Here is a 111,917-nt window from a genome sequence, read left to right as displayed (position 1 = left end):
ATTTTCTTTTAGGGTTTGCAAATGTTGCTAAAGATGGTCGTCTCCGATGGCGTCGACTCTCCTTCTTGGCTTAATTCTCCCTGCTGATCACTTCCTAGCAATCGACGAAAGCTAATTCCTCCGATGAAGACAACCATCGGAGGTCTCAAATGAAGACGACATGGTCGTCTGAGACGACTACCAGAGGTCTGAAATGAAGACGACATGGTCGTCTGAGACCTCCGACGGTCGTCTTCATTGGAGGAATTAACTTTTGTCAATAGCTGGGAAGTGATTGATAGAGAGAGTCAAATTGGAAGGGAGAGTTGATGCCACCAGAGACAACGAAGTTTGTCATGTCCGACAATGATTTTCAAACCCTAGGGAGAAATTTTCATTTTTCAAACATTAGGTGGGAAGATTTATGAGATTTTTAAATTGAGGGGGGTAAAAACAATAAAATTCAGTTTTTTTGTTAAAAGGTGGTTTTAACCTTAACATTTACTAAGATTTTTAATGGATGAATAAGATTTTAAGTTTTTTAAATCTCACAAGTATGATTTTGAGATAATACTTAAACTTGGGTGGGGAATAGTCCTTTGGCCTTTATTATCACGTATGGTCTAATAATATTATTGAATTTATTAATTAAACCTGTTGATTCAGTAGAGGTCCCAAAAAAATTATTATTTTATCATGATTATCAATTTATCGGGTTTTTAACAAACAAATTTAAAGACACTCAACCTATGTTTAAGTGGACCTACGCTTTAAATATTCAATTCATTTCAGGACTGCCTGGTGCCCCAATTTGATTTAGAAACTTTGGGTCTTGTAGTTGTAATCCAAAGTAACATAAAATTAACATTCAAAGCAATGTCATACTTAATAAGAAAATTTTGTGATTATTAGAACAAATCCAAAGTTAATAAAAACCAAGACAAAATATCATATTACATACATTATCAATTAAAACAATATTATACGTATCTATTTTGAATATATAAATAAATATTATTTATGTATATTATCACTTGATTAAATATTATTTTATTCTTAATTCAAAACTATTCATTCATATAATGACATATATAAAGTGTGTATTTATTTATATATTCAAAATAATTATACATAATTTTATTATCAAGTTTTACATAATATCTATATCTATTGTCTACTGAAATTTTGTGTGTATAAAATCTTCATCAGTAAAACACACGTAGCCTTAAAAGACTGGTTAGAGGTGTTAATGGACTAGAGTGGCTTCGATAGGTTCTACCAAACTTCGGGGTCGGGTCTACGATTCACACGGTTACAAGCCTTCACATCGAAGAAGAAGTAGGCAGTTGGATCACCTAAAAGAATAACGAAGAAGTGGTTTCCTTTGATCAAAAAGTAGTCAAAGTCATCGTCAGTTTGCGACCAAGTCGTAGATCCCAGTAAGAGCTGCGATTGGATCACCTAAGAGAATTGCCACACTGGCTTTGACGATTACCTTCACCATTCTGATAAAAATGTTGCCACTCCTTCCATTCCAATTGTAACGTTGAATAGGCAGCTCCACTCTCGCCAAAGCCAAACTATCCTCATTATCATAAGTAGCCCCTTTCCCCCATACCTCCAGCTTCCATTCTGTGGGACAACTCACATGAAAATGGAGGTTCTCGGTCTTCGACACATAGCTCCAGCCCCTGAAGCCAGAAACAGTACGTTCACGCTTTTTCTTGTTGCAGAAAAGGCAAGTTGATGACACCTTATCACAGAGAGCAAATTCAACACCACCGACAGTTAACTTCCTGGGCAATTTACGGCAGCAAGGATGCAGATCCCATCCATTTTTTTCATCGTGAAAGACAAAACCTTTAACAAGTTTTCCACAGGCTTTACAGTATCTCTGACACTTTTCACCGGACCTATTCCCTGGAGGTTGAAATAAGAATGTGAAGGTTGAATTCTTGAAGAAGTCATGATGAACAGTCCTTCCGGGAGGGGACATACAATGTTTATGAAGTTCATAGTCGCACTGCCCACATCTGTACCGAGATCCAAACCCGGGCTCCTTGCATCCACTGCAGAAGTAGGGCCTTTTATAGCTTTTCAGCTCGAGCTTATGGTCCTTGTGGCTAAGGTGAATCTTCCCCATACTTGTTAACAATTAGTAAGCAGTACCTGCTTCAGCCAAAACATTAAAATATAAAAATAATTAGTCCATATTGGGGAGCATCTAAACTGAAAATAATAAACTTAATTAGCTATTGAAAATATTTACCCAACCAGTGACGGTATTGATCTACGAGCTTTTTGTACCCAGATCCAATTAATTAGCTATTAAAATGAACTGGTCACAGGAAGAAGAAGATCAGAAATATCGGCCACAAGTGAATACGAAAGGAGAAGAATAGTTGATGATAGGCACCTGTGCGGGAGGAGTCCTCATGGACACGAGGATAAGCTCTACGCGGAGCCTATATATACACGAGGATAAGCTCTACGCGCTTCAAGCGAAACTTCTAGGAAGCTATGCTAACTGAGGGCGTGGCCGTAGCAAGTTGAGCGCGCCATGTCTTTTTTTTTTTTTCCTAACCAGCGATCTACCATGTATGTTGGATTTTGTTTTAAAAAATATTTAACTAGGAATTCGTATTTATTGAAAGAATAATTTTAAGGTATAATAATTAAATTTATAATCATATATAACATAAATTTAAGATTTCATAAAAATAAGGGAGATTTAAAATTAGATATTCATTTAAAAAATTTTAATACCCTAAAACAGTTTTATTAACTTTTTTATCAACTGTTTGTATGTTTTTATTTATTTTGTAGTTGACGGAAAACTAAAAATGGAAAATGTCACCACCATCAAACTTTAAAAGGTGTTTGGTTTAAAAAATTATCTTAAAGATAAATTATATAAAAAATTATTAGATATTTTAATTTAATTAAAATTAATAATAGTAAGATTAGATCCTGAGAATCATATATAAATTATAAATAACTAGATTTGATTATTTGAACATAATTTTTCTTGTTTAACTATAAATATTAATGATCAATACAAAGAGAGGGAGAGGAGAGGAAAATGATACGTATATAGACAAAAAAACATAAGTGAGAAGTTCTATTCGTCTACTTTTTAATACATAATTTTCATAGAAATTTACATATTTTCTTGAAACTCTTGTCAAATTAGAGTCATTCTTTAGACGTATTTCATTATAACTACTATATCAATGCATACTAGTGAACGGGTTTTCCACCATCAAGGGAAACCACATTAAAAATTTTGTTATATCATAATTTCTTTATTTTTGAATATATTTCATGTCTGTGGATATTAGGATTAATTATTTGATTCTTATTGCTACTACTGTAACATATTTTACGCAAACTTCATAATTCTATACATCAGTCAGTTACCAATAGTTTGATATTAGAAAGAGTGTCAGACCATACTTAGCTATTGTAAATGTTTGTTGTTTTGTCAATCTTTACTATATATATATATATATATATATATATATATATATATATATATATATATATGTTGTAAATATAATACACAAATATAAAAAAATAAATAGGTTAAAGAAAAATTGAGAAGAAAGGAAAAGAAGAGAAGAAAAACAATTGGGAAAAATATGATTTTCGGATATTTCAATTACAAAGGGAGTGGGGGTGTATCTATAAACCTTCGCTGCCCTCAAGTCAAGGAAAATGACTTTCACACTCAAGTCAAGCAAAAGCAATTTAATGTTTTCACACTTTTTTGGCTAAAGTTTCTTCTCACGTGGTGGAAAATCCACCTTCTATAACAATATATTTTTTGTGGCATTTTTTATGAATTAGTATCATATATAAATGTTACTAATATTTTTACTAACTTACAGATAAATGTCATCGACCCTTGTGTTGCTATAAGTTTTAACGTTAAGTATTTACAGTATCAGTATAAAAATAAAATATATGACTATTGTTTTTTTGTTAATCTTTACACTATATATATATATATATATATATATATATATATATATATATATTTTGTATATATAGTACACAAATATAAAAAAATAAATAGGTTAAAGAAAAAAAAGAGAAGAAAGGAAAAAAAGAGAAGAAAAGCAATTGGGGGAAATATGATTTCCGGATATTTCAATTACAAAGGGAGTGGGGGTGTATCTGTGAACCTTCACCGCCCTCAAGTCAAGGAAAAAAACTTTCACACTCAAGTCAAGCAAAAACAATTTAATACTTTCACACTCAAGTCAAGCAAAAACAATTTAATGCTTTCACACTCATATACAAAGGGAGTGGCCAAAGTTTCTTCTCACGTGGTGGAAAATTCACCTTCTGTAACAATATATTTTTTCTGGCATTTTTTATAAATTAGTATCATATATAAAAATGTTATTAATATTTTTACTTAACATACAGATAAATGTCATTTTGACTTTTGTGTTGTTATAAGTTTTAACGTTAATTATTTGTAGTGTCAGTATAAAAACAAAATAAGCCATTAAATTTTTTTTTTTTTTCAAAAGTTAGTTAAAATATACTTTAGTAGTATTTTTTGCAAACTATTATTATTTTTAATGGCAATCAAGAATGCCAGAAAATATTTTTTTAAAAATGGATAATAAGTTATTTTAACATTTAAAAAAATAATAATCTTTTATATCATTTTTAATTATTGTTTAAATGTAAAACTCAATGTGTGTCTTTTGATGCAAATTTCAATGTTTTATTATAAATAACAAAATTATACAATATCAAAAACATATATGAGATTTTAAATTCCTTGAAAACGTATATCCAATTATAGTTAATTACAATTTTGTCTAATAAAAAAATGAAAACATTTAACTTTCAAATCTACTAAACTCTAATAACAGATGAAATATATTTTCAAATGATTAATCCATACTATATAGCCTAAAAAAGATAGAAGAGAAAACTATAGATAGATAATTTAAAAAAAAAATATTAAAACAAAATAATTCATATTATCTAACTCAGATACACAGATTATATATCATCATATAATTAGATATTATTTTTTAATTTAAAATTATTTAATTATAAAATAATATATTATTTATATATATAAATATGTACATATAATTTTAATTTCAAAACAGTTGTAATAAAAGTAGGTATGGAAAAAGGAAGCTTTAAAATAATAAAGGAAGCTTCTGAGTGAGTTTTTTTGTGGAAACTGGAATTGTAGTCAAAGAAGACTAATGATTTAGTCTTTTCCAAGAAAAGGGTTCATATTGTCGTGTTGCTGTTAGCCCGTTCCGGTAGGAGAATTTGTGTGTTTCCAGGCAACACCATGGGGCAATGATTAACGTATTCTAGCTTTGTTTAAGGCAATATTAATGTTCATAGCACACGTTTACGTTGACTACTTACCTTTGCAGGCGTCAACTTTATTAATTAAGTTATAATTTTGTATATTGATTGGTTCAAATGTGAAAGGAATAAAGAAAAGTATTTTTTTTAAATATATATTAACGAAAAAAATAACATCCTTTAAAGGAGATTAAAAAATAATCTAAATTTGATCTATCAAATAGACAACCAACAAAAACATACAATAATTAAATATGATTTATAGAAAATCGAACTATATCATGTTCTCTTAAAAATCTATCAAAATTTCTATTATTATAGAGAAAAATCAAATCGAACTTTTGCATCTATGCATGCTTAACCAAAAATAGCATGTAGGAGTAATTGACATTTTTCAACCCAAGGTTTAGCCTAATAACGCATTTCTATCTATTAAATACATAAATCACATGTGAGAGATTTATTTTGGATTATGACGATAGTCACTGATGAGGACGATAATATGGTGCTAAGTGATGTGAAAAATAAGATCGAAATAGGAGATTCATTTGAAGAAGAGGTTTTTATTGAGAGATTTTGTGAAGTGTTCACGAAGTTAAATCGTGAGAGACGAGAACAAGAAACAACGAAGAATTCTACATGAATTTAATGAAAAATTCAATCGATCCTAGGCATTGGGTAAGCTTAAGGTTACGAGATTAAAAAAAATCTGACAATTGATTGATTGAGAAAACATTAGATAAACGTTAAACTATTTGTTAAGTCCAATTATTGGTCACGAGTAAGATATCTTTTTTAAACCAATCAACATGTAGAAGATGAAATTCTTTTCATTTTCTTTCATGTATCGTGACTTTTCAAATAAATATAAAAGAATTATTGTTAATTAATACAATAGTTAGATAAGTCACTGCTTCTCCCATATCTAATGATGTTCTAGTTGAGACTTAGAGTTTTAATTTAAATCTTATTATGAGAAAGAAAAACTATTGTTTTGAAAACGAACACAAAAGGTAACTCATATGTCAGTCAAGCAGTGAGACAAGGACAAGAGATAGATAAACAAAGCTTTGAGTGTTGAAAGACGTCAAAGTGGAGGTAGATCTAGAATAACGTCTTTAGTTGGAGGATTTCCTAACCAAAGGGGAAGATGAATCCACATACAAGTGGAGAACAATGTTATGTTGTTGATGGAGTTATTGTTGAATGAATGTGATGTTGATGGTGTTTGGTTGACCAAACCACGTAAAAAGAAGAGAGTGTGTAGATGACAGTGGACGAGGAAGAAGAAAGGGATGATATAAATTTGTTATTAAAATGAATTTTTATTTAAAAAACCTTATTTTTGGGTCAGTTTTCAAGATGATGTAATAATTTTAAATAGTAAAATAATTATAGATGATATGATAATTTTACTTTTTACATGGTATCAATATTATTTCCCATTAATAATGTTATTTTGAGGGTAAAAAAGTATGATTTATGATTTTAAGACATAAAAATTTTTTTTTTCTTTCAAGCTAAACTTGAGTGGAAAAATGTTAACCCTCTATTTACAATTCCTAATGGATGAAAATATTTTATTTATAGATTTATATGGTTTTTAATTTCATTTAAGCTTTACTCTCTTTCTAAACTTTCATTTGTTAATTTTCAAAAACTTAAATACTTATTTATCAACTGTTAAAGTTAACAAAATTTATTTATTTTAAAATTTTATTTTTTCTTCTTAAACTTTAAAAATTAATAATTTTTTTCACTTAAAAGTTTGAAAATTATATTTTCACCTATTAAAGACCTTCTTCAGTCTATCCTCTTTATGTGCCACTAACGACCCTAACCGAAGAATGATGAAAGGATTGCAAATCAGTGGACAACCGAACACATCCACAAATGTCTCTAATTTTTTGAAAATTAATTTGGTTTGTGAAATAGTTTGATTTGAATTTATAATTTTTTGAAACATAGTTATTCAATTAAGGTTACTGATGATTTTTAAACTGTAAATAGTATTTTTTGATATAATATATATATAATTATATTTGACAAATTTTTTAATAAGTAATTAGGTGTATAACTTGTTTTTCTTATATTTATTTTATTATCTTTACATGTATATTGTGTGTGTGTGTGTGTGTGTATATATATTATATTCATTTTACATGTTTATATTATATTTTATGAAGCTATAATTCAATTAATTTTATTAAATAATATGTATTTAAAAATAAATTATATTAATATATTTAAATCATAATCCAAACTGGACTAAATCATATTTTTTCAATTAGTTTGGTTTGGTTTGGTTTCAAATCTAAAATTGCATGATTTGGTTTGAAAATTTCTCAAACTATTTTTATAGTTTGATTTAAAAAAACTTTCAAATCACATCAAACTAGATTATACACACCTCTAATGACTAAATGTAACAACTATTAACAAACAATTAGTAGATAACGATCAGTAGATGACAACCAACAAATTATAATTGGCATAAGAGCTACTAAGTAAGCACTTTAAGAATAAAAATTCATTAAGGACTCACTATCTACTAGCTAAAAGTCTCGCGGAGATGTTTAAGTCACATACACAATAATCTGATATTAATGAGATATTCCTTATCATCAAGAAATCAGTCTCCTAAAAATAAGCAACAACCAATAAAATGCAGGTATTATACCTATCGATTCGAAAATGACTATTACATTATTACATTTATTCAAATATAATCTTCTCATAAATAATTTGTAAAGGATTACAAGAGCAGACCATATTGGAAAAAGACAACTCAACTATTATCATTAGCACATTATCTTGGGTTAAAAAGTTTTATTTAAGAATTTAATGGATGAAAAAGTGGTTTTAGATCAAACCTTGCACGAATAAATGTTAATCTCTGTTTAAAATACCTAGTGGATAAGTTTAATTTGACACAATACTTAATAGAACATCAAGATGTATGTGGTTCTTCACATATGTTATTGTATTATCAAGTAAGTAATTGTCGATGGAAATTGGTTTTTTTGTGTGTGGGGTTGGGCATTGACCGAAAGCTTGACATTTTTAATATATATTGCCTTGAAATGATATGCAAGGAAGTTGTCCGGAAGAGAGCGAAAATTATATAAGAAGCGATTTTATCGTTTATGAAAATTGAAAAATTTTGTAATTCGAATAACATTATATATACAAATAAATTATATAAATTTAATATAATAATATCTTATTAGATAATTTTAAAATAAGAAAAAAATAAATAATTATATTACTCAATTATAAACTATCATTTTAATTTATGTAAATCTATTTAAGTAATTTATTTATACTATAATTTTATTTTTACGATTTTTCCACGATGTTTTGGGCCAAAAAGGACAATGCATGTTTTGGGTCAACTGTCAGCTCAGCCCGCATTCGCTTGTAATCAATTCAAAGCCTCAGTTATAGTTGTGGCAGTAGCGTGGTGTAAGGAATAATGAACAAAAAATTTGGAGCATCCCATCACTGGCTTGGTCCTGTGTTGTGGTTATCGTCTTGCTTCTTGCAGGTGCTTCCGTCGTACACAACATCTACAAGCCAGACCTTGTAATGTGCAAAACCTCTCTATAACATTTTTTTAAAACTCATAGCTTGTTTGATAAAATGCCTCACTCGATTTCGTGCTTGCCCACAAGTCGACCTTGATTAAGATATGGACATCTAAAACTAACAAATAAAATGTGGGTTTGTTGTTTTGTTTGCAGACACTACCTCCGCTGGAAATATATGAGAAAAAAGATGCTGAGAAACCATCAAAAATTTCTGTAGTCCCAAATTTATTGGTTGAGAGTCGACTAAAACCGATAGGAACTGAAATCACCGGGTGCTTGGTGTTTTGATTCTGGTTCCTACCTAAAGAAGACCTCAATAGGTTTAGTTTTGATTCTAAAAGTAGTGGAATTAATATTTCTCTGGTAGGTTTCGATTCAACCACTTTAAAGAACCAAAACTGACTTAAGAACTGAATTCGGAATCTAATTTTAAGTACTCGGTTACGTCTGGGTACCGATTAATTTCAAATTTGCAAATTTTAATACATCTCTTTCTTGGGGATTCTATGAAAAACTCTGTTAAAATCCCCCCAACTTTATCACCATTGCATCATTGATTCTTGTTTTACTTCGACTAAGGTGATTGGCCAAAGGACTATTTCACCCCCAAGTTTAAGTGCTACCTAAGTTACACTAATGAGGTTTGAAAAACTCAAAATCTCACTCATTTGTTAAAAATCTTAATTATGAATAGGGATAAAATAGTCGTTTAATAAAAAATTTTAAAAATCTAAAGTTTTATTATGTTTGGCCCCCACAGCTTGAAAATCACAATCCCCCCTCCCCCCCACCTGAAGTTTAAAAAATCAAAATTTTTCTCCTAGGGTTTGCAAACGCCGCTAGAGATGGCTGTCTCCGGTGGCGTCAACTTTTCCTCTTGGCTTAACTCTCTCAGCTGATCACCTCCTAGCCACCGACGAAGGCTAATTCCTCCGATGAAGACGACTGTCAGAGGTCTCAAATGAAGACGACATGGTCATCTAAGATCTCCAACTGTCGTCTTCATCGAAGGAATTAACCTTTGTTAGTGGCTGGGAAGTGATTGACAGAGAGAGTTAAGCTGAAAGGGAGAGACGACGCCACCAGAGACAACGAAGTTTGTCGTGTCTGATGATGATTTTCAAACCCTAGGGAGAAATTTTTGTTTTTCAAACTTTAGGTGGAGGGATTTGTGAGATTTTTAAATTGAAGGAGACAAACATAATAAAACTTTTTTTTTTTTTTGTTAAAAAATGGTTTTAACCTTAATTTTGATTGAGATTTTTATCGGATAAATAGAATTTTAAGTTTTTTAAATCTCATAAATATAGTTTTGGGATAACACTTAAACTTGGATGAGAAATAATCCTTTGGCCTTTATTATCACGTATGGTCTAATAATATTATTGAATATATTAATTAAACCTGTTGATTCATGTAGAGGTCCCAAAAAAATTACTATTTTATCATGATTATCAATTTATCGGGTTTTTAACAAACAAATTTAAAGACACTCAACCTATGTTTAAGTGGACCTACGCTTTAAATATTCAATTCATTTCAGGACTACCTGGTGCCCCAATTTGATTCAGAAACTTTGGGTCTTGTAGTTGTAATCCAAAGTGACATAAAATTAACATTCAAAGCAATGTCATACTTAATAAGAAAAATTTGTGATTATTAGAACAAATCCAAAGTTAATAAAAACCAAGACAAAAGACCATATTACATACATTATCAATTAAAACAATATTATACGTATTTATTTTAAATATATAAATAAATATAGTCTATGTATATTATCACTTGATTGAATATTATTATATTCTTAAGGCCAAACGACTATTTCCCACGCAAGGTTTGATGTGTTCTCAAAAATCCTTCCTTTAACTATGGAAATACCAAACACCCACCCATGACCGGTTAAATTTAACAGAACCCTAACACCTGAAAATTTTATCTCTTTTTGCCCCCCTAAACTTTAAAAACTAAAATTCTCCCCAAGCCTAAGTTTTAAAAAATCGTAGTTTCACCCTAGGGTTTCGTTTTGAAATCTCTGATGACATCTCCGGCTCCATTGCCGACGACCTCTCTCTCTCGAGACATCCTCTCCTTCCGGCGATCTCTTTCCTCCCATTTGGACTCCCGATCGGCATTGGAGAAATCTTGGGAGACGAAGAACTTTGTCGGAGAAGACGAAGACGAAGTTCTTCGTCTTCTTAGACGAAGACGATGGCTTCATCTTTGTCTGGGAAGATGACTTCTTCGCCCGACGAAGTTCTTCGTCTCCCAAGGTTTCTTCGACGTCGATCGGGCGTCCAAATGGAATGAAAAAGATCGCCGAAAGGAGAGGATGCTTTGAGAGGGAAAGGTCATCGACAATGAAGCCGGAGATGTCGCCGGAGATTTCAAAACGAAACCCTAAGGTGAAACTGCCATTTTTTAAAACTTAGGTTGGGGGAAAATTTTAGTTTTCAAAGTTTAGGGGGGCAAAAATAGATTATATTTTAGTTTATTTTTTAATATTATAGAGAAAATGATGATTTTATCCTTACTACCGTTAATTTTAACTACTCATGGGTGGGTGTTTGGTATTTCCATAGTTAAAAGGGGGATATTTGAGAAAACATCAAACCTTGGGTGGGAAATAGTTGTTTGGCCTATTCTTAATTCAAAACTATTCATTCATATAATAATATATATAAAGTGCGTATCTATTGATATATTCAAAATAATTATCCATAATTTTATTGAATAAATTATTATCAAGTTTTACATACTATCTGTACCTATTGTCTACTGAAATTTTGTGTGTATAAAATCTTCATCAGTAAAACACACATAGCCTTAAAAGACTGATTAGAGGTGTTAATGGACTAGACTGGCTTCGATACGTTCTCCCAAACTTCGGGGTCGGGTCTACGATTCACACGGTTACAAGCCTTCACATCGAAGAAGTAGGTAGTTGGATCACCTAAAAGAATAACGAAGAAGTGGGTTTCCTGTGATCAAAAAGTAGTCAAAGTCATCGTCAGTTTGCGACCAAGTCGAAAACTGCACTAAGAGCTGCGGCTGGATCACCAAAAATAATTGACACAGTGGCTTTGACGATTACCGTCACCATCTTGATAAAAATGTTGCCACTCATTCGTTTAATAGGAAAACTATCTTCATTATCATAAGTAGCCCCTTTCCCCCATACCTCCAGCTTCCATTCTGTGGAACAACTCACATGAAAATGGAGGTTCTTGGTCTTCGACACATAGCTCCAGCCCCTGAAGTCAGAAACAGTACGTTCACGCTTTTTCCTCTTGCAGAAAATGCAAGTTGATAACACCTCATCATGGAGAGCAAATTCAACACCATCAACAGTAAACTTCCTGGGCAATTTAAGGCAGCAAGGATGCAGAACCCATCCCTTTTTTTCATTGTGAAAGACAAAACCTTTAACAAGTTTTCCACAGGCTTTACAGTATCTCTGACGCTTTTCACCGGACCTATTCCCTGGAGGTTGAAATAAGAATGTGAAGGTTGAATTCTTGAAGAAGTCATGATGAACAGTCCTTCCGGGATGGGGACATACAATGTTTATGAAGTTCATAGTCGCACTGCCCACATCTGTACCGAGATCCAAACCCGGGCTCCTTGCATCCACTGCAGAAGTAGGGCCTTTTATAGCTTTTCAGCTCGAGCTCATGGTCCTTGTGGCTAAGGTGAATCTTCCCCATACTTGTTAACAATTATAAGCAGTACCTGCTTCAGCCAAAACATTAAAATATAAAAATAATTAGTCCATATTGGGGAGCGTCTAAACTGAAAATTAGAAACTTAATTAGCTATTGAAAATATTTACCCAACCACTGACGGTATTGATCTACGAGCTTTTTGTACCCAGATCCAATTAATTAGCTATTAAAATGAACTGGTCACAGGCAGAACAAGATCAGAAATATCGGCCACAAGTGAATACGAAAGGAGAAGAATTATAGTTGATGATAAGCACCTGTGCGGGAGGAGCCCTTATGGACACGAGGATAAGCTCTACGCGGAGTCTATATATACTGATTGTTGGATTTTTTTTTTTTTTATTTAACTAGGCATTCGTAATTATTGAAAGAATAATTTTAAGATATAATAATTAAATTTATAACCATGCATACTATAAATTTAAGATTTCATAAAAATAAGGAAGATTTAAAGTTAGATATTTATTTTAGAAATTTTAATACTCTAAATCAATTTTATTAACTCTTTTATCAATTCTCCATGTGTTTTTATTTATTCTATACTTGGTAGAAAACTAAAAATGAAAAAGGTTATCGCCATCAACCCTAACAAGTGTTTGGTTTAAAAAATGTTTTATTATTAAAATTAAAAAATAAAGGTAAATTATATAAAAAATTATTGGATATTTTAATTTAATTAAAATTAATAATAATAAGATTAGATCCTGAGAATCATATATAAATCATAAATAATTACATTTGATTATTTAAACATAATTTTTTCTCATTTAACTATAAATATTAATGATCAATGCAATGGGAGGGAGAGGAGAGGAAAGCGATATGCATATAGACAAAAAGACATAAGTCAAAAGTTATATTCGTCTACCTATTAATACATAATTTTTATAGAAATTCACATATTTTCTTGAGACTGTTGTCTAAATTAAAGTAATTATTTAAATGTATTTTATTATAACTACTGTATCATTATATACTGTCAAACAGGTTTTTGACCATCGAGCCAACTTTTATTTGGCTCCCGATGGAGACGAGGTCGTCATCTTCGTCTGGAAAGACAAAGAGCTTCGTCTCTCGATGATGCTCTTTGACTTTCTAGGCGAAGACGACGCCAGATCTGGGCCGATCGACATTTCAGAGGAGAGAAGAGAGGCCGCGGAGCATGGTGGTGCGTCGAGAAGGCTTCGTCGTCGGCGATGACACCGAATTTGGCATCGGGGATTGAAAACTAAACCCTAAGGGGGGGGGGGGGGGAATACTATTTTTCAAAACTTGGCTTAGGGAAAAATAATTAGTTTTTAGGGGTTGGAGGGGAAAAGACGATTAAATTTTAATTTATTTTTAATATTATAGATAAAATGACGATTTTACCTTTGAATCCTTTTTTTTTAACAGCCCATGGATAGGTAAATAGACTTTTCAAAGTTAACGGGTGGAAATATGCAGAAAAAGTATACCTTGGGCGGGAAATAGTCCTTTGGCCATTAACTTATTCTAGCTTTGTTTAAGGCAATATTAATGTTAATAGTGCACGTTTACGTTGACTACTTACCTTTTCAAGCGTCAACTTTATTAATTAAGTTATAATTTTGTATATTGATAAGTTCGAATGTGAAAGAAATAAAGAAAAGTATTTTTTTTAAATATATATTAACGAAAAAAATAATGCCCTTTAAAGGAGGATTCAAAAATAATCTAAACTTGATCTATCAAATGGACAACCAACAAAAACATACAACAGCTAAACATAATTTATATAAAACCAAAGTATATCATGTTCTCTTAAGGATCCATCAAAATTTCTATCATTATAGAGAAAAATCAAATCTAACTTTTGTATCTATGCATGTTTAACCAAAAATAGCATGTAGGAGTAATTAACATTTTCCAACCCAAGGTTTAGCCTAATAACACATTTCTATCTATTAAATGCATAAATCACATGTGAGAGATTTATTTTGGATTATGACGATAGTCGTTAATGAGGATGATAATATGGTGCTGAGTGATGTGGAAAATAAGATCGATGTAGGAGATTTATTTGAAGAAGAGGTTTTTATTGAGAGATTTTGGGAAGTGTTAATGAAGTTAAATTGTGAGAGACGAGTTCGAGAAATAACAAAGAATTCTACATGAATTTAATGAGAAATTCAATCGGTTCTAGGCATTGGGTAAACTTAAGGCTACAAGACTAAAAAAAATCTGACAATTGATTGATCGGGAAAGCATTAGATAAACATTAAACTATTTGTTAAGCCTAATTGTTGGTCATGAGTAAGATATCTTTTTTAAACCAATCAACATGTAGAAGATGAAATTCTTTTCATTTTCTTTCATGTATTGTGACTTTTCAAATAAATATAAAAGAATTATTATGAATTAATACAATAGTTGGAAGAGTCATTGCTTCTCCCATATCTAATGATGTTCTAGTTGAGATTTAAAATTTTAATTTAGATCTTATTATGAGAAAGAAAAACTATGATTTTGAAAACAAACACAAAGGGTAGCTCATAGGTCAGTCGAGTAGTGAGACAAGGACAAGAGATAGATAGACAAAGCTTTGAGCAGTGAAAGACGTCAAAATGGAGGTAGATCTAAAATAGCATCTTTAGTTGGAGGATTTCCTAACCAAAGGGAAAGATGAATCCACATACAAGTGGAGGACAATGTTATGTTGTCGATGAAGTTATTGTTGAATGAATGTGATGTTGGGATGTTTGGTTTAATGTTGATGGTGTTTAGTTGACCAAACCACGTAAAAAGAAGAGAGTGTGTAGAAGAAGAAAGTGAGAATATAAATTTATTATTAAAATGAATTTTTATTAAAAAAACTTTTTTTTGTCAGTTTTTAAGATAATATAATAATTTTAAATAGTAAAATAATTAGAGATGATATGATAATTTTACTTTTTACATGGTATCAATATTATTTTCCATTAATACAGTTATTTTTAGGGCAAAAAAGTATGATTTATGATTTTAAGACAAAAAAAGAAATTTTTTTCTTTCAAGCCAAACTTTAGTGGAAAAATGTTAACCCTCTATTTACAATTCCTCATGGATGAAAATATTTTATTTATAGATTTGTGTGGTTTTTAATCTCATCTAAGTTTTACTCTCTTTTTAAACTTTCATTTGTTAGCTTTCAAAAACTTAAATGCTCATCCATTAACTGTTAAAATTAACAAAATTTATTTGTTTTAAATTTTATCTTTTTTTCTTCTTAAACTTTAAAAATTAACAATTTTTTTCACTTAAAAGTTTGAAAGTTATATTTTCTCTTATTAGAGACCTTCTTCAGTCTATCCTCTTTATCTGTCACTAAAGACCCTAACCTAAGAATGATAGAAAGGATTGCAAATCAGCGGACAATCGAACACATCCACAAAGGTCAACAACAAACAAATTGACTACGATTTGACCAAAATTGACCACAGTTTGACTGTATTTAGAGGTGGGAACAACTTCTATTATTAATGGTAGATGTAAGCAAAATATTAATCAAGAATTGGTTTGGTAAAACAAATCATCACCGATATTTTAACAAACAGTGATGTAATAGAATTTATTCTTAACTGATAAACTTCCATCATGGCCAACTGGTTATTTAGTGTGTGGAGTTGGGCATCTATTGATCCGAAGCTTGATAAACAAAATGTTAATCAAGAATTGGTTTGATAAAACAAATCATCACGGATATTTTAGCAAACAGTAACGTAATAGAATTTATTCTTAACTGATAAGCTTCCACCATGGCCAACTGGTTATTTGGTGTGTGTGGTTGCGCATCTATTGATCCGAAGCTTGATAAGTAAAATATTAATCAAGAATTGGTTTGATAAAACAAATCATCATGGATATTTTAGCAAACAGTGATGTAATAGAATTTATTCTTAACTGATAAACTTCCACTATGGCCAACTGGTTATTTGGTGTGTGGGGTTGGGCATATATTGATCCGAAGCTTGATATGATATGCAAGGAAAAGAGGGAAAATTATAAAGGAAGTCGTTTCATCTTCTGTGAAAGTTGAACAATGTTAATGATTTTCCGATTCACCTTTAAATGAATTCTGTGTTAATGTCAATATTTTGGGCCAAAAAGAACAATGCATGTTTTGGGTCAGGTGTCAGCTCAGCCCACATTTATTTGTAATCAATTCAAAACTCCAAAAATTTCAGTGCAACGTAAAAACTCAGTTATTGTTGCAGCAGTAGGAATGAAGAGAAAATTTGGAGGATCGCACCCCGCGGGGACTCCATCACTGGCTTGGTCCTGTGTTGTAGTTATCGTCTCGCTTCTTGCAGGTGCTTCCGTTGTACACAACATCTACAAGCCAGATCTCGTATTACTCAACGTCTCTCTATTACAATTTTTTGACACTCATAACTTGTTCGATAAAATGCCTGACTCGATTTCGTGCTTGCCCACAAGTCGACTTTGATTCAAAGATGGACATCTAAAACTAATAAATAAAATGTGGGTTTGTTGTTTTGTTTGCAGACACTACCGCCGCTGGAGAAAGATGGCAAAAAAGAAGCTGAGAAACCATGAAAATTTCTGTAGCTCAAATTTTCCTCAAATTTATTAGTTGAACGTCAGAATGTTTATCTGGGTTCTTCTTTTTGTCTCTGGGTATTGATTAGTTCAATATTTTTGTTTGAATATTTGAGAAACAAATTATTTAGAAATTCAAAGGAGCACTGATGTTTTATCTGAGTTTGATGAAGAAAGCCAACAAGAAACCAGTAACCAGTAAGCAGAAACATTCTGTTGGCTTTTGTAGCTTAGGTGTCTTTGAATTGCCTGCAAGCAAGGCTTGTTGAAATTGAAATTAACAGTTTTAAAGAATTGAAATTTGAGATTGTATTTATTCATTTTTCCTATAAACTCATGTTTTGTAAAGTCATTAGTTTATAATCTCACTGAAAGAATGTGGCAGGCTGCCAGCCATGTAAGATTAATAATTCCTAAATATCTGCCAACCATTTTGATTGTGAATGACATTATAAATGCAAAACTTAATAAAGTTGGTTAGTAAGTTACCTAATTTTCTTTTATATTACCCTCATAACAAAAAATTTGCCCTAGATTGCCTTCTAAATCTTGCATTACAAGAATAAATGTGTTTCAGGTCCATCTATTGAACGATCCCAATCAGAAATATATGACGTGTTGACATCAGAAAGGTACTGATAAGAAATCAACAAATAAGAATGGATGTTGCTGATTGGTTTGGCAAGTTAGCTGCCCTACCTCAACCAGACGCCTTTAATATCACAAAACTACCTTCGTTATTATTTATTCATTGCCTTCGCACATGTTTTGATCCAGCTACCTCTCCCTAAATCTTTCACAATATCCTCTACTTTTAAAAGGGTTGGTCGCTTAAACCATCTTCTCAATTGCGCTCTCTCAGTTCTTCCCCAATATGAAGGTCTCCGTGGTTTCTCGCTCAGGTAGAGAAGTTATCAAAGGTGGCCTCGAACTTAACGATTCGGTATGTTTACTTTGTTTCGTTTCTTTATTATTATTTTTTTTTCCAGTGAATAGTTGTGGATTGCTATGGTTGTTTTAATTGTTTTTGGGTTGCTTTGCAGGCTACCGTAACTGATTTGCAGGAGGCAATTTATAAGCGAAGTAAGTGCTTGATATGGCTCTCTTTTCGGCATTTTAGAACTGTCAATTTATAGATTTCTGTTTCTTCTTTGGTCAACTTCTAAACAATATTTTGTAACAAAGATAGTCTTTGGTTCATGCTGCTATTTTTTTGCCGCTTTATACAAATATTTTTGTGCTTTTTCAGTTTTTGACAAATCAAGATGCTTCTTTTTTTGGTTGTGTATCATGTGAACTATGTGAGGAAGGTTGACAATTTTGAATGTTGTAAGAGTGTGAATTTCATTGATGTGAAGTTTGTTTGTTTGCTTGGTAGTATCATTCTATCAACTGATGGTCACTGCCATTGCAGAAAGTTCAGTTAAAGCTTAAAAGTTTCACAATAAATGAGTTATTTGCAGCACAACAGCGTTTTCTAGTACAAGACCATTTCTGGTAGAAAATATGCTCCAGAAATGCTTTTTATACATAATTTTAAGAGGCATGTGTTCTGATTTCTCGTTAGACTTTCAAGCATAATCAGAAGATTAAATATTTATGAAATGAACCTACGTTCCCTCCACTATGATAGGACTTCTTTCTTCGTTCATCTCAAATTTTATGTTCCTTAAGACTTTTATCTTGCACCAGTTAACCATACCAATTTTTCATTTCCTGTATGTCTGTGCGATCAAAATCATTGTATAGTTTGAATTAATAACCTAATTTGCTTTCCTTCTGTTGACAGCTAAAAAGTTTTACCCTTCTAGACAACGAATAACCCTTCCTCTCCCACCGGGATCAAAGGAGAGGCCTACTGTCCTCAATTACAACAAGAGTCTCAAAGACTATTGTGATGGAAACTCGGGCAACTTGACCATAGTGTTCAAGGACCTGGGCCCACAAGTTTCTTACCGGACACTTTTCTTCTGGGAGTACCTTGGTCCTTTGATCCTCTACCCTGTTTTTTACTACTTCCCTGTGTACCAATTCTTTGGCTACAAAGGGGAGCGTGTCGTCCACCCAGTTCAAACATATGCTTTATACTATTGGTGTTTCCACTACTTCAAAAGAATTATGGAAACTTTTTTTGTGCACCGCTTTAGCCATGCAACCTCACCACTTTCCAATGTGTTCCGCAATTGCGCATACTATTGGACTTTTGGTTGTTACATTGCTTACTATGTGAACCACCCACTTTACACCCCTGTTAGTGATCTCCAAATGAAGATTGGGTTTGGGTTTGGATTGCTTTGCCAAGTCTCAAACTTTTATACACATATCTTGCTTAAGAATCTACGCAACCCTAATGGCAGTGGAGGATATCAAATCCCACGTGGGTTTCTTTTCAATATTGTGACATGTGCAAACTACACAACAGAAATTTATCAGTGGTTGGGTTTCAATATTGCAACACAGACTGTTGCAGGTTACATCTTTCTTGTGGTTGCTGCTGCTATCATGACCAATTGGGCCCTTGCAAAGCATCGTCGCTTGAAGAAGGTTCATTCAAAACTTTTGTTACATGCAGTTGTTATTCTGTTGCATTTGGACATCCAGTTTGGGATCTTCATTTATGTTGGTCTATACATGTCTTGGTTTTCATATCACTCTGTATTTAGGCTTGCACTAAAGTATAAAAACATGCATATATGTTCAAAGTGGATGTGTTTATATTCAAACATAAATAAGTGGATAGGATATGTGTGTTTTGGGTAAACTGAACTTGGATTTAACTCAAATTAGATATCTTATCTCAATTTATTCAGATTAATTATTTCATGATTAGTTTTGTAATTGGATTTATAACTCAATCTGGTTCCATTGAGAACCTATTCCCCCTTTGTTATCACTTAGACAATGAAGATATAGTAATATGAACCTGTCCATATGAAATACCCAATTTTTTAGGCATATAATTTACTTGGTGTTTATTGTTGCCTGTCTGTAAATTATGACTTGATTGTAGAAACAAGAGCATCTAATTTTTATTGTTTTCCCTATCTTCTCTATGTAATCAAATGGAATCATCTGTTTACTCTTGATTCCTTGACTTCTACAGCTATTTGACGGGAAGGACGGAAGGCCAAAATATCCACGACGATGGTTGATATTGCCCCCGTTTCTGTAGAAGTAAACAAGCATGTCTATTGTTGGTTAACTCTTGGATTCAACAACTAGAATGCTAGTGAGATATGAATTAGAGATCGGGAGTTCACATAGTTTTGTAATTGGGTCCAGTCATTCATTCCGACGTTGTACTTCGTTTCAATTTCGTAATTTGTTGTCTATATGTAATAACTCTGGGAATTTTTTTGAGCCTTGTTGGTTTAGTATTTCGTGCATGGTTTTCTTGATTCTCGATTCTTCTTTTTTATCCTGAATGTAACATCATGGTTTGCATCTCTAACACAAAGCTATTGCTTGAAACCTTTGAATGCTAAATTCTCAAGCTTTTCCCCTGACATTAATTGATACCTAATTTAAAGAGTCGTGCAAGATATGTTATGATATCAGTAAATAGAGTTTGAGAAGATTCGAGTAAGTTTGTTAAGAATGATTGGAAATTCTTAGGGAGATGTGACAAAGATTGGTACTAAAATTTATTAAGTAAATTCATTTGATAGTTGAAATGTCTTAATTTACAGTGATTTCATTAATTTGTGGTTTAGCACAAGAATAATATAACGGTTCCCCCTTCCCTTCTCTTTTCTTTCCTTTTTATTTACAAAATTTTGGAGAAAAAAACCTAGTCTGAATTTTTTCTTTCTTCTCAAAATTTAATCTATAATTTTGAATTTAAATAAAATAATTTATACCCGTATTGATGACATTTACACTTATGTAAAGGTTAATATATTTAGTAGATGATCATCGTGATATAAGATTTTTATGTAATTTTTTCTTTGACAACAGTAAAAAAGTCTTCAAATTTAAAATTACTTTATCACTGGTCTTTGGTTATTGGCCTCCAGTATCTAGTCTTTGATATCTTGAATTGCTATGTGCCTATGTTTAGAGGACTAATCTGAAACCACTTATTTTTTTACGGCCGAAAGACTTGTTCCCACCCAAGGTTTAATGTAATCCCTTGTCACCCTTCAACTTTTAAAAACTCAAAATCCCACCCATGAGTAAATTCCGTTAACGATTTCTGTTAATCAAAAAGGTAATTTAGTAAATTTAAGTGCATTAAGCTTAAAACAACTTTTGTTTTATTCAACAAATAAAAAAAGTTAAATGCCGCAAAAATTAAATGTTGGTAGACTTTTGAATTTTTACACAGTACATAAGCAATTGACACATGGCAACTCTTTAAATACAACCTTTGTTTTTAATGCATTTAAGCAATATTTGTAACGATTTAATCAACGAAGGATAGTGTGGCATCATTAAAATGGGCCACGTGAAGGAAAAATTAAAAAGGTTGACGATTTTTATAAAAAGTGGCGATGCAATTCGCCTCACTCGGATGAAGTGCGCCATGATGATTTCAAATCAACGGATGAAATGTTTTGGGCAAAAATCAATGGACATGGATAAGCTTAGGAAAAATTAGCCAATACATTTGTGATACATGAAGGATTGTTATGTCATTACACATATATTCGAAAAAAAATCTGTGAATAGAATATATATTTATATGGAGAAGAACAAATGAAATGGTTACACATGTCTGATTTTGTTTAAACGCAATATGAAGAAAACAAGCGAAAGTCTATTCATTTTCTTTCGTTTCTCCCTTTTCGCTTTCCAAGTAAGGATGCTTTGCAAGTTCGGATGTACTGTGAGGCTAAAAATCTCCAGTTAATGGTGACGGTAAAGGGACAAGAACAACACTAAAGGGTATATTTGTCTTTTCAATATAGAGGGGTAAAAATGATATTTCAGTCTCCAGTTAATTCATAATTTACATTAAAGGGTATATTTGTCTTTTCAATATAGAGGGGTAAAAATGATATTTCAATCTTTCACTTACAGGAACTGTTAACAGAATTTGTCTATGGGTGGGAGTTTGGATTTTTGAAAGTTGAATGGTGAAAGTTGGGCATTACATGAAACCTTGGGTGGAAACAAGTCTTTTGGCCTTTTTTAAACTACATAACACTTGTCCCCTGGTTCTTGAAGTTCATACTGGACTTAAAAAACTACAACGTGAAAATATTATCATATCTTTTTATAGATAATGTGAGCTAGCATCATCATAATCTTATAAATGTTTTAGCGGTGTATTAATCTTTGCGTATCAAATTTCTTGCAGAATACGACTTGACGTGCACTGTTTACATTTTGGGACAGCCCACATGTATCATTTTTTTATTTGAATGGTGAAGATGGTTGCTCTTCGTGTATAAAAGGAAATCCCACCAGACAATTGCTGTGCAAAAGCTATATAATAAGAAGATAGCTACCCCAATTCATGGGTCCAATGGAAACAAATGACTTTGTCAAACTTGTTGACAACGAGGGCACTAGTTTTTTGAAAGACGGCAAAGGTTGTAGGTTGGTTGGAGGACAGCTTGGGTTGAAGCAGAGCTTGATTTCAAGAAAAGTTTTACGTGACTTGCTTCAAAAGAACTTTGATAAAGGTTGTTGGTAGTGGAACTTCGGTGATGGTTGTTGATTAAGTTGCATTTGAGTAGAGCTCAAGTTTGAGCTTCATTCAAATGAGTTTGACTCAAACGTATTTACGTTTAAACTTTAAAAGTATATGACTTGTAAAACTTACAAGCTTAAAAATTTTGATATGACTAAAATAATATCATTTTTATTAATACGTATTAAAATGACGTTTTAGTATCGAAACAATTCAAAGTTTGATTCAAGTTCGAACTTGAGCCAAACTTGAGTTCTAAAATTTTTAAATATAATTGAATGATTATGAATTAAATATAAAATAATACTTAATTACATAATGATGCATAATTTGTATTTTCAAATTATATACAAAAAAATATGTACACATAATATTATTCTAAAATTTTTTGTTTGATGCCTTTGATAAAACATTATTTATTATAGTGATCTGTATTATTTTGTGTTTCACTTTGTGGTCACAATGTTTAAATAAATATTTTGTAAAAAAAAAAATCAGTTATATACCACACTTTATATATTTTAAAGGTGTGTTTGGTTTAGGTATATTATTTTATTTGAATACTTATGGTATAATTATTTTAAAATATTTTTTATATTTTTTGTTATATTAATTGAAAATAAAGTTATTTTTACCCTAAAAAATTAATAAATAAATATATAAATATATAATTATAATAAAATCAGTATTATTTGAATAATATTTTAATATTTAAGGTAGATATAATAATTAAATTACCCTTTAAGGGGATTTGGTTCTTAGTAAACAAAAATGATCTTTATAATCTATCTTTAAAATTATTATAATTTTTTATTACCAATAATGATGTGGTGGATAAAATAGGTGATAATCTGATTATCAAATTTACCGTAAATATTAAAATATTACTAAAGTAATCTTGATTTTATTATAATTATATTCTTATTTATTAATTTTTTAGGATAAAAATAACCGCTTTTAAATTAATATAACAAATAATATAAAACACTCAAGGGTATTTAAGTAAATTAATATATTAGTATTTTTTTATTACCTCTAACAAAACACAATAATTATTTACATCTATTAAATTTTATTCAACATAATAATAATTTATATCAAATAATATTCTAAATAATTTATTTTCAAGGTAATCTTTTAAGTTTGGTAATAAAAATTACTTAAATCAAATACTCTCTTTTATCACATTACTATTACTCATAAAAAATTATCGAAATATTTTATTATTTATAAATAAAAAAGAAAACTACCGAAACACCCCTTGGTATTATTTATTTCTTAAGCGTATCTATTTTTACGGTTTTTTTCGGCTTATTGTTCTAATTATATTATAAAGTTCTTTGAACAGGAATTGTTGTTTCATAGATTGTGAAACTAGATAGAGATTCGAGATAGAAAAGATTTTAGTATCAAATAAAAGGAAATCTTAAACATTTTTACCTATGCTATGCCGGAAGTTTGTGAGAACAAGTGAAGTGCTTGTGTTTACATTCAAATCCGTATAATTTTTTGTTAATCAAATTTTAATTATTTAGATTTTGCGTAAAAATTTGATTGAAATTAATTTTTGTTAAAAGGGATTTGAGATTTCTTGTCTTGACTTGATCCCATTGATGTAGGTTATGGTTGCAGCGGAATTATGTAAAAATCAATTTATTCCCTTTATGTCTTATTGCTATTTTCATATCCTGCTGATGCATGGGTTTATGTTCACGTAATTAATTTTACTACGTACTTAAATGTATTTACTTAAATCTTATTTTAATTTTTGATGATGGAAGGGCAAAACTGTAAAAGAAGAGGCTTAAATGCTGATGGAGGTGGATGCAGCCGGGAAAATGGCCCCAGAAGAGGCTATATATAAGCTGTACCCACTAATTAACGCAACGGTTCACAGCTCTTCTCGCTCTTCTTTTATATTAATTTCATTTCCTCTTCTCGCCATTTTGTGTGCCTTCTACTGCGCTTTTATCTCCTTCTCATCATCTTAACAGGTCATTTATCTTTCCGTTATTATTTTCTTATTTATTTTTAAACAAACAATTTCTTTATAGTTTTTCGTTAATTTTCTGATCGATCTGTTGATTATTTGCTCGTAGAATACATCTGGTGAATTGCTTATTTTGACAATGCATTGATCCGCATATACTTTTGATTTATATGATTTGCGATAAAATTTTATCTAATTTGTGTCTTTGACTGGATCCTAATGTAGAGTTTTGGTTAGTCAATTGTTTGATCGTTGCATTTGACATGACGCACGCTGATTTTTAATGAAAATGAATATTAAGTTTAATATGTTCCAATCAAGTTCCAATTCTGATATTTTCAATCCGAAATCTGCTGAAACCAGGACAATGGTTGTGTCCTTGTTGTAATTAAGAAATTGAGCTCTTGCCTTAACTTATCACTATGTAAATAAACTTGTATGTTGCAATTTTATTGAGGAACATGGTAAAGTTATATTTTATTAAAGATTCAAAATTTGATATTCAAATAACAAATTGAGGTAATGCATGGACAACCACGGTGTGGTTGTTTTGATTAAAAATGTATGTTTTTAACTGGTTGCATTTGGATATTGTAGATAGAAGTAGAAGATGGCAGATGCTGAGGATATTCAGCCACTCGTTTGCGATAATGGAACAGGAATGGTTAAGGTAATGAATGTAAATGAAAGTTCTTATTGACTGGTTTGTTTGAAGCATTGGCTTTTCTGATGATTTATTTTCCTTTTAGGCTGGATTTGCTGGTGATGATGCACCACGAGCTGTGTTCCCCAGTATTGTTGGCCGACCGCGTCACACCGGTGTGATGGTTGGTATGGGCCAGAAAGATGCATATGTTGGTGATGAGGCGCAATCTAAGAGGGGTATTTTAACTTTGAAATACCCAATTGAGCATGGTATTGTGAACAACTGGGATGACATGGAGAAGATTTGGCATCACACTTTCTACAATGAGCTTCGTGTTGCACCAGAAGAGCACCCAGTTCTCTTGACTGAGGCTCCTCTCAACCCCAAGGCTAATCGTGAGAAGATGACCCAGATTATGTTTGAGACTTTCAATGCTCCTGCTATGTATGTTGCCATTCAGGCTGTTCTTTCATTGTATGCAAGTGGTCGTACCACTGGTAAGAATCTCAGATTTAGAAAAACGATGTTTCTCTTCGTTAACATTTCTTATTGTTACAAGACACAGAGGCTGAATTATTGATCTGAAGACTGTAGTTGTGATATATAACTAGAATCCGGAGGAGTATGTTCTCTTTGGTATTGAATTGAATGCTTTTGATTGTAGTGATTGTTCCCTAAGACATCTAGTTTCAATCATCTTATTGACTTTTGGAGATGTCACATTCCTGTAGTTGTTTTTGTCAAATTACATTTTAGGTCCTGTGGACAGATGTTTTCCTTACTTTAAAACATGTATATTGTGCCTTTGCCTGTAGGTATTGTGTTGGACTCTGGTGATGGTGTCAGTCATACAGTCCCAATCTATGAGGGTTATGCCCTACCACATGCAATCCTCCGTCTTGACCTTGCTGGCCGTGACCTCACTGATGCATTGATGAAAATCCTCACTGAGCGTGGGTATTCTTTCACCACCACAGCTGAGCGTGAAATTGTCAGGGATATGAAGGAAAAACTGGCCTATATTGCCCTTGACTACGAGCAGGAGCTTGAGACTGCCAAGACCAGCTCTTCTGTTGAGAAGAGCTATGAATTGCCAGATGGACAGGTTATCACCATTGGTGCTGAGCGTTTCCGTTGTCCGGAGGTCCTCTTCCAACCATCCATGATCGGTATGGAAGCAGCAGGAATCCATGAGACCACATACAACTCAATCATGAAGTGTGATGTTGATATCAGAAAAGACTTGTATGGCAATATTGTCCTCAGTGGTGGTACAACCATGTTCCCTGGTATTGGTGACAGAATGAGCAAGGAAATTACTGCCCTTGCCCCAAGCAGCATGAAGATTAAGGTTGTGGCACCACCTGAGAGGAAATACAGTGTCTGGATTGGAGGGTCTATCTTGGCTTCCCTTAGCACCTTCCAGCAGGTACGTCTTTTTTCATGCTCATATGCAACAAAGTGTCTAAGTATCTGCTTGATTGTTTCTCATTTGTGATTTGCTTGTTTTTTGAGTGCAGATGTGGATCTCGAAGGCAGAGTATGATGAATCTGGGCCATCAATCGTGCATAGGAAGTGCTTCTAAGAGTTCACCAACAGGTTTGTTGAAGAAAGGAGTACTATTTTTGTCTTTGCAACCCCATTGCTTTGTTATCCTTCTATGTTAATTTTCGTGTTGGAGTGATGCCTTTGAGAAGGCTGAGCAGTTGATTTTCAAATTGGTCCAATTCTTTTATTGTTGTTTTTTGTGAGAAAAGCTGTTGACGTTCAATTTCCGTGGCTGCCTAGATAATAGTTGAAATATTATTTGTCTTTGAGGATGTGAAATGGGCCAGATGCACTCGATGATCTTAAACTCTTTGTTTCTCTTTGAATCCTCGTAAAGGGCTTTTGAAAAGGAGAATTAGAACAAACTCACTTTCCTTGAGGACTCTATGAGTGGTGTCAACACATAATAAAATAACAATAAAATTATGTATACATATTTTTAATACATAATTTATATATACAGACGATGTATCATTATATGATTAAGTGATTTTAAATTAAAGGCAACTAAAATGAACTCTTTCTCATCAATATATTGAAACAATATAAAGAATAAACTTACAATTCTACGAGTGTGATGCCGGTCAGAGCCAATCAAGCAGTCTTGATCTTTTCCTTGAGATAGAAATAAGCTTGCCCTTTTGAGATGATGAAAGACAGGATTGCTCATGTTGGAGTTCTTGTTAGAATACTAATGCTTAACATATCTAAGGTCAGGTAGGAAAAGAAAATGATGGAAACTATTCTTTGATAGCCTTTTAAAGTTTTCAAAGCCTTACAAAATAAAGCTTTTAAGTACGTAATGTAAGAATTGCGACAACTCTATTACAACACGAACAAACACCAACTTCTCTTTAAAAGTGAACCGTCTTGCGTATCAATAAAATTCGTTAAAATCTGTGTTTTAAATATAAATAAATAACTAAAGGAACCCCTGTAATTCGTTATAAAGCTTAGTCGGACTTTGACTGGTGATATTTGTCAACATTGCAAAAAGACCTGAAATGCAGTAATTTCGTGATTGAAAATCGTAATTATCATGAATATATAATCATATAGAAAAGATGCTTGGCTTTTTAATTTATTCCTCGGTAAGTATTAAGAAAACAACTAAAGAACAAGTAGCAATACAAATGGGCCGCATGGTTGGCATAAATAAGAACATCAAAACTGGTTTCAGCTTGCTCAATTATAATTTTAAAGATTTGTATAACCTACGGTTGCCTTATCAGTGTCTGATTCCTCTATTGCATTTAACTAGATCATGTGCCCTGAATCGTAATACCAGATAGTGTTATGAATCAAGTCAGGCTTAAAGGCTCAATTGGCAATCTTCCACATACCAGTCCTGTATCCAACTGACATAAGCACAAGCTCCCAAAGCATGTTGGGGATGCTCAGGGGATTCACCTTGGACCCGGGAATCTCAGACCAATTCACAGATATCTCAACCATTGGGATGTTAAACCTTTTGCATAGAAAAACTATCTCAACATCAAAGCACCACCTGCACAATCATATTTGCACTGTGAGCCATAATATATTTCAAGATCTATGCGAACATGAAATGGAAGGTCAAATATGGAATAAATCATTGCTTATGTGGACAAGATGAAAGCAGTTTTCAGGTAATATAAGCCATTCCATAACACAATGCAAACATGAAGCCATTGTCATTTTTTTATTTCAATTTTTGGAACTTAATTTTAATTTCAGGGTAGGTATCAATCAATATATAAACAAGTTGAAATCACCTTTTCAGACGGATATTTGTGAAAAGCTTCCTTGCTGCAGCCCTAGTAAACATCTTGAAGCCACACTAATGAACAAAGAATTACACATTTGATAATCAGCAACAAAGTTACTTCAATTTCAGAATACATTATTCAATATGAACACAAAAGGCTAGAATTGGTAATGAAGAAATAATGAGGTGCCAAAAGTAAATAAACTTATAAGACAAAACTCACCTGTGTATCACGAATACCAGGACCAGCAGTCAAGAGAACTACTATATGGAAACCCTTCATCAAAAAATTGCGGTACCACTTCCTCTGAAATGAAGTAAACTAGTTCAACTAAAAGAAGCTTAAAACAAAATTGAAATGCAGAGAGACCAAACATGTGTAAAATAGGAAGTGGCATTAACAAAAACTTAACAGTAGCCAAAGCTTTCTCTTCAAGATGAGCACGAGAACCAAATGCAGCTACTGGGACATCAGATATTCTAAAACTTGAATCACCAGCTGCTGACTCTCCATGATAATGCTCCTTTTTAGCAACTGAATAGATCTACATTGATAACATCAGGTATTCTGTAGTACATGGCTAATATAACCACATAACATGAAATATAGTTTTATCTGATAATTAAACAACATGAACTGCAGTAATATATTTCTGGTATAAATCAGAGCTAACACTGACCTGACTTTCAAGTTTTTCTAAGTCATTGACCTTAGTCGCACCATCAGCATCCAGCATTAGAAGTAATTCACCACGTGAATGAAGCATTCCCTGTTTTACAATGCTTTCACAGAAGGAAAGAGCTTCAATCAATTGTTGTCACAAGTATCAGAAAAGGAATCCTTTCAACATAATAAAATAACTCACAACAGATGAGATGTATTGTATAGCCTACACTCACTTTTCTTATAGCTTCTCCCTTGCCGTGATTTCTTCCGAGGAGAATGGTCCTCACATTGTCCACTGTGTATTTCTTTATAAAGTCAAACGCTACCCTCTTTGTCCCATCAACACTTCCATCATCAACAATCAATACCTGTCCGGTAATTCAGCAGTAAACAAATGTAATTGCATTGCAGAATAAGCCATTGTAAGGCCTAACCTCAAATAATGTGTAGATGGTAATCCCTAAAATCTGTTGGAAGTCAATTCACGTGTTCATACAGAGATTTCTATATCATTTAATATACTAGGTTAAACAACATTGAAAGCCACATTTCAAAATGCCATCAATATGAAACATTCAATATTCAGCCTATCAACAATAACAAATTTTAGGTGAAAATAGAGAATAAAATTATCCAAGCATTATACATTATTCTTTTGGTGGATTATTTCATAAGGCCGTATAAGCAACTCAATTCATCATGAACAAAAACAACGACAGAAAAAAAAAAATTTTCTTATCTCTTTTGAGAAGAAACACAGACTACAATTTTACACTAGCAATTCTAATACAATCAGCTCTCACTCTCACAAATCCCAGTTCAGACGATCCAACAAACGAAGGAAGCAAAAAGTACCTCATAAGAAAATGATTTATCCTTTGATGCACGGTGTTGAAGATAACTACAAAGTAAAAACTAAGTCATTACACTTTCTGCAATAACAATTAACGTAATCATGGATTATTAAAACAAACGCACGCTAAGCAGCATTGCCCTGATAATATAAGTAAATCAGATTAATTTTGAGATTCAACTTACTTCAAGGTTTCATCAAGAGCTCCAGGAAGCCTATGTTCTTCATTGAATGCAGGAATTATCAAAGAGATATATTTCTCCGCAGGATCAGTAAGAGAAGGACAAGAAATCTGAAAAAAAATATATAAATAAATGATGAATCTAAGAATGAACAAATGAAATAATTTAACCATATAACCTTTTTCAACGAATTGGGATCTTCGAAGATTGCAGGAGCTTCAATGTGGCTGTTCAAATGAAAATTTAATATCAGAAAAAATTAGGAAAATGCAAAACAAAAACGGAGGATATGAAGAAAGAAGATGAAGAAGATTAATAAAAATTCAAAATTAGGTTTTCTATCAATGACAAACATACGCGTTGTTCTGCCTTCTTCTATATGCTTCGAAAACGATCAGAGAAACTAATCCAAATAGCACAAACAGGATTAGAGCCACCGTGACCTCCACAATTGTCCATAGCAACGCCATCGCTTTGCCCTGAGCTTGGCTTTTGGTACTTTGCGCTTCTTGACCAGTAAATATCAAGTCACTGTCCCGTCAAACACATCAAGATCTATCGTGTTTTGATATATAAGTAATTATACAACAATGAACTTAAAGCCCGTCTAGCTCAGTGGGTAGAGCGCAAGGCTCTTAACCTTGTGGTCGTGGGTTCGAGCCCCACGGTGGGCGCTGTATCTTTTAAATAAAAACAATTTTAATTGAACAACTATGAAAACCCCATACGTTTTAGGAATATTTATAGCTTCCCACTATTGAAGAAAGGTGAGGTGGTAGAGATAGAACTAAAAACCCTCATACGGTGAAAGCTTTCAAATCTTTTGCTGCTTTATTGGATAGGAAGAAAAATGTAAGTACGCCAGCAAAGCATTTAAGGACTACTAAAATGGTGCAACGCAAAGCAAGTCAAATAGCTCATACACAAAGGGGTGTAAGAGCAAAATAACCCGACACCTCAAGACTGCCTTTGAAAGAGCTATCCATCCTTTTGAAGGGTCGACATACAAGCACTTTACTAGCTCTTGCAATCCCACAGAAAAGTAATAACATTTCTTTATGTAAACCAATTCAACCACGGTAAGAGGGGATAATGTCATATTGCCCCTTCATTTAGAAACAGCCATGTTAGTCTAGACTAGGAGAATATATATTCTCTCTCTACCTTGAACAACCCTATTAGTTTAGGGTCTTATGCTCCCTTGATAAGAGATTTCGAGATAACTTATCATATTGTTCATCTTCTATGAACCAGTTACAAAGTCTTTTTAAAAAGTAATTCTTTTAACTTAGTATAATAACAAATATTGTTATTGTTTGATCTCTTAAAAGAAATTTGAAATGTACAAATAAAATAACTCTCAATCAACAAATATTTTGGAAGAAAAAAACCCTAAGATATATCTCTAAATGACATTCCACCCAATCAACATAATAAAAAATAATATTTTTAAAACTAAATTGCACCAACAAATTCAACTGGTTAAATTATGAACCAATTTATAATCTGATTTGGTTTATATATAAATATTGACTTGTTTAAAATTCGATAAAACTCAATAAATTCATTGAACCGAAAAAACTATTTAAAACCAACAAAACTGGATTTACATAATATTACACAATTTTTATCTTATTAAAACTTAAAAAAATTATAATTTGTAAGATCTTAATTAAATTAATAAGAAAATTAGTAATTAATTTTTTCTTTATCTACGTAATAGAGTGTCAATTGTTTAATAAATATTTGATATTATTCAATAAATATATAATAATTTGATAATAGATTAAATCAATTAATTGTTTAATTAAACTGATTAAACTATGAACTAATAAAATATCCTATTCGATCACCGGTTGAGTTTTAAAAATATCGATAAAAAAGGCAAATATCGGTAAAAAAGGCAAAATTGTCTTACCTTGATTAAAGAGTATAAATAATGCACAGATATTTAAAAACTTTTCACCAAGAGATACTACTTGGGAAGGCTAGGATTTTGCTAAAGATAAAAGCACTTTAAGAAAAATATGACTTATTATGGATTTGGTAACTTTTCTTATAAGCATTTCGGGAAAAAGTGAAAAACAAAATAAACAGTCTAAAGCGGCACTAAGGCCCATGTTGAATATCTGGTTATGAACAAAGAAACGTAATCCACAAGATATCATGACTTCTGAGTCCATTTAATAGGCACACGACTTATGCATACAACACATCAAATTTTTTATGCCTAATCACCATCTAGGCAATAATAGAATCTAACCTATAACGTGATGTCTATTTGTGTAGAAAAGGTAAAAAAATTTTACAACAATATATGTACTTTAAAAACTGGAAGATAATTGTTACACGATTAAAATTTTTTTATATAATTAACTCATATATACGACTTGTGGTAAGGATAAATGATTAATAAAATATATCATTTCATCCACAATTTGTTGGACAAACTTTGAGTGTGGTGTGTTTTCTTTTAAAAACTATGAAATATGAAAGAAATATTAAATCCATTCTCATCTAATTAACTCACATATACGACTTATGGTAAGAATAAACGATCAACAAAATTCATCATTTCATCCCATAATTTGTTGGACAAGCTTTAAACATAGTATATTTTCTTCTAAAAACCAGGAAATATGAAAGAAATACCAAATCTATGATGATCACAACAATCACTTGACATTAAGTATTTTCTATTGTTAAAGAATTATTCTTTTAAAATTCAACAATCACAATTGAAATACAATTATTCTCTTCATATCATTAAACAATACGCTATCTTAAATTTATATAACTCTAATTGTCCGTGTTATAACTATAAAACAGTGGGAGAGGGAGAGGATATGATACTAACTTAAATACACTAAGCAATACTTTATTTTTCTGCTTATTTTATATGTATTACCAAGATAATGACAATACTGAAGAGATAGGTTATTGGTCTTTGTGGCCGAGCCACATAAACAATTGCATGCTTTGATAAAAGGAAAGACAACAAAAAACGCTATTCAGATTAAGCTATATTCACAAAACCATTGTGGTAGATGTACCACGACAAGGGATCCTCAGCGACTTGGCAGCGATTTCATTGGTGTCCTATAATGCAAACTCACAGTTCTGATACTAAATTTTTTATTCAAAATCCAAGTAATCTCTTGCTGTGTATGCTGTAGTATTAATGACTTCCAACTGCGGTTATGTTTTATGTTCCCATGAGTATGAAGACACTAATATACGTACATATGTACTTGTATATATATGGGAAAAACCTGAAGTGGGTGCAAATTAAGGAGAGAGATGGCAAGTAATGTAAAGAAAGGTTGGTTGGTTGGAATGTGACCTTCTCCTTCCCATGGTATGATTGAAAGCACTAGAGGAAAAAGAAAATTAAAGTTTTTTTTTTTTTCTTTTTCCCCACTTTAGTCGACCATAAAGCTTTTGTTAACAGTGCAGAGGCTGGCCTTCCCATTTCTCCTTTTCATCATGCGACACAGCTTTTTCTTGAATATTTATTGAAATTTTCAATATATCTGTGTACCACACATCATATTTTCATTTCTATTTTTAAGATCGAAATTATCTTCAATAGAGTGAAGATGAACATGATAGGCACATTTGATACTTGCAGCAAAAGTGAATGATACTTACATATATTTCTCAAGGTAAATAGCCTTTTTAACCTATGAAAATATTGTATAATGTGTGCCAAAATATCAAAGTAGTTTTTTTTCTTAATAACAGGAAATCATCAGTTTTTTTAAATCGAATTAATCATATTAAATAAATTAAAAATATATTTTGAAATATTATCCCCCTATGCAAAAAATATCAAAATGGTTTAATGATGCCAGCGACAGGTTTCTGCAGACCGATTTGCAATCGGTGTTCACGGGTAAGATCTCAGCACAATTTACAAGAAAACAGTGTCAGTGGACTTTGGTGGAAGAATATTTTTTTTCCCCCCCTGAATGGGCTGCATTTGCATAGCGAGAAAGAGATGGAACCGACCCTGCAACTGCACTTCAACTACTTGTAGTTATAATGATAGTGATAGTATACCATTATTTACACTGTTAATTAACTATGGGAACTTCAGATGTTGATCTCTCAACTCTTTTCCCTAAAAGCTCACCAATATTTTGCAGACGGGTCATTTCATAGTTCTACTTAGAAAGAAGTTTACTGTACACTAAATGTTTGCTTGATGAAGTGGTAAAACATTCTGCAATAAAATGGGAAAAGATTGACTGAAAAAAAATTTAATATAAATTAGAAGATATTCACATGTCTGCAATGTCATATCACTAACCTGATCTTCAGAATAGCCCAGAAACTGGAAATGCAGAGTGGCTTCCCATGTACAAAGAGCTTGAAAAGACTGAGATTTATTCATTCTACAATACAATTTTTTAAAAGAAACATAAACAAGGTTCCCAACATATAACCAATTCCCCATACCCAGAAGAAAAAAATATAGAAAGTTAACAAATTTTTAGAAAAAAGTCCACGAGAGGAAGATAATGATATATATTGGCGATGATGTCGATGATAATGGTGTAAAGAAGAAAAAAGATGAATGTTTTGAAGTTAATAGGGATGTCTAATGAGCCATAGCGACCGGAGGAGTAGAGTAATTGATGCTTCTCTGGTTAGGCATGGCAAGCATCGCTGTGTGATCCAAGAAATCGTTGAGAGCAACAACCGACTGCAAAATTGTTCTTAAATCATCGGCAGATGAGAAGCCATTGTTGCCCACTCGCCTCACTGCGTATACATAGAAAGTGATACAGCCTTTTCTGAACTTGAACCTTGCCATTTCACACCCATTTAGGCCTCTTATAAGCTTCTTACTGACTTCTCCGAGAGGTATCTCCGGCGGCCATATTCTGTCCACTGCTAACTTCATATTTTCAGATTCGAAAACAAATAGAACTACCTTGGACTTTTTGGTGCCAAGCCCAAGAGTTAGCGTGTGCCAAGCGTGGTGAGCCAAGATTGTGAAGTTTGTAGGCAAGAAGGCTGTGGTTGAAGGAAAAGGGACTTTGTTGTTGTTGTTGTTGTTATTGTTGGATTTGTTTAACTCTGGATAAGAAAGAAGTTTCAGAAGCTCAGGAGGTCTTGCTCTTCGGATTGTAAATGATTTTACCATTAATTGGCCTCCAAATTTGAGGCCTTTTACCTCAGAACAAGGCTTGAAAGATATATCTGATGCTGGTTTTGTGGTTTGGTCATTTGGGTGTTGGTGCTTTTGCTTCTTATGGTTCTTCTTCTTCTCTTTTTCTCCCATGGTTTTGTGGGTGGTGGTGGTGTTGGTTGCTGTGAATGATGATAATCCAATCCAAAGCTTTTAATGATGTATTGGCTTTTTTCTGTTTGGGATATTGCAGTCAAAAAGAAAGTTATCACTTAAGATAAATTTGCTCTCTGTTACAAATGTATATGCCACTCTTCATCTATACTATGCAAGCCAATTTAAAGGGGGTTTCTTGAGATGAAAGTGGCTGGAGTTCTTGAGGAGTAATCTTAATATTTTAATGTAATATCACATGATGCTCTCACTTTTTTTTTTCTTTTGCTAATCCTTTTCCTGTTTATGATGCCTTGGAGTGTACCATTTATGTAAAAATATATATATTCAAGGACACAGATGGCGTACAATTTTGCCTAGTAATGTCCATGCAGAGTTGTAATTAAGCGTTACTCATTATCAAGTATTGAGTGACAATTAAGATTCATAATTCCAGCACACTAACAGATCATCATAAAGAGATAATGACAGATTTTGACAAAAGTAATGCATCTAACAAAAACCCATTTGATAATTCTCCTCTATGTAAGAATTTTCTATATATAAACTAATATTAATTATAATTTTGGTTTAATTAAATTTATTGGTGCAAATAATAATATCAAATCGATACAACTAAACTTACTTCCAAGTTACAGACAATTCCCACATTTCATTCCAAAAGCTAACTATATTTAGTACAAGTCTATTTGCTTGAGGACACTAATTATTTGTCAAGAAAGTTTATGAGTCTAGACTGGAATTGGCCCCATAATTGTCACAGGGTAAGTGGAATTGTTCCGAGAAAAATTTCAGGAAAAACAGAAGAAGAGAGATTGCCTTTGGTTCTCTTTTGTTTGAAAGAGAGAAGGTTTGTTTACCTCATTTTGCAACCAATAAGTCTTCTTATTAAAGTGTTGTTTCCTTCTAAAGGCGCCATTGCCTTCAATCATTTCATGAGAAAGAACATGCTGAGGTAATTAGAACACCAACTAAAAGCAAAGTTCTTGCCATCGGGGCCACCCTGGTCCTTCAATAAAATTCTTCCTGCCTTCATGTCCTGTGAAAGTGCTGCTTCCATATATAATTTGTGATTAAAAAAATATTATATCCAAATTCTATAATGCAAGTCGCGCTAATTGTAATTACTTCATTAATTAATTATATGGTCAATTCAATATCCAGCTGTAGGTAATTAAGTTGGTTGTAAGAATATTTAAAAAAAAAGATATGAGAATACATGAGTTAGCTAAAATCTATAGGCAAAATAAAGTTGGATAACATTCCTACTAGCAAGGTTAAAAATCTTAAATTACTTTATATGTAGTTAATTAGAGGTGGCAAGGGATTGAGTCGGCCTAAGACTCGATTCAAACTCTTCTATTTTAACCCAACTTATAGTTGATAAACTCCACAAAAGTGATGAAATTTTATTTACGTAAAATCTAAAAGTCTTTATCAAATGACTGTTATAAAGAGATTGTGGTATGAGATTCAATAGTGCCCTCTAATGATATAAGGGAAAAGAAATGTGTTCTTAGAAATTGTAGATTTGACATTGTTCCCTTTATTTTAGTTCGACCTACAGACAACAACATTTGCAAAATGCTTGTGGCATGATTTATCAGATTCAATTGGGCCCTTTTATGATACCCAAATGAAAAAAGAACATCTTCTTAGAAGTTGTAGATTCGACATTGTCGAATAGTTGGTTGTTGCTCTTGAAATTATACTCTTTGAATTCGTTATAACTTTCTGGTTAGGGAATCAAGTTGTAATGGTCCACTATCCCTTCTCTCTTGTTGTGCTTCGAGGGTTGACTGCGACGGTATAACAAGATCAGTTTTCCTTGCAGGAAGAAGATTTATAAATCCAATCCTTAGCATCACTTTGCAGGATTTCATTACCAACAGCAAAACGAATAATTTTTTTGTGGATAATACGGAGATACTTATAGAAACCCATTTGCGAGCAGCATCAAGCTTAGTAAGAGTAGGAATATAACCGTTGCCAGTGGTTACCGGCACATAAATGTTATCAAAGATTTTAATGCAATCAATGTGTTTTTGTCGCTAGAAAGTCAGCCACATGAGCAGGTGGCGGAAGGTTGTTTCCCAACGTACCGTAGTTCACACCAATGGCGGTGGTGGTGTCCGCGAGCAGGAGGTTGAAGCTGGTGAAGAGGAGGAGAGCCGTGGCAGAAGTCGTAGATTAAAGGAATTAAGAGACTCAGAAGATTTCACTTAAGTACAATAAATCCAGGCTATGCCAATCACAAGACCCCAGATTGAAGATCGTTCTGTTCTAAAATTGAATTGTGCAGTAATCTTATTAAAATATCTCAATCATCGAACAAAAAAAAATCTAATATTAATATTTAATTTAAACGAACAACTACCAAAAAAAATTTTTTTGTCTTCAGAAAATTAGCATAGAGGCCCATGATCTGGTAAATCTTCCCCCCTGTGATCTCACTGGTAGACACACCTGTCGTAGCCTGTATGCAAAAGCAAACAAAAAAAATTAATATAAGAAATTTAAGAGTTTGAAGATAATGATGTTATATTGAAGATATACTATATTTTTAATGGGAAAATTATAATCATAAATAATGACAGTAATTTTTTTATTGTTAAAAAGTTTTAATAATAAAAAATAAATATTTACCAATTATTAATAATTTATTATTAAAATTATAAAAATTAATACTTATAATGATAAGATATTTATCCATCTGTTATTTTTTTTATGATTAATGTCATTTTTAGTGCTTGGTTATGAGATCTTACTTGGATTCTGAGTGGTGAGCATTCCACTGCTAGCGAAATCGCAGTTGTGGTCATTGCGGCCATTGGCGACGTAGTAAGCATGCATGGCAAAAGTTGCGTGAGATTTCAGAGTGTCAGGTTCAAAGCAATCTCCACCAACTTTAATTGGGTTGCAATCCACAACGTTGCTACCGCAGGCATAGTCAATGTTTGTTTGCAAGGTTTTATCATCAACTTCTGGTTTTGGCACACAAAATTTTGTTTCTGCTTGATTGGGCATCGCCGGGTCTCCTGCCTGAGAAGTGGTGACGGTCAACAGGTTGAGCACCAACATGCTGACAAGGAAGACATCGATGGGGCTTGCCATCGCCATTGTTCTTATTCTTGCTGCTGTTGTTGATGAAGAAATTGCTTATGAAGATCAGGCTGTTCTGGAACGCAAGCAATAATTATCCACTATTTATAATGAGAATGTTAAGTTATATTTTCCGGTCAAAGCATGATTTTTTAATTTTAAATTTCGCTAATGGGATTACTAATTATAGTTTTGACCAAATAATTAGGATCAAAATTTTGATTTTTGCTAGTAAAAATTTGGAAATTTTTTTTTATGAAGTTTTAACAAAATATAAGTAATCATCTCTCGTGTCTCATGCTTCTGACCCATAAATCCTTCTCTACTTTTTATTTTAGTTATCCTATTCTTCATCCTTTTTTTATTTTTTTCAATTCAAAATTATAGTTTACATTTTTTTTTAAAAAGTATTAAATAAAATTTAATATTCTATTTACAACATATTTAGAATTAATCTTTTAGTATTAATTTAAAATTTATATCTTCATTTCTACTTCATAATACTTGAATTAGTACCTATTATAAATACACATAATATCACTTTAATAAAATTATATATATATATATATAAAGGTATAAAGGGAGAGAGAGAGCACACAAGCATTAATCTTATGCATCAATATTTTAATCAACTCTTATTGTGTGTGACTCATAAGCTCTATCTTGGGTCAGTAGTTGATGAATTTATATCGAGCTTTTGACTTGGTAGTCATCTGAACACAAATTAAGATTAATCTTTAGCAAGACATCGTGACTATTTGACTAATAAAGTATCAACAATTGACTTTTAACATGTTAACGATATGGATACTCATACGATTTAATCATTTTGTCACATAACATCTCTTCGAGACTAAGATACAGATTCATTGTCTCCCTTAAGGAACTCTTGAAATGCACAGATTTACGTTTGTCAATGACAAAATAATATTAGATTGAGTACCAACTCAATCTTACTATAGTCATAAATCTAAATAGTCATTATCATTTGTCAATGAGCTTTTTTAAGATATCAACTTTGATACTCGAAAGTAATGAATCAGTTGTTGATCCATTATAGTCTTCGCACATATCTCAATATAACTAATCACTATCTTTCTGGCAACCCTTTAAGTAGAATACATTAGACTGGTGTCAAACTATACCGACCCTTACAAAAGACAATCAAATGATCCACTTTAAGACTAAGGATCACATGTATCACTATTCACTAAAAGCAACTATTTCGTGAACACAAGAGCAACCATCTATGTGAAATCCTTATAGTGAGTTTTTTTTGTGGATACGTCTTTAACATGCACTTATGTGTTGCACTAAACTATCAACGAATAGCTTTTGACATATGAGATTTGTTATCATCTTTTGATAGAAATTTTCAACACTATAATATTTCTAACTATATTACTTATGTTCTTACTCAAAATAATATCGTAACTACTGGTGTTTTAAGCATGATCATCTAATATGAATATAAAGTCTTCATAATCAATTGGCACACAATAAACCCTTTGTTACGATTCAACTATTTTAAGAATATTTATCTAAATTGCACATACTATATAACATAAAGAATGGTCACTTTATTAATTGAAAATATAATTGCATATAATTATATCAAAAGCACATTAATAATTATTACCTCCACAACTCTACACTAACAAATAGGTAATTGCCTACGTGATTTATGAATAAGTCATTGTAATAAGATATATGGCTCAATATAGGAGTAATTGTGCCTATGTGTGTTGATTTTTGACAAAAGATACAAATAGAAAGCCACACATTAAGTTACTTGTGGCATTAGGTTAAGTGGATGTGTTACTACTCTATAAAATGTGGCATAGGTTTATAAAGCCAATGTTGTGTCATCTTTAGCTTGGGAATCTAAATATGAAAAAATAAGAGTTGTTATGAAACGACACTTTTGAGATAACATCTATGAAAAATAACACGTTGACAACCAAGTTCGACCACTAAAGTAGAGTAAAGTGAAGTGAGATAATTAATTTAGAAAGAGAATTATCATGTTTTTATGAACAATTAAAAATAAGGGTTATCAAGCTTTTACTTATTTTATCATCATAATAAGGGTCAAGAGATGTACTCTAGATGACATTAGCTATGCGAAAGATTACATAGGTTAGCATGAGAAAGAGAAAAAAGATAGGTTCATTAAAAGATAAGTTTTGTGCAGGATTTAAGGTTCCTCAAAAGTCAACTACTTGCTGAATTTGTAACGTTCACTCATGCTTTATACCTATTTTGCAGGTAAAAGATGATTTTGTGAGGTTACAAGAGGAGTGTGAGTCAAAAGAGAAGATTGCATAAACAGAGAAAATTCAATCTCATGTGAAAAGTCAAAGAAGCCAATATGGAAGAAAACATTGAACATATGGCAACAAAATTGTAACCATACATGAAAAGTAACGGTTACATGGTCTGTACTGTACCCACAAGGAAATCTATAATTGATGACAACGAAACTTCAATTGGGTTTTGTTTGTATTTCCATGATTACGTCCAAATTTGGTAATAAAATTAAATGATAATTTATGCAATAATATAACTTTTAAAGAAGAACCCAATATCTTTGATTATTTATGTATATACCACATCACTCTTTGCATATCCTTAATTCTTCCCCACTGTTAATGATCAAATTATTTTTCTTTCAAATCATTTTCCTAATGCCTTATTTCCAAGATTTAACTTACACCATAATTAATTACAAGATTATAGATAAAATAGTCACACATTTAAAATGATATTATCATTAACTTATTATTATCACCCTAAAACATTTCATTACACAAAAGTCTTCGTCGTCTATTATAATTATAACAAGTGAGCAAATTTTATATATCTATTATTATTTATAGTTATAAGTAGTTGGTAAATTTTATAATAGATGTTTGTTATTTATTTATAATATACATTTGTCGTTTATTGTAATTATAACAAGTGAGTAAAATTTATATATTTATCGTTATTTATAGTTATAATTAGTTGGTAAAATGAATAAATAGTACATTTAGCTATAATTAGGCTTTTGATTTTGAAATATTAAGTTTTTAATATATGCTTTCTTCGTAGAAAATTCCTTTACATGACATACAAATTTAATCTATTTTGTAGCTATTTAGCCTATATACCCATCATGATTGGATTTGAATTGAGTTTGTTTGTCTTTAACTCAAGTGAGTTCGAGCTTGAACTTAAAAGTTCAATATTTTTTAGCTCGAGTTTTGGGATGTTCAATTTATCAAGCTCACAAACTTAAAAACTTTAATACAAAACCACATCATTTTAACTAATATATATTAAAATGATATTGTTTTAATAATGAACTATACTAAAAGTTTGATTTAAACTCAATTCTATACAAATCAAGCTAAGCTAAGCTCGGTTCGAATCTAACCCTATAATTACATTTAAAAAAGATAATAATAAACAATGAAAGAATGTTTTAATGAGAGAAATGCATAGTTTTGGGGTTAAAAAAAATTAAAAAAACCGAAGGGATAAAGAGGAGAAATAAACATAACATTCAAGGAAATAAATTGAGAAGTGAAGTGTTTGTTAAAGCATTAAATTAAATCAGAGTCTAGAGTCGAGAGACTGAGCCACCATGGAGCATTGCGAAAATGAGAAGGGTGAGCAGAGCAAGAGGATCATTGAAGAAGCGGGAAGACTATCGCCATCAGCACGAGCCACTTTGGAAAAAGTGAAACAGCGGTTTATTGGAAAGCCTCTAAAGCCAGGGACCAGGTGTGTAATGCTCGACAACTCTTTCCGTGGCTACGGCTGGCTGCTGCCTGGATGGATCGCCGAGGAGCGTCGCATGCAATCCGGCAGGATCTATAGAGTGCGTATGAATATTTAAAATTTAGAATTGTTTTTACTTTTGTTGAATTTGTTCTTCCATCATCTTTGGTATAAGTTGCACATGAAGAGATACAAGATTTAAAAGTTAAAACTCTCTCTACTATGCATCCTACACTTTTTAGATCTCTTGAATATTGTTGCTTAAACCCAATCAAGATCTATTTCCACGTCATTCTTATATCATATCTTTATGCTAAATATTCATAACTTAACAATGAAAACTATAAATGGCCTTTGTGTTACAGTACTACTATGATCCAGAAGGCCGTATTTACAAAACCCGACATGAAGTGACTCATGCATGGGAACAGAATGGCTTCGTGGTTATCCATGAGTAATCAAACGAAGGTAAAAGTTGCTTGCATATTTCCATTTACTTGAGGTATATTATTTGGTATCTTGTACTTTTATCTATCTTTTGGATGTGTCAAGTGTTGTAAAATCCATATTCTTCAGGTAACTTGCAGGTTGAACCCTATGGCCAAGGAGTACTGGGAATCAAGCAGCTGATAAATAAAGAAGAACTGGGTCTAGGGGATTTTAGTGTTTTAGTCTTGAATGTAATAAAAGATCAAGCTACAGACTGTTTTTAGCTTGAATAGACTGCATCTTGAACAACCTTTGCTTTTCTTTTATCAATTTCGTGCCAAATAATTTAAACAAACTCACGTCTTAAAGTCGTGTATCTGAGTGTGGATGTTTGGTAGATTAATTTGAATGTGATCTGTTTATATGATGGTTCATCAATTTTATAGGTAGCTTACTGAAAAAAAAAATTTATAGGTAGAATAGAAATCTTGGATTTAGAAGCCATAAAATTTTATAAGCAAATCGTACACTAAAAATAACGTACGGATTTGTCTTATAGCCATGTTTTTAGGTCACTGGCTTACTTTAAAATGGTTGTCACGTAGGGTTAGCCATGGGACATAGCCTGTTGTCTTGAGGAAGAGGAAGAAGCAATGTCAGTGTTATTTTCGTTAAAGATAGCAATGGGGTGAATAAAAATTAAATACCTTAATCCTTGTTTCCTTCTCCTGGGATAAATTTTTTTTCCCCTCTCCCTCTCCATCTCTATAAGGAAAATTTATTACACTTTCCTCTACCCATCTCCTCTGCAAAAATAAGGAAATTTACATTAGATATTAAAGATATAATTATAATAATTCAAAATTTTAATAATAATTTAATATATTAGGGTTTAGATAATATATAGGAGAGAAGACAACTGAAAAGGAAATAGGTCGAGAAAGGGATGGGTTAGGATTTATTTATCTTCGTCTTTATCAGAAAATCCTCTTTCTGTTCAGAAAGAGATAAGTCAAACACCTAATTTCGCATAGCAAATTGTCATCTCTGGTTTTTGTTGACCCAATTGGATCTTTCTATCATATGTTCATGGTGCCATAATGTATTTTCATGTAAAATGAATCATTCAGGATGTATACTCTTGAAGGTAACGCTTGGGCTATGAGACATATATTTATATTCATTTAAGAACTATTTTACAAAAAATTATTGAAGCTCTCAAAGAGGCAAATTTTTTACTTCAATCTAATACAGCACTATATAAACCATAATAAATTTTTATATTGGGTTGACTATAACTAAAACTTTTATATGTTGAGGGATTAACAAAACTATATGTGCATACATTTTATAGACAATTTGAGTATACAGATGAATTGTCATCACGTAATTACATGATTTTGAATTAAAAATAAAATAACATCCAATCATATGTTAACACATCACCTATATATTCTAATTATGTACTAAAAATATATATATATAACATTATTTTTATAAAATTTTAGTATAAAAATTCAATCTCATGTGAAATTATAGAAGGCAAATATTTAAGATTTGCACGGAAGAGTTTTGGAATTTAATTAGTATCCAAAAAGACATGCTGAATACGGCAACAAAATTGTAACCATACATGAAAAGTAACGGTTACGTACACTTTACCCACGCGGGAATCTATTATTGATGATGACAACGGAAGTCCAATTGGGTTTTGTTTGTATTACCATAATTACGTCCGAATTTGGTAATAAAATTAAATATTAATTTACGCAATACTATAACTTTTCAGAAGAACCCAATATTTTTACTTATTTATATATATACCATCACACTTTGCATATGCTGAATTCTTCACCACTGTTTATGACCAAAGTATTTTTCATTCAAATCATTCCAAATGCCTTATTTCCAAGAATTAATTTATAAAGTAGTTAATTACAAGATAATAGATAAAATAATTACACATTTAAAATGGTATATATTATCATTAACTTATTATTATCACCCTAAAATATTTCATAACAAAAGAGGAGTAAACCCCTGTATATGTTTATCGTTTCTTTATAATAGATATTTGTCATTTGTTGTAGTACATATTTGTCGTTTATTGTAATTATTATAAGTGAGCAAAATTTATATATCTATCATTATTTATAGTTATAATTAGTTAACAAATTTAATAATAGATATTTGTCGTTTATTGTAATTATAACAAATGAATAAAATTGATATATCTATCGTTATTTATAGTTATAATTAGTTGACAAAATTTATAATAGGCATTTGTCGTTTATTGTAATTATAACAAGTGAGTAAAATTTATATATCTACCGTTATTTATAGTTATAATATGTTAACAAAATCTATTTGTGCATGATATTAAAATATTTATATTTAATAAAAGAAAGTTATCTAAATATCTATTTTACTTATTAAAGAACAAATTGTACATGTAGGTTTTCCATTTTTGAAATTTTAAGTTTTTGATACATGCTTTCTTCATATATATATATATATATATATATATATATATATATATATATATACAACCTATTTTAGTAGCTATTTAGCTTATATGCCCACTTAATTACATTTAAATCGGGGTAAAAGAGAAATTAGAGAAACGAAAAGGATGAAGAGGAGAAATAAACGAAACATACAAGGAAATGAAAAAGAAAATAAATGGTCAAGTGTTTGTTTCAGCATTAAATTAAATCGGAGTCTGGAGACGAGAGTAGGCTACCAACACCATGGAACATTGCAAAAATGAGAAGGCTGAGCAGAGCCAGAGGGTCATTGAGGAAGGGGGAAGACTGTCAGAATTAGCACGAGCCACTTTGGAAAAGGTGAAACAGCAGTTTAGTGGAAAGTCTCTAAAGCCAGGGACCAGGTGTGTGATGTTTGACAACTCTTTCCGCGGCTACGGTTGGCTGCTGCCTGGCTGGATCGCCGAGGAGCGCCGCATGCAATCCGGCAGGATCTATAGAGTACGTATAAAAAATGATGAATTTGTTCTCCCATCTATCATCTTTGGTTTACCTTGCACACGAAGAGATACAAGAATTAAAACTCTCTCTAGTATGCATCCTACGCATCATGTATCTCTTGTTTTCTTGATTTCTTGAATTTTGTTGCTTAAACCCAATCAAGATCTATTTCCGGATCATTGTCACATGGCATTCATATCATTTTCAATATTATTTGTGCTCGATCCATTTGATGTGTTCTTTGAAGATCTCACTCAATCACATAATAATTTAGTTATATCTAACACTATCTCAAGTATTCAAAAACCTAATCTTGCTCACATGACAATATGTACAACATTTATGAGACAAACTCATGGTGAAAATATTTACAAGTTTTAAGAGACCACAAGAACATGACAAAATTAAAGAACCTGTTAAGTTATACAAAGATCATTATATTTTTCTTTATTTCTCTTTATTTCCTCACATTGAATGATGCTTCAAGTTAGATTTGAATGGTGAGATAACTGAACTCACCATTCAACTGTGAAATTAAAGACCAATCACTGGGCAGCTTCACATATGCAAGAATTTTGTTTGGATATTTACGATTCATTTTATTACATCATACCTTCATACTAAACATTCATAACTTAACAATGAAAACTATAAATGGCCTCTGTTACAGTACTACTATGATCCAGAAGGCCGTTTTTACAAAAGCCGACATGAAGTGACTTATGCATGGGAACAATCTGACTTTGTGGTTATCGATGATTAATCAAATGAAGGTAAAAATTGTTTGTATATTTCCATTTACTTGAGGTATATTATTTGGTGTCTTGTACTTGTATCTGTCTTTTAGATGTGTCAAGTATTGTAAAATCCATATTATTTTGGTAACTTGCAGGTTGAACCCTATGGCCATGGAATACTGGGAATCAAGCAGCTAAGAAATAAAGAACTGAGTCTGGGGGATTTTAGTGTTTTAGTCTTAAATGTAATAAAAGATCAAGCGACAGACTGTTTTTAGCTTGAATAGACTGCATCTTGGACAACCTATATTTTTCCTCTTTTAACATGGCATATCTTATTGTGCATGTTTGGTAGATTGAATGTGATCTGTCTACTTGATGGTTCATCAATGTTATAGGAAGAACAGAAATCTTTAGTTTAGAAGCCATAAAATTTTAAAAGAAAATCGTACATTAAAAATAACATATAGATTTATCTTGTAACCATGTTTTTAGATCACTGGCTTACTATTGGGATGATTGTCTCGTGGCCAGCAGCGGTAGGTTAGCCATGGGCCATGGCTTGTTCTGTGGAGGAAGAGGGAGAAGCAATGACAAGGATAGTTTTCATTAGAAATGGCAACATAATAGATAAGAGTCAAATATCTTAATCTAACAAAATAGATAAGGGTCAAATATCTTAATTTTTATTCCTGATACAAGGAATTTTTGTCATAAAGAATCCCTGTTTTTGTCCTACGAGTAAAAATTTTTTTTTTTCTACCATTTCACTCACCATCCATGTAGAGAAAATGTCTTTACACTTTACCCTCCAATCTCCACTAGAAAACATGATATATAATTCAAAACTTTTAAAGATAATTTAATATGTTAAGAGTTTAAAAAATATGTAAAAAAGGAAATAAACCAAATAAAAATTAAACTAAAAAAGAAATGAATTGAAAAAATATTTATTCTTTTTTCATTTTTATCGAGAAATCCTCTCAGCCTTCAAGGAGAAATAGGTTGAAGACTTGATTTCGTTGACCAAATTATCATATCTAGTTTTTGTTGACCCAATTGATCTTTCTATTATATGAGGTAATGTATCTTCAAAGAGTCACTGAAAATTTTCAAATTGAAATTGCTTGAATTTGTTAAATTACGCATGCAAATAAAATATTTGATTGCAAAAGCTTCTATGTTATTTTTGTATCTTCCTCATAATCACATCCAATAACACACCTGACCTGAGGCCTGAAATAAATATGCTCCGGTAGCCCTCCAAACTTAGAAAACCTAGCTGGAAACAGATTATATCTAGTTATGGTAAGGTATCCTCGCATGCTTTTAAAGAAGGTCCAAACTTGTATTTGCAGTAACAGTGTACATTTGAATCATAAAAATCATAAAATTATACTTGACAGCGAAAAAGACCAAGCATTTATTCCAGGAATTCAACAATCTAAGGTTGAAAGCACTCGTTTATCACCTGGAGAAATATATTCTTCAGAAGAAAAGACAGATTAGAAGAATAAATCATAAAGTACTAAAAATGGAGCATCTTGTCCCTTCAGGACTAAAATTTACTGATCATCTTAGATTCCATAAGGTCAAATGTAACAAAGATCGATATGAAAATTGCAGATGTGAGATTTGATTTCATTCCTTTAATACTGGGAAAAGAAATACAGAATGCAGTTCATCGATAAAAGCAGAAACATTCTAAAAATGTTTAGAAAAAAAATTACAAATGCAAAACTTTCCAAAACCAATAAAATGAGGGACGAGGAATACATTCAAGATGATTATGAAAACGCAAAACCCAGAAACAATCTACTCATCAATTCGCTAATAGTGGTTCAATCAAAGCATAAAGAATTACACATATGCAGCTCCGAAAACTTGATACCGACTCAAGCCAAAAAAAGTAAAGAACGAAAATGCTGCTTGTCATTGTTAGCAGTGTGTGCTTCTCTGAAGCTTCAATTTATGCTGGTTCTCACTTATTTAATATGTCGAAAACAAATCACAGAAAAGAAAGCCGCAATAGAATTACACTCTCATATGGAACTTGCATTTTCCAAGGCCAAAATTTGTACCTCTCAAAGAGGTCTCAAGAAGGAATGCCGATGCCTCTCAACTTTCAACCTCCGGTTATTGTCACTGTTTATCGGCTTCAGAAACAGCTCTGGTTCAATTTCAGAATGCAGAGAAGACTGCAGCCTTTTTAAGTGACCTATGCACTGTTCATGATCAAAAGAGCAGGTGCCATTGATATTCTGTTCACCTGGTAGAAAATGTCTCAGGTGGGGCGACTGCCACTTTGCTTGCAAATAAGCAAGAGATCTCCATGGAGGAAGAGGCATTGAATTTTGATTCAAAGAAGATCTCGCAGCCTCAACCATAACCTGAAGAAACTGCTTCAACCTTACCAAAGAACCCACATAAACAACTGGGAGCGATTTCAATATTCTATCATAAGAATCAACAGCTCTAGCTATTTCGAAGTGGCTTCGAAAGTCAATATCAATGATCAAACGCTCAGAACTCCCATTATTATTGTAATTCAGCACATCAATATATTCATGATCCCCTACACGATCCAAAAACCCACAATTTAGAAAACAATCCATATTTTATCCATTCATTTTCAAATATTGTTCAGCAAACAAAATTATTACTCGAAATCCATAAGCATACCTCCTGGCACCTTGCCACTACCCTGCCACCTCGTCGAGCACACAGCAGCATCATAGCCGGAAAGTCTCAAGAGCTTTACCAGCGAAAACCTGATGCAGCTACCGTTACATTGGCCCGACTTAACAACGTTAAGCTCTGTCTCTTTGATAGACAATATGAGAGAATTAACCACAGACATCAAGTCCATCTCATACCGCGGCACAGAATGCTTATAAAACTGCAATATCATGAACAAAAGTTTGTTCGACATCAATTCAATTTTTTATGAGACCTAATTCTTAAGCTTCTTTTCATACGGTTGGATAAAGAAATACAAAAATCAAATTAAAATCTGCAAATTATAATTAAACGTCGGTTTTCGAAATTTAAATTTCGAGAATAAAATTGAACTTACGGAAATTTTATCTGCGAGGTGGGCGAGATCAGAGAAACCAGAATCGGAATCGCTGCTACAGCGAGAATCTGTGCCGCCGCTTCCATTTTCGAGAAAATCGCTGACCATGAGAGCCAAATCATGCTCGCTCTCATGGCTGAAACCTCCTCCGATTCCCCGAGCCCAAAGGTCGCCAGTGGTCCTCGTAGCACACAGCAATTCCATCGTCAATCCGACACCGTTTCCTCCTCGCCAATTCCCCAGCTTCTTCTCTCCCCCACCGTCCTATCACAACAACAACATAACCTCCTCCGCTTGATTCGGTACAAAGGTCAAACGAAACAACAAATTGGTTGGGAAGTTGTTGAGTTTTCGTTCAGAAAAGAATTTGCTCGGATTTCATATCAGCTCAAAATTAATACAATTTTTTGTTTTTTGATTTTTTTTTTTTTTTACGAAAACCTTTTCTAGGGATTTTTTTTTTCAGGTGTTCGTGTTGCGATCCAAAGGGTGTGAATTTCTCGCCGCGAAACCCAAAGGATGAAGACAATCACGTCGGGGAAGGCGAGTTCATATAAGAATTGGTTGGGAGGGATCCAAATGACGGAAATACCCTCTACTATTCAATAGGTTTTGTTTTAAATTTAATGCGAAAATTTAGTGGAAGTGGATAAGGCAGGAGAAAATGTATTTGAACGTACAACTTTTACACTATTATTTGGTCATTTTTTATGATCATTTAATTTAACAATTTTATTTTTTGGCTTTATAAAATGCATATTCAATAAAATCTATAATTAGTAAAATTTAAAAAAAAGCATATTTTAAATTATTATCATATTCATATGTAAACATTTTTAAATGGGCAATATTTTTGTCAATTTAAGAAAACTTTGAAATAACAAAATATTAATTAATTGCATTAATAATGTACTACATTTTTTTTAAGTGATAATGTACTACATTTCAACGTCATAAATAATGTACGACGTTTAGAAGGGCATAATTAGAATTTTTCATGGAGAGACAAGAGTACTTGGAGATCAAGTCACCTTGCAACGGTCATGTCAAGTTGGAAGCTGACGTGAGCTACACGGGACCCTTGGATTTCGTCAGTCAATAATAATCATCTCATAATTGACTGCTCAATTGAATCCTCACGGTTCAAATTTTATTCATGCAATCCACAGCAAATCCGAAACCCTGAGGATCATGAAACAATCGAACGGCCATTGTTTGTGCTGAAGGATTAATCATACAGTTGAAACCATGTAAGCGCCAAGGTGGAATGAGGGATAATTTGGGGAGAAGGGAAAGTAATTCCGGGGAAAAGAGACGAGGACAAGTGGCACTTACAAAATCAACCATAGGCTAAAAATGACCAACCCAATTGCGGTCGGCAAGTTGGGGGGCTAAGAGTGAATCCGGTAGGGACCCTAGTCTCATTATGAATCACGTGGCAGTACGCGCTAACTCATGAATCACATAACTAATTTTAGGTCAATTGATAAACCGTTGATAACATGGAAGATTACCTTCTTGTGAGTCTTTCTTTATTATTAACCACTTTGGTGTTAACAATGCTTAATATGTTGAGAAGGTGGTTGAAAGTTTAGTTGAATCATAAGAAATAAATGTGATATCTTGAATTCATCTGAAAGTAAAACCATTCAAATCTACCTAAAAAGATAATTTAAGTAATAAAAATGTGATTTTATTTAAATTTCTTTTAACGATATATTAAAATCAAAATTTTAATTTATTCGATTTAATAATTATGAAGTCAGTTATCTAGTTCAGTGATTATAAGATCAGTTACTAAATTTAAGATTTGTGGTTTAATTGATTCTAACCTAATATAACAACTCGATTCAAATAAAATTTCTTATTAGAAAAGAAACCACCAAAATTTTTAATTATATACAAAGTTTACCCTTTTATGATAAGATGTGAAAAATATAATCAAACTCCTAATGAATCCCAATTAGGAGTTAAATTATTAATCTCAATTAAGTGTTGAACAGCAGCATAAAGTTAATCTGGTGGCTTTCCGCCAGGCTGTGGCATCCGAGATGGACCACTTCTACAAGAAAAAGACAATAAAATGGACCACTACACTAAACTAAACTAAACCATATGATTTCTGAATAATATTTTTAATTTGTTATATTAATCTGCCTGACACGGAAAGCATAATTTTCAGGCATGTCCATTCACAAAATGCCCAACCTCGGATCTCAACTCGAATTAAATTAAAACAATCTGTTACACAAGTCCATAAAATAAACGAGAACAGATTTCTCTGGTGTTGGTTTAGAGCTGGTAACAAATATTTTGGGAGAGAAATTTCGCTGAGTTAAATCTCTCTTTTATGATAGAATTAATCATATTAATGATTAGTTTTATCATTATTAAATTAAATTAATTAAAATTTTGATTTGGAAATATCGCCTATATTATGTTACTTGTTCAGTAAGAAATCTATAAAAAAAAAAAAAAAGACATGGTGGGGAATCCAATGTGGCCCATAAAGCATATGAGGAATCTAAATAATGGCCATTAAAAACTAATTTTCTATTCCAATTTATACCAATCCGGAAACATCCCCAATCAGTTTTAAACGAAAACAAACTGGAACGAAAATGTAGACATGATTAATCATGGGCGGTATTAGAGAATCGTTATCGATCTGGCGGCTCAACTAAAATCCAGATTCTTCTATAATTTTCTAAAGACAAGATGGAATATGGATTCTGTCCGACGATTTTCTGGTGCGTAGAGAAGACATTTGCCGCAGAGTGATGTGACAAGAGGCAAAGAAGATGCTCTGTGGACCCATTTCGTCTTCCTTAAGGAGGTTTGAGTTTAACTCTTTCTTTTTTTTTTTTTACCTTTGGTGGGTTTGACTTTAACACTTTCGATAAAATCAATTAAATAGATGGTATAAAAAAGGGGAAAAGTTTATTATTTTCTCATTACTTGCCCCACTGTTTCTTTATTGGGACCATAATTATCAATATCATATAATAAAAAAATATTTTATTATTAAAATTAAAAAATTATATTAAAAATAAATTATTTAAAAAGTTATTAAGTATAAATTATTATTAAGTTTAATAAATTAGATAAATATAAATAATTATTATATTTGATTAAAAGTAATAAAAAATATTAATGTATTATTTTATTTAAATATCTTTTGGTGTAGTTATTTTAAAATATTTTTTATGTTATTTATTATATTAATTGAAAATAAGATTATTTTTGTTCTAAAATTAATGAATAAATATATAATTATAATAAAATAAATATTACTTTAGTAATATTTTAATATTTAAAGTGAATATAGTAATCAAATTATTTTTATATTATTTGTCATATTATCATTAATAATAAAATATTATCAGAATCTTTTATTACTTATAAACATACTCTTTAATATCCCTTAATCAAATACACCCTAAAAATGTATATGATAAATTTTAAATTTTTAAAAATATTTATAATATTTTTAAAAATAATGACCTATTAATTAATTTTTTTATTATTTTTATTACTATTTTATTATTTTAAAAAATATATTACATAATATGATATGAGACTTATTATATAATATAAAAGATTAATGTAATATATAATATAATATAAAGAGTGGCTCTAGAATAAGAATAGCTTAGGGCATGCGTGAAAGCAAATTACAATTTCAGTTTGACCAAAAAAATATTCGAAGCTAAATTTAAATTCACAAGCCATGTGCTATGATTATACTAAGCGGGCGACCGATTTGGATTTGGTATTAAAAATTATTTTAATAATTTTTTAATATTAATTATAATATGATAAATAATATAAAATTAATTTGATAACCACATTTGTTTTATAATAATATAATCTTAATTTTATTATAATTATATCATTATTTATTAATTTTTTAAGATAAAAATAATTTTATTTTTATTTAATATGATAAATAATATAAAAAATATTTCAAAATAATTATATTCAAGAGTATTTAAATAAAATGATACTTTAATATTATTTTATTTTCTCTAATTAAATATAATAATTATTTATACATATTAAATTTTATTAAAAATATTAAATTTACGGAAACTGTACGCATTGTAAATGATCCAAGAATTAGCACCATACTTGAATAAAAAGGATAAAATTATGTACATTATGGAAAACATTTTAGAGGAATGTCTGAGAAATTTTGGAGAGTATTAAATCGTAATTTCGTAAATCTAGCATTTCAAAGAAAAATAGGGCATGTATAAAGACTAGTGTTAGTGTGAGTTGAACATGTGTGTAATAAGCACAAAGCAATAAAACAATAATGCAAGAGAATTTTTAAAATGGTACATTCACTATTCTTTTTTGTAATGTATTTTCGAGGAACATTTATAAAGAATGTTATTGCTCTTGGTGGTTAGGTCAAATAGAAATGTTATAAGAAGAATTTTGGAGAGAATTCAAATAATATTTGTTTGAGCTTGAAGAAGCATTCACCTGAAAGGATTGCCTTTGTATGCCTCTTGGGTTTTATAGCCAAATGATAAGGCACATAGCGTCTAGAGGTTTTACCAAGTTTGTTAGGGGTGAGAACCCACAAATGTGTTATATGGCAACATGCACCTAGATAGTATGGGTTATCTACGTGCTGTTATTAACATGTCAAAACATTGAAATATTAAACGTATCATCATATATATGTCATATGGTACAAAGACAAAGTTTGAGGTGCAATTATCGAGGGGTAAAATTTACTTGCACAAATAAAACTTCAAAAACTTTTCACATCCCTTATGCAGATGAGTGATATGAGTACAGTTATGGCTTACACTTGTATTTGTGATACTGTTGGTAATTCTGATGTTTACACTTTTTCATTTAATAAGAGGCATACCTTCTATATTATACAATCATCATAATGTTTGAGAATGTGTTCTATAGTAGTTTAGGACTATTCATCTGATCTCTAACTTATGGTCAATTGGACGATGCGAATTTCTTTTCGCCTAGAGGCTTTTGCCTATATATTGCCCTTTAAAACAGCTTGACACACTCGGGCACGCATTGTGATAGAAATGCAAGAAAAAGGACATGTTTAAAACATAACAAAGTTAGAATGATAACTGGAAGAAGGTTGTGAAGATGGTCTAAGTGAATTGGATATCTCAGGTTGCCGGAAAATCCTCTCAGACAAGAGATGTTTTTGCAATTCTAGTGTCTATAGATACTTTCGAGTCAACCTTTAGTACCTCAAGTCATGCACTTAATCAATTTTAGAGTTGCTTAACTCTATTTATTGTGAAAGTCTTAATTTACACATAAGATTAGTTAATATCTTCACTTACATTAACTCAAGCCGAACATTTCTTAGAAAATGCAAAAGTTTGTGATTTACGTAGCTTTCTTCTTACTAAAGTACCCCAAGTATCAATATCAGATGTTTGGTTACCGTTTATTTCTCTATGAATAAATTTTGTTCAATATATTTAGCAAATAAATTGACATTCTTGTATTTATTTTTCATAAATGAGTGAATTAGCCAAAGAAATGGTGACTAACACAAGATATCAATGCATGAGAGACCTCAAAATTTGGAAATTTTTGTCAGTTTCTTCCCTTGTATTACTTCTCTTGCAGAATTGTTTATTTTCCATTATTGTCCCTTATTTTCTACTGGGCTTGCTCACAGGTTTGTCAAAATCGTAATCCTCCACAGGGTCTTGACTAATTTCCCATTAATGTCTCTGTTTTCCTTTTCCCCTGCGCCCTTATTTGTTTGTCTTGTTAAGAAATTTGTTCTGCGTTTTGCAATTGTAAGACTTCGATCGAATTTCCATGGCTGGTTGATTTTTATAACTGAATTAATTTGAGAATATCATGATTGAACAATATCGAATATTTGGATTCGAAATCAGAACTGATTGAATAAGTTCTGAATAGGATCTTTCCTATACATGTTTTGGTTTTAATTCATAACTATAAGGACCCAGCCAATTTCAATTCTTGTTTTTTAACAGAGTACCTGAACTTAACGATAACAGTAAGTCAGATTAGACAGGATCTAAAGTCTGTATAGTAATAAGTCTTATGAATCAAACTGATCTGATAAAAGTATGAGCTCTACGGTCTAACTCTATATACATAAGGTTAGAGTGAACCTCACAATAATAGGTCAATCTTGAGGACCGACCCATTAATTTTTTTAAATCGTCAATAGTAACAGCTTATGTTGGATTTTTCTTTCAAACTTTAAGCTACTCTGACCTAATTAACGTCTCTAATTGGACTCACTCAATCCTAATATTAATACATTATTAAAATAATATAATAATTTTATATTAAATATGATATAATCTATACTATCGTTGTAGTAATGGCTATGCTTAATTGCTTGAATACTTTCTCTGATAATAAATATATTATTATGATCGGATAATTCAACTCTGTTTTTACTCAAAGATGATTTATCTTTTCTACCAATTGGACATATTGACACATTTAAACAAGGTGAGATGTTTATATGCTTCTAGTGACGATGCAAGGGCACTAAAGTACATTTGTTGACCCGCGCAACAACAATTTGCATTATTGTCGTAAAATGCATTTTTCTTGACAACCGTACCTAGTTGAAGAATTGAGCTGCAAAGTTTCCCAACATTTTTCGACAACGGATATTGTTTTCTCAATTCACAAGATAAGAAGCTTTTGACATCAGCTTACAGAATGGATGGTAATCAAAACTGGATCCGCAGGCCATAAAAGTCTAAGCCCATTGTTTGTCTTTTGTCCATTAATTTTAGGCCCAAATGTCATTCAACAACATGAATAGAACAAAGGCCTGAAAGACTTATTCCCACCCAAGATTTGGTATATTCTCAAACTTTTCTCGGTAAGATTTAAAAAGCCCAATAAGATTCGTATCTTTGTTGAATTAAACTTTTGCCAGGAGCATTTCTTCCATTCAATTCGGATTGGATCCCTTGATTTTTTGATAAAAATATCTTGATTTTTATACTACATTCCACATTTTGTTAAAATTTGTTTTTAATACATTCATAACATGGAAACAAACGTAATGACGATCTGATTTGAACCACCCACGAGTCACGAGCGGCGCATATCAAAATAAGGTGACATGGCTTTATCCAATTAGCAAGCCCATAAAACACCACTCAAAAACACGTGGGCCACAACCCACTGAGTTACTCGCCCACACATTGCAAACGCTTTACCGTCTTGACAAAACTACCCTTCGGCCTTTTCCAGGACACCCCAAGCATATTCCCATTTGCCAACGGCCTTATACTGCCATAAATACAGTGCTCAACAAACCAATACCAAAACAGAAGTAGAAAATGGGCAGGAAATTCTTCGTAGGCGGTAACTGGAAATGCGTGAGTTCTTGATTTATCTGATTTTATCCTTTGGTTACGTTGTGTTGAATTTGTTTGATCGGATCACGAGTTCTATTCATTTTGGTTTGAATTTATTACCAGTATGGTGTATTTGTTATTAATTTGTTTTGAATTCGTGTGCTGTGAATTTGTTTGAGCAGATCACGAGTTGTATGCATTTTGGTTTGAATTAGTACGTATTTATTTAATTTTGTTTGTTTTGAATCTGTGTGTAGAATGGAACCACTGAAGAGGTGAAGAAGATAGTAAATGTACTCAACGAAGGTCAAGTTCCATCTCAAGATGTTGTTGGTAAGTTCGTCTATTTTAGTTTTTAGATGACTGTGATAAAAAGTTTTCCAAATCTCAGATTAAGACATGAGATCTGAATTAGATAAGTTGAAATATTGGATAAGTTTACTTGTTAAAATATTTTTGGTTAAACTTGAAGTCAATTTTTAAATTTTAGAGTGTTCGGTCAAATTTGATTAGGAGCTTTATTGAATATTTAGTTATAATCTGCTTGTGTTTGTGTGGGTGATTAGGAGTGTTCAAGTGTGTGATCATTTGATTGTATTGCAGAGGTTGTGATTAGCCCACCCTTTGTGTTTCTTCCACTGGTGAAGAGTTTGTTGAGGCCTGATTTTCATGTTGTGGCCCAAAACTGTTGGGTTAAGAAGGGAGGTGCTTTCACCGGTGAGGTTAGGTACGTGCAAGTTGCCATCAACCATTACTAAATTTGACTTGTGTGCTTGTCTAACTGAAACTAGAGGTGCTTGATAACAAAAGTTCATTGGAACACCAAAACTTGATTAGTGACTTAAAAAAATTAACCAGTTCAAGGTGATTCTTGTATGACTTGACTCATTACACTTCAAATTATGGTATGAATCCTCAATCCAACACGGTTTAACTCAATTCGTATGGTGAATTGGCCTTTAGCTAATTTGCTGAATCTTCTATTTTCTTATGGGATTATTTTTTTGCATTGATGCCTTGATTGTTGAGACTTTACTTGCATACAGAACCTTTTTAATTCAAAATTCAAATTTGACATATCATGTTTGTACAGTGCGGAGATGCTTGTCAATTTGAGTATTCCTTGGGTTATCCTTGGTCATTCTGAAAGGAGACTTATCTTAAATGAATCAGACGAGGTAGGCAGCATATATTCAGAATTTTAGACTTCTCCTGTGGTTTTGATATGTCTACAACTGGTACTTCAAAATGTGCTCATCTTTTTCTTCTTAGCATTCACTGCAATAACATTGCATCCTCTATGTGTTTCATTCAGTTTGTAGGGGATAAAGTTAAGTATGCGCTTTCTCAAGGCATAAAAGTGATTGCATGTGTTGGTGAGACTCTTGAGCAACGTGAGGCAGGATCTACTATGGAGGTTGTGGCTGCACAAACCAAAGCAATTGCAGGTACATAATTGACACTGTTCAGAAAACTTGTGCGGGTTCAAAGGCTTTTAGTATCAATGTTATTAATTTCCTATGTTTTATTTAGAAAAAAAAAAAAAACTACGGACGCCCTTGGTGTTTGGTAGTTGTTCATGGTTTATTCTTTAAAATTATTCTTGAATACATTTTGTCTGGTGTGTGGTAATATTATATTTCATGATCTTACCAAAAAAAAAATATATTATATTGCACGGTATTGTCCCTGGTAATAAATTTGTCTTTTATGAGCTTGTCTTCATCCCTTGATCACTTGTTCTTTTTCTGATCACAGAACGAGTCTCAGATTGGTCAAATATTGTTTTGGCCTACGAGCCTGTGTGGGCTATTGGAACTGGAAAAGTTGCTACTCCAGCTCAAGCTCAGGAAGTGAGTCAGAGAAACCTTTACCACATTCATTGTAATTATTATATATTTTAAAATTAAATACATCCTCTCTTTCTTTGCTTTACTTTGGATGTAGTACTGTTTCTCTTGCCTTTTCAGTGTCTGAATCTAACCTAGAGAATTGTTTGGCAATTGTTCTAGTTTCAAAAGTTTGAAACAAAGCCGCTAGAGCTTTTGTTTCAGGAAATATAGATGTGAGAATGGAATGTAGTAATTTTTTTCTATTATAATATTAATGTGCAACATTTCTCATACTAAGATTGTGGGTTTATTTAAGGGTAAAAAAGATATTTGATAAAAGGAAATATTACTTCCGATTGAATTTTTGTGAAGAAAAAGATGTAGTGAATTTGGGCCTAGTAATAAATCACTTAGTGGTGATGATAACTGTGGTCATCTGACAATCCCTTTTTGAATCTGACACATGACAGGAGTCCTTGAGTGAAATTCTGTGCTAAGTATTAATGATAATTTGGATTTGTTGTGTAAAGCCCTCAGTTTCTTAAGGAATAGTTTCTTATTTTCATTATGATAGGTTCATTCTGAAATGAGGAAATGGCTCCATACAAACACCAGTCCTGAGGTAGCCGCAACAACCCGGATAATCTATGGAGGTATCTCTTTTTATTTGTCCCTTGAGCTACTTATCTTTATACTGCCTTTCAGTTGTTCTTACAACGTGCAGCTTAACTTCATAAGTAGCATTTTGGCTTTTAAATCTTCAACTTTCTCTTTTCATGAATTTTCAATCTTCTGAAGCAAGCTTTTTAAACAGCGGAAAGTAAAGCTGATAGAAAAAGGAAAATATTTGTAGAAAAACTGAGACTTTTGTAAAATTTTTATATTGACTTCCCATTAACTGAACAATCTATTTCATCAAGATACTTAAGCGTCATGGTTTTTTGCGCTCTATAATAACAGGAATTCTCTGAGATCTTTTTATGCTAGTGTGAACATTGTGATCTTGGACACAGGGCAGTTATGGCTGGATGTATAAAAAACAACATAATATATTTTATGTACATTCCTAAAGCTACTAAATGTGAAAGTTGTGGCCAACATCACAAATACAAGATCTGCCAATATTTTACCATTTCATATTTTGGGTACACAACAGATTCTTAAAAAAGGGCATTTTGGGTAGCGTTAGCAAAAGCATTATAGCTTCCTTTCCTGAGGATTCCTGAGTACTGGAGAACAGTGATAATGCAAACTAAAAATACTAGTTTCTAAAAGTGTTTTAACTACTCTCCCTGCTCACACATGCATCTTTCATATATTTATGTGTTTGTCATTGCTCATTGGCATACCTGTTTCAGGATCTGTAAATGGTGCAAACTGCAAGGAATTGGCAACTCAGCCTGATGTTGATGGATTTTTGGTGGGTGGAGCTTCTCTGAAGGTAATAATGATGTTTCCTTTTTCTCATTTTGCTTTTCATATACTGAAGTTTCTTGTTCTTATATTTGCTGCTCCTTCTTACTGCATTCCAGCCGGAGTTCATTGACATTATCAAGTCTGCGGAGGTGAAGAAAAGTGCCTGAAGGCATAGCTTGGTGAGTGTCGCAAGCCTTTGCTCTATGTGACATGGTTTCTGAGACTGGTTTTGGACAGTTTTTTAAGGGGAAAGTTGTGCTTTTGTATATCCATAAGCTCCTTAAATGAATTCTATCTATGAAAAAATAATTCTATTTCCCTTACCATGTGTTGTTTATGTTTGGCTTCCAGTGTCTCTGTCTCTCATTGATTATATTATCTTCTTCTGGATCTATCAATATTACGACTTAAGTTATCACTGTCGTGAGGTGTTGAAGTCTGTTGTAGTATTCTTCAGGGAAAATAAGACTAAATTTTTTTATTTTTAATACCAAGAAACAAGTATAAAGTTGACATTTTCCCCAATTTTGACCGTAGAAAGTAACTCCAGGAATATATTAATTATTTACTGCAGAATTCCCTGTTGACCTTAGAGGGATGACAATCGGGTTTTTGGCCCGTTCCGATGGGAGGGAATTCTTCAAGAAAAAATAATTTATTTAATAAAAACAGAAATGAGAATAGAAAAAATCTCACAAACTCAAGATGGGATAGAGATATCTTTAACTCATGATAATCCTGCTTCATCCCAAAATTTATCCTAGACTAAAATTTATTCCCCTTTTACCCCTTTTTTTCCCTTATTTGTCGTATCCTCTTTGTATTCACCATTTCCACCACCTTGTCTCTTCGTCCCTCTCATCTCCATCTTTTTCTGTGTCTTCTCTGTTATCTTTCTCCTTTTCTTCCTTGAAAGAAGTTTTTATAAATGAATAAAATTTTTATTTTAAATATATAAATAAATATACATTTAATTCTAAATTAACTTCGGAGGAACATTAATCTATATAATAATTCATCTGAAAAGATTGGTCAGGAGTGAAGATATTTTCCATTTGGATGGAGACAGAGATTCCCATCATTATGCAGTTGCTATCTGTAGTGGAGTAATTTGGCTATTATATGGTAACATATCAAAATTTCTACAATGACTTTATCAAATATACAGGAAACCGTAGATCAGCTTATAAAGACAATTGAGTGGTCAAATTGATCAAAAACAAAATTTGATGTTTGACAGTCAAATCCATTTTTCTCCAAATGCCAACCCCAATCCTAATAATAGAAAGGATACATTATTATATGAATGAAATATGAAAATGTCTTAAGGTTGCTTCACCTAATTACATCTCTAAATATTTGCTTTAATATTTTTTTGTGGTTGTTGGGTAGAATTAAAGCATAATGAAAGCCTAAATTAAATAAGTGCATTGAACCTCCTTGGTTTCTAGATGGGAATCTCGTGGGTGCACTTGATATTTTATTCTTTATATCTTCCCCTTTCATGTTATATGAATTAATAAAACCATATATATCTATTTCGAATATAAATAAATATGTATTTTATATATATCATTATATGATTAAATAATTTTAAATTAATAATAAAATAATATTCAATTATCTGATGATACACGTAAATATATATTCATTTATGTACTTAAAATAAATATACATAGTATTATCTATATTTATATTCTATTACATAGCTACAAAATGCCTACGCCCAAATTATTCTACATTGAACTTATTAAGATACATCTTAATTTAGAAAGATTATTAATTTAATTTTCTCTATTTTGTCAATTTAGAAAGACTATTAATCGATCAATCAATTGTCGATGCTAGATGACTTAATTTGGGTAAACATTAAAAAAAGTTGATTTCAAAGCTAAACAAAATAGCTTTATAATTTGAGTAATATTACGTGTATCAATTTTGAATATATAAATAAAAATATACTTATGTAGGTTATCATATGATTTAACATAACTTTATTTTTAATTTAAAAAATTAAAATTATGCATATAAAAAAATATGAAAATTTTTATATATAAATTGAGATGATATTTTATAATTAAGTGATATAATTATTTAATTTTTTTACTTTAAAATTATCTAATATGATAATATTATAGTAGGTTATATATAAAAATTTATATAATTTATTTATATATGTAACATTATTTTAATAAAAAATATTTACTTATATAATAATAATCATAAATATATATTTATTTGTATACTGCATAATTTTGTTTGATACAATTTATTAAATAAAACTGAGCTAAGGTTTTCCCAGCTGAGTTAAAAGTCAAATTTCCGAAATAAACAAATGTTGACCAAAAACTTTGTCAAACAAACGGAGTTTATATTAAAAAAACCTCCAATCATCAAGTGACAAGTGGCATAAAACTTGACTAGTCAGCTGGGCTTTCTCATAATTTGGCGGTTGGGATAATATTAGTTAAAAATGATGAGCAGAGTCAAAAGAGAACCGAACAGGGAAGAGACGTACGTGAATTTTGTAATAAACAGTCAAACAAAAAAAATGTGCGTGCTTAAAGTCAAAACCAATGCTTTTGTTAGGTTAGGTTGGAAAAGTCTGGCGGTCTCTCACGACAATTTTTCCCTCGTCATTACATACATCATACCCAGACGGGGTTATTTTAGTAATTTTATTTAATATTTACGCCAAATATCTATGCCCACCTAAATTTTGATTAAAGGAATTTCTTATTCATTAAGTTCAAAAAGTCTATTTTCCCATACTCCATCCACTTGTTTGAATGAAAATTGTTCAGTTTTATTATAAATTACTAATTTGTTATTTTTAATAGAATTATCACAATATACATTTTTGATATCAAATCAGGCTTACAATAATTCTTCCCAATCACATAAAATTTAAACACATTTCCACTTTTTCAATAGCAAAGGCAAGTCATCTACTTCTCCAACACCGGATAGACTAAAATTCTTTTATAAATTTGAATTTTTCTTGGTGAATTTTGTCGCCCACACTAGAGTGAGATTCTTATTCTCTTGTTTTCTCGTGGAGTAATTAATTATGAACATAATTAAAAAAAATCACACAAATAATCTCTCCTACATACAGTTTATTCTTTTTTTTTTAAATAACAAAGTTTTAAGTAGCTTTAATTGTTGCGGGATTTGGGGTTTGATCCATACTTTCATCAAATTTAGCAATTGCTAAAGACTCCAATTTGGATTGTTGGTGAAAGGGTAAGCCTTTGAAGCCATGTTCATCCCAATAATCAAAGGGAAGATCATTGAGGACTCAGTGGAGTAAATCAAGGTTCACACTCATTTTCTTTGATGTTATATTCAATGCCAAAGCCTTCAAAATGGGAATCAAAAGTGAGGGGGGTTGAAAGAAAAGGAGAGAATTAGAAAAGACGAAAAAACTAAGAGGAGATTGTAAGTCTTCATTATGATAAAGAAGATTGAGAGTGTGTGTGAATCATAGTCAAATAAAGATAGAGACTAATGTGTTGAATTTAAAGTAGCAAAAGAAGGAAGATGGAAAATAAATGAGTGGGAGAGAGAAAAGGAAGATACAGTAAAGGGAAAATAAGAAAATAGGGAAGGAAATATATTAAAGCATTGCCTGTGGTGAAGGATATTCATATATGTTGACAAGCACCAAAATTATTGTAGATGCAACCATGAATAAAATTATACCAAAACATTCAACCATCAACGAACCAATTACACATGTATCCATGAATTAAACTAAATCAAAACATTTAGTTGTTGTTAAAAGTTATAGGATTCCAAGTTTTGTTGTCATCCTCATTAGTGTAGGTGCCGACATGGGCAATGTCATGATAATGTTAGCGATTGAAGTGGTGGTGGTTGAATAAGAGTTGCAAACTTCAAATCTATTTTAATTTGAATAAAAATTATAAGTATAAGAGAATAACTTGTTTTCAAACTTACATAGATCAAAGACCGGCTACAGGAAAGATATCATAACCACCCAAATAACAAAAAGTTAAAAAAAGATAAAGTTTTTGCCAAAACTAAAGGTTGTCAAGAATTTTGAATGGCATGTCATAACTATTGTCATTGTGATTTGAATGCATTGCAGTTGGAGTTACATTGCACTAAACAGTGCATCTTTTTCAAACTTTAATATCACTTCAACTAAATTCTCTTCTTGTTTGTAGTTGGAGTAACACTAGACTTTATATTGTTCAGAAAAATCAACAATATTGCTCCACCAATATCACAGTTGTTGTCTGGTTAAAAATAGAATTTTTCGTAATTATTTGGTAACCCAACCATGCGATTATTATAAAGGAGTGTGAACTGCTTCTTACAAACAATGATACATTTGACATTTTTCCCTTTTTTTTTTTTTTTTGGGTTCTCCCCTGGTGCATAAACATGAAAATTAAATTTCGATAAGGAGAAAATTGAATTATGGATGTGGAGCTAGTTTTTGGGAAGGAGAAGTTGGAGGGGAAAAATTGTCTTTGTTGTTATTGGGAAAAATGAATTGAAAAAGGACTAGTTTGGACTGTTTTGGTGATAAACAACATTTTTGTGTTTTCTAATTACTCTTAAAAATTTGACAAATTTTACTATCAAATTTAACATCCAAGTAACAAAATAGGTTTTTCAAACTTCAAAGTAGGACATTGTAATTTCATCAAAGTTTGGGTGGCAAAAAATCTTGTCTTAAAAAATGAATCATTTCATAATACCAACCTTAGTCACCATATGGTTTACTTTTCCATTTCTCGATCAAAAAGTCAAACCAATTTACAAACTTTCGCAGAATTGATTCCACAAAAGGAAACCGTGGCAGCTGCCAGCCTGGCTCACTTGGATCGGCCGTTTCCCCTGACCAACCACCACCCCGTGCCTTCTTGTATATATTTACAATTTTGTCCCAAAAAATAGTGATAATTAAAAGTAGTAATTTGCTTCCAATTCCCATTAATAACTGAACACACAAAAATAAACATAAAAAAACTTATTCGAGTCTAATGATCCCTTTATCCCTCCTTAACCCCTTTTGGGCTATATAACTCTTTCCCGGTCTAATTTCATATATATATATATATATATATATATATATATATAAAATCTGTCTCTTATCTTTTATTACCATCCAGTTGACAACGTAAATAAAAGGCGGAGTCAACCAGACGTCCTTCTCGAAGCTCAGGAAAAAAAGAACTTTCCCAGAAGCCAAACCAACCAAGTAACAACACAACTCTCCACCCACCTTTCGATTTATCGACACTAACTCGCCCTTTTTGCCTTTTTTCTTTGTTGTATTTTTTATTCGGTCAAATTTCGCCATTGGATGATTTTGGTCATGGTTGACAGCTAGCTTACGTTTAAAAGTTGTGGTTTCACAGTTCAACTCTTCTTTGTTTCACGGGCCAACTTTGTTTGTATCATTTTGTTACTTTTGTAGCCTTGTTTATTTGCTTCTTCGTTTCGGTTTTGGAGAAAGAGTGAAGAAAGTTTAAGCTTTTATTCTGCTCATGGGGTGTTGCTGGAGTTCTGGAGAAGAAAATGAAACTACTCTTCACACTGGTATGATATATGATCACATTTCGGCTTCCTTTGATGCATGTTTGAGCTGTTGTTTGATTCTTTTACTATGATGATTGATGCTGTGTTAGGAAAAATACGAAACTAAAACTTTGATTATCAGATTATATGATTGTTGTTCCTATTTGTTTTGTTTTATTTGGCAATGAATTTAGAAGATATATATGATGTTTGTAGGAACAACTTCGAGATACAATAACAGAGATGGAAATGGTTTAAGTGGGTCAAGCAGCAGGGTTTCATCGGTTTCGGTGCCTCGGACTGAGGGAGAGATCTTACAGTCCTCCAATTTGAAGAGTTTCAGCTTTAATGAACTAAAAACGGCCACCAGGAACTTCCGTCCTGACAGTGTTTTGGGTGAAGGTGGATTTGGTAGTGTCTTTAAGGGCTGGATTGATGAGCATACTTTCGCCGCCGCCAGGCCGGGAACTGGCATTGTTATAGCTGTGAAGAGGCTTAATCAAGAGGCCATCCAGGGTCACCAGGAATGGCTGGTTAGCATCATTTCTTTTGCCCTCTTTTTTGCATTCTATTTCTGTGCTGAGACTTTTGCATTTTCCCTTACTAGTTAAGATTAGCATTTTAGATTTATTTTGTATAAACAAATAAAATGATGCAATCATAATTTTACAGATTTATGCATAGATTATAAAATACTGAATTAAATTATTTAGGATTATAAGAATATTTGAAATATCATGCAGTTTGATCCGTAAAACCATTGAGTGACAGGTCTTTTACTCCTAAAACCTCCTGAATAACAGTTTTCAATAAAAAAAAAAATAGATTATATTGGTTTTAGAATAAGATCTAACTAATATATGGTAAGTCGATGGACTCTTCCACTGAAAGTCCAATAAACCTTAAAGTCTATATTAATATTGTCTACTTAGATAATAATGGTTAAATGTATTGAATTTATTTTTATTGATTATTTAACTTCATTTGGAAACTGTTATTATAATATTCAATTACCTGATTTTGTTAAACCAAAATTATAAATTAATATTAATCCACATCAAAAAAATTTCTAACATAACTCACTAGATTTAAATATCATCTTCTGATAATAGCATGACTGACTAATTTCTTCATGGCACTTGGTCTGTAGACCGAAATAAAACACCTGGGACAGCTTTCTCATCCTAATCTTGTGAGATTGTTTGGCTACTGCTTAGAGGATGACCACCGGCTGCTGGTGTATGAGTTTATGCCCAAGGGGAGCTTAGAGAATCATCTATTCAGAAGTGAGTTGTTGATATTTCCTTCTTCTTTTCTAATTCAGCCCTTGTAAAATCTATCCAGGACCCTAATGTAAGTTTTGATGGCACAGGAGGCTCTTATTTTCAACCGTTGTCATGGAACCTTCGCATGAAGGTTGCCCTTGGCGCTGCAAAGGGTCTAGCATTCCTGCATAGCGACGAGGCTAAAGTGATTCATCGCGACTTCAAAACTTCTAATGTCTTGCTTGATTCAGTAAGTACAACATGTTCAACAGGTTGATGCTATGGTTATGAGTTTTTTTCTTAGATTAAATATCTGATATCCTTTCTCATTATAAAATTGACAGAACTACAATGCTAAGCTCTCTGATTTTGGGTTGGCCAAGGATGGGCCAACAGGCAGTGCTAGCCATGTCTCGACAAGGATTATGGGCACCTATGGTTATGCAGCTCCAGAATATATGGCCACTGGTATCATTTCTTCTCAACTTATGCTTAATTCATCTCAACATCTGAATATACTTCATTTCTTGCAGACCATAATTTTTTTCCGTCAATCACTAGTGTTTGTGCCTCAGTTGGGAATGATGGTGAAATATCATAGACTGAATGCTTCTCTAATATAACAGCATCACAAGATTTTAAGCTTCAACTTTGCCTCTGTCTGAACTTCACCTGATTTTCTTAATATTATTATTCATGTGTCACTGTGTATTTTGTTGTGGAATTAGCTTTCTGAGCTGATTATTATCCTATTTCCAGACCGAAGACACTGCATTTGGTCCCATATCTTATTCTGCACTTTTATTTTGCCCAGTTTGGGATCAAATAGGCTTACTAACCTGCAATTCTTTTCTGTTCTTTGTTATGAAGGTCATTTAACTGCAAAAAGTGATGTATACGGTTTTGGAGTTGTTCTCCTTGAAATGTTATCTGGCAGACGAGCAATCGACAAGAACAGGCCTGGTAGAGAGCAAAATTTAGTGCAATGGGCAAAGCCTTACCTTCAAAACAAGCGCAGATTTTTCCAAGTGATGGATGCTCGTATTGAAGGCCAGTATCCACGCAATGCAGCCCTAAAAGCAGCTGCTCTCACAGTCAAATGCCTATCAGCAGAAGCCAAGTTCAGGCCAACCATGGATGAGGTTGTAAAAGCATTGGAGCAACTTCAAGATTCCAATGACATGGCCCTCCAGAAATGAACCCCTGAAAATATTGATCCCAGACACAACAGAAAGAGGCTTAATGATGAAAATCTCAATGGCAAAGCTCCCATGCAATAGGCCACAAAAGAACTTCTGCTCTTGGTACATAAAACCAAAAAAAAGGAGAAATTTGATACGTGCTTTATTGTTGTGTTTAGATGCATGCAATCCTGTGAAAATGTGCATGCATAAACAATGGTCGATCCCTGTACAGCCTTCTTGAACATCTCCATTTGACATTGTTTTTCCTTTGTTTATTGGAATTGATCTCAATTGTGTGATTAAACCTTCATTTCAAAGTGTTTTTTGACATGCTTGTGGTACTCAATAACAGATATAAATAGCAGAGAATTGTTCTAGCAGAACAGTTGTTGAACTACTGTCTACCTGACGAAACAGCCATTGCTATCACCTTACTGTAATTAAAAATCCCGTATCATTTTTTTTCTAAGGAAATATACTTAATACAATTGCTATGACAAAGACGAACTATTCTATTTAACAAGAAAAACAAAAAAAGCCGGTCCGGTCCGGTCTAGTGCATAAAAGGGAAAAAGTTGTGCGTAAAAGCAGAGAGCAAATAAATATTACGGTGGATGGTAGACTTCAGATCGAAGTAAAAATTTCTCTCCGCATCGCTCAACCCTGCCGACTGCCGTCTTACGCGTGTAGGTAAGCTATAATCTTTTATTTTTCTCGTCATTTTATTGGTGATTTAGGAGAAATTCTGTTTTTGTTTGGTTGCTGACCTCTCCGGAAAACGAAGAGAAAGCAGTTTTTTTTTTTCTTCTAAACTTAGATAATTTGGTCTTTTTTTTCATTTTTCTAATTATTATTATGGCATGGATTTTGTTTGGTTGACTAAATTATTTTATTATTTTTTTTCATACTAGATAGATTAACTTATAGATTTTCCTTTCTTGACCTTGATTGCTTACAATACTATGAATATCAGTCTAATTTATGATTTGTTTAAAGGTGAAAATTTGTTAGGGGTCAAAATTTTGTTTTACAACTGTATTCAATATATCATATCCTTAAGCTGACTTTAATTGCTAATTGATGTGATATCTGACTTTATTTACTGCAGTATCATGAGAAGGTACAGCCCGCCATACTATAGCTCTCCCAGGAGAGGATACGTAGGTAGAGGAAGAAGTCCTCCAAGAAGGGGGTATGGTGGCGGTGGTGGAGGTTATGGAAGACGCAAGGAGCAGAACGATGGAAGCCTTTTGGTTCGAAATATTCCTCTTGATTGCAGGTAACTTGTTATTGTCATGAAGGTTGTAACTTGGAATTAGGGCTGATACGGTTAAGTGCTTAAAGTATGTTCATTGCTATTGCAGGCCGGAAGAACTTCGTCTTCCATTTGAGAGATTTGGGCTTGTTCAGGATGTGTACATTGCCAGGGATTATTACACTGGGTGAGTTTTACTGCGTGAGAGTACGATACACCCATATCGTTTGTTATGGTCTTTCTATTGTTTTGAAAATGAAAATAAAAGTTACTAGTTGGTTCACATGTCCACTGCTAGACAGCTTAATATTACAAAAAAATTCGAAACTTGTGTAATTTGTGTGATATCAACACCAAAGAATGAGAAACAACAGCCCATATAACAACAATATAGTAGACCACATCAATTCAATACCCCTAGCCATTAACAAAATGTGGACAAAAATGAGGTGTCTTAGAAATCTTATGCAATAGATGCCAAAGGAGCAGCAAAATATCTGGTTTTCTCCCTCAAAATTCCAGCCTATGTTGATATGCTATTATCACTAATAGATTACTTTTAATTGTGTTGTCTCTAGATTGAAAATGAGCTACCTGGAGGTCAGCTCTCCCAAACTAAGTCTATGTAGATAGGGTTAAGCTCAAGTTTATTTAAATGAATAATTTAACATTTCACTATTGAACACCTAACTTGATGGAAAAAGTCTTTCTTGTTAATATATTCTACTAAAGATTTTATATTACTTATCAATTTATATCTTAAAAATGTTTTTACTAATCATTTAATAAAACATTCAAATATTTTTGTGTACCAATTGAGTCAACAGTCTGAACCAAATAAGAGCCTCTATTGGTTAATTAATTGTTTGATAAAGTTGCCATCAATTCAATTATTTTTAACATATTTCTAGTTTCTTAGAAGCACAAATTTCGGGATCAATGATTAGTTGTTCAAGTCCATTGTTCTTTTATGTTTTCACATGCTAATTATTTCCTAATTTTATTGTACCATCCTTAGTTACATTATGATATTAGGCCTCGAAAGATACGTTCACTGAATAAAAGTACAAAGCACTTATCAAGGTGTTTGTTTATTTTTTTTCACTGCAAATTAAAGTTTTAACTGGTTTGTCAGGGGGTATGTTGGTTTGAAGTTAAGTTAAAACAAGCTGAAGCCCCTCATTTGATGAAGGCCTACTGTTTATCATGCCTAACTTATTGATATCAGAGGTGTTAAGAGTAATGTTCAAATGAAGGGTTATCAATTTCAAGGTCCACAGTTTATCATGCCTTTCATAGTGGTCTCAAGGGTATAAAGATTAATGTTCAAATGAAGATTGTTCCTTTTTTGATGAGGAACTATATAATTTTCCAATCAATAGAAGTCTGATGAGGAAGAAGATTGAATCTTGCTCAATTGAAGACTACATGAGGAGCTTTTAACTTTGGGGAAGCGTTGAATTCAAGTGCTTCTTATGTTTACAAGCATGTGAAGAATTTTGAAGTTATTTGCCTCTTTACAAGTTGCCTTTCATACTTGATTTTTAAAGTAAAGGTCAGCCACTTAGCTTGCCTTATGTAAATTCAGTGCCCACACATGAGGTAGAGCGCTTCAGGATTGATATTAGATATGTAGAAATTGGTAATGTAAGTGATGAAATACAGGCAGTAATTGACATTGAAATCTGGCAAGTACTTCTCAAACAATGTTAACCTTGGATAAACTTGTTTCAAATGAAACCATGCTTTTCCTCACTTGCAGTGAACCTCGAGGGTTTGCTTTTGTGCAATTTGTGGGTCCTTATGATGCTGCAGAAACTCAGCGCCACATGAATGGGAAGCTTTATGCTGGAAGGGAAATATTTGTTGTTGTTGCTGCAGAGATGAGGAAAAGACCAGAGGAGATGCGCCAGAGAGCTAGGTTCAGGTGATTTCTTTACCTCTTACCAACCTCTTCCTTTATGCTTTAGTGCGTTACTTTTTCTAATTTTTTTCATTCATTTTCAATTCTGTAGTGGAGGATCAGGCTACGACAGACCACAATCTTCTTATTATGGTATGCTGTCTTTTTCTGGCACATTTATGCTTGAATATGAGTCTCTTTTCGAAACTATCACGTTTGACTTGGAGTGTCATGACTTTGTATGGGAGTTAGGAAACTAAAAAATGGATTCTCTAGGTTTTAAGCTCTTTGGTGATGTAGTATAATGTCTTTGCTCAAAATTTATTCTGTGATATACTTGGTAATTATTGTGGTTCTCTGCAGTGATTTGCCTGCATACCCTTTCCTTATTATGATGTGTGTGTGTATGTGTATATATCTCTTAATTGGTGTCTGTTATGCATATAATTATTTTAAGTATATTCTCGGCCACGTTCAATATCCTGTTCACGCTCCCCTCGACTTCCTCAAGGTTCTAGAGGTCGATATCACTCAAGGTAATTGATCGAATTGTTCTTATCTGCCCACTATCTCCTTATGCCTGCTGATGTGGGTAAATAAATTTGGGTACTTTTAATTTTGTTAGGTCCTACTCACCTGTCCCAAGACAACATGAACATTACCCTGTTTTGCCGAGGAGAAGACATGCTGAACACCCAAGATCACCAAGAGGACCTCCACAAGTACAAGGCTTTGAATACACTCGCCAGTCATATTCTCCTGCTTATGATGATGCTGCTGATCAGAACCACAGCAATGATTATGGCAAGTGGAAGACTCTGTCTCTCTGATTTAACCTTTGTAGCTATACAATGCAGTGCAATACTACCATGAACATGTGTTTGTTTCACAATTTTGGACCTGGATTTAGAACCGGATAAATCTCTGTTAGATTATTACTGATTTCTTAGTATATTGTGCATACTGATGTCAGGTTTGACTTTGTTTTATATTCCTTCTACTGGCATGCGCTTCCAGGGTTGATGTTGTGCTTCTGTTTATTACTTTTATCTTAAATTATTTGTTGCAGGAAATCTGCCAATGAGGAAGGGTCTGGGGCTCATTGGAGGTCTCCACCGGGTCGGGGAGCATTAAGGTCACCTACTGGTTCTAGATCTGCTAACTTGTCCCCTAGACACAGCTGATAATTTAAAGCATTAAAGGCAAAGATACGTTTGGAGACAAGTTTGATACTTTAGTAGCTCTTTTGATGGATGCCTGGTGCAGACAGTAAAGGCTTGCTGGCATTTGCGGGAAAGAAGCCTCATAACTTATTAAACCAGTACCACCACCAAAGAATCTGCTTTTTTTTTAGACATCTTTATTGATTAATAACCATGCGTTACAACTGTCCTATATATGTATATTTATTATCTACGCTATGGCGTTTACGTATTCTGTGCTCATACTTTTATTTAGCACAGTTTTGGCACATGTTTGCCCTCATTTTGCGATTCATTAATGGAATTTATACATGTTTCCAAATTAATCTTGGTGCTTATGAGTATATGATGTGCTATGAAATTTGAACAATCTGCAACTCTGGTCAATGACTTGTATGATGTGTTATGAAATTTCCTGAATTTCTGTCTGTTATGTCAATGGCCAAAAATCATTAAAAGTAAAATTAAGTAAGAATAATATTTGGGAAATAATAATATTGATTAAATAAATAAATAATGTAAACAATTATTGTCTCTTTTTTAGATACGCGGGAATAAATTGAATGGGGGTATAAATGAAATTTCCTATTAAATTTAATATAACTTATAAGTTAAACCTTTTATTAAGAGCCGTCTTAGCTCAGTGGTAGAGCGCGTGGCTTTTAACCACGTGGTCGTGGGTTCGATCCCCACAGACGGCGATTTCTCACCGTTTTTATAATATAATCCTGGTTTTCTCCATTTTTATTTTAGGCCAAAAAATTTGTCCCACCCAAGGTTTAGTGTATATAACTCCTATTGACAAATTTTTAAAAACCTAAATACCTATTTGTCATTTAATTTCTGTTAAAATTTTTTATTAAGATTAAAGGTAAATACATTATCTATTAAAAAATTAAAATTTTATTACTTTTTTATCTTAATTTTAAAAACTAATAATTATACCTTTAATCTTATATTTTTTAGGTTTGAAAATTGACATTTTGGCTTAAGTCTCATAAGCATTAAAAAATAACATACTTTTCAATACATGATCAAGCAACTGAAGACTTATAAGCGTAAAAGAAAGTAGACCTAACGTTGGTTGTAAATATCAGACTATAAGTTCACTCAATCGATGTTTATATTCTAGATTTTTTATGTTGCTCAATTTACTCTTAAAATTGTTAAGGAACATATCATTTTGTTTAATTTGCAATGCCAAAGTTAACAAAAAGATTTTGTGTTAATATTTAAGGGAAACAGATTAAAGAACAAAATCTTCACAAGCAACATGGCACTTCTCTTATTACTGGGTGCTATTTGAATTTTTCAAAATTAACGGGTGGTATTGTTAGTAGACTAAACCTGGGGACGGAATGAGCTTTTGCCTAAGTTTTTTAATTAATAAAATTTAAAAATTATAAAATAACAAATATACACCTCTGGCCTTAAGCTAGAAGTGGGCCTGTAAACTAAAACCCTAATCCAATTTCTGTAACCATACGTTCACTATATAATGGCTGCTTTACCAAAACCCTAGCCAAAATCTTTCTTCTACACGGTATGCCTCGCTCACTCGTACGTTGCCTCTTGTTCGTTTACAAATTTTCTGACTTTTAGGTAGTTTTAAGCTTGTGGGCTATGATTACCGTGAAATAGGCTTGAGTGGAATCATATTTTCTACAAATATAAATTATCCAAATCGAATTTTCCGGAGAAATGAGGATTATTGTTTTTCTATGTTTCCCATTTTCGGTCTGCGTTTGATTCCCTTTGATCTGTTTTTGTTTTCCTGTACTGCGGGTGGTTATTTGTTTGTTTCGCATTCGTTGTGTTTTTCGTGAGAAAGCGTTTTTGTTCTGTTTTCTTACTTGACAACGGTGCAACAGAGAAAGTCTAGTCACAGCTTGGTTTTCTGGAAACAAATTTTATGAAAAATCTGTTTTCTGGAAATAAAAGAGTGTGATTAGACAGCGGCCAGACAACCGTAGAGATGGTATCCACAGATGATGGGTCAATAATCCCTCTTGTCTACTGATTCCATCTTACATTTTTTATTATTATTACTTTGTTCAATTCTTCCTTGGTACTGAATTATAAGATAGGATTAGAAGGATGTAGGAGTTATTGTTGCAACTCAAGTGTTTGATGGTTTGCCTGAGAGACTTATTCAGTAATTGGACTCAAGTGTTTGGCTGAAAGGCTTATTCAGTAATTAGACTAAGGTGTTTGATGAATTGCCTAGAAGACTGTAATTGGAATATGAAAAGAGTCAAGAATGTATTCTTATTGACCCATATGTTCAGACAAGTGGCAGAGAATCTTCCCCTTGAATCATTATAAATCGAAATTCAAAGCGTAAATAGTCCTCTGTCTTTGAAAGAAGTCAAAAAGAAGTACAGAAAGAATCAAAATGATTAGCCCAAAAGACTTCTTTCCACCCAAGTGTTTCTAAAAAATTTAAATATTTATTTATAAATTATTTAATTAATAATATTAAAATAATAATATTTTATTTTATTTTTAAAAACTAATAATTTAAATATTTTTTAAAAATATTAAGAGTGTCGATAATATTATCGGTGTATATAATATTATTTCAGAAGTACAATGAATGCGAGGGTTGCTTACAAAAGTTACCAAAATATAATTAAACCCAATCATGTTTGCCTCGACCGGCCAATTTCTTTAATAGATAAACGCAATCACCTGCATTAGCTCACACATTCTTGAAAATATATATCACATAAATTATAGTAAAGCAAAGCTGCGGGCATATTATAATTTTTAAGCCACCTCAGCTGTTTTACATTTCATATCCCTCTTTACTATTTTACCAAAAACAGAATCACCCCCAAAGTCAAAAAGTTCACACGGACACTTTCCCTCATAATCCCTCACTCTTTCCGAGAAAACAAAAGAAAAAGAAAATAGGGTGGGAAAATCTTGAAATTTTAGACTCTGAAATTCTTTCCCGTGAAAGTTTGACAAAATTGCCAATTTGCCGGGACAATGTTCCATGATGTCGAAGTGCGACCATCACTGACTGTCACCCTGAACGAAAGTGACTGACCAACCAAAACAGCATTTGATTGCCAATTTTGACCCCAGTTTCTGCTCAAACTCATCCACTCAGTCTTTGATCCCTTCACACTAGCCTTCACTATATCCCCTGCACCCGCCACGTTGGTGATCAAAACCAAATTGAAGTAACGGAAGCCGTTGACTGTGAATCTAATCCCACCCCGCTTTCGGCAAGGAACCCTGATTTAAAAAAAAAATTAACAATTCGTTAACCATATACAAAACAAATCCTGAGAGGGTATTTTGGGAGTTCAAAATTATGCGGATCCCGCGGTGCAGAAAGAAAATATAAGAAAATATCAGGACGTTTTGTTTATTTGTAACCTTCGATAAGAAACGGGAACGATTCCGGCACGGTACTCGGCGATTTTGAGGAACATGGGCATAGCGAGGTCGAAGTGAGGGCGAGGAGGATTGCACCAGCCGCCATTGTCGCTGGGCAGAGCGTAGTTTGGAGGGCAAAAATTGGTTGCAGTGACGAAGATTGAAGGGCTACCAGGATGGCACCATTGTGGATCATTTGCACACTTTAGCTCGAAACATGCACCGCAGACTAACCCATTGTTGAACAGCGCAGTGCTTAGTGCTGCCGTGTTGACGCCGTAGCCTTGGCTGTATAAGTTTCCATAGCCACAAGCACCTCCTGTAATCAATCAACAAACATAAATACGAAAGAAATTTAGTTAAAATTGAAATGTATACAAGTTTTGGTGAAATAGGATGTACCCATTGTTCCAGAGGCGTCACTGCCTCCATAGAAAGTGGCATGAGCGCTTTGCCATTCACCACCAGTGTAAACCCCTGGGATTCTTGCATCAACAATGCTCAAAAAGATAATGAAAGAAAGCACAAAAACAATACCCAGAAGAGCCATTTGACTAAAGACTAAAGAGAGAAGGAGATGAGAGAAATTTTGGGCAAGGGAAAGAATAGAGTATTGGTATTTTAAGGAGCGGACTGACGAGTGAGACTAAACATTGTCAGACAAGCGTTACGGAATGTTCTGTTGCTTAATGACAAAATTGCCCTTGAATTTTAACCATTTTAAAGGAAGAAATAAAATGATATAATTTGAAACCGCTTTGCCTCAATTCCAAGTTGTAGCAGGAATCACAGTTTTGTATCTTTCAGATTATATTTTTATAATTTTATCTTTAATTTTAATTTATTTTTAATTATCAAATAATAAAATAATTATTATTATTTATATTCAGAATTATCAACATAATATTACTTATATTTTTATTTTTTGTTTTAAAATCTTTGACTTAGAATAGTTAGGCTTCAATTCAAATAAAGGGGGGAGCGGTGAGCTACTTAAAAACTATAGGTATTGTCTCTGTTATACATACTTATTTTAAATATATAATTATATAATTAAAATTATTATTTAATTACATAATAATACATATTAAATAAATATTTATTTATATACTTTAAATAAATACGTATAATTTTATTATTATCTTTATAAGATGACACTCTAGTACTTTACTATATAAAATATGATAAAATTATGTATATCTATTTAAAATATACAAATAAATATATACTTAAAGTGTGTTATTAAGTTATTAAATAATTTTAAGTTAATGTATTTAAAACTATATATGTGTATTTATGTATTTAAAATGAATATATATAATAATACTTTAAAACTATATACATAAATAATATATATAAATTTATATATAAATAATAATATATTATAATATAATATTTTATTTTCAATTTAAAATTTTTCAAATAATATTAATTGCATGACATAATTTTCATTCTGAAAGTGGTTTACCCACAAGTTAATCCTTCAAATTTTGGACTGGGCCCACAAATCCGCAATTGCCGGTCCACGTATTATGGCATGGTCAGCCGTACGATTTAGCGGATTACCTCTTCAAAGTCAAGTTTTTTTTTTTTTACATTTGCAGTAGTATTTTGCGCTTGACAGGGCAATTGTAATTGAAACATTTTTATTTACAAACACATAAGAAATTTCTTTCACATCAAACGTCAAAATTTTATACTTTGTTTTTATTGATTGATTCCAAATAACTTTACTTTATAAAAATACGCGCTAATTTCAATTGGTTATTTCCTTCCCTTATAATGGAAAAACAATAGTATAAAAAAAATTGAGCCACATTTTTTTAGCTTAGTCCACATTGGATGTGACAATTGACAACATGGGAATTCGATTGCTATTGGAGACAGACATGGGGATTTAATATGAAAGGAAAATTGAAGGAGAAGAGTTTGTGATGGGTGAGGAAACAAGTAATGAAAATCAGAAAAATTGAAGTAGATTATAAGATAAGTATAAGATACGAAGAAATGTATGAAATAATTTCAAGTTAGGAAGAAATTCCAGCAAATTTTTGGTATAATTACTTCCTTAAATCAACTCAAGCCATGATTAAGCTATTAAGCATCTCTTGAATTACCTACATAGTAAATAAAAATGTCTATGAATCATTCAGAATCATCACTACTTCCGTATAAGGCACATTAATATTATTGCCTGTGAAACCATGAAGCTCCAAAAATATGCCAAATTTTTTATTGGGTTCTTCTTTCGGCATTTAATTTATGGGTTCATTATTTACTAGACCATTTACCTTGTTTGTGTCTCCTCTTTTGATGAACAAGTGGAGTTTTTGCATTGAGCTTTACGCAATCCCCCGCAAAAAAGGGAATTCCAAGTTTCTTGAAGACGCAAATTTGGAATCATATCTTGTAAATTTAAAGGCCCACATCAGGATCTGGCTTTCTTTGCCATTAACTGCTCTAACTAACCAACTTCCTAAAGGGACTGCAGCCTTCTCCAAAGTGGAGGTTTGATTCTTTAAAATTGTCTAAATCAAAGCCCATATGACCAAATCTACCTTTGCCATGATTCTATATTTTCCATTCTTTTCTGCACCAATTTTTATTTAATGTGTGTTGATACTAATTTTGTTCAATAACGAGAATTACATGAGAACAGGTCAAGTGTAAGAAAAAATAGTGGTGAGAGGTATTAGTAGCATAACTTCATATCCATTAGTTGTGATAATGACTAGAAATAATTTCAAGGAGTGCACGAAACTATGCGAGTGAGAAAATAAACATAAAGAAGTTTTTAATATGATTTAACTCTTTGTTTGGGAGGCTACGTCTATAATTATATTATTTACAATTTTGAAAAAAAAATTTAACAAAATATCAATTGTATGATATAAGGCTGTTTATATTTTAATCTCTTTTTACCTTTACAGAGTCTTTTATATATAAATGATAAAAGATAAAATTACAATAAAATATTGTATTAAAGTATTTCTAATATAAATACGAACCTAGAAATTTAGTCATATTCTATTTGTACTAAAATAGGATAATTATATTATCACAATTTAGTAAGAGATAATAATTTTTTTCCATACACATTAGACTGAATAAGAAAATAATATTATAGATATTGATAAAATATATTGTCAAACAGAGTTCTCGTTGTCCATGAATAATAATATTTTTACTCACATATATAGATAACATGTCTAATTGTTAATTAAATAGCTTCTCATTAGATAGTTATTTCTTATGTGTTATTTTTTATGAATTAGATCACGAAAGAGTTTATCATAATATCTAAGATATTTTAACACTGATCAATATCATGTTTAACATCATCTTGATAATAATTAAACCATTTAAGAGCTCATTTAGAGCAATCTCCTCTCATGGCTCTAAGGTATAGGAATGTCCCCTCGTATTTATATACTACATATATTTAGTCGATTGAAGCTACCAGAGGAATGTAGTCGTTGTAGTGGATAAAAAATAAGGTTTAATCTTGGCTATTTTGTTTGTTATTTCTACGCACAAGTCTTCCAATTTGTCTCTATTGGCCTTGCTTTTTTACTTATTTCTATTCATAGAATGGGTATTGGTTAAAGCCTCCAAGTCAGAGTTTCTAACCAAATGGAAAGAGGTGCATGACGCTCCTATGGGGAGAATAGAAATCCCCAACTTTGATACCTAGCTAATCGGATTGAGTTGCAAGGATATCAAAATTTGGTTGGAAGTTATCCAATGAAATATTCATTCTAGTGTGTTTGAATACCTTCTCTAAAGATGTTTGATAGACGTTATTCTCATCTATATCAAATCATTTATAAAATATAATTACTTAAATAACCATGTTATATACTTGCGGGTATTATAATCAACTTCTTGCTCACCCTTGAAGTCGTGTCCCCTTCGATTTTTTCTTCTCTAATTTACTCCTCTTCGGCTTATGGCTTGGATTATGTTGTGATATTGTTATCCAAAATGTTGTATGGAGCATCTCATTGTGTGGAACTGCACAAAGGAATTAGAATAAAGAGAGTGACTTGTAAACTAGTGTCTTGACAACAATACCGTCATAAACAAATAGAAACTTGGGTAGGAGGAAGGGATTGGACCAGGGGTGGATTAGCACCATACAAAAATTTGGATGGCAAACTGTTGTTTATTTAATAATTTTTCTTTTTACTAATTTTGCACAAATTTTGGAGTTAAAGTTGGTTTAAGAAAAAACAAAAAAAAGCTAATTTTGATGTACATCTCTCAAAGGTGTTTTAGTTCATATTAATTTTAATTTTCTTCTTATTTTATTTTTTTTTTGTGACATGATTGTTTCATATACTGTTTTGTGTGGCTTTACAAATTTCATGTATGGATCATCATTAACTAGTAATATTACGTATAAACATTTTTAATACATAATTTAAGTATATAAATCATGTATCATCATATAATTAGATATTATTTTATTTTTAATTTAAAATTATCTAATTATATAATAATATATTATCTATATATTTAAATTATATATAAAAAATATATGCATATAATTTAATTAAATAGAAAGATATCCCTCTGTATTGCGGCAAGGGAAAGGCTAGGAAACTTTTCTATGATATACTCTTGTTTTAAGCCAACGAGCCCCAAGGAGCTGGAGCAGAGCCCGTTGTTGGGCTGAAACAAACAAGGTCCAAAAATCAAAAGCTTTCACCAAGAGCCAACCACTCATAAATCAGTTTATTAATGCTGTTGATTTATGCTGAAATGCGCAGCTTCTGCAACACAAAAAATGGGATCTGTTGTGCATTACTATATATGTTTGGGTCAAAGGTTGCCACCGTTAAATTGTCGTGGATAGCGAGAGCGTTTGCCAATTATCAAAAGAAAAACTAAGATCTGATCCATGTCTATTAATACAAACTTATTTTTTAGAGTTAAATCAAATAATTTATATTAATAACAGTATTAGAGGTGTTAAATAAGTTAAACCAAGTTAGTCCTATGATCTAACACAAACACAACTTTTTTAGCCCGGTACAAAAAACCCTAGACCATGCTAGGATAGTGGGTAGGGTTGGACTCGAGTCCAGCTAGCTTGGTTCGATCGAGTCTGAAATGAGTCGGGCTTAGTCGAGCTCGAGCTACTCGTTAGATTTTTTGATTAAAATTTTTGATGCAAAACGACGTCATTTTGATCAATATATATTAAAAATGACGTCGTTTTAATAATGAAAAACAAGCCGAACCGAATAGAGCCAAATTCGAACAAGAAACGAGCCGACCTTAGCCGAGCATGAGCTTGAACTCGAGCCACCCATATATGAACCGAGTAGAGCTCGAGCTCGATTCGATTCGAATCCAATCCTAATTGTGGGGCATGCCTTGAGTTGTGAGGCAAAATCTGTGGGCTGGGTCAACACAACCCAATACTATAGCGGCTAATTGTTTTTATTATTTAAATCTTTTAATTAATTTTTTTAAAAATCGGTCAACCCAACCAATACTATCAGCTGCATAATGGGGTAAAATAATAAAAAAGTTAATTTTGTATAATAAAAAATTAAAAAAAATCATTTTTCGAGCCAACTCACAGAAGGCCCATGGGTTGCCTCCAAGACCCTAGATCTTGCCCCAAGCCTTGAAATTTTATCAAATCACTCTAGCATAAAAGTCTGTTAAATGACAGACCTTGACATGTCCTAAAACGTGGACTTCGTGGCCATGCCAAGGTCTATCCAACAGGATCCTACACACTGCTAAATAACACAAAAGGTTGCAAATATTTTAAACTTGAGGGAACTGTACAATCATAGAAAGAAAAGCAAACGTTAGATGGAGACGAATTACTTTGTTTTCCCAACTTTCTATCATTGCTCTAAATTTCAATTCCTCACCGTCATTGTTTAATTCCTTGCATCACATGCAACAGGTGAATACTCTATTATTTAAAACGCAGAGACATATAATACAATAATACATAGAGTTTACCCCCATTATTATTATTATTATTATTATTTTCTGAAAGATTCTGCTACAGAATTAGGGTCCTAAAAGATGGATTCTTCATGAATTTCAAAGTCTAGATCTGGGTTTGGTTGAATAGTTTAGAAATAAATGAAGCAACCTGTATGTGTTTGTTTCTGATCTGGTTAATCTTTTTCTTTTTTAATCTTTAGCCGCCCTGCAATTCCCTTTTAGCTTGTTTTCTTTAACTTTTGTCATCTTTTGATTGAGTATTGATCTTACCCACTTGAGACACAGCTACCCAACTGCCCAAGCTACCTTGCAGAAACATGCTGCACCCACAAGCAACCACATGCTCTTCCAATTTTCATACCACCCAAATCATAAGGGAAATCAGCTAGCTTTGCTTGTAATTTTAATTAAGGTTAAGTTACATATTCCCACCCCAAGTTTGGAAAAAATGACAATTATTTGAACAACTAACAAAGTTTCTCTAAAACAATAAAACTATGTATATCCACACAAATCGATACATATTTGATACATGTTATTAATAAATTGGATAATTTTAAATTAAAGATAAAATAAAATCAAATCATATAATAATATATCATATGTATATTTATTTGTGTATACAAAAATAGATATGTATAGTATTACTATTCCTCGAAAATAATAGAAAATAAGGGTAAATAACATTAAATCCTTAAGGGTGTATTTGGTTTGAAGATAATATTTTATTACAAAAAAATAAATTATTATTATAAAGATAAATTATTTGGAATAATATTTAGTATAAATTTTTATTATGTTTGAAAAAAATTAATATATATAAATAATTATTGTATTTAGTTAAATTTAATAGAAGATTACCAAGATATTATTGTATTTAAATAGACTTTAGTATAATTATTCAAATATATTATTTATGTTAGTTGATATATTAACTAAAAATAAGTATTTTTGTCATAAAAATTTAATAAATAAAGTTCAAATTGTAAGAAAATCAATATTATATTGAGAATATTTTAATATTTAAAATAAAAATGATAATGGTATTACTTTTTATTTATTTATTATATCACTATTGATAACATATGATTATTAAAGTTTGTTATTATTAACAAATTAAACAAAATATCATTAATAATAAAAAATAGATTATTAGAGTATTCTCTTAATATCACGAACCAAATGCACCCTAAATCACAAAACTTTATAACAAAAGATGGGTTCTGAAAAAGGGGGTGAAATTGCTTTTTGCAAATCTAAGGTGGGTAAATGTAATTCGGCGTGCATGTTGTTTGCGTGTAAAATCAGTACTTTTATATTGCAGAGAGAACATGGTCACTAATTTTTTTATAATTTTATGTTTGAAAGATTCCCAATCATTATTTGATTTGGCATTCTTCTTATTTTGTTAATAATTTTTTTTTTTATTGACATGGGCAACAAACATAAACAAATGTAAATTCTTTTTCTATCTTGTTTATCAAGCCACATAAGATTCCATGCATATAGTGGGTAGATAAAGATAACATTTTCTTGATTGTTTTGTGTTCATGTAATAAAAACAGTGCTTTTCAAAATCAGAACAGTAATTTAACCGATCATTTCATTGATTTACAGTTTAATTAATTTAATTAGATAATTAATCAGTTTAATTTATTATCAAATTATTATATATTTTTTAATAATATCAAATATTTCTAATATTTTTTAAATATATAAAACATAATCCCAAATATATTAATTAAAAAATGGCATTTCATCATGTAAATAAAGAAAAAATTAATTATAAATTTTACCCTTAATTAAATTAAGATATTATAAATTTTAATTTTTTTAAAATTTAATAAGACAAAAATTATATAATATCATATAAATTTGATTTTATTAGTTTTATATAATTTTTTTAATCTAACAAGTTTATCAAATTTAATAAAATTTTAAATAAATTAATATTTATATATAAATTAATCTAGGATATAAAATTATATATTAATTTACAATTTATATCAATTACGGAGAACCGCACAAAACACTTTTTTCCAACCATCTAGGAGTTATCAATATTAGAAAGAAAACAAAATATTTTAATATCCATTTGAGAAGTTGTGCAAAAAGGCAAAGCTATAACTGACGCGTGTAATCAAGGTAACAGGTTAACCGGCAAGATGACACTTGGCTTGGCTTTGGAAATTGAAAAACAAAAGGCGCGTGAGACACAGATAATGAATGGGACCGGATAACCATGAAAGCCCTGTTGGCCACTCGTTTCGGTATCTTCTAAGCGTCTATCCACCACACACTAAAACAAATAAATAAAAACACAACCGAACTATTATCACTTTTTCTTACTTGTCCTGTCTTGGCTCACACCGATTGCGTTTGGTTGGACGAAGCCTGAGTGCACCGTCAACGTCGGAGTTCAAGTATTTAACACCCACTAATTAATTACCGTATCTCAAGTCAAAAAGGAAGATTAACTGAGTCGGAGTTCTTCTTTATTTTAATACAAAATTATGAGTGGGTATAACAATTTTTTATTCAAATCTGTCTTAAACAAAAAATAATTTAATTTAAATTTATCAAAACAAAATTAAAAGTGACTTTGATTTTATTTACATAAAAAATAATTTACTTTAAATTTATAATTCAAATTAATTATTCAAGTTCTCAATGCAATTCAGTTTAAATTGATAATTCGAATTCTTAGTTTTAATTTATGACTCATTAATAAAACAACATAGTTTTACTCAAATAATATATAAAGTTATTTATTTAAACCATGATTCAAATTGATTCGAGCTGTAAATTTGAACCATCAATTTGAATTGATTCAAACCACATATTTGAACCAAACTGAGTTACAAATTCGAACTACTAATTTGAGTTATGAATTCAAATTGAATTTGAGTCAAACTAAACTGAAAACTTTTAGATTGAGTTTAGTTTGGTTTAAAAAATAAATCAAATCTTTTAGTTTAAACTCAAATCAAATGATTTTAAATTTGAGTTGAATCAAACCAAATTAATTTTCGAGATCAAATCAACTCGGAGTATACCCAACCCTGACCAAAATTATTCATAAATTATTGATAAAAGTTGACATGTCTATAAATTACTCATTTAAAATTTATAATAAAATTATATGTACATATTTTTAAATATATAATTAGAAATACAAATGATACATAAATATATAATTGAATTATTTTAAATTAAAAATAAAATAATATTAATTATATAGTAAAATAAAATTTATGTATATAACTATATATTTTTATCTAACTATATATTTAAAAATATATATAGATGATACTGTGTCATTGATTGGAACGGTTGCATGGGACCTTCCGCTTGGAGACATGAAATATTCTTTTGTTTCTTATAAGTTTACGGTTAGCATTTCCTTTCATTTTATTCCATTGACATAATGGAGGCCGCATAAATCACAAGTATAGGCTCATCTACACCAGATTATCTCCTCTTCTTACCCCTATTAATAAGAAATCTGCCCGAAGGTTTCGTACAACCAGAACCATCTCCACGTGGCTTATCCTCTTTGCCTTAACAAGAACTGGTCCAGAGAGAGGGTTTTGGTTAACCGATTATCGCCGGTAGCTATCCCGGATAACCGAACCGTTCGGTTTCGTGGCTGCTAAAAAAAAAAAATAAAATAAGGGGTTTAAGGAGTTTACTTCTTTCAAGGGGTTTTTGTCCATTTTGCAGAGAGAGAATTCAAAACAAGTAACGGAATTTCAGAGAGAGAAACTCTGTGAAACTTAACGTAAAAATCATTGATTTGAATTTGATCGTTGCTTCAGCAGGTTTGTTAGTTGAACAATTTTCTTTTGTTGAAATGGCTTAGTTTTGTTTGTGAATTTTGAATCCGATCACGTGGTGTAAATCACGATGACAACTGAAATTGAACCGTGATTGCGATCGGGACCTGACCGTGAACCTGAGAATCTCTTGGTTGATTTTGTTCATAATTTTGATTGTTCAAGCTATTGTGATTTGAATTCAGCTTCTTGAACAATTGAGTTTTTAATTTCTGTTTTTGTTCTTTGAATTATGGTGATGACTCGTTTGACTTTAGAATTGTAATTGTCATTGATTTTAGGATGGAATTGTTTTACGTGATTTTGTTTTCATTTTTAAAGTGATTCTCTGAAGGTGATTCTATGAAGAGTTAGATCAATTTTTTGAAAAAAAAAAAAAAAAGCAGCTATTGCTACTTTCCGTTAACATCTGATCGGAGATTTGATTCGGCAGCTTGATATGATGATTAATTAGTTTCTGAAAAAAAGGTTAATGGAGGATTGTTGATAATGTTCATGATTTTCTGTATGCTCATTTTGCCATTTTGGTTTAATTTATAGATCAGTTTGGCTGCTGAACAGACATATGCAAGTGTCTGTGGACACATGTTTCTGATCTTCAATCTTTAGCGGTGTCGCTTATGTGTACATTTGTTTAAAGAAATGATTACAGGATCCGTGATTTTTTTGGATCTCATTTTTTAAATCTGCTGTCCAAACTGGCAGTCTAAATTATGACTGATTTTTATTCTGATATCACAGTGAAGCGGATTCTGGGGTGAGGCACCTTTGTGTTTGATGAATTCAGATCTTTCCGTTTGATGAGTTATCATTTTTATACATTTGTAAGATATGAAGTTGAAGAAGGGGCTTGATCATGGTCTTAATGGATTCCATGTTGCCACTATTCCCAAGGCTCCTCGATCGACCAGGGTATGTATTGTTGAAATATCTATTGTTCCCTTTTCTTTACAAAAAAGTTATCATTTCTTAGTGCTGAATTCTGCTCTTACTTGGTTATCCTTTGTTGTGCTTCTAGAGGAGGGCTCAACACAGGAAGACAGATGAGGATAGTGAAATTTGTGCTATTGAACTTCTGGCTTCTTTAGCCAGAAAGTTACTGCAGGAGTCTGAAAGTTCTGCTTCTAGTAATGCATCAAGGAATGATCATGCTGCCATTAGTAAAGAAACCGTTAAAGATGGGTGTCTATTTGAAGATAAACCATTGAAAACAGAATGCCTTGAGCGGGGAAGCTGTGAAGGGAGTGCTGTCATGTCTCAGTCAGCATCCCAAAATTGTGACCAAAAATGCTCATTAAATGAGATCCCACTTGCTGAAGATGATGACATCTCGGAACGCACTTCAAAATTCATTGATTCTGGTTTCTCAGGCAAAGTTGGTGGTGATGCAATTTACAAAAATACTGTTGAGAATGTGAGTCTTCCAAGTAAAGTGGAAGGAGGCTCCCCAAATTTTGGGGAGTCATTTTATAATGGCTTGGAGAATGTACTTGAACAACAGTTGGAGACTAATGGTGTGGAGAAAGGAGGTCTGAATGGAGCTGAAGCATGCAGTTCAAGGGATCCAACAGAACTGTGTATGACGTTTCCATCGTTGATCAATTCTGACAGAGATGTCAAATTGCCATCATGCAGGAACCCTGTTCCTAATTCCCTTTATCAAACGCTTAGGAATGCCAATAAGTTAGGTGTTAGAGATGATGACGATAATTTATCTAGGACAAACAAACTTAGCAACAAGTTAAAGGTTTATAGGCCAGTGACACGTATTGGAGACCGAAGAATGAAGAAATTGCTGACATCTAAGTACTGGAAAGTAGCTCCAAAATTGAAGGACTTTGAACAGTCTAGAGCTGGTGAGCAGGATTAATGTTTTGAATATACTGTTTGCTACATCTATTGTTGTGTTTGCACTTTTGTAGACACATGTAATTGAAGTATATTTGCTTTTTTTATTTCAAACACCAATTTTCATAAATTATTAATGAATTTAAATTCATTTACGTGCTTTTTAGATGGCAGAATAAGGCCTCTAAATCGCAAAAGGAAGCCTTACAGCCATGAGAGATGTCAGCATGATGCTTTTCATAAGAGGAGGAAATTTCATGATCACAACTCAGTAGATGCTTTTGAAGGGGGATTCAGCAGTGAAAGTGTTACAGATTCACCTGAGAAGGGGAGGAATGGAGACAAAAGACGCATATCCTCAATTTCCCGTGGAGGTCTCCCCCTTACTCATTATCCTATCCTCTTATGTTTGTCTTTACGATATTGGGTTTGTGGTTGCTAAGAAAATCATAATTCTTCCATGCAGCAAGTGGGATGACTTCTTTTGGAGATCATCAAGCAACTCTCTACTCCAAGGATTCTAATGGTAGGAAACTAGAGTGTTTAATGGACTGATATACATTACTTTTTTTATGGGCTTTCAAATAGCATTCTCACAAGTATTTTCCTTTGTGCAGTAAAGTTCAGCATTAAATCCTTCAAGGTTCCTGAGATTTTTGTTGAGGTCTCAGAAACCGCTACAGTTAGTTCTCTGAAGGTATTAAGAGAGACTGTACTTCTGTTTATTTTGGTAAAAATTGTCAAGATGCCTGATTCTAGATTGAGCATCTGCAAAACCATAGTTCTTTTATAAGATAAATATCCTGTTAATTATAGCCTGTGCAAGACTAATCAGGCTTGCTAAAATTAATTATGATTATACACGGCATATTATTTGCTTATGGAAGAATAAGGTTGGTTCTGTTACATAAATAAGCTACTAAGTGGTAGCCAAATATATATAGGTATCTGCAGTAAATTGTGGTAATCTTTAAACTTTAAACACAAGGTTTCTAGATTGTTTCATTTTGTTTTGGTTAAAATTTGTAGAGGACAATAATGGATGCAGTGACTGCTATACTTGGTGGTGGACTACGTGTTGGAGTACTTCTTCATGGGAAGAAGATTAGAGATGACAACAGAACTCTGTCACAGACTGGAATTTCTTCTGAAGACAGTCTGGATACTCTGGTTTTCACTTTAGAGCCCAGTCCTGTGCAAGGCCCCCCACCTCTGTGCTCTGCTGAAAATCCTCCACTTTTGTTACCATGTGACACACCCCAACTTGCACCAAGGTAATTTGAAGATCCTGTTCCTGAATTAGATTTTATAGGCTAGTCAATTTTGCTTTATTTCAAAACTTGACAATTTTTTTAATGTTTTTTGTCAATGTCTAAAATTCAGTATACACAGAATTATTTTTCTGTTGTGTTTGTTTTCATTTGATAACATCTTAATTCTTCATATTGCCTTGTTTACAGGTCTTCAGTGACTTCTGCTTTAGATTTAGCCATTCCTAATGCCTTACCTGGTCCTCCTCCTCCAACTAGTGAAGACAGCCATGTTAAAAGTGATTGTGAATCCCTGATTCCCCATACTGACTTATTTACCAACACAACTTTGCCTGATTCCAGAGCTATAGTTGCTGTTCCACCAATTAAAGTTGAAGCACTAGCTGTGGTTCCTGTGAACCAGAAAATTAGGCGAACTGATATTGCACAACGTCGAACCAGGAGACCATTTTCTGTGTCAGAAGTAGAAGCACTGGTGCAGGCTGTCGAGGAACTTGGAACTGGGAGGTGCGATGTTCTCCACTGCTGTTCTTTTCTTTATGCCTTGCTTATTTCCCTTTCACTCTCAACCTGGTCTTTCACTCATAATGCAGGTGGCGTGATGTTAAACTGCGTTCTTTTGAGGATTCAGATCATCGAACTTATGTGGACTTAAAGGTTAGGAAACTTATTTCATTATTATGCTTAATTCTAATAGAGGCCAGTATCATATGCTTGGATGGCTTGTTGCATTGAGAAGCAACCATAACACCACCCAGGAGAATCTAGTGGCTGTTTCTGAATATTGAGAAACTTGTTTCAACTTAGTGGATATACTAGAAAATTTGTTAGGAATGAGGTTTTTGACCTTTAAGCAATCTAATGTGTAGAGGTGTTCAATATTGATATTTGTTCATAATTCTCGGTTTTATGCAGGATAAATGGAAAACGCTGGTTCATACTGCAAGAATTTCTCCTCAACAAAGAAGGGGAGAGCCTGTGCCCCAGGAATTGTTGGACAGAGTGTTGGCAGCCCATGCTTACTGGTCTCAGAATCACGTGAAACAGCAAGGCAAACATCAGCCTGGAATACCGAAAATTTATCCCCAGGCCAACGAAGATGGAGTGCCTGCTGTCTAATTGCGACGATGTAAAAAGCAGGTAAATTGTCGACAAGAATAGTGAAAACGGAAACTGTACAAAACTTATTCAAATTTATGTAATATTCTCACACTCACTTGATTCATGGCCGGCTTTGTAGAAAGATCGGCATTTGTAAATGATTTGGAGAAATAAGATAGCTCTAACCAAACTTACAATCTTAATTTTTTAATAATTGATTGCATTGTTGTAATTCAAATTTGTTGAACTACTGAGAAATGAAGAACTAGAAGAGCTAATGCAAATTTACATTCTTTCATTTCATGATGTTCCCTTTTATCAAATAATGCTAGAATCTTTCTTTTATTTTGAACAACTTTTGATGCAGTGAATGAATTTTCTTGAACAGAAATTCGAAACACCTTTGAGTCTCAATCATCAATACCCAAACTCACTCATCTTGGTAGAAGGGTTAAGCCAATTTGGTTGAAATCATGAAGCAAATAGATTTTTATAAAATGTGAACGTTTAGGGATGAATTCTGTTTGAAGACGAAAGTAAAGCAAGTTAGGTAGTTGTGAAGGTTGGTTGGTTGCGAAGGGTAAGTTAATTTGGTGGCGGTGGGTGAATAGTTAGTTCCCAGCACGACAGAGCAACCAAATTGGGCAAACGTCAATTAGTTCGTTGGCTAGTAAGTTTCCTCTAAATTCCGTTTCTGCCTTGTATTAATCAATTATTATTATTATATTAGCAACAACCATAGCCGGTGTTGCACGCCGCCTTGTTGTAGCTGTGCCTACGCACATGCAATTCTTCTTCTCTTCTTTGTCCTTTTCTTACCCCAGTTTGTGATAGAGATAGAAGGTATCAATCTTCACGTGAAGATTCTTCTTTCTCCATTCTCCCTTCGTTTTCGTAGAATTTTTTTTCATATTTTTTAAATATAATATAAATATATTAAATAATAAAATTAAAATTTATTTATTATTTTAATTATCTCAAATATTATATATTAATTATTTTAATATATATAATAAAAACTTAAATAAATTTAAAAAATATAAATAATTTAAAATTATAAAGATATATTAATATTTTAAATAAATATATTAATATAAAGAGATAAAGACGAAAATAGAGCGAGAAAGATACATGCATCTTTTTATCGATTTTTTTTGATTATTTTTTCAGTTTTTATCAATAAATTTCCTCTGTTAAAGTCTCTAAATTTAGGTCAAAATTGCCGCCTATGATATGTGACCATTGCAAATCTAGATCTACAATTTTTTTAATTAGTAAGTGAAATGGTAACTGGGTTTCAATATATCATTAAATCACAATATTCAAGCCCAAAATGTATATTGGGCTAGCCCAACTTGATGTAGAAGCAAAAACATCACTGGGGTGGATTTTTGGGTCAGGCGCTCCTCTAGCTTTGTTCTCTGAGTCTCAATTGTTCGACCCATCTAACTTCCATAAACCAAACCAGATCAAATGTACTGATAATTACGAATAATAGTAATAATAGTAATGATGGAGACTCATAAAGTTGAAAATTGATTGATATTCGGGAAAATTCTTCTAATTTTCCTTTATCAGTCAACAAAACGTTGATGGGGTTTATCACTAAGTTATTTCTGAATAGAACTATTTAAAGTGGATTAGTTTGGTTTAACTTAGTTTAAATTTATTCAATTTAAATTTAAATTAAAACGTTTAACTTATTTTAAAATCGACTTAAACTTGAGTTAAAAGAGAGTTTGATTTAATTTAATTTGTAAGTTAAATAAATGATCTGATTTAGTTTAAATTTAACTCATAATTTGATTTGAATTATATTAAATAATTTTTAAATGATATTATTTTATCATTATGTTATAGATTTAAAGTTTTAAACTATGAATCTATGACTTTTTATTCATAGTTTAAAAATTTTGAATTAAATAATTTTTTATTTAAATCAAACGTAATTGAAGAATGCTGATGAACGCAGCATGATTCGTATCCGCCCATGCTTATCACTTCCTCCATCTCCCAATTCTATCAATCATGAAATGTCTATTCATTTCGATTACATTTCTTCGTTATCAAGAAATCTCCCGGGGGGACAAATACGTGAGCAATGGACCCTGCGACCAACTCCACCCAACCTGCTTTTTCACATTTTATACGCACTATAATATAATATAATGTCAGTCAACACGTAAATTTAGTCCATCTTCTACTCCTCTCCTCTCCACTCATGTCATTTTCTGCTACATTCAACTCCACCTATGCCATGTTTCCTTATTTCATATTGATCTGAATCTATTTTGTTCACATTCAAGCTTTGACAGGATCAACCCAATATCACATCATTTATATATTTGTTATTTATATTTATCTTATTAATAAAATTATATGTATTTATTTTAAATACATAAATATATACATACTTATATATATTATTATGTAATTAGATAATTTTGAATCAAAGATAAAACAATATCTAATTATATGATAACAAGTATAAATATATACATATTTACGTATCCAAAATAAGTTGCATAGTATTGCTCTTATATTATATCTATATTCAAAAATTAAGCAAATAATTCATCTTATAATTAACGGTGGAAGGATTTATTAAGCAAAGTAGTGTTATATATACAAACAAATTTATTTAATTTGATATGATAATATTTGATTAAGTGATTTTAAAATGAAAAAAATATAAATACTCGTATCATCAAATCGGTAACGGCCATATCAATTTATACAAATTTGTTTATAAAAATAAATTTATTTGATTAAGAATTAAAAGATTTTAAAGATTAATATGTTATTTCTCTTACCTAACCTAACAAATAAAGGTTCAAAATTTGTATGGACTTGTAATTCTTTAACAAGAAATGTTATATGTATATATTTTGAATACATATAATAAATATATAAATAATATATTATCATATAATTAAATATTATTTTATTTTTAATTAAAAATTATATGATAATATATTATTTATATATCTATTTTCGGTACTCAAAATATGCACTTATTGTGTTATTATTATTTAATATTGTGTTACAAATGAATTATGAGGATTTTGTCCAGCATGTATTCAAACTTCTCACTTCACCCATTATCATAAATATTAAAAAACAAATAATGTAATGTCTTCCATCTCTCGCCCTCCTGTAAATTTCTTAATTACAAGAAAAAAGTGAAAGTGCAATATTACGATCAATCAAACTAATTCAATTATTGATAAATTAAAATTTTATATATTTTATATAAAATTATTATATTTTAAATGATAAAATTTTAAGCTCAGCCTCTAGTTTATCTCACGTATGAGTTAGGGGATGTTTCGTTTGAATAATATTTTATTATCAAAATAAAAAAATTATCTTAAAGATAAATTATTTAAAATATTACTGGATATAAATGATTATTATGTTTGATAAAATTTGATAAATATAAATAATTATTATGTTTGATTAAAAATAATAAAATATTACTAGTAAATTATTTTACTTAAATATCTTTGAATATAATTATTTTTAAATATTTTTATATTATTTGTCATATTAATTAAAAATAAATTTATTTTTACCTCAAAAAATTAATAAATAATAATATAATTATAATAAAATCAAGATTACCTTAGTAATATTTAAATACCTAAGATGAATGTGATAATCAAATTATCACCTATATGATCTGTCACGTCAGTATTGATAATAGAAGATTATTATAATATTTTATTACTGATAAATCAAACAAGAAAATAAAAAATATATTATCAAAATAATATTTGATAACTTGGATCAAACTCCCCCTAAATGCTTGGTTCATATATTCCACCGAAACATTGGACGGCTGGGAGTTCTCTACCCCTCATCACGCTGGCAATATATCTTTTTATTTTCATGTCATCTTGTATCGTTTAACTTCATACCCAAGATGCAACTGTTCAGACACTTCATCGAAGAAGCCAGATTTGGTGTCTCTCTCCAGCAAGGTACTTCATTTATGAACTCAAACTTCATGCGTCTCTTTGAACACTAAGCTCCACTTTTGTCAAGTTCTTATTTTATGAGCAAATATCCTTCTTTGTATGCGTTTTGACTTGTTGGTGCTTTAAAGTTTTCAACTTTTTGGTTTTAGTTTGGCACAATAGATAGTCATGGATCATCGGTTGAAAGGTTACAATGGTTCTGTGAATCAATACAGGCTTAATGATGAGACCCTTTTGGCCTTACCCGATCAGAGTCTTGGTAACAGATTCAAAGTTAATGATGGTTTAGTTAACTTTGAAGATTTGCAGTTTTTACTGTCTCATCCGATTGCTGATAATCCGACACCACCCTCTTCTATTGTGTCTCAAGAGGTGAATTCTCATGATCAGGATTATGATTTTAATGATGTAGTTCTTAAGTACATAAATGATATGCTTATGGAAGAGGACATTGGAGAAAAGGCCTGCATGTTTCAAGAGTCTTCAGCAGCTCTTCAAGCAGCTGAGAGGTCTTTGTATGAGCTTCTTGGGGAGAAGTATCCTCCTTCACCCAATTTTGACCCAAATTTTTATGTTGATGAAAACCATGAAAGCTTAGGTGTAAATCATGATTTGGACTTTTCATGTTTTAACAGTAGTATTGGAGGTACTAATAGTGATAGCTTGGTGGATCATGGTTTGAATTGCGATTTGGGTGAGGGTACCGGTTCGGATTTAGCTTCTCAGACAACATCTCAGTCATCTTACCGTTCAGGGAACAGCAGTGTTAACGTAGCTGATAGGTTTGTGGATTCTCCGGTGAGTACTCTTAACATATCCCAAATATTTAGCAATAGTGAATCTCTAATGCAACTTAGGAAAGGGTTTGAGGAGGCAAGCAAGTTTCTTCCTAATGGAAATTCCTTAATCATTGATCCGGAAAATAACAGATTCTCATTTAAAGAGCTGAATGAAGGACCTAGGAATATGGTAGATAATGTGGGCAAGAAGCCTGAGAATGAGTGTCCTCCTGATGGATCACGGGGAAGGAAGAATCCTTACCCTGATGATGTGAGTATAGAGAGTGGGAGAAATAATAAGCAGTCAGCAGTTTATACTGAATCAACAGTGAGTCAAGAAATGTTTGATATTGTATTGCTAAATCCTGGCCAGAGTGAATCTGAGATTCGTGAAGCTTTGCGGAATGGGATGATCAAGAATGTGCAGCAAAATAGACAATCAAAAGGGCCTAATGGTGGTAAGGGCCGTGGAAAGAAGAAGGGAGCTAAAAAGGATGTGATTGATTTGAGAAATCTGCTGACACTTTGTGCTCAAGCTGTTGCAGCTAATGATAGAAGGAATGCAGATGAGCTACTGAAGAAAATTAGACAGCACTCATCTTCTGAGGGGGATGGAATGCAGAGAATGGCCCATATTTTTGCTGATGGACTTGAGGCACGCTTGGCTGGTGCTGGAACCAAGGTTTATAATAATCTTATCAACCTGCAAGCTGCGTCAGCAGCCAATGTCTTGAAAGCTTACCATCTGTTTCTTGCTGCTTGTCCATTTCGGAAGGTCTCAAATTTCTTCTCGAACAAAACAATTATGAATTTAGCTGTGAAAGCAACAACACTCCACATAATAGATTTTGGTATTATGTATGGTTTCCAGTGGCCATCCCTCATACAGCGTCTTTCGTCTAGGCCTGGGGGGCCTCCTAGACTTCGGATAACTGGGATTGATCTCCCACAACCAGGATTTCGGCCTGCAGACAGGGTTGAAGAGACAGGTCGCCGCTTGGCAAAGTATGCGGAAACTTTTAATGTTCCATTTGAATTCAATGCAATTGCACAAAAGTGGGACACCATTCAAATTGAGGATCTCAAGGTTGAGAGTGGTGAAGTGGTTGTCGTGAACTGTTTGTATCGCCTTAAAAATCTGCTTGATGAGACTGTCGTGGTTGCAGAGGCTCCAAGGGATATTGTCTTAAAGCTGATCAGGAAGATAAATCCTGATGTTTTCATACAAGGGAGTGTGAATGGGGCTTACAATGCACCCTTCTTTATCACGAGATTCAGAGAGGCTGTCTTCTTTTTCTCAACCTTGTTTGACATGTTCGAAACCATTTTGCCTCATGATATTCCAGAGCGCAGGCTGGTGGAGAGGGAGCTATTGGGGCGAGAGGCAATGAATGTGATAGCATGTGAGGATGCAGAGAGGATTGAGAGACCAGAAACTTACAAGCAGTGGCAGTACCGGAACATGAGGGCTGGGTTTACTCAGCTTCCACTGAATAAGGAAATACTAAAGATGGCCAAGGAAAGAGTGAAAGCATGCTACCACAAGGATTTTGTGATTGACGAAGATAGCCAGTGGTTGCTTCAGGCCTGGAAAGGCCGAATTGTTTTTGCACTCTCCTCCTGGAAGCCTTCTTGTTAAATGCCTGTTCACCATCACTAATATTTGTGGTTAAAATCCTTGGTGCCATAACCTTGTATGCAATATATATCTATTGTATTTGCTTGGAAGGTTATAGCTGTAATATATAGTCATTTCATTCGGTAAAATTTAGTCCCAAGTCCATGGCTGTAATCGAATCTGTCAGAAGATGTAGAATGCTTCATGGTGTACATTTTTTGCCCTAGGACTTGGTGTTTCCGAAGCCATAAGTATATGCATATTCTTTTTAGGAAATCAACAGATGTCAGCAGCCTGGACATTTAGCATGTACTTGGTTAATCCTTGCAGTTTGTAGCAATGTAGAAATTTTTTTGATCAATCTAAAAATAATGATGATTATTATCGTTTGTTGTATTAGATTTTTCATTTTCAACTATTTTAGTTTTCAGGATTTAAGAGTTGAACACAAACTGACTGCATTTCCATACTTAACGAGCTAAGCTCATGACAATTTTTCAATGATAAAGAAGAGGAAAGAAAGACAGACGGGCCCATCAGCACATCAATCATTGGTGTGTTGGAGTATTTAATTAATTAATTCTAGAATGTCGGCATTTGTCTTGTTAGTTGAAAATTAGTTTCACCCCACGTTTTCTTTACGAGTAAGTATGAGGGCTGATTTATCGTCATTAAATATGAACCTGTTTCCCCTGATCCATTATTACCGACTCCTGTTAGGATGTCCACTTTCTACCCACCCGACCCAAATCCTAATCCCAACCCAAACCAATAGAATAATTTATGTTTTTATTTTTTAAGGAAATAAAAACAAAAACCCTTCGACTGTTGAAGAGGAAGAAGGGTTTTAGGTGAGGTGGAAGAGATGAGCCGTGCAGGAGCACCGGACTTCTTCTATAGGGAGGCTCAACGCCTTGGCTACGTCGCTCGCTCTGCTTTTAAGGTTTATATTTCATTTTCCTTTCCGTTCATTTAACCTTTATTTTTCCTTATGACTCCTGTTTTCTGTCTTTCAATCACAGCTCCTTCAGATACAAAATCAATACAAGCTCATCAAACCTGGATCTTCAGTTCTTGATCTTGGCTGTGCCCCCGGTGCTTGGCTTCAGGTTTTTTCTCCAATCTCTTCACCCTTTAAGCGGTTGCGTTTTTTTTTTTTTTTTTAAACTTTTTGAATGAATTATAGGTAGCTTGCCAGAGCTTGGGACCAGTAACAAATGGCGGGGCTGTTGTGGGGATCGATATTAAGGTGTGAATTTTATTAAAATTTTGCCCTTTTGCTTGTGTAATTGAACTTGTTGATCGAAGTTTGTGTTTTTAGTGAAAAGAATTGATTTTTCATATGTGGGATATTCAGAACAGAAGGTGAAGGTTCCTTCTCTTCACTGTGATGCAAGGGTTCAAACTTTTTCAGCTGATGTATTGAATCTACCCAAAACTCAACTAAGGGCGGTCTCACCTAAGGTATTATGATGATCAATTGTTTATCGATTTAGTTGTCTTCAATGGACTCTTTTTCTTATATACAGCTATTGCATTTTGGATTGTTTGTCAGTATGCTAAATCTTTTTATCTCCAGTAACCATAATTATCATTCTCAATAATATTCTATAGCACATTTCTGATGAGGTAAATAAACTAGTTTCAATAATGTGGCGGGATCTCTTCACTTGCTTGCTTTTGTTTGTGGTTCAACCTATATGAATGTCTGTACAATCTCATTATTTACTGATGTAGTGGAAAGATAAAGATAAGATACCTTAACTTTGTTGATTCTGAGAATATCTGAAATTAAAGAAAGATAAGTAAGATTTTGGTTGCTGAAAATCAAACAATTAAAACTCATTGATTTGCCAGGAATGCTGAAAATTAATGAAAAACAATTCAACCATGATTTAAACCAAATATATCATTCAACAAAAGACTTTTGACTTAAAGGCTACAAAGACCTGTATTTATAGTAGAATTATCCTTACTAACTAGGAAAGGGAATCCCTTTCAAGCAATCTAAATTTACTAAACTCCTAAAACATAAATTTTAATTTAACTAGGACAACCGAAAAAAAAAGTAGTAAAATAGAAATAGGAAAGCCTAAATATAAGGAAATGATATATGCTCTGCATCATTTTCTCTTCAATAATTGAATTACAGCAACACCAGTTTTCTTGTAAGTGTAAAGTGTATAGGATTATCTCTTACTCTTATAAGAATTAACTGATCTATGATGGTTGCATTATTTACTAGGTAAGATTGGTATAATCACTTAAAATTACATACTTTTATGCTGTAGCTTCTAAAATTTCATGGAATCTGTTTGAATGATTTATCTGCATCTTTGCTACAAGACAATTTGGTGTGTTGTTTCTTTCAATTACCAAGGTTTGATGTTTACGGAATTTTTGCCACTCTTTTATGTTAAATGGGAGTGGCTTCATAGCCTTTGAATCAACTGGAGGTATGACCAAAGGAATTTCAAATGTGTACTTGAACCTTCAATATTTATGTCTGAGTTTGGTGTGTCAACTCTTATGGTTTCAATGTCACTTATGGAAGAATTCTCCATATATATATTGTATAAAGATTTAAATCTTCGCAGTGTGTTCATATTGCTGTGTTTTTCCTCATCTTTTTGATTATGATGGGGCAACTGTTGTTTCTATCTTGTAAACAAATTCTCTTCCTCATGTTAATGGGATTTTGTTTGGTTTTTGTGCAGCAAAAAGGATTTTCCGCGATACTCTCAGATATGTGTCCCTCAGTTTCTGGAATTACAACTAAAGATGCAGCTTTATCTACTGAGTTAGGGATGCGAGCTCTTGATTTGGCTGTTGGTCATGCTGCCTCACCTCATCCAGTTGGTGATCAAGGGGAGAGACATCTGAATGATTCAAATTCTGATCCAGATGAAAATGGTGTTTTGAAACCAGGTGGTCACCTTGTCATTAAGCTTCTAGAGAGTGAGGATGTGAAAGGTGAGAATTTCACTTAATCAAACAGTTAATATATTTTATCAAGGTAAATTATAATTGATCATTTTCTTTGGGCTGCAGAATTTAGCCAAATTTGCAAACCACTCTTCAGAAAGGCATCATGGTTGCGGCCTAAAGCTACAAGATCATCATCCAGAGAGATTTATTTAATTTGTCAAGATTTACTATCGAAGTGATGAGCAACTTGCACCCAGTGACTGGAAATGAACAGGCAAGCAGATTACTGATAAAAGAAGAAAAGAATACTTTCTGCTGTATATCCTTTTGAAACATTTGTTGCATTATAAAAACATGCAAGTTACCATGTTTTAACTGTATGCAATATCCTAGGCAGGCATATGTTATAGAATATGTGGAGTATAGAATCTGGTCAGGAAATTCATTCAAGTTTTAATTCTATGGAGTAATGGTTCTCTTTCATATAGATAAATCATGTGATTGAAATCTGTTACGTTTATACTTTTTCCAGGTTAGACCCCTTTAAAAACCTCTCAACTCTGAACACTTGGACTTAAGATTTTCTGATACAGGAACTTGACAAAAAAATGTAGCTTTGCTCATAAAGCTAAAAGCAAATTTTATAAAAGGATTAATTCATAAGAAAGGCTACCAATCTGTCCACACCACAGGTGACATTGCAAGATACAGTACTCGCAAACTATGGCCCGTTAAGAGTTTCAACCTATCATTATCAGCAATGGTGGTTATTATGTTACATTAAATTGCTTGTTTTATAGTTTTTTCAAATGTCTGCCAAGAAACAGAAGTGAAAAGTAGCATGGATTGATCTCAGTAGCTACGCGACCTAGAGAATTGAAAGGATCTATGATTCCCTTACAATCTAGCTAAACAACATTGTTTATACCTTTTGCCTAGAGAGAATAATGATGAAACTATCATAAAGTGGTTTACACCTCTGCCATTGATGGAACCATCCACACCACAATTTGATATTGAGATTATCACTAGTTTGAGTTTATAGATGAATCTTAGTAACTTACATATCTTACCAATTTCTCTTACAATATTAAAACAATTAGGTTGTGTTATGTACTAATCCTCTACAAGGTTTCCATTTAAGAAAATGGTCTTGACATCCATTTGCCAAATTTTATAGTTATCATATACAATAATTTCAAGCATAATTAAAATCAATTTCAAAATCACAACTAAAGAAAAGTGTTCACCATAAATCAAAGGGATTTTCACTCATATAAAGGGAAAAAGGTTAGTATACATTGTTCATCTTTCATCTTTTATTGCTTGGGGTGTAGAGATCTACTTATGTTTACATTGATACTGGGTATGTCATGGATATACATTTAAAGTTTTTCAATTTTAGAGTTCATTTGTGATATAAATTGAATTGATTATTTTGTTGTAAAGTTATATGTATAGTATTATGATTGAAGAGGGAAATGGAGCATGAAAATTCTTCGTCTTTATGGTGTTTTTTGTATGTGTAATTCATATCCAGTATGCACGTCATGCATAATGGGAACAATGAAAGTGGAGAGTTAATTGAAAATTTTCATGTGCAACATGCATGGTGGGCTTTTTAAAATTTAAATTTGGCCAAACGACTATTTCCCACCCAAGGTATGTTGTAATGACAAGTTTCCACCCTTTAACTATGGAAACACCAAATACCCACCCATGACCAGTTAAAAATAACGATGGTAAGGGTAAAATCGTCATTTTCTCTATAATATTAAAAAATAAACTAAAATATAATCTATTTTTACCCCTCTAAACTTTGAAAACTAAAATTTTCCTCCAGTCTAAGTTTTAAAAAATGGCAGTTTCATCCTAGGGTTTGGTTTTGAAATCTCCGGTGACTTCTCCGGCTCCATTGTCGATGACATCTCCCTCCCGAAGCATCCTCTCCTTCCGGTAGACACGTCAATTGGGCCGAGTTGAATGGAGGCACGACACGAGAAAGCCCGATCCGATACTATAGCGTGTCGGGCTAGGCCCATGAACCTACTGGGCCGAGCCTCGGGCTTTAATATTAAGCCCGTGGGCTGGCCCGGCCCGACCCGATACTGTTTAGATTTTTTTTTTAATTTTAGCTGGCAGAATTTCTGCCTTCTGTCGCAAAAGCCTTGGCCTTTATTTTTTTATTTTTTAATTAATTTATTTTTTTATATAAACTTATTTAATTTTTCTTCATTTTCACTTTCATTTACAAATCTCTAATCTCAATTATTTTATTATATTTTCAATCTCATTTTCTCTCATTAATTATCTTTCAGAAGATATCTAAATTCATAAATAATAATTTTTTGTGTTTATAATTTTATTTTTATTTTAATTTTATCATTACAAAATATTACAAATAGAACAAGTATCAAATGAATTCAATTCATTTGAATATTATTATAATATATATTTATTTATGTTTTATAATTTGAAAAATAATTTGTTTAAAAATTTTAAATAATTTTTAAAAAAATATTCAAAGCCCGACCCGGCCCGGCCCATTATATATGGGTCGGGCCTTGGGCCTTCATATATTAATGGGCCGGGTCGGTCTGAAAGCCCATCATTGTTTGGGCTTTAGGCCCGGCCCGACCCGTTAGCCTGATGGGTCGAGCCTGAGCCAGCCCGACCCGGCCCATCGACACCTCTACCTTCTGACGATCTCTTTCCTCCCATTTGGAGGGCCGATCAACGTCGAAGACGCCTTGGGAGACGAAACACTTCATCGGGGAAGAGATCGTCGGAAGGAGAGGATGCTTCGGGAGAGAGATGTCGTCGACAATGGAGCCGAAGAGATCGCCAGAGATTTCAAAACCAAACCTTAAGGTGAAACTGCTATTTTTTAAAACTTAGGCTGAGGGTTTAGTTTTTAAAATTTAGGAGGGCAAAAAGAGATAAAAATTTCAGGCGTTAGAGTTCTGTTAAATTTAACCGGCCATGGGTGGGTATTTAGTGTTTCTATAGTTAAATGGTAGAAACTTATCATTACAGCATACCTTGGGTGGGAAATACTTGTTTGGCCTTTAAATTTTGTTAGTTACAAGTCAAGGCATAGTGGGAGGTAATTAAATTTCTTTTTCATGCATGAATTGTAAGTATGTGTGATGCCCATAAAAGGGGTAATTAAAATTTTACAGAATCAAGGGTAACTGAGAATTTTTCCATGCATTTATAGTAGATATGTGTGTCACACGTAGTGAAGAGTAATTAAAATTTTACCATGCATGAATTAGGCATACAAAATTTACATAAATTTTGGATTTTAACGATTTTATTCAAAAATGAAAAAACAATCTTTTACAAATCTAGAAACAACTATCTTCAAATTGGCTAACCTTTTACAATTTCGACCGAGGGTAAGAGAGAAAACCCTAACTATCCCCATAAATGATTGAAAAATCAATAGTTAAAGGATTTTAATTCAATTCAAACTTTTTTATTTAATTAATGTTATATATGCACAATTTTAATATATATATTTATTTTAAAATTATATAATATTAATATATATATATATATAATATTATATATTTCTATATTATATAATATATTATTTATATTTTAATTAGGTATTAAAAAATTTATACATCCTTGCATCGTTTTGATTTACTAAAGCTTTGCCGCTCTTATTATTTTAACGTTAATATTGCGGCAACTCACCAAACTGGAGGGTGACCTCCTGGCTCCAGCTCGATACAGTGGAAGTCAAAGAATCTTTACACGTGTACGGTTACGACCGCACCAATCTCCAACACTTGCGGCCTACTTTCCACTACATAAAAATAGTAGGCAAAACGTGTGGTCCTGATTAAAACTCACTCCTTCCAGGCCTACCACGCGTCTCTTCACTGCAACTTGCAACATCTTTCGCCACAGTAAACACGAAATTGTACCACGTGTCATATTCTTAAGCAAAAGTTCTCCCAAGTGGGATCCACGTAAGCGCCAAGAAGGAAGGTCCAGCGACTTCCCGAACAAGCTACTGTACTTGAACACAGGCATTTTTATGTCTATAAAAACCATAACAACCAAACCACACTTGTCTTAAAAAGTTCGACTGCCTTTTTGTCAGTTAAGCTAAAAAGTTAGAAATTTTGTTGGTGACTCTTGTCTTAATGGAGGAGGGATGCATGACACCGAGACACGGCGGGTGTGGGATACCTGCGACGTTGCAATGTCCACCGCCGCCGAAGAAGAAGCCGTTAAATTTGAAGCGGCGGGAGCCGCCGAAGGAGGGTTATTTTCAGCCCCCTGACCTCGAGGTTCTCTTTGCAATGAAGCCAAGAAGGGAAGCTTATGCTTAAGGTTAACGAAACTACGCATCTGATATTTTGTAAATCATAAGACTTGTAAAATTTTCACTTGCAAGGGGAGTATATTAGTTGTGCTTAAGCTTGTAATTTTTATGTCTGCTCAATTTTGCTAGATTTGTGGCATCATATAAATTGTATTTTCAGTTTGGATTGAATCAGTATGGGATAAATAGATGCTATGAATTACATAAAAGCTCAATAAGCCGGGCAAGAGAGATTGAATTGATGGCGCAGATTGGACATGAAGCTGAGACGAATTCTGAGCTTCAGGAAACTTTGCTACTTGGGCTGGATATATTTATAGAGTAATAAACATTAAGTTGAGCCTGTATAGTTATGATCCTAAAACAGGTAAAAGGGCTGAAGAAACTTAGCCCATTTAGACCGATAGAACATTAAAACTTTTCGAGAGAAGGTATGAGTTTGAACCTTTGTCATATTTGTAAATCTTAATTTATTTACTGCAGTGATTATAAATCCAAATCACTATATATCAGATTTACCCCATCTAACTAATATGGGCACAGTAACTTAAGCCTACCTAAACTTGATCCCAATTTGGAATTGTTGTAAGTTTCACATTGAACATGGAGGATCCCGTAAAATTGTTGAATTATAGAAACCATATAATGATAGAAATTAAACACGGTGACTCGTTCTTTGATAACCTCAAACTAACCTTAAAAATAAAAAGTTCTTTAAAATATTAAATATTTTATTAGATATTAGTTCTCTGTTATCTTAACCTGATCGATCTCTTTATATATTGAATTTGTTGTTAATAATTTTCTCTTAGTTTAAAACAACACTTTGAATTGATTTCCAATGATAAGCAAATTAAAACTCTACATGAAATGTGTATTCAAGCTAATATGTAACAATTTTCTGTTTAAGCTATATACCTATGCAAATCGAAATCGTATTTATGAGTATTTTATGTTGTTCTTCATATACAAGAAGATTTTTTTGAGTTATTTTTCCCCCCTCTTTTGGTCTTTCCAGAAGTTTATGATTTTTTTATGAATAATATTATATATACATATTTTTTAGTAGTACATAACTAATGTGTCATTATGTGATTGATTGTTATTTTATTTATGATTCAAAATTATTTAATCATATAATAATATATTATATATATTCAATTGTATACTCAAAAAAATACACGCTCTGGTTAGTTATTTAAAAAGATTTTCCCACAACAACTAAACTAAATCAATTAAAAATATTATTTTGACATATTAGCAAAATAATGAAGGATTTAAACCCAAATTCTTCATTCACTATCCTTTACCGCCTTTGGGGGCAGATCTTTAAAAAGGTTGGAAACAGTGTAATGTTACTAAAATTAAGAACAAGTTGCATATATTATTGTACGATGCATATGGTAACCTCACTCCTTAAAAGGATTTTGGGTCTCGTCTAGACAGTAGTGAGCTTCTTTTGAACTGGAAAATAGTGTTATTAAAATCATATTAGACCAACCAATTTGATTAATTAAACTATAAAGTAGTTTATAATCTAATTGGTTTATATATAAATATTGAGTAGTCTAAAAATTTGGTTAAATTTGATAAATAAATTAAACTAAAAAAATTGATTAAAACCAACAAAACCAAATTTATATAATTGTATATAGCTTTTGCCTTATATTAAAATTTAAAAAAATTTAAAATTTGTAAGATGTTAATTAAATTAATGATAAAATTTGTAATTAATTTTTTTTATCGTTATCTATATAATAGAATATCAATTGTTTGATTAATATATTTAAAATTTTTTTATTTTTTTTAGGATCTTTCTATTTTTAAAGAAGGAAATATATTTGGTTGTTATTAATAATGGTACAAAATTGTTGGTAATAAATTTTATATATTATATGTTTTAATAATGTAATAATTATTTAATACTATTTAAAAATATATAATATTTTTAAAATACATTAGAAAAGGGGAAGTCTTTCTCTACATCAGCATCGGATCCCATCTTGACCCGCTATCCTTTATCCATATGGGTCCCTTTGGGGGCCACAGATAGTTCATCATCTCCCAACTGACAATCCCATCACTTGGTCATATATAGACGGCAGATATTCATTAATTCCCACTTACTTTGGCAAAGACGAAAGGAATTGCGATGCATGCGTTTCATCAGTAAAAGATAAGTCAATCACTTTAGCTGCTCAGATAAATGAACGAAATTTAAAAAAAAAGAAAAAAGCTTTTGCTTTGTGTTAACTGAAAGGTTAATCTTATCTTTGTGTTTCAATCATATAAAGTTTTTCTATTTGTTATATATATATATATATATATATATATATATATTTGTTTTTGAGAAATTAAAATTTTTAGCCTTATTTTAATTCGTGTATATATATATGTTACTCATTTCAAAACTTAAACAAATATACTACAATAGTAATCTATTTTTCCAAAATACCCCTCTTTAAATGACTCATGCAGAGATTCTCTCTTTTTCTCTGTAACTTTTTCTCTCTTCTTCTTTATCTTTCAAGTGATAAAAGAATCATGCAGAGAAATTTTCTCTCTTTTTCTCTGTATTTTTGGAACTGTACTGCAAAAAATAGAATAAGTGCTTTAGAATAGAGTCAATACTTTAAAAACAAAAAAAGAAAGGAAAAAATTGAAAAGTGAAATGAATTTCAAATTAAGAATTCTTCGAAATAAGGATATATAAAAAAAAAAAAAAAAAGCAACCTACAAAAACTCAACCACATCTATTTTATACCCTGAAAGAAATGACGATCGAAGAAGATTATTTAGTAGGATTTAACTGAAAAAAATAAAAGATTGACATTTAACTGAAAAAAAAATACTGAAAAATTAAAAAAAAAAGTTAAAAAGGGCATCCGCCAACCGTTCAATTAAAAAGGCCAACCCAGTTAAAATTAAAGGGTTGGCATTAAAATAAAAAGGGTTGGTGTTGAGGGTTGGCGTTAACGCCAACGTCAACCCTTTTTTTACTATTATGAATAATTTTTTGGATATGAAATATATTATATTATATTTTCACCAGTCTTAGAATTTTCACAAATAACCATAAAATATATTATATTATATTAACATGGAATTCAACATTTTCATAATTTGGACATGAAAATAAATTTAGACATGAAATTCAATAACCATAATATATTAATAAATGAACAAATACGCACGAAAATAAATTTGGACATGAAATTCAATGACTATGACTAACTTTTGAACTATCCTTGAATTGAGATTTGTATGATTTAAAACAGGGCATCTTGATAATCAAACGCTCTTCATATTTATAGGGCTTCGATCTTCACCAATCAGATTGAGAAAATACATTTTCTCTATCTCTAACAATATTACGAATAACTTTATCTAAAATAAAGTTATTATAATGCTTGCGATAGTCTACATGTCTCGCACTTCGTTAATTTGGGAAAATAGAGAGAGTTGTTGATTTTTTTATATTCATTACAATTCTGCGTTCTTCAATGAGCTGTAATTCATCCACACATTGTCAATAATTCTTGAATTTCTTATCTCAGACAAGATTAGAAATTATTGAAGTCCAATAATCTGGTAATGACCTTAGTAATTTAGATATCCTCTCATTTTCAGTTAATTTTATGTTCTTGTATTTTAAATCATAATATCTCTTATGTATGACACCAAGATGAGTGAAAAGATTATGCATTAGATTTATCTTATAATTCAAATAGTAATCTTCAGTCAACATGTTCACCTTATATATGACCAACAAATAGAGAATAATAAATTATACATGCATAACAATATAAATATTTACTCTAAACAAAATATATATTTATTTAAATATAAACAAATTAAGCCAAAATTTTTTTAAAAAGGGGTTGGCTCTTAAATTTAAAAGGGGTTGGCTTATTTTTACAGCCAACCCCCCCTCTCAAATCTTTTCAACCAAAATCAGTTTTTTGACAGTTTTTTCATTTTTAAAATTGAACTAATTGGCTAATTAACAATATTATTAAAATTACAATATTTAACAATATTTTGATTTACTTAATTGAATTCCGATATAATTAAATTGAAGTGATTTAGACTGAATTCAAATTAAAATAATTTTGGTACAATACAATACATTTATGCTAAGGTTTTTTAAGAAAACCTTACCTGTTATCCTGCCATTATTTCGTCTTTGCAAATCCAACAAGTTTCGTCAGTCGATTGTTCAATGAAATTTTTTTCATGCAAAGTATAAATCTATCTCTCTTTTATGGTATGTTTAAAATAAATATGTTATATATATATATATGCTAAAGATGAATCACGTGAATACTATTACACCAATAATTCCCTGCAAGTCAATTTATTCCCTGCAGGATTCTTCTACAATAAAAATTATTCCCTCATGCTTCTGTAATTTTTTTCCTGCAAAATTCTGTAATTTATTTTTGTTTTGATTTTTCAGATATATATATATATATATATATATATATATATATATATATATATATATATATATATATATATATATATATATATATATATATATATATATATATATATATATATATATATTGATGTATTCTTTGCATATTCAACATCAAGTACACATAATTATAAATTTTGTTTCAAATATTGATACTAATTATCTATACATTTTCTCTCTCTACAATGCATTAAAAGTAAGTAATACTGAAAACTTAGTTTTGGTTTCTCAAGGTTGAAGATAAGGGCAATTTAAGTATTTTATCCTATAAAGTGGTAAAAATATTTAGAGTGTAAAAAGTGTGATATAAATGTATACGTGGGCCCAAATGAGGGTAAAATTTTCAATTTCCTTTTTTTTTTTTTTTTTAAGAAAGAGCTACCTTGAATACACATGAAACAATGTTAAACGAGCCTCAAATATCCATGTTCAGATGGTCAATGGGCAGTCCTCTCAATCTTTCAACTCATGCAGGTCGAGTCGAGGGTTTGATTGGCTCGAAGAAAAATGCAATGAATACAAATCAACTGAAAATACACCTATTGAGATGAGCTGTACTGCACCTCCTTTTTAACCAATTTGCTTTTGACGATCTCTTAAAAGTTGTCAATGTTAAAAGACATTTTCTTAGCAATGGAAAGAGATTTGTGTTGAGTTAATTGAACTAGCGTCGTCACAGCATCACATCATCTCTGCATTTCATGGCATCACCATCATGATCACAATGATCTTAATGTCTATTTCATCTATTTAATTTTCAAAGAAACCCATCAAATAATGTACAGGTTGACACGGTTTTCCCCAAGAATACTCAAGAAATGTGTCCAAGAAAACGGCCTAAATCCAGTGGGTTCCTTTGCCGATGAACAAGAAACCCACAGCTAGATTCAATAGTTCACTCAGATTCTTCCCAAGTAAAGCAAACCCTTCTCATCTCTTGATGGGATGTTATTTTATCACCACCATGAACTCGACTACCTAAAAATTCTTCATAATTCACACTCACTACTACTCTCGGTATTTGAATGGGAAAAGGGAAATGGATTGAAAGCCTTCCAGTGAGACTAAATCTAGCCTCTTGACGTCGTTAGAGGCCGGATTCGGTCTTGTAGCCTCCAAAGGGGTTTACTAAAAATTTTCCATAACAATAAAATTTTATTTCTGTTTGAAGTTAAAGAGCTCGTGAGAAGTTGACGGAACAATATGAATTAAATTTTGGTTTTCGTCCACAAAAATTGACACTGGGGAAAGAGAAGATCAGAGTCAGCTGTTTGTACATGGATGAAAAGGGCAACTGAAAGGAGGCTATACGATGTGTAGACTGACAACATTGGGGTTTCTATTTAGGGTGAGCTACATGATGCAGTGCAACATAGAGTTATTTGTTGGCTAGTACACTTTCTCTATACAGTGTTCCGCGAAATTTCTGGTCTGTAAATGTGTTTGACATATCACTTCAACCTGCTTTGGCTTGATCTTAAAAAACGAATATGAGACTTTTCTGAGTATGAAGATACAAAGAAAATTGGCTTTAACGGGATATAATGAATTCGAATTGAATAGAGATTGAGAAGAGTGCTAATTGTTCTAGAGGAATATATTAGGCATATAGAAAAACAGTTTGTGTAAGCTTTCTATTGAGTTTAATAAGTGGGTAAATTAAAAAATATAAAAAACTAAGGGGTTCTATATGAAATTGATCAAATTTGTGGGGATAAAACAAAACTGTCTATGTTTAGATAAGCCTTAAATTCATTTTTCACAATCGAAGGTAAACATATGTGTTGACAAAATATCACACATATCCATTTCCGACGACTTTTCCACCTATTCTTAAAGCTACATCATATGTTGGGTGCATTCAAAATGTTCATACTACGACGATCCCTTGAATTGCATCAGGTTACGAACGTTTCCTATCTAGCAATTGGCTCAAGAGATTACAACATTTTTATGTTCTAATTCATCAAGTGTCTTGCACTGGATCAAATATTGGACCTTCAGAACGAGGACACAGAACATCTTCGTAATAGCTTGGCCACCCAATTATTTGTTGGGCATATTGATTGATATGTATATTTATATGTATACGTATATCTATATTTATAAGTGTAGTATATTGTATTAGTTTATCACGTGCGTTCGTTTATATGTATATTGTGTTTGTTTATATCTATATGTTGGATTTCCTGATTGTGCTACATTTTGTTTTTAGGTCACATTTATCTGCATGGTTAGAAATCCCTAAAAGGAAATCCCTTGCTCAACCATATCTCCAACCAAAGTCTTAATTAATTGGCCGTATATAAACTTGCACGCAAAGCTTGTTCATGTATTTGTATGACAAATTTGTGCAACGCAGTTTATATTTTAAGTTTGAAACCATTTACCCTAAGCTCCCTTTGGATTGATGCACTTTCTAAGGAACCTTTCAAACAACTGAACAAACAGCTTATTACCTTTGAAACCAGGTATATCCATTCATTTTATTCTGAAAAACAATGAAGTTTAAACGACCACCAAAGTGATGAAGAGAAGAGATCCAAAAGAAATAGCGTGCGTACGAGGAAGAAGTGGGCAAATGGGCAAATGGCTCCACTTCTCCTTCCTATCTCTCTCTCTCTTTCAATATCCGTACATTTGGAGACATATCAATGTCACATCATCCTTAACCTCTCTTATCTCTCTCTAAGAATGGTTTAAAACTTCAAAACAATGGCTAGTTTTTTATTTTTAGACGCAAATGACTTTCTAAAACCACCTTAGCACTCTTTAATGGAGATTTTTTGCGCAAATTACAAAACAACTTTTGACTTCTGCTATAGAGTAGTGAAAGATCAAAGTGTCCTTTCTTTTTGCATTTAGTCATGAATCTTTATTATTAGGAATTAAATTAATGTCATTTTTTCTCTTTCTTATCTAAATAAAGGGACAATGGCCCATGTCAAAATATATTCATGGTGATGGTGACAATTATAACAAAGCATTTGATCAACCAAACTTTACTTTTGTAAACTCTTTGAATTGAAGCTAATTATTGTTAATTTGATAATTCAAGTGATGGCCCTAGATTGATCCTCTTTACTTTTGAACATATTGGCTGCCACAGTTAAATGGTTTGGGCATGTTGCGTGTATGCAACTAGTTGAAAAGAATGATACGGTCATAATCCTACAAAGAGATTCGTGTAAATATCTTAATCTACTAAAATTGTCGAATCGGATGAATTTCACTCTTTCTTGAGCTAGATAAATTGCTTTTTAAAATTAAAGATGTATGGGATAGTCCTTAGCAAAATGATGAAGATGGAAGAATTAATATCCACAAGAGAAGATAAAAATCATAGCAATAACACCACCATCAATTTGATAGGCCATAACCATTCTATTGATCAATTAGTAGATAATAAAATCATAAGTTAAGAGCATTTGCATAAATACATTATAGAACTAACCACACTGAAAAAATAATATTTCAGGAGTTTAATCTTATTTTAAGACTTA

The 111,917-nt window shown here is 32.1% G+C and overlaps 15 protein-coding genes, 1 long non-coding RNA gene and 3 other non-coding genes across 30 annotated transcripts; 13 read left to right on the top strand and 6 right to left on the bottom strand.

Moving 5' to 3' along the window:
- Positions 1–1,067: 1,067 nt before the first annotated feature.
- LOC123227097 lies at positions 1,068–12,903 on the bottom strand. 6 transcript variants are annotated; one of them, XM_044651751.1, is made up of 3 exons: positions 12,754–12,903; positions 12,484–12,656; positions 11,652–12,404 (listed from the first exon to the last, which is right to left on the bottom strand). In XM_044651751.1, exons 2-3 carry the CDS (start codon positions 12,626–12,628, stop codon positions 11,932–11,934), a joined length of 618 nt encoding a protein of 205 aa, XP_044507686.1. In that variant the 5' UTR covers positions 12,629–12,656; positions 12,754–12,903; the 3' UTR covers positions 11,652–11,931. The 6 variants fall into 6 exon arrangements, with proteins under 6 accessions (XP_044507683.1, XP_044507684.1, XP_044507682.1 ...); XM_044651750.1 differs by having other exon boundaries at positions 11,653–12,404; positions 12,484–12,653; positions 12,754–12,902; XM_044651748.1 differs by lacking the exons at positions 11,652–12,404; positions 12,484–12,656 and adding an exon at positions 1,068–2,148 and having other exon boundaries at positions 12,754–12,849.
- Positions 12,904–16,615: 3,712 nt separating this feature from the next.
- LOC123228368 lies at positions 16,616–17,522 on the top strand. Its single transcript, XR_006504671.1, has 2 exons — positions 16,616–16,994; positions 17,153–17,522. It is a non-coding gene; the product is annotated as an uncharacterized LOC123228368 (long non-coding RNA).
- Positions 17,523–17,828: 306 nt separating this feature from the next.
- On the top strand, positions 17,829–20,604 carry LOC123228367 (very-long-chain enoyl-CoA reductase-like). Its single transcript, XM_044653747.1, has 4 exons — positions 17,829–18,149; positions 18,250–18,289; positions 18,996–19,750; positions 20,310–20,604. Exons 1-4 carry the CDS (start codon positions 18,081–18,083, stop codon positions 20,376–20,378), a joined length of 933 nt encoding a protein of 310 aa, XP_044509682.1. The 5' UTR covers positions 17,829–18,080; the 3' UTR covers positions 20,379–20,604.
- Positions 20,605–24,697: 4,093 nt separating this feature from the next.
- Positions 24,698–27,301, top strand: LOC123227365 (actin-like). Its single transcript, XM_044652138.1, has 5 exons — positions 24,698–24,838; positions 25,432–25,504; positions 25,584–25,977; positions 26,296–26,909; positions 27,001–27,301. Exons 2-5 carry the CDS (start codon positions 25,445–25,447, stop codon positions 27,064–27,066), a joined length of 1,134 nt encoding a protein of 377 aa, XP_044508073.1. The 5' UTR covers positions 24,698–24,838; positions 25,432–25,444; the 3' UTR covers positions 27,067–27,301.
- Positions 27,302–28,083: 782 nt separating this feature from the next.
- Positions 28,084–31,006, bottom strand: LOC123227366 (dolichyl-phosphate beta-glucosyltransferase-like). Its single transcript, XM_044652139.1, has 10 exons — positions 30,836–31,006; positions 30,657–30,705; positions 30,482–30,588; positions 30,299–30,344; positions 29,677–29,811; positions 29,457–29,546; positions 29,190–29,321; positions 29,000–29,083; positions 28,784–28,848; positions 28,084–28,536 (listed from the first exon to the last, which is right to left on the bottom strand). The coding sequence occupies exons 1-10, from the start codon at positions 30,946–30,948 to the stop codon at positions 28,350–28,352; spliced, it is 1,008 nt and encodes a 335-aa protein (XP_044508074.1). The 5' UTR covers positions 30,949–31,006; the 3' UTR covers positions 28,084–28,349.
- A 73-nt stretch (positions 31,007–31,079) lies between these two features.
- Positions 31,080–31,152, top strand: TRNAK-CUU. Its single transcript has one exon. It is a non-coding gene; the product is annotated as a tRNA-Lys (tRNA).
- A 3,698-nt stretch (positions 31,153–34,850) lies between these two features.
- Positions 34,851–35,962, bottom strand: LOC123227367. Its single transcript, XM_044652140.1, has one exon. It carries the CDS (start codon positions 35,766–35,768, stop codon positions 35,082–35,084), a length of 687 nt encoding a protein of 228 aa, XP_044508075.1. The 5' UTR covers positions 35,769–35,962; the 3' UTR covers positions 34,851–35,081.
- Positions 35,963–38,186: 2,224 nt separating this feature from the next.
- Positions 38,187–38,963, bottom strand: LOC123226863 (major pollen allergen Ole e 10-like). Its single transcript, XM_044651387.1, has 2 exons — positions 38,558–38,963; positions 38,187–38,265 (listed from the first exon to the last, which is right to left on the bottom strand). The coding sequence occupies exons 1-2, from the start codon at positions 38,907–38,909 to the stop codon at positions 38,240–38,242; spliced, it is 378 nt and encodes a 125-aa protein (XP_044507322.1). The 5' UTR covers positions 38,910–38,963; the 3' UTR covers positions 38,187–38,239.
- A 3,492-nt stretch (positions 38,964–42,455) lies between these two features.
- Positions 42,456–47,154, top strand: LOC123227370. 2 transcript variants are annotated; one of them, XR_006504462.1, is made up of 3 exons: positions 42,456–42,756; positions 46,743–46,845; positions 46,965–47,154. XR_006504462.1 is itself a non-coding variant. In XM_044652143.1 (3 exons), exons 1-2 carry the CDS (start codon positions 42,520–42,522, stop codon positions 43,112–43,114), a joined length of 330 nt encoding a protein of 109 aa, XP_044508078.1. In that variant the 3' UTR covers positions 43,115–43,124; positions 43,244–43,394. The 2 variants fall into 2 exon arrangements, 1 of the variants encoding a protein (XP_044508078.1); XM_044652143.1 differs by lacking the exons at positions 46,743–46,845; positions 46,965–47,154 and adding exons at positions 43,022–43,124; positions 43,244–43,394 and having other exon boundaries at positions 42,520–42,756.
- A 1,428-nt stretch (positions 47,155–48,582) lies between these two features.
- On the bottom strand, positions 48,583–50,421 carry LOC123226956. Its single transcript, XM_044651542.1, has 3 exons — positions 49,886–50,421; positions 49,492–49,708; positions 48,583–49,384 (listed from the first exon to the last, which is right to left on the bottom strand). Exons 1-3 carry the CDS (start codon positions 50,087–50,089, stop codon positions 48,894–48,896), a joined length of 912 nt encoding a protein of 303 aa, XP_044507477.1. The 5' UTR covers positions 50,090–50,421; the 3' UTR covers positions 48,583–48,893.
- A 6,691-nt stretch (positions 50,422–57,112) lies between these two features.
- LOC123226961 (triosephosphate isomerase, cytosolic-like) lies at positions 57,113–60,823 on the top strand. The gene is made up of 9 exons (XM_044651547.1): positions 57,113–57,273; positions 57,510–57,585; positions 57,856–57,979; positions 58,346–58,430; positions 58,568–58,700; positions 59,011–59,105; positions 59,659–59,737; positions 60,443–60,525; positions 60,617–60,823. Exons 1-9 carry the CDS (start codon positions 57,235–57,237, stop codon positions 60,665–60,667), a joined length of 765 nt encoding a protein of 254 aa, XP_044507482.1. The 5' UTR covers positions 57,113–57,234; the 3' UTR covers positions 60,668–60,823.
- Positions 60,824–65,698: 4,875 nt separating this feature from the next.
- On the top strand, positions 65,699–68,815 carry LOC123227667 (receptor-like cytoplasmic kinase 176). Its single transcript, XM_044652762.1, has 6 exons — positions 65,699–66,077; positions 66,273–66,589; positions 67,207–67,342; positions 67,429–67,571; positions 67,666–67,789; positions 68,192–68,815. Exons 1-6 carry the CDS (start codon positions 66,026–66,028, stop codon positions 68,518–68,520), a joined length of 1,101 nt encoding a protein of 366 aa, XP_044508697.1. The 5' UTR covers positions 65,699–66,025; the 3' UTR covers positions 68,521–68,815.
- A 222-nt stretch (positions 68,816–69,037) lies between these two features.
- Positions 69,038–73,191, top strand: LOC123227668 (serine/arginine-rich SC35-like splicing factor SCL30). Of its 5 annotated transcripts, none has more exons than XM_044652764.1 (8): positions 69,038–69,195; positions 69,614–69,784; positions 69,870–69,947; positions 71,523–71,687; positions 71,776–71,816; positions 72,121–72,199; positions 72,289–72,467; positions 72,733–73,191. In XM_044652764.1, the coding sequence occupies exons 2-8, from the start codon at positions 69,618–69,620 to the stop codon at positions 72,795–72,797; spliced, it is 774 nt and encodes a 257-aa protein (XP_044508699.1). In that variant the 5' UTR covers positions 69,038–69,195; positions 69,614–69,617; the 3' UTR covers positions 72,798–73,191. The 5 variants fall into 5 exon arrangements, with proteins under 5 accessions (XP_044508699.1, XP_044508701.1, XP_044508703.1 ...); XM_044652766.1 differs by having other exon boundaries at positions 72,289–72,473; XM_044652765.1 differs by having other exon boundaries at positions 69,081–69,191.
- A 303-nt stretch (positions 73,192–73,494) lies between these two features.
- Positions 73,495–73,566, top strand: TRNAK-UUU. Its single transcript has one exon. It is a non-coding gene; the product is annotated as a tRNA-Lys (tRNA).
- A 1,193-nt stretch (positions 73,567–74,759) lies between these two features.
- On the top strand, positions 74,760–74,900 carry LOC123228486. Its single transcript, XR_006504713.1, has one exon. It is a non-coding gene; the product is annotated as a small nucleolar RNA snoR143 (small nucleolar RNA).
- A 673-nt stretch (positions 74,901–75,573) lies between these two features.
- LOC123227259 (expansin-A4-like) lies at positions 75,574–76,915 on the bottom strand. Its single transcript, XM_044651985.1, has 3 exons — positions 76,658–76,915; positions 76,256–76,574; positions 75,574–76,111 (listed from the first exon to the last, which is right to left on the bottom strand). Exons 1-3 carry the CDS (start codon positions 76,803–76,805, stop codon positions 75,802–75,804), a joined length of 777 nt encoding a protein of 258 aa, XP_044507920.1. The 5' UTR covers positions 76,806–76,915; the 3' UTR covers positions 75,574–75,801.
- Positions 76,916–85,896: 8,981 nt separating this feature from the next.
- On the top strand, positions 85,897–91,168 carry LOC123228430 (telomere repeat-binding protein 4-like). Of its 2 annotated transcripts, XM_044653856.1 has the most exons (11): positions 85,897–86,052; positions 86,809–86,979; positions 87,086–87,923; positions 88,083–88,289; positions 88,382–88,441; positions 88,533–88,612; positions 88,945–89,189; positions 89,376–89,693; positions 89,780–89,843; positions 90,102–90,326; positions 90,676–91,168. In XM_044653856.1, exons 2-10 carry the CDS (start codon positions 86,899–86,901, stop codon positions 90,303–90,305), a joined length of 2,097 nt encoding a protein of 698 aa, XP_044509791.1. In that variant the 5' UTR covers positions 85,897–86,052; positions 86,809–86,898; the 3' UTR covers positions 90,306–90,326; positions 90,676–91,168. The 2 variants fall into 2 exon arrangements, with proteins under 2 accessions (XP_044509791.1, XP_044509790.1); XM_044653855.1 differs by lacking the exon at positions 90,676–91,168 and having other exon boundaries at positions 90,102–90,585.
- Positions 91,169–94,109: 2,941 nt separating this feature from the next.
- On the top strand, positions 94,110–97,050 carry LOC123228429 (scarecrow-like protein 30). The gene is made up of 2 exons (XM_044653854.1): positions 94,110–94,270; positions 94,417–97,050. The coding sequence occupies exon 2, from the start codon at positions 94,436–94,438 to the stop codon at positions 96,683–96,685; it is 2,250 nt and encodes a 749-aa protein (XP_044509789.1). The 5' UTR covers positions 94,110–94,270; positions 94,417–94,435; the 3' UTR covers positions 96,686–97,050.
- Positions 97,051–97,366: 316 nt separating this feature from the next.
- On the top strand, positions 97,367–100,075 carry LOC123228431 (ribosomal RNA large subunit methyltransferase E). The gene is made up of 6 exons (XM_044653858.1): positions 97,367–97,607; positions 97,687–97,773; positions 97,851–97,913; positions 98,027–98,128; positions 99,382–99,637; positions 99,716–100,075. The coding sequence occupies exons 1-6, from the start codon at positions 97,530–97,532 to the stop codon at positions 99,829–99,831; spliced, it is 702 nt and encodes a 233-aa protein (XP_044509793.1). The 5' UTR covers positions 97,367–97,529; the 3' UTR covers positions 99,832–100,075.
- The last annotated feature ends 11,842 nt before the right edge of the window (positions 100,076–111,917 follow it).

Source organism: Mangifera indica, chromosome 10 (assembly GCF_011075055.1).
Source record: "Mangifera indica cultivar Alphonso chromosome 10, CATAS_Mindica_2.1, whole genome shotgun sequence".
NCBI classification, from domain to species: domain Eukaryota; kingdom Viridiplantae; phylum Streptophyta; class Magnoliopsida; order Sapindales; family Anacardiaceae; genus Mangifera; species Mangifera indica.
This window is presented reverse-complemented; position numbering and strand designations above follow the sequence as displayed.

Bases quoted from the DNA above. Each gene is read 5' to 3' on its own strand.
- LOC123228367 (XM_044653747.1), top strand. From the start codon at position 18,081: ATGAAGGTCTCCGTGGTTTCTCGCTCAGGTAGAGAAGTTATCAAAGGT. The intron at 18,290-18,995 runs GTAAGTGCTTGA...TTCTGTTGACAG, and splicing joins GGAGGCAATTTATAAGCGAA to CTAAAAAGTTTTACCCTTCT. The intron at 19,751-20,309 runs GTTCATTCAAAA...TGACTTCTACAG, and splicing joins AGCATCGTCGCTTGAAGAAG to CTATTTGACGGGAAGGACGG.
- LOC123228431 (XM_044653858.1), top strand. From the start codon at position 97,530: ATGAGCCGTGCAGGAGCACCGGACTTCTTCTATAGGGAGGCTCAACGC. The intron at 98,129-99,381 runs GTATTATGATGA...GTTTTTGTGCAG, and splicing joins TAAGGGCGGTCTCACCTAAG to CAAAAAGGATTTTCCGCGAT. The intron at 99,638-99,715 runs GTGAGAATTTCA...TTTGGGCTGCAG, and splicing joins AGAGAGTGAGGATGTGAAAG to AATTTAGCCAAATTTGCAAA.
- LOC123227366 (XM_044652139.1), bottom strand. From the start codon at position 30,948: ATGGCGTTGCTATGGACAATTGTGGAGGTCACGGTGGCTCTAATCCTG. The intron at 30,589-30,656 runs GTTATATGGTTA...ATTTTTTTTCAG, and splicing joins ATCCCAATTCGTTGAAAAAG to ATTTCTTGTCCTTCTCTTAC. The intron at 29,322-29,456 runs GTCAGTGTTAGC...TTATCAATGTAG, and splicing joins TAGAAAAACTTGAAAGTCAG to ATCTATTCAGTTGCTAAAAA.
- LOC123227365 (XM_044652138.1), top strand. From the start codon at position 25,445: ATGGCAGATGCTGAGGATATTCAGCCACTCGTTTGCGATAATGGAACA. The intron at 25,978-26,295 runs GTAAGAATCTCA...CTTTGCCTGTAG, and splicing joins TGCAAGTGGTCGTACCACTG to GTATTGTGTTGGACTCTGGT. The intron at 26,910-27,000 runs GTACGTCTTTTT...TTTTGAGTGCAG, and splicing joins CCCTTAGCACCTTCCAGCAG to ATGTGGATCTCGAAGGCAGA.
- LOC123227097 (XM_044651748.1), bottom strand. From the start codon at position 2,122: ATGGGGAAGATTCACCTTAGCCACAAGGACCATAAGCTCGAGCTGAAA.
- LOC123226863 (XM_044651387.1), bottom strand. From the start codon at position 38,909: ATGGCGATGGCAAGCCCCATCGATGTCTTCCTTGTCAGCATGTTGGTG. The intron at 38,266-38,557 runs GTAAGATCTCAT...TTTTGCATACAG, and splicing joins GCTCACCACTCAGAATCCAA to GCTACGACAGGTGTGTCTAC.
- LOC123226961 (XM_044651547.1), top strand. From the start codon at position 57,235: ATGGGCAGGAAATTCTTCGTAGGCGGTAACTGGAAATGC. The intron at 58,701-59,010 runs GTACATAATTGA...TTCTGATCACAG, and splicing joins ACAAACCAAAGCAATTGCAG to AACGAGTCTCAGATTGGTCA. The intron at 59,738-60,442 runs GTATCTCTTTTT...TACCTGTTTCAG, and splicing joins AACCCGGATAATCTATGGAG to GATCTGTAAATGGTGCAAAC.
- LOC123227259 (XM_044651985.1), bottom strand. From the start codon at position 76,805: ATGGCTCTTCTGGGTATTGTTTTTGTGCTTTCTTTCATTATCTTTTTG. The intron at 76,575-76,657 runs GTACATCCTATT...GATTGATTACAG, and splicing joins TGACGCCTCTGGAACAATGG to GAGGTGCTTGTGGCTATGGA. The intron at 76,112-76,255 runs GTTACAAATAAA...TTTTTAAATCAG, and splicing joins GTTCCCGTTTCTTATCGAAG to GGTTCCTTGCCGAAAGCGGG.
- LOC123227370 (XM_044652143.1), top strand. From the start codon at position 42,520: ATGGAGCATTGCGAAAATGAGAAGGGTGAGCAGAGCAAGAGGATCATT. The intron at 42,757-43,021 runs GTGCGTATGAAT...TTTGTGTTACAG, and splicing joins AATCCGGCAGGATCTATAGA to TACTACTATGATCCAGAAGG.
- LOC123226956 (XM_044651542.1), bottom strand. From the start codon at position 50,089: ATGGAATTGCTGTGTGCTACGAGGACCACTGGCGACCTTTGGGCTCGG. The intron at 49,709-49,885 runs GTAAGTTCAATT...ATGATATTGCAG, and splicing joins ACCTCGCAGATAAAATTTCC to TTTTATAAGCATTCTGTGCC. The intron at 49,385-49,491 runs GTATGCTTATGG...TGGATCGTGTAG, and splicing joins TAGTGGCAAGGTGCCAGGAG to GGGATCATGAATATATTGAT.
- LOC123228430 (XM_044653856.1), top strand. From the start codon at position 86,899: ATGAAGTTGAAGAAGGGGCTTGATCATGGTCTTAATGGATTCCATGTT. The intron at 86,980-87,085 runs GTATGTATTGTT...TTGTGCTTCTAG, and splicing joins AGGCTCCTCGATCGACCAGG to AGGAGGGCTCAACACAGGAA. The intron at 87,924-88,082 runs GTGAGCAGGATT...CGTGCTTTTTAG, and splicing joins CTTTGAACAGTCTAGAGCTG to ATGGCAGAATAAGGCCTCTA.
- LOC123227367 (XM_044652140.1), bottom strand. From the start codon at position 35,768: ATGGGAGAAAAAGAGAAGAAGAAGAACCATAAGAAGCAAAAGCACCAA.
- LOC123227668 (XM_044652764.1), top strand. From the start codon at position 69,618: ATGAGAAGGTACAGCCCGCCATACTATAGCTCTCCCAGGAGAGGATAC. The intron at 71,688-71,775 runs GTGATTTCTTTA...TCAATTCTGTAG, and splicing joins CGCCAGAGAGCTAGGTTCAG to TGGAGGATCAGGCTACGACA. The intron at 71,817-72,120 runs GTATGCTGTCTT...AATTATTTTAAG, and splicing joins ACCACAATCTTCTTATTATG to TATATTCTCGGCCACGTTCA.
- LOC123227667 (XM_044652762.1), top strand. From the start codon at position 66,026: ATGGGGTGTTGCTGGAGTTCTGGAGAAGAAAATGAAACTACTCTTCAC. The intron at 66,590-67,206 runs GTTAGCATCATT...CTTGGTCTGTAG, and splicing joins AGGGTCACCAGGAATGGCTG to ACCGAAATAAAACACCTGGG. The intron at 67,790-68,191 runs GTATCATTTCTT...TTTGTTATGAAG, and splicing joins TCCAGAATATATGGCCACTG to GTCATTTAACTGCAAAAAGT.
- LOC123228429 (XM_044653854.1), top strand. From the start codon at position 94,436: ATGGATCATCGGTTGAAAGGTTACAATGGTTCTGTGAATCAATACAGG.